The 144,179-nt window shown below is 33.9% G+C and overlaps 5 protein-coding genes and 2 long non-coding RNA genes across 8 annotated transcripts; 5 read left to right on the plus strand and 2 right to left on the minus strand.

Annotated features, from left to right (window-relative positions):
- Positions 1-13,403: 13,403 nt before the first annotated feature.
- On the plus strand, positions 13,404-22,842 carry LOC143921503 (ADP,ATP carrier protein). The gene is made up of 4 exons (XM_077444836.1): positions 13,404-13,841; positions 18,635-18,896; positions 19,065-19,299; positions 22,304-22,842. The coding sequence occupies exons 1-4, from the start codon at positions 13,679-13,681 to the stop codon at positions 22,544-22,546; spliced, it is 903 nt and encodes a 300-aa protein (XP_077300962.1). The 5' UTR covers positions 13,404-13,678; the 3' UTR covers positions 22,547-22,842.
- Positions 22,843-40,528: 17,686 nt separating this feature from the next.
- LOC143922310 (E3 ubiquitin-protein ligase MYCBP2-like) lies at positions 40,529-107,784 on the plus strand. The gene is made up of 48 exons (XM_077445536.1): positions 40,529-40,617; positions 40,699-40,906; positions 40,991-41,137; positions 41,254-41,463; positions 41,549-41,857; positions 41,939-42,100; positions 42,179-42,427; positions 42,508-42,768; positions 42,891-43,040; positions 43,738-43,849; positions 43,927-44,324; positions 44,416-44,629; positions 44,910-45,333; positions 45,420-45,583; positions 45,695-45,879; positions 46,015-46,734; positions 46,815-46,976; positions 47,059-47,268; positions 47,347-47,553; positions 47,633-47,761; positions 47,973-48,151; positions 48,375-48,609; positions 48,701-48,876; positions 49,029-49,313; positions 49,387-49,488; positions 49,566-49,735; positions 49,899-50,067; positions 99,905-100,292; positions 100,382-100,564; positions 101,170-101,364; positions 101,483-101,785; positions 102,501-102,642; positions 102,727-102,803; positions 102,898-102,968; positions 103,063-103,289; positions 104,150-104,220; positions 104,299-104,452; positions 104,536-104,685; positions 104,761-105,043; positions 105,121-105,191; positions 105,285-105,476; positions 105,544-105,771; positions 105,862-106,040; positions 106,534-106,714; positions 106,791-107,026; positions 107,097-107,222; positions 107,300-107,526; positions 107,613-107,784. The coding sequence occupies exons 1-48, from the start codon at positions 40,529-40,531 to the stop codon at positions 107,782-107,784; spliced, it is 9,882 nt and encodes a 3,293-aa protein (XP_077301662.1).
- LOC143922984 (uncharacterized) lies at positions 49,570-63,217 on the minus strand. Its single transcript, XM_077446454.1, has 2 exons — positions 62,982-63,217; positions 49,570-52,151 (listed from the first exon to the last, which is right to left on the minus strand). The coding sequence occupies exons 1-2, from the start codon at positions 63,117-63,119 to the stop codon at positions 50,955-50,957; spliced, it is 1,335 nt and encodes a 444-aa protein (XP_077302580.1). The 5' UTR covers positions 63,120-63,217; the 3' UTR covers positions 49,570-50,954.
- On the minus strand, positions 66,078-97,976 carry LOC143922982 (uncharacterized). The gene is made up of 5 exons (XM_077446453.1): positions 97,639-97,976; positions 70,261-70,519; positions 69,853-70,004; positions 68,853-69,145; positions 66,078-68,673 (listed from the first exon to the last, which is right to left on the minus strand). The coding sequence occupies exons 1-5, from the start codon at positions 97,816-97,818 to the stop codon at positions 67,107-67,109; spliced, it is 2,451 nt and encodes an 816-aa protein (XP_077302579.1). The 5' UTR covers positions 97,819-97,976; the 3' UTR covers positions 66,078-67,106.
- Positions 107,785-108,233: 449 nt separating the features above from the next.
- hiw (MYC binding protein highwire) lies at positions 108,234-116,826 on the plus strand. Its single transcript, XM_077445537.1, has 16 exons — positions 108,234-108,458; positions 108,540-108,654; positions 108,734-108,918; positions 109,434-109,565; positions 110,444-110,605; positions 110,686-110,799; positions 110,918-111,003; positions 111,054-111,351; positions 111,429-111,601; positions 111,681-111,873; positions 112,990-113,265; positions 113,344-113,586; positions 113,661-113,768; positions 113,846-114,046; positions 114,653-114,926; positions 115,115-116,826. The coding sequence occupies exons 1-16, from the start codon at positions 108,240-108,242 to the stop codon at positions 115,234-115,236; spliced, it is 2,901 nt and encodes a 966-aa protein (XP_077301663.1). The 5' UTR covers positions 108,234-108,239; the 3' UTR covers positions 115,237-116,826.
- A 10,563-nt stretch (positions 116,827-127,389) lies between these two features.
- Positions 127,390-129,278, plus strand: LOC143922752 (uncharacterized). 2 transcript variants are annotated; one of them, XR_013261641.1, is made up of 4 exons: positions 127,390-127,469; positions 127,682-128,089; positions 128,175-128,820; positions 129,249-129,278. It is a non-coding gene; the product is annotated as an uncharacterized LOC143922752 (long non-coding RNA). The 2 variants fall into 2 exon arrangements; XR_013261642.1 differs by lacking the exon at positions 129,249-129,278 and having other exon boundaries at positions 128,175-128,938.
- A 3,351-nt stretch (positions 129,279-132,629) lies between these two features.
- LOC143922552 (uncharacterized) lies at positions 132,630-135,164 on the plus strand. Its single transcript, XR_013261588.1, has 2 exons — positions 132,630-133,023; positions 133,100-135,164. It is a non-coding gene; the product is annotated as an uncharacterized LOC143922552 (long non-coding RNA).
- The last annotated feature ends 9,015 nt before the right edge of the window (positions 135,165-144,179 follow it).

The following is a 144,179-nucleotide window of genomic DNA, read 5'->3' on the forward strand; positions in this document are numbered from 1 at the left end:
TTTGAAAAATGTCACCACACATTCAACATGCTTAATGCCAACTTATCCTAGCACATCCACCCGGCCGATTCATGGCACGTGTCATCGATCATTGCATTCCGAAAAGAGAATGGCAAATTTGTAACTGTTGCCGAAGAAACGGCTATCTTTAAATAATTATTTACTTGCTTAATTTTAATTAACATACCTATAAACTTATTTATGTACAATATAAACAGAGCGGGCTGGGAGTTCTGCGGGGCCCACTACCTCTCAAAAAAAAAATTAAAAAAAAGAAACATTTTTTTATGTAATAGTTATTTAGTTGTAGTTATCAAAGAGGGACATTTTGTATTTTCAAAATTCTTAAATAGTCCATAATTACTATTACCCATGGCTTAGAGAGGCCTCATAAGTAGAATAAAGAAATAAAGCCTCACAAGAGCTTTATTTTTTCGTCTGAATTTCATTATTTTTCAAAGTTTTTACACACTGGGGCCCACGAACAATTAGAAAAAAGAAAAATTGGCCTATCTGTCAAAAAGGTTGTGCATCACTGTACTAGGGTTTCCAACAGATCTCTTTTCAAGAGAAAATTTCCTCTTTCTTTACTAAATATACTCAAAATCTTCTCTTTTTTGATTTAGCCGAATTTAAAATATATATTTTGTAATGATTACATGAGCATTTAAGATTTTTTTCAAAATAAAATAAGCATTTATAATACTGTTTAATTTGTAGCGTTCAAATTTTCTAGTTCTAGGAGTAACGAAATTAACGAACGCATTATTTAAATACTTTGTGTATTTAAGTATTGGCAAAAGTGAGTATTCTCGACAGGGCGGACCCTCTAGGTTCGGAAGCGAGGCTCGGTCGACCCGCTCCTTCCTCTCATAGGTTGCTCTTTGCGACTACTCTAGTATTGCCGTGCCCTGAATTAACTCGACTTTTACCTGATGAAATACTCCGACATATACTGCCTGGTTTTTCGTACATAACATACATATGTATGTAATTTGAGAGTTATGATACTCTCATGCTATTAAGTCACGTGCCGAAAATGATTATTAAAATTCATCAAAATTACCTACATACAAATGGTTTCATATAAGCTAAATTTATAATTACATTTAAAAAAAATAGGGGGACGGGTGATTTCAAGGTTTGCACCAAACCCACACATATAAATAAAATAGGAGTTTTAAAATTGAATTTCATATTTTTTCAAAATGAAATTTCATATTTTTAGCAGTTTACTCGTTAGCCAAAATCGATTTTATATATTAAAAAAATATTGTTGCAATTTTCAATTAATTTTACATTTAAAATTACAAGTACGCTAATTTGGTCACCGGGACGTTACTTGGACATTGCCAAGTCAAGTGAGCAATTTAGCGAGCACGGTCTGGGTGCACTTGTATCGTGTCAACCTGGTATAAGGCCAAAGCAATTTGTAGCAGTAGTACTTTTTAAGCAAATAAATATCAGAAGTTATCGAAAATATTGGTTTGATGATATAAAAATTCGGGAAAGGAGGGGAGATAGACGTAAGGGATTAATTGTTTTGGCTGCGACCAAAAAATAAACAACCTCACAGCTCATCATCGACTGACGAAGATTTCTTAATAATTGATATTAAAATGTCTAATCAAGGAATCTGTTGATATTTAATACTTAATTGTTTAGATAAGTTTTGACAGTTGTTTCAAATACACAATGTACATATTTATGTACATATGTACGCATGCCTTAATTCATCAATACATACATATTACATAAGGAGGATTTTACATAAAGAGCCTATTTCAAAGGAAATGCTTTCGTCGAGGGAAATTCGTAGGTATTGATTTGTATTACGTAAAGAAACTGGTCGACATATTCACAGTCCAGACATTGACATCTACTACAACTAATATTATTACGTATAATGCTATGATTTTATTTTTTGGTTTTGTTCTCTGTAGAAACTGTTCGTTGCGTGACACCCACCCACGAGTTTATTTTCGTAGTAGATTATAGACATCATGCACGAATAGTAACAATGTTTGAATGAATGCACAACGATTGTCTTATAAATAAAACGTGGTAAGATTGTATAGACCATGACCCGCTTAGATTCGTGCCAAAATAAATAAATAAAATTATCAACCTGAATGAGAAAAATAAGCGGGAAAAAGTGAACATCTATATATTCGACCTTAAAATTATTGGCTCGTATATTGTTCGATTTTTTATTATTAAAATGTTGACAAGCCCTGAGAATACAAAGTATGGAAGTTCTCATACTATGAATTCCGCATATCGTTGGAGTAGGGTTATCAGAACTATTGGCTTTCGAGCTAAGATTTGCATATTTATTTCACTCTACGTGTAGAATCAGCAGATGAAACTTTATGTTCACGTGAAAATTCGACCTCGGGGTTTTGAATGATCTTTTATCAACATAGAAGTAGAATGTATAGAATCGCTCTCAGCCTCCAAAAATGTTGCTACAAAAACTCTGCGCGGCAGAGTTTCTTCATTGTTTGCTAAACTTCGTCTCTCTCTCTCTCTTGTCTCTCTTCTGACTTTCCGTCTCTGTCTTCAATGGCTCGCTTTTAGACGATACTTTTGTTAACAATGACCATTCTATGCATTCTACTTCTATGTTTATCAAACTTAAACCTAATATCAGTTGCGGAAATGTTTTTCGATACTTTATAATTTTTTGTACATTAAGTCGACCGAAAGTAGTCTTCTTTTTTGTGTGTTTTGGTTTCAAACATATAAATAACATACATACATATGTGTGATAGGTATTTGCAGTGGCGGCTCGTCCATACGCACTGCGGTATTGCAGCACCCCCAAGGAAATTGAGAAAAAGATAATATTATTATATACATAAATGTATGTATATTATATGAAAATATCAATATTATTTAAGCGTGTATTAAGCTCGCCCGCACACCGATACATCCAATAATGATCATACATCGCGGTACTTATATCAGAAAGTGAGGCATCGTTTATGATTTTGTGCAGTACGGTTTTCGTTGGAATATGCCGAGTGGGCGAAGGAGGGGCGCGGGGAGGGAGCTCGCGTTAGAAGCTTGCTCTCGTACTGCCACTCCCGGCTGTACGAGACGTATTTTGCGTCGTATGCGCGCGCCCGACACCTCTCAATTTTCGTCATTCCTTCTGCTTTCGTCTTTCCTTCTACACCTCTTACACTTTCTACATTTCTACTCTTCCTTCTAAACCTCACTGTAACAGTTTTATTTCTTCTAATTTATTTCTTCTAACTATTTTTTTTAAAAGCGATATTTTCACCTATTTTTGAAACAGAATCATGGCTCTAACTGTTAATTAAGTGTATCAAGATAATCAAGAGAAGTTGAGGCAATATTTTCAAGACCTTAAATCTTTTTCCGAAAATGCCGATAAAACAATAACAGATTCTACGTACTGAAAGAAAATGCCAATGGAAGATCTACTACTAACCGTTGAATCATATCCAATGCTAGATAAAGAAAAACTTCAAACTGAATTAGAAGTGTTTTACTCGAGAAAAGAAATGCATAGTATTAATGATTTATTAATATTTTTAAAACTTATTTTTGCAATCAATTTATGTAAAGTTCGTGTGGAAATAACAAAACTTATTCAAATTCTGCTTACAACTTCTACTACCTCAGAGCCAGAACGGTGTTTTTCATCAATAAATAGAATAAAGACATACATACATATATAAGAAACACAATGGTTCAGGAAAGATTGACGGCTTTGTCTATGCTGTCAATTGAAAAAAAATGATTATGAACAGTGAAAAATTTAACGAATAGGTGATAGACCTTTTTTCAAGGAAAAGGAAAAAAGACAGAAGAATCAATTTTTTAATGAAATAAAATACGTATAATGTTTAATTTTGATAATTGTGATGTTAATAGTAAAATATAATCCAAATAAACATTTATTTTTATTTTTAATCAACCGCAGCACCCCCAGATATCTTATCCACGAGCCGCCACTGGGTATTTGTATATATATTTGTATATTTGTATGTATGACGATAAATTATCAACCAGTATGGGGAACCAATTTTTTTTTTCATTTTCTTCATATTTTTCATTTTTTTCATATTTTTTATTTTTTTCATATATTTCATATTTTTCATTTTTTTTTCATTTTTTTCAGTTTCATTCATATTTTTTTCGGTTTTTTCATTTTTTCGGCGTCGGCGGCGCTGGGGGCGAAGGCCCCGGGGCGTCGGAGGCGTCGGGGGCGAACGAGGTGCCGAAGGCGTTGGGGGTAAAGGCCCCGGAGTGCCAGGGGCATCGGGGGCGCTGGGGGCAAAAGCGTCGGCGATGCACAAAACGTAATTCGTAATTCGTAATCACTTCGTAATTTGTCATTCGTAATGTCTAGCCCATTCGATCTTCGGGCCCAACACTAGTGTCAACACATCCGGTCTTCGGGCTCAACCGGAAGTTGTATTTTTTACACTTAAGTTTCGAGGTTTCCATGTTTTTCTCATAAAATTTTGAAATTTAATGTCGTTAAGTTTAAGTAACTTAAAAAACGAAGTGAAGAACCGTCAGCCAGAAGTAGCAGTTTATTCATTTTTTTTTACCCTTTAAGGTTCATTTATACTAGCACAACACAGACCGACAACTGCACGCAAACAACAGTACGAAAAATATTCTTTAGTACATTCTACGTGGACAATATGTTCCATAGCAGCAGTAACCGACACGATATATTCATATTATACAGCAGTACATGTCAATAAACGTATCAAGCCGAACCGGTTTTCTTTGGCCGCTGTGGAAATACTCACGCATGACGTGCTGTCATGCAAATATGAATATTTTCGGAAACTTAATATTGTTGCAATATTGAATCGAAGCTGATATTTCCATATTATGTAAGCTAATTTTACCTTGCACTCGTCCAAAACATGGATGAAAATACCGAAAACGGGTGGTGCTATATATGTATGTAGTATGAATAGAAGTAGTCTTTTCTGTGCAGTGTTGTGCCGAGATGATGACGTACAGTGCTGCATAATATAAACGGACATTTAAATGTGTGTACTCTTTACAAAATAATAATAATTTTTAAAGCCATTACAGTAAGTCCTCTACTTACGCGGTTAATTCGTTCCAAAATTTTCAGTGTAAGTCGAAAACCGCGTAAGTCGAGGAATTTTTAATTCGATATACATATTTGATGTGTGAACTGTATGTATGTATGTATGTATTAATATTTTTGTATCAAGGGACATTTGAGAAAAATAAGAGTAAGTGTATAAATCTTCATGAAAGTAACATTTATTTGGTAATCGACATTGCTGAAATTTTAATGATCATGGTGAACTTGAAGATCGAGTACATAAAATTTGAAGTGGTCGCGTTGCCATGGTTATTTAGTGCTTAATATATTTTTGTCCCTATGTATGAACTGCACGTGCCAATAACGACGGAAATTGGCAGATTTTTTTTTTTAAATTCTCAACGCGTAAGTACGAATTCACGTAAGTCGAGGACTTACTGTATTTAATCAATGTTCAAATAGATCAAAGTGTTTATAAGTATGTTATGTCTCCATAGTATTTACATATAAATGTCATGCTCAATGGTAGGGCCGGTACGAGGGTGAGGCGAGCGAGGCACTTGCCCCAGATGAACGATGAAAACGATGAAAAATTCTATTACTTGAATGATATGAATTATGTATTTGTTGAAATAAATCATTAACGATTAATTTTTGAAACCCTGAGTCATCACACACGAAGATGTCAATCTATTATAAACACATATAATACATATCATATATATAAAGACGGTAATCTGTGTGTGTGTGTGTCCTAACTTTCGCCAAACATAATGAATGAATCGATAAAAATCGATAAATTCATTTTTCGACGAGACGACTTTGTCACGACTCGAACCGATCACCCCAAATAGCCTGAATATAGGTCTAAATTGAGCTAATGGTCACGAACATCACGCCAAATCCAATTCTTCATTTCGCCTTTTTTTTTTAAACATTAATTGAAATATTCCTTCTCGCCATATAAAAATACGTAATTTTAATAATTTCATTTAGCGAGGTTTTGACCCATTTTTTTTATATATTTATTTTTATCTAAATTTAAATTTAAATTTAAATTATTTATATTTTGACTCTAGGGCTTCGCCCTCGGTGCCCCCTGAGTCTTTGCTTTCTAAGGCTTCGCCCTTGGCGCCCCCTGAGCCTTTGACTTCTAGGGCTTCGCCCTCCACGCCCCCATGAGCGATTGCCGTTTAGGGCTTCGCCCCTCTGCGCCCCCATGAGCAATTGCTTATAAGGGCTTCGCCCCTTTGCGCCCCATGAGGCTGCGCCCCCTTCGGGGCCCCATAAGGCTGCGCCTCTGGCGGGGCCCCATGGAACTGTACCCCTTGCGCTCCCGCGGGGGTGAATCCATCGAATCGAAAAAAATCAAATCGGCGCCTATGAATCGAAAAAAAAAATATATAATCATGTGTTCGATGACGTCACCGATCTACGGACGACGAACCAAGGATACATACATACATACATACATATATACAAAGTCTCTTTCCAAATTATATATTAGATAAAAAAAAAACTACAAATTTACATGTAACCCAATTTATTGAATTATTAGTAATGAAATAGGTATAAATAGCCAGCAGTATGGCTTAATGGTAGCGTGTATGTTTGGTACCAAGCAGTGCCGGTTTTAGGGGAGGCTGGGTCGGGCGACGCCCAAGGGTGCCAAATTATTTGGGGCGCCGCTCGACGCACCAAAGGCGCTTTATAAATTTAAAATTAGAGCGCCAACGGCCCTACACAATTTTAGATTATAGTTCCAAAGGCACCTCTACTTCCTTAACAATTCCTTTTTGTATTATAATTAACGTTTTCCAGTGACAGCCACAATTTAAATCTTGTGCTATACGACGCTGCGAGATCTTCTGTAACATTGCATACTTTTTTTGATATTCTCCAAAGATTTTTTACACTATTTTCTACTTTAATATATTTATGGAAGATTCTAACTGATAACGTGTAATTATATTCCTTAAAAAATATCTTAGATTTGAACAGTTAAACGAAAATTCAAAGATGTGGGGGTTTTTGTATTTTGTAAACAATCTACCGGAAAGAGCCGATCTTCAAATTAAGCTCCCCGAGAATTTAAAATCTGATATTATTAGCAATGAAAAGTTATCAATTGAAAAGCCCTTCTTTCAAATAAAGTTCAAGGTAAAATGAATCCACTCATTGTAATAAATTTTATAAAACAGCATAATTTACAAGAATTATATCCAAACATTTGTGTTGCTATGCTTTTGCTGGCACTGCCTGAAACTGTAGCAAGGTCCTAAGCCCGGAAAAAGTAGGATGGTAATCCAATTTTTATAATTTTTTTCTAAGGGTATAAGAAACAATTGCCCAAGAGTGCCATTGGGTGTAAAGCCGGCACTGGCACCAAGTGATCAGTGGGTTCAATCCGCCATACTGTTGGTTAGATTTGGGCGTATTTATGACTCCAAATCGATTGTTTCTTATCAGAGTTAGCCAATTTTATCTGATTGTTGAAACGGTTCCTCAAAATTTGCAAAAATCATCTTTCCTGCTGTCACAAATCTTCTGTACTTATTGTGTGTATAATATGTAAAAATTATGTACAAAATCTAAATCCATAGATGTCTCAATGGATTAATTCTGTAATTAATTAATTAATTGTTATTTCGTGTTCTTCAATTTCTGGAAATACAGTGATTTGTGTGATAATAAAATGCCGCATTGTTTGGAATTAATTGTCCAGGAAGGCGCATTGGGATCTTCCTGTCAAGCCTTCCTAGTATATGTATATGTATGTAAAAATAAAAATAAAATAAAAAAATAAAAAGTAAGTACATATGTATATTATCTGTGTATGAATTTCATACACAAACAAGTCAATTCATATTAAAATAAAAAGAACGTTTAAAACAGAGAAAACAATCGGTTTCGGTCAGAACACATCAAAATACATATGTGAAATTCAATGATTTTATTTATGAATGAATTAATTATTTTTATAAAAAAAATTATTTTATTTATATTTACTTCAATGAAATTGGAGACTCTAATTGACGCATACCGTAATACTATTAATTAAAAAATAAATAAAAAGAAGTTGGATTCAGTTGATTTTTACGACTCCGAACTCCAATTCCGAAGTACATACTTTTCACAACACAAAACAATCGATTAGATGACCCTAGTTGAGTTCTTGAGTCTTTCAGACACTGAAAAAATGTATTATTAAATAATGCATTAAAAAAATCACAATATTTTTTATTTATTAGTGGGCTTAACTATTTTTTTTATATTTGTATATATGTAATATCACGTTATTAAATTACATTGGTGACTTGTTCACAAGACCCAATTAATATAAAAATGGAGTAAATTGACTGCAAACTCGGCTATTATGACTATCGGTTCTGTCGGTTAGCCCCACACTACATTCAAAACTAAAGAATACACTGACATAAAGACACACATACAGACACACACAGACAAACAGACACACGTGATCAGTGATCGATTCTGAGTTCGAATCAGTCAAAATATGTTACAAATATAATTGCAGTTGAGCACAAAATCTGCGACACAATACAGGCTATTGATACCATTTCGTGGGAACGGCAATCCGGCGTCAAAACGGGTCAGAGAATACAAATGGACTATGACTGTCATTGCTCATCCCACCATTGTTCATTACATAATGTTATTTTATGTTTATTCTTTATTGTTTTTGTAAAAATAATATTTTTAAAGAAATTTTCCCAGCACCGCAATCCCGTTATTCAGACTAGTTTCAGCACCAGGATTCACGGTACCAGAAAACACCGCGATCCCGGGATCCTGGTGCTTGGGATCCCGGGATTGGAAGCCTTACTATCAACTAATGAGGCTTTTGTTCACAACACATTAGACTCCAGGTAGATTGTTTTCTATTAGAGTTTGCCAATTTATCTGATTTTCATTAAAACGGTTCTGACAAATTGACAACTTATCCATTTTTTCGCAAATTTCGTGTTTTCAACATCTCGAATTACGCTGAATTATCGGTCAAAGACTTCTCTATGAATGTTGATTGATATTTGTATTTGCTTTCTATAATACTTACAATATTACTTTCTACAATACTTATAACATTGTACAATGTGTGACCATAGATATTTATTGTAAAAAATAATACAAATGAGTGCATACCTATAATATTAATAAATAACATGTAATTAATATTTTTGGCCACGGTGTCACAACAAAATCGCTTGGACGAATCCGCGCAGCGACAAAATAGTGTGGCAACAAAATAGCGCGGAAACAAAATCCCGCAACGCATATGTAATCAAATACAATTAAGAAAATAAATACAAAAACTAGTAATATAAATATTAAAAACAGGTCTAATTTATAAGAAAAATCCGATAAATTACAGTAATGATAAAATTAAAATTTAATTAACCGACAGCATGGCTCGATGATTGGGCTTTGATGCCTAGCACCGAGAGACGCTGGGTTCGATCCCGTGAGTTGAGCTCGATTGAAAAGAATTTATTCTGAGTATATCTATAATGCTGGTGGTCACACTTTGATATTTGTGACTCCAGGTCGATCGCTTCCTATCAGAGTTTGCCAATTTTTCTGATTTCATTGTTGAAACAGTTCCTCGATTAAATTGGCTAAATACCTTCATACCTACTATGTCACCCTATTTGAGTATGATTAATGTACAGTAAAATTTATGTACAAGTTGAAATTCATAGATTTCGAGTTTTCAGTGTCTCGTAATTCAGCGACTTGTAATAAAAATACTAAATTGTTTGTAATTGGACAGGAAGGCGCATTGGGGTTAACCTGTTAAGCCTTCCTGGTATATATGTATTTAAATGTATATAATAAAATAAAATAAGAATCGTTTCTTTATTTTGAAAGTGTACTTTTGTTTTGGTGCAGATCCTTCGATATTATTTTTAATTTAGCACATATATGTAATTATATAACATATAATTTCGAAAGAGACTTTTTATGTATGTAAGGTTTAAAGTTTTGTTGGGAGCATCGAAAACAAATCAAAGTTTCTATGACGACGACATCGATATCGTCGAATATTATTTTTTTTCGATTCAAATAAATTTAATAAAAAAACAAATTAATGTTTTCTATTAAATTGTTTTGCCATGTTTAAGCTGTTTTCAATATAGTTTGAATAAATTCAAAGGTATCAGTTCCTCAATAGCAACCACAGGTTGCAATATGGGAACTGGATATGGAAAATATTGTAAGTAATATTATTGGTGTCGATGGCCTCAATGAATCATTCTATAATAATAATAATAATAATAACTTTTTTATTCCAGACGAAAGGGAGAATAGTGCGATCCGCACTATTCTCCCTATAATAATATATAAATAATAAATACAATTGTATAGAATAATAATAATAATAATAATAACACTGAGCAACAAAAAAAAATATCAGAATGGAGACTAATTTATCTTTACTAAGTTTGACCCACTGAATTCAAGTCCGCATGATCGGGCGAGCGAGATGCCATGTAGTTCGGACTACATGCCATCTCGCTTTCACCAACGCTATCAGCGTAATAAATGTGTACATAACGAAAGTCTTTCTATCACAATTACCGCTCGAGTTAGTACTGTTACGTACACTCGGATTAGGCCGAGTAAGTGCAATCGGATTAGGCCGAGTAGCATTCCAGAGGCTGAGTGACCGTTATAATTGGTTTCGAGGATTATCTCCCCCAAATGTACTTAGCGGGGGTAGCAGAAAGTCGGTCGCAGTCCGGTAGAGTTCTCAGAATCCACAGCGATAGGGTGGGACACTTCCGTGGCACATCTAGTACGTGACCATAACAATAGGTAAACAAATCGGACGTTGAAGATGCCCTGAGAGACCTGCCCCTTATAAGGCGATATCAAGACATTCTGGACGGAGCACTGCCAGTGCGTGTATCTCCTTAATCACCAATAAATGCTGTGAAACGACTTTGGCCTTTTACTTGGATCCTCCACCCACCCCTACTGTACCTGTGAAAGGACAATTTTTTGTCAACGTGATCCTAAAATTGCTTTGATTTTGATTTTTAAATGCTTTTTATTATTACGAAATTATATTCACAATACATCTTGTAGTAATTTTAATAGCTACTGATCTACTGATCATTTACTATTTTATAATTTTAATTTAATTTGGTTAGTAATCATAGTATTATTATATATATATATAATAGGAAAAAGAGCTCAAAAACCTAAAATACATAATATTAATTAAAGACTTTCTAAAGCATCCTAAAATTGCATTTGAAAAAGGAATCTCAAAAACGAAGTCGAGCAATTTGCTTCCCGATTCATCGCCTGCTACGGAAAATTTCGTAGCAAGCAACTAATCTTCGCCAGTACGATGAAGAAGTTTGTCTCTCGAGGGGTTTCTAGTTAGTAGCGTCTCCAACTACACCATTTTTTTTCGTAAATATCCACCTTGATTTTCGTTACCAATTGTATGCATGTAAGTAGATTTAAAGTTTTCATACATTTTACATTAATTAAAGACTCCTAAAGTCGATGACCTAAAGCATCCTAAAATTGCATTTGAAAAGGGAATCTCAAAAACGAAGTCGAGCAATTTGCTTCCCGATTCATCGCCTGCTACGGAAAATTTCGTAGCAAGCAACTAATCTTCGCCAGTACGATGAAGAAGTTTGTCTCTCGAGGGGTTTCTAGTTAGTAGCGTCTCCAACTACACCATTTTTTTCCGTAAATATCCACTTTGATTTTCGTTACCAATTGTATGCATGTAAGTAGATTTAAAGTTTTCATACTGTTACGTACGCCGTGGATTGAGCGAATTGTACTTAGACCAACGGATATCTGTTATCGGATTAACTAAATGCATGCACTTACTTCCAAAGATTATATCTGGACTCTAAGTGCATTTAGGCTAAACAATGACCGTTATTAGTTATTTCTCAGAATCGGTACGGGAAGACCCAATGTCTTGGAAATACATATCCGAATACGTGACTATACAACAGGTAAACAGATTAGGCGTCCTGAGAGATCTACCCTTTATAAGGCGGTACGTAGGCGATATAATTCATTCTGGACTTAGCAGTGACACTGCGTGTATCTCCTTAATCATCAATAAATGCTGTGAAACGACTATTGGCCTTTTACTTGGATCCTCCACCCACCCCTACGCAACAATACATTTTATATTAATTAAAGACTCTCTAAAGTCGATGACCTAAAGCATCCTAAAATTGCATTTGAAAAAGGAATCTCAAAAACGAAGTCGAGCAATTTGCTTCCCGATTCATCGCCTGCTACGGAAAATGTCGTAGCAAGCAACTAATCTTCGCCAGTACGATGAAGAAGTTTGCCTCTCGAGGGGTTTCTAGTTAGTAGCGTGTCCAACTACACCATTTTTTCCGTAAATATCCACCTTGATTTTCGTTACCAATTGTATGCATGTAAGTAGATTTAAAGTTTTCATACATTTTATATTAATTAAAGACTCTCTAAAGTCGATGACCTAAAATTGCATTTGAAAAAGGAATCTCAAAAACGAAGTCGAGCAATTTGCTTCCCGATTCATCGCCTGCTACGGAAAATATCGTAGCAAGCAACTAATCTTCGCCAGTACGATGAAGAAGTTTGTCTCTCGAGGGGTTTCTAGTTAGTAGCGTGTCCAACTACACCATTTTTTTTCGTAAATATCCACCTTGATTTTCGTTACCAATTGTATGCATGTAAGTAGATGTAAAGTTTTCATACATTTTATATTAATTAAAGACTCTCTAAAGTCGATGACCTAAAATTGCATTTGAAAAAGGAATCTCAAAAACGAAGTCGAGCAATTTGCTTCCCGATTCATCGCCTGCTACGGAAAATTTCGTAGCAAGCAACTAATCTTCGCCAGTACGATGAAGAAGTTTGTCTCTCGAGGGGTTTCTAGTTAGTAGCGTCTCCAACTACACCATTTTTTTCCGTAAATATCCACCTTGATTTTCGTTACCAATTGTATGCATGTAAGTAGATGTAAAGTTTTCATACATTTTATATTAATTAAAGACTCTCTAAAGTCGATGACCTAAAATTGCATTTGAAAAAGGAATCTCAAAAACGAAGTCGAGCAATTTGCTTCCCGATTCATCGCCTGCTACGGAAAATGTCGTAGCAAGCAACTAATCTTCGCCAGTACGATGAAGAAGTTTGTCTCTCGAGGGGTTTCTAGTTAGTAGCGTCTCCAACTATACCATTTTTTCCGTAAATATCAACCTTGATTTTTGTTACCAATTGTATGCATGTATGTATGTAGTTTTAAAGTTTTCATACATTTTCCTACCTTATAAAGAAAATGTACATCTGAAAGCTAACAAACAGACCCTTCAGTCTGTCCTACTTGAGTGGTATGTCGCAACCCGCTTGGCTTGGAGGGCGGTAGGGGCCCTAAAGAGAATACTCCCAGAGGGGCGAGAGGTGAGGGGGTTATTTCGGTGGGAGGAAGAGGGGGTTTTCGACTTGACTACCTCTAGGTCCCTTGTCCGGCTGCGCCAGTAGCCCGCTCCAAAGCCCGCCGCGCCGGTCTCCTCTGCCCGCCCGCTCCCCGCCCACCCACCGCCCATTACCATGCCTGGACTAGGAGACCCTTCCGCCTTCGCCAAGGACTTCTTGGCCGGTGGCATCTCAGCCGCCGTATCCAAGACCGTCGTCGCCCCCATCGAAAGGGTGAAGCTGCTTCTGCAGGTCCAACACATCTCCAAGCAGATCGCAGCCGATCAACGCTACAAAGGTACAAAAATCAACCACAATCACACCACAAAACACCCAATAGTTCCAATCAGTGACAAATTTGCATACTGTAAAAATGCAGCGATCATCAAATAAACTTAATTTCTGACATTTTCACCGTCAAATCATCCACCTTCCCTTGACCAAAGTGCATTTCCCCGAAAACTACACATGTAACATGCATTTCAAACGGTAGTGAAAATTTTCAATTTTGCAACCAGTGCTCTTATGCAATGTGTGTAAAATTAAATTTTCATGTACGAATTTTTTAACATTTATTTTTTTTTTAATATAAAAAGTGAAATTAAATACATTTCATAATCCTAGTATGGAAATTTAAACTTTAATAAAACAAAACAGAAATAGATTTGGTCATTCAATATACATATGTATGTACATATATACATACACATCTAATGTAGTGTATATTTGCAATGTATATTTGAAATGTTGAAAATGAAGATTGCATAACTTACTACTGTAGTCCACGATAAAGAAAAACTCTTCAAAATTCAACAATATATTACATACATATAATCAATGTACGTATGGGTTTTAAAAACCTAATTGAAAAATTGCGCTTTTACATAACGATATACATATTACACCTAACTTATATAAAACGCTTGCTCGTGCACGACCATGACCCACGTGTCTACATAGAACATTGTTAAACTCTGCTCTCGTTCATTTGTGACACAAATGCAACCGATGCAGACGGTTTATTTCAGCGGCATAATATATTTAGAGTGCAGTGAATTCACTTTGCAGTCGAGTGGGCGAAATTTTATCTGCAGTGATGCTTACGTAAGACTATTCACGTGAGCTCGATTTTCGCTCGTGCATTCGCTACGTTTCTATGTATGTATGTCCTTACGTAACGGGTCGATCGAACTGAATAAAACTGGGTTACACGAAACTGGGGCGATTGTGCCCCTCATCTAGGGCAAGGCCCCTGCACTTCCGTTTCCCTTCGATTATAATTTCCCGCCTTTTCTAGTGTTTCTGACGTCACAGCTTTCGAATCAAGTTTTTCTCATACATTTTCATTGCATAGAAATCGAACCACCAGTTTGTAGAAAGAAATTTACAAACCCCACTTTTTAAAATAGCGTCAGTATTTCCATGCAGAAAGTGGCTGTTCCACCTTTTTATAATTGAAGATTGAAAATTGCGTTTTATACATGTTCCATGCTTGTTTTGTATTAAGAGATACATGAGAATCAATATAGGATTGAGGACGGCTTTACATGATGCAAGTGATGAAGCAAGTTGACCTTACTTGTATAATACACACATGTTATCTATGCTATATATATATAGCACGTGAAATTGCTTGCCATCTTGCCATTTGTTGCAAAGTCGTTCAAATGTTAACCATCAACTCATCCTCTTTGCATTTTACCATATCTGCAATTAGAAAGTTTGCCAATTAGATTTTTAGGTTATATAATGAATTATAAAATGGACGATTTGTCTCAATTTTGTATCACTTTTCAATATTAGAAACAGTAGTGAGAATATATCATACGTATGAATGTTTTTATATAATAAATCCATAGATGTATTATATAAAAAATTTAATTGAATAATACGTTACTTTTCAATTAGTTTCACATACGCCGGTTTGGTTTTCGGCAAAGCTCTAAATCATTTAATATCATTCTTCATTGTTGTAATGATTCCTGTTTCCAAGCTAGTGGTTCAATAATAATGCATCTATTTTCTAAAGATGACAATGTAAGGTATAATAGTTCAAGGACTTGTGTATGTATATGAGCCGTTTTATTTGAGAGTGTCAAAAGTCCACGTTTCTTCATTTCAAGAAATATTTCGCAAAACATTATTTTTAATGTTTTGCGAAATATTTTTAACTATTTTTAAAAATCTGGTGGCCTATAATACGTTTATTCTGCTTTTCCGAGATTCTGGATATATTGAATTAAAATAAGTGATTTTAATTTACTTTAATTTGTGAATTAAGTCAAACAGAAGTAGTGTTTTTGGAACTTAAAATTGGACTTTCGCCTCTTTCAAATATAACGGTTCATATGTATAAGAAATACGGGTCTGCCTCACGGGCCCGAATGTGAAACGCCCGAAAACGCAAATATCGGAAGGCAAAGATTGAAAATCGAAAGATCTTAAGTCGAAAGATAAAAACAGGGTGCATGGTAAACGGTACATACTCACTTCATTTGCGCGAGCAGGATACAACAGGAAGAAGGGGAACAGGCTATTCTGCGTATTCTGCGCGCGCGCATTGATACGGGAGGAAAAGCCTGTTCCTCTTGTTTCTGTTGTATCCTGCTCGCGCAAATTAAGTGAGTACGTACATGAGTATGTACCGTTTACCTTGCACCCTTTTTTTTTGATCTTTCGACTTAAGGTCTTTCGATTTTCGATCTTTGTCTTCCGATATCTACGTTTTCGGGCGATTCACATTCGGGCCCGTCACGGAGAAGTACATACATAATTTGCATCTAATTTTCTATCAAATGAAACTGATGATGAAATTCATATGTAGTGTAATTTCAAAATGAAACTGCCCATTTTTGTTAATACACACTTCACATACATACATTAATTGTTGATTTGAAATAGCGTAATTATTCTGGAATACAATTCGAAGCTGAGACGTTTAATCACAATCGAACATTCAAAGCCTTTATTTTAACCAGGTATCATAATATGTATTTCCAAATTAACAACCACTTTCATACAAATAGCAAATAATGAACACTGATTTTTTTTAATAATTTTTCAAATCATAAATTTCACTACATTTATATTTTAGCTTTCAAACAATTTTTTTATTTTAATTTTCAACATTGTATTCAAATGTGAAATGCTTGCGACAATATAATATTCTATGTACTTGTGCTGTTTAATATTAATTTTTAATATGATTGCATTGCGAAATTGTATTTAAAATGACATCAAAATTGACATGTACTACATATGTAAGTAATATGCATACAGGTAGCGTGCCGTGGAGATATCCCCGTTTTTAGCGCACAGCCTCACTTGCGTGTACTCGAGTAGAATACAAAGGGACTCGGTATGACGTCACCTGGTCCCCTTGTATCCTGCTCGCGCATATGTACATAAGTAGGGCTGGGTGATAAAATCGTGGAGATTTCCACGATACGCCACTGATGCATACATATTAATATACATATGTACAAATATGTTTATTCAAATTTTTCAGTTATGTATTATATTCTTGCAATAGCGTAAGCATCCATGGTATTTTTTTCAAATATTATGATGCAGTTAATTAATATATTATTTTCAATATTGGCAATCTTTCGCGTACAGATACAAATCGGAAAATAAATTTTATACTCATTGCAAATGCTTTATATTGGTGAATGATTTTTATTTATTTTGCAAAAGAGATCTAAAAATAATGATTTTATAATACACAACTGAATAATTGGAAATGATTAGTGAGTAGTCTAATTTTCAACCGTTACATTTAAATGTAACTTGTAGTCGTCAATAAATATGACACTGAATAAAATAACAATTTTTGTTTGGTTCCCATCTTTCATTAAAGAATAGAAGTTCTCTCTTGGAAATTTGGAAATCAAATAATAGAAGTAACTCTAGCTAACCGGTTAATTGTCACTCGTGAAATATTTGATCTTTACCTGTAGGCCATCAATTTTTAAATTAGTAAAGCATGCAAAAAAAAAATTATTTGATTTGACGTAATTTGAGGCTCCCAAGAGGTTTGCCCACCTTGCATGCATATTCGTGGCACGGGTCTACTACATTTCACCGACCCTCGTTTTATCGAGTTAATTGATGTATGTATTTATCTCGTCGTCGCGTTTGTACATTTACAAAAATGATTTAAATGAAATACTTATTTTACGATTTAAACATTAACTATTAAGAAAATATAGTAAGAAACGCTTTTTTTTTACATTTTACAGATGTATTATTGGCTTAAAAATCTATGAATAATCACAAAATGTATCGTATATTAAAAATATTAAATATTATACATGTATGTATATATACAAAAAATCATTTTTGGATACAATATACAAACTCCTGTTCAAGAAGACGAAACGTCGAAAAAACGAGTGTCGAGAAATTTTAAGTCAAAGATCGGCGTTGGGACAATGCTTTTCGTAAAAAAAAGAGGTTCACTATTAAATTCAACCATGTTTTTTTGTTCTCTTGCTTTGAACATCAATGGAGCGGTATATTGTTATTTAAAAAGCACCAACCCAAATTCTAAGTCTAGTGATAGTGCACGGAAGTTTACGGACGTTCCAGATTTCTCGGTATTATTGATTTACTGGCAGCCCTGATGATATATGTTACATTTTTGTTTAAAGAATTCTGAAAAACTCAAGTAATTGATTTTTTTTTTTTTGTAACCAAGTTCCTCCATAGATAATGCATGTAAAATCATTTTTTTAAGTTAAATATTGTATTGAAAAATCAATGCAACTCGCCCGTGAGGCGTACAAACGGTTAAACCAAACAATATTTTAAGTGCTAGCACTTTTTGATAATTTTCGAAATTCTAACTATGTATGTAACGGGAATGGGTGATTTTTTAAAATTATTTATTGGGGTCTGCAACCGTGTTCTCTATTTATGATATTACGATATTTTAGAATTGTAAAACAATACACAGTACACACTGGTCAGTGTTTCAAAAATGTATAATAAAAGGGTACGTATCATTGATTGTTGTGTTTTGAGTTTTGTACACATCGTGGTGCAGACGATAGTGTGATCCGAGTTCTCACCATGGTGTTCTTTTTACAGGTATCGTCGATGCCTTTGTTCGTATCCCCAAAGAACAAGGTTTCCTCTCGTTCTGGCGCGGTAACCTCGCCAACGTCATTAGGTACTTCCCCACCCAGGCCCTCAACTTCGCCTTCAAGGACAAGTACAAGCAAGTCTTCTTGGGTGGTGTAGACAAGAACACCCAATTCTGGAGGTACTTCGCTGGCAACTTGGCTTCGGGCGGTGCTGCCGGTGCCACATCCCTCTGTTTTGTCTACCCCCTCGACTTCGCGAGAACAAGGCAAGTTACAATTTACGTATACTTAAAAAATATTAATTGTACACACTATGCATAATCGCGCGTTTCATCGTTGACATTGTTTGCGTTGCTTCTGAAAATTGTCTGTCCGGCGCATATGTAGGCGGTGGTAGTCTATGAAAAAACTTAAGAGATTATTCTTGTCTACAGGTTGGCAGCTGACGTAGGAAAAGCGGGCGGAGAACGTGAATTCAGCGGTCTCGGAAACTGCTTGACCAAGATCTTCAAATCAGATGGCCTCGGTGGGTTGTACCGTGGCTTCGGAGTATCAGTCCAGGGTATCATCATCTACAGGGCTGCCTATTTCGGCTTCTATGATACAGCTCGTGGAATGTTGCCTGACCCCAAGAACACTCCTCTCGTCATCAGCTGGGCTATCGCTCAAGTAAGTTTCACAGTCTTTTTAGAAGAGGTTTCTCTAGTTTTCATCGTTTCACAGTTCGCTTAGTGTAGCCTATTGACGTGGAGATTTGTCATCAGACAGGTCTGTTGATCTCTTTCACTGCAAAATCTAAGAAGTCTGTCAATCTTTCGTTTCTATCAATTTGATTTCTCATCAAATAACTACTTGTCTGTCAACTTAAAAGACTTTTATTCACAAAACTTCCTTTTCAATTAATGATTACGATCAAATATTTAGAAAAGATTATCAAGTTTACTACAGTCACTCAAGTTTTTTTTTTATAAAAATACTACTTTGTTCCCAAAATTGCATTCGAAATCACAAAACTTCATCTATTGTTACTACGTACATACTACATATGTACATAAAGTAAAAAGATCTGAGTAACAAAATTGAAAAATTTATCTCTCACTACGACAAATTAAGTTTTCAATTAATAAGTAGTCAAAATTAATATATTCATATACATATGATTGAGTTCAGTCTTTGTGAGCTTTATTTTATGACGAAATCACGCTGTGATCACAAATGTTTTCTGATAAGGTTTGAGAGAAACTTTAGATTACTAAAGACAAGGAGTCAAGCGCATTTGATTGCTTAGGTAATTCGATGCACTTACATATTTGTATATATGTATACACGTAAAATGTATGAAACCATTCCTGATCTCAGTTGTCAGTTGAAACAAAAATGATGCTTGTGTTAGTTTCGTATTGTCTTCTGAATAGTTAGATTTATAAAATGAGTGCAGTATTAAAAAGCATCCTTTTTTTAAAGCTTTTTATTAATGTTAAAAGTAAATTATCAAAATAAAACTAAAAGAAATCTTAAATATTAAGCCGTCGAAGTATTAGTGAATATTTAAAAATCAAGATATTCTAGCGGTAAAAAATATGCTGAAATGCATGAGATCTGTATATGTATGTATCATACATAGACAAATGGACCATGAGTGTGTTCCACGCTCTACCAAATTAGCTGTGCGGACTGCTGTAGCTAACTATCAATTTCACCGGCTAAGATAAAACCAATAAGAAGTTTTAGTGTGTCAAAATAGCATTTTAAATTCTGGAATTAGTTCAAATGTCTCCGAACTGATACATATGTACAAGCACGCATTCGAATATGTTTTATTTTAATTAACGAAAAGGTTATGATAATTTTATCATTGGAAACGACGCAAAATTCCATAGACTGTAATTTATTATACATGCGTATATCTATTTAACAAATTTAACTACAAGCTGCTTTTAAAAAACTTTGAATTTCGAAAAATTTACTTTGCCCATCTCTTTGATGACGAAAATTACAGTGATGAAGTGATTCGAACGGTCGCAAGGTCTTTGGACTTTCGCAAGATAACTTAAAATTAAATACCCACAGACGCATGCCGAAAAAAGAAACTTCTAAATGCATTCATTTTTAGAATAGAAGCCGTGTGCCAAAATCTATCAGGATTGTTATACAACCGACGATTTAGATTTGGACGACCTTAACTTAAATCGACCCTCCAGCTTAATTTAGTTTCAATTTAATTTGACCTCTCGTGGGGATCATTCGTACATATCTACATACATATATGTATGTATATGTACAGACCAGTTGAGAAATTAGATAGTTGAATTTGACAAAATCAATTTTTGTTTGACCAAAGGCCAAAGTTGAAATATTCATCTCAAAGATGTTTCACAGAGGATTTCAAGCTGTAGATCTCACTGGAGATTTCTTTGCTGATAAATTTACGGACATTTTCATATACATATGGATGTATTTATAATGATACTACTGAAAACGACAGTGCGTCACTTTCAAATAAGTTTTTGGAGGGGGGGCGGGGGTGTTAACTCAAATTTTGATAGAATATTGTAGTATCAATAGAAACATGTATATTTATTTGCAAATATTTAATAAAATTGGTAATAGCCGGGCCACACCGGGCGAGAATTTTGGTGGATGACTTTGCCGCGCCACCAGATCAAATGTATGCAGTTGTATGGAGCACGCCACACCGAGCAACTTAGTGGTTGCCAGAGCCATAAAATCACCCGACCAGTGAGATCAGTTGCCGACATTCGATCTGGTCACGGTGATTTAGCCCTCAAAATCCCTCTAAATCTATAGCGTTGTATTGAAGGGTGCCACACTCGGTGATTAGTCGCCGGCGACTACATAGTGAAAAAACTAAGAACACGTATCGTCATGTATTTAAAACTCTCAGTGAGCGAATTCTCAGTCACTTGTGGTTACCCGAGTTGAGTAACCACAAGTTTCCGCAAAGATGCACTAAAGATGCACTAAGTAGTGCCGTTTTTAGAAGTCATAAATTTCTAAGACGCTCAAAAAGAACGTAAGCAATAGAATTCCACAAAAAAAAAGGTTAACACCCTCGGATGACATCCAAATGGCTTGATGCCTTTTTATGGAATTCTATTGCGTTAGTTCTCTTTGCGCATATTTGAAAGTTTGGATGTCTCGAGAATGCAACTATGTATTTCGAGTGCATTTTTCCGGTCACCACAAGTAACAACGTTTGGGCAACAAGGTCACCGACAAAGTTGCTTGCAAGTCACCCAGTGTGTGTGATTTCACTTTACTATGAAGACATCGGCAACTAATCACCGAGTGTGGCACCCCTCAATACAAAGCTATACATTTTGGAGCATCGCACCAGTCACTGTGACTGTGACCAGACCCAACGCCGGCAACCGATCTCGCTGATCGGGCGATTTCATAGCAAGATTTATAGAATTATAGATGATTAAATTATTTGAGCAACCAGTGAGCTACCTGGTGTGGCATGCTCCATATAACTGCATACATTTGATCTGGTCGTACAACAAAGTAAAAAAATAGGTCGAATATTGAATATGGAACTGCATATGCCCAATGGTTTTTCTTGTTGCAGAGAGATAATGAATTAATGCAATATTTTGAAAATTTTCACAGGACATTTGACTTACAAATGCATTTTTTTTTTGTATTTCAGTGCGTAACAACAGTAGCCGGTATCGTGTCATATCCATTCGACACAGTCAGAAGGCGTATGATGATGCAGTCAGGTCGCGCCAAGAGCGAAATCATCTACAAGAACACCATTCACTGCTGGGGAACGATCGCCAAGACTGAAGGACCAAAGGCCTTCTTCAAGGGTGCCTTCTCGAACGTCCTCAGAGGCACCGGTGGTGCATTCGTGCTCGTCCTCTACGACGAAATCAAGAAAGTCTTGTAAGCTGCCATACCGATACCGACCAACGAGTCCGTGTCGAAGGCACAACTTCTATCCATGTTATCCTCAACGGCCCACCCGGTTGTCCGTTTTCGACGTAGTGTTTATTAACAATATGCTAGGTTTAAATTGGTGTTGTCTGATAGTCTGAATGAGTGATGGCGGCCAGCGGAAGCGAGCCGCAAGATTGAATCCCCCCCGGAAATGTAGTGCGCCACAACATCGTCAAACGTAGCGCACATGCAAATATTCGATTATACCAAAAAAAATTAATACAACCCAATATATATATATATATATATATATATAATATATAAAATATATATATATATATATATATATATATATATATATATATACATACAAACATATTTATCCCTAAATTATTAAGCACACTGCTGACAATGTGTATGTGTGAAAAGTATATGAAAATAGAAATGAAAATCCCGTAGGGTTACTAAATAATCCTATTATTTCCCCGATGTACAAAACAATCCAAAAATCATACGATCAAAGACTTATTGTTATTTATTGTTACAATGTATATTTATTTATGTACAGTATCTATTTTTATTTGGTTTCGATTTATTTTAATTTGAATTAAATATGCAAAAAATATCGAAGTATAAGCGAATGTTATCGAAAATAAAGAAACACACAATTAATATGCAGCGTTTTATTTATAATACTTGTTCAGTTCCATTTGAGTCGTTTCATAACGAACTACCGAAAAAACATTTCTTTCTTTTCAGGAAATCATACACATACAATGGGTCTACCTCACGGGCCCGAAAGTGAAACGCCCGAAAACGCAAATATCGGAAGGCAAAGATCGAAAATCGAAAGATCTTAAATCGAAAGACAAAAAAAAGGGTACATGGTAAACGGTACATACTCACTTAATTTGCGCGAGCAGGATACATCAGGAACAAGAGGAACAGGCTTTTCCTCCCGTATTAATGTGCGCGCGCAGAATACGGGAGGAAAAGCCTGTTCCTCTTGTTCCTGTTGTATTCTGCTCGCGCAAATTAAGTGAGTATGTACGTGAGTATATACTGTTTACCATGCACACTTTTTTTTGATCTTTCGACTTAAGATCTTTCGATTTTCGATCTTTGCCTTCCGATATTTGCGTATTCGGGCGTTTCACATTCAGGCTCGTGACGGAGACCGACATACAATATATGTATGTAAGTTAAGAACACCGTGAGATATACCAAATTTGTGGATTTTAAATTCAATAACTGGATTATCTGCTTTATCTGGCTTTGTTTGACACGAAGCCATTCCAAGACCCATCTACAGCTAAGTTACATATGATAGATGAGATGTGCATCATGTACATCAGTGACGGCTCGTCCATATGGGCTGCAGGACTGCAGCCTCCTAGTACAGTCAGATGAATGCTATTTTTGTCATCCAAATGAACTGCGGGCTGCAGACCTCCCAGTATAGTACATATGCTTGCTCTTTTTGTTTTCATCTGATCACTGGTATGGTCAAAGAGCTACTACAGCTCTAATCTCAACACTAATCTCTGTAGCCCCCCCCCCCCCCCCCGCTATGAACACTCACGAGCCGATACTGATGTACCAGTGGCGGCTCATTCATATAGGCTGCAGCCTCCCAATATAATACACATGCATGCTATTTTTGTCGTCCATATGGGCTGTGGGGCTGCTGATCACAGAATGGGCGAAAACATACAGCGATGAACGGCACACCGTGTGCATGGCTCCTCGCCGTGGGTGATCTCCTACATTTCTTCAAATATGGGATACACCCGGATAAGGTAACCGTTCAACTTAAAAGTTGCTTTCAAGGAATGCAGTTATTGAAAAACTATTTCAGTTTTCTTGAACCTCGCAATATTATGAATTCATCAGAAGAAAATTGTTTAAAATTAAGGAAAAAACATCCAAAAGTTTTCGCAGATCAATTTGACAGTTCATTCAAGTAATTTAATTATTGAAAAACGATTTCACTGAAAAGGTGACCATAAAAAAATTTTCACAATTACTTATCACAAAAAGAGGTTTGTAAAAATACGGTTGTTTAGAAAGTGAATTTTTAGAAGTTTGTTATTTTTCACTTAGCCAATACAGTGGCGAGTGTTGAAAGATCTTTCAGTAAATTAAAAATGATTAAGAACCACAAAAGAATCTCTATCGGACAATCAAGGCAATATAATCTTGCATTGATTGCCATTGAACATAGCTTGTTGGCCATTGAACATAAGCAAGCGGCAAAATTAGAAGTTAAAAATTTAATTAGTGATTTCGTGAATATGAAAGCAAAAAAGAAAAAAAATTTAAATTGTTGAGCTTATTTTTAAATTATTTTATTATTTTTTCTATTATATGAATATTTATTATTTCAAATATGTACATGAATTTATTTCATTTCGTATTTAAAAAAAAATATCAAGAGTTCCTTACGTAATTTTTGCATCAGGGCCCAAAATTTCTAGCTACGCCACTGCACTAGTTGTGGTAAGAAGTAAGAACACACTCAAAAGTACGGCACGGCACGCTTAGGTTAGATTCCAGCTGTCTTCATGTCATTGTTAATTCGTACGATCTTATTGTGTCGACATGTTTCGCCTACATTTTTTTAAATATGGAAATAACCGTTATCAATCATTGTCAAACCTATGTCAATACAAGGATAAAATATCACCGAAAACATTCCGGGGGTGAGTTTTGGAAAGGAATCCAATGGTACAGACAGTACAGGTGAAGTGCGAAAATAATTGCCGAAATTTACTGAACTTGAACTTATATAACCCTTCCCCTCCTCCACTCTCCGCCTTAGCCAATATTGATTTTTCAAAAAAAATTTAGTTATTGAAATATTTTGTGAAAATAAGCTTTTTTTAATAAATTTATAATTTTTATAATGTAAGGAAAAATAAGCGCTACAAGCGATATATATATTATTTTTTGAAAAATGTTTCAAAAAAAAATCATTAGCGATAAGACTAACCCATAGAAAAAGAACAATTGTCTTCTTTATATGAAACACTGACTAATCGATATTACAGTACACTCTCGATTATCCGGGCTAGTGCTGGGAGGAAGGGCTCGAATAATTGAAAAACACGGATAATTCGAATCATCAAATTTTGACTTGGTTTCGAATATAATATCATATTTACAATACAAATTTTTGTTTCATAATTTTAATACTCATTATTTATTAAGAAAAACGCTTATAGTTAATCAGATAAGTGGTCGTTAGTAGTTAGTACTTGTGTTGCCAAAATATTAAAAAAATTCTAGTCAACCAGCTATGTAGATGAAGCATTGAAGCTATCTTCTAATCCTAATTTCTCATAGAAAAACTTGGCTGTTTCCATAAAAATTTGACCGCTAATTGGCATTCCTTCTGCTCGTTTTTAATTAAACCATATGAGCATAGTTGCGTTCAAATCTTCGTATGTTGACATTTTCATGCTTTTTCGTTTCGAAGGACCTGCAGAACTATTACAATCTCTCGCGAACGTTTCTAACTTATTTTTTATTATCTCTTTATTAATTAGATTTACAAACAGGTATGTAAATCTAATTAATAAAGAGATAATAATTTGGAAAGAGACTTTGTATTAAGGCTTCCAACCCCGAGATCCCGGGCACCGGGATCCCGGTGTTTTCTGGTACCGTGAATCCCGGTGCTGAAACTAGTCTGAATACCGGGATTACGGTGCTCGCAAAATTTCTTTAAAAATATTATTTTTACAAAAATAATAAAGAAAAAACAGAAAACAACATTATATAATGAAAAATGGTGGGATGAGCAATGACAGTCATAGTCCATTTGTTTTCTCTGACCATTTTGACGCCGGCTTGCCGTTCCCACGAAATGGTATCAACGGCCTGTATTGTGTCGCAGATTTTGTGGTCAACTGCAATGATATTTGTAGCATATTTTGACTGATTCGAACTCAGAATCGATCACTGATCACGTTTTCACGCGTGTCTTTGTGTCTGTGCGAGTGTCTGTATGTGTGTCTATACGTCAGTGTATTTTGGTGATTTTTTGAACACCGTTCGTCCTATCGAACTGAAACTTAGTATCGGTTACTGAAATTATTATCGATACGACGTATTTTTTTTCAAATTTTCAAGTTGACCGGGAATGGTACCTCCCATTATACATACATAGGTGTTCTCTTTTTTACTAGCCTCTTTTCAGCTTGCTTTCGATTTTTTCGTCTGACAATATTTGGGTTCTTATCCACATTCTTTTGTTTCGATGAATAATTACTAGACGGTACAAACTATTTGTAAAAAACGAATCAATGAAGGATGTCTTTTATTTAATCTTAGAAATCTATAAATGGATGCGAGCCGAAAATTTAAAGAATGTAGCCAAACTCTCAAAACACTAACGCCAATATGAGGAGTATTTTTTGCGTGAAACATCGGGAGAGTTTGCAAAATTGCAATTGAACGGTTTTGAAATATGAAAATATGCAATTAAACATTTTTTTCCTTTTTTTTTGTTATACATTTGAAATCCCGGTGCTAGCACCAGGATCCCGGGATCGGAAATTCCCAGCACCGCAATCCCGGTGCTGAAGTAACCTTCCAGGATTGGAAGCACTACTTCGTATGTATCCTTGGTTCGTTCGTTCGTTCGTTCGTCCGTAGATTGGTGACGTCATCGATAAATGATTTGATTTATTTTTTTTCGATTCATAGACGCTGATTCGATTTTTCGGGCAAAGCCTTAAACGGCAGTTGCTCAGGGGGGCACAGAGGGGCGAAGCCCTAAACGGAAATTGCTCAGGGGGGTGCAGAGGGGCAAAGCCCTAAACGGCAATAGCTCAGGGGGCGAAGAGGGGTGAAGCCCTAAACGACAATCAAATATATAATTTGGAAAGAGACTTTGTATATTTGTTTGTATCCTTCGTTCGTCCGTAGATCCGTGACGTCATCGAACAAATGATTCGATTTTTTTTTTCGTTTCATAGGCACCGATTCGATTTTTTTCGATTCAATGGATTCAAAGTCCCCGCAGGGGGCGCAAGGGGCGCAGCCTTATGTAGCTTAGCCGCATGGGGCTCCGAAGGGGGCGCAGGGGGGCGCAGCCTCATGGGGCGCAGCCGTCATCGAACAAATGATTCGATTTTTTTTTTCGATTCATAGGTGCCGATTTGATTTATTTTTTAAAGGGAAAAGGCTCAGGGGGGCGCTGAGGGCAAAGCCCTAGAAGGAAAAGTCTCAGAGCGGCGCCGAGGGCAAAGCCCTAGGAGGCAAAAGAAAATTTTGAATCGAAACAATATCGAATCGTCGTCATAGAAATTTTGATTCGTTTTCGATGTTACCAACCAACATTACATACTTACAAAGTCTCTTTCGAAATTATATATTAGACTAGTTGTTTTACCCGGCTTCGCTCAGTCTTTGTAATATAAACAACTTAAACATGGCGAATCTAGTAGTAAGTATTCATTTGTTTTTTTATTAAATGTATTTGAATCGGAAAAAAAATATATCGAATCGTCGTCATAGAAATTTTGATTCAATTGAATTTTGAATTTTGATGAAAGGTGATAGACTTAGAAATGAAACTTGAAGTGATAAAACAATATGATAGTGGTAAAAAAGTGACGTACTTGGCAAATAATTTGAAATTGTCACATTCAACGATCTCCACTATTTTAAAAGATAAAGAAAAAATTCGTAAAGCCGTTAAAGGGTCTTTGTCAATGAAATCTACAATAATAAATAAAAAAATTCGGGTGTGACCAACCCATGACTTTATCTATGTATTTGAGGAATATAAGAAGGTTACAAAACAAAATTCGATATTGAACTAATAACTATGATAGCGATACAAATTGAGCGCAAATATATGCAAATACTTGCACAAGACAAAATTTCTACTTCCGGTTGGCGGATTTTGTTCAAACTTTTTTAATTATTTAAAATCAGTATAATTATTATACACATTTAATATCAAGATGATAAAAATAATTTAAAAGGTCAAAATAAAATAATGAAAAAATAATGAAATATTGTTTTTAAAAAAAATACTACTTCCGGTTTACAAATTCTGACTAAAACGTTACCAAATCTACATAAACAACACAAATATAAATTTTCAGCTTAATACGTTTAGGAGTGTGGACAGGATCCAGGCGACAACATTTTTGACCTTTCTATTAGGAGAAAATCCCACTTCCGGTTCATTAAATTTGATGGTTTTATTTTTTATTTTTACTTAAAATCACTATCTTTATTATACACAATAAATATCAAGACGCTTAAAATAATTTAAAAGGTCAAAATAAAATAATGAAAAAATAATGAAATATTGTTTTTAAAAAAAATACTACTTCCGGTTTACGAATTCTGACTAAAACGTTACCAAATCTATGTTAGTACATAAACAACACAAATATAAATTTTCAGCTTAATACGTTTAGGAGTGTGGACAGGATCCAGGCGACAACATTTTTGACCTTTCTATTAGGAGAAAATCCCACTTCCGGTTCATTAAATTTGATGGTTTTATTTTTTATTTTTACTTAAAATCACTATCTTTATTATACACAATAAATATCAAGACGCTTAAAATAATTTAAAAGGTCAAAATAAAATAATGAAAAAATAATGAAATATTGTTTTTAAAAAAAATACTACTTCCGGCTTACGAATTCTGACCAAAACGTTACCAAATCTAAGTTAGTACATAAACAACACAAATATAAATTTTCAGCTTAATACGTTTAGGAGTGTGGACAGGATCCAGGCGACAACATTTTTGACCTTTCTATTAGGAGAAAATCCCACTTCCGGTTCATTAAATTTGATGGTTTTATTTTTTATTTTTACTTAAAATCACTATCTTTATTATACACAATAAATATCAAGACGCTTAAAATAATTTAAAAGGTCAAAATAAAATAATGAAAAAATAATGAAATATTGTTTTTAAAAAAAATACTACTTCCGGCTTACGAATTCTGACCAAAACGTTACCAAATCTAAGTTAGTACATAAACAACACAAATATAAATTTTCAGCTTAATACGATCAGGGGTGTGGACAGGATCCAGGCGACAACATTTTTGACCTTCCTTCCGGATGCTTCCGGAAGGGAAAAATCCCACTTCCGGTTTATTAAATTTAGTGATTTTTTTTTATTTTAATCACATTGATACATGAATTATACTTGAATTTTTTCGTGAAGACCACACATGTTTAAGGGGTCGAAAAAAATAGTGGAAGACAAATCGAACAAGAGTAAACTGCCACTTCCGGTCGACGGACGCTTGCCAAATTTTATACATAGCTTGGTATTGAGCTTAAACTGATCGATATGAAATTTCAGTTCGATAAATCAAAAGGCTTTTGAGAAAAACATAAAAAACCTCGATTCTCTAGAGTAAAAGTACTACTTCCGGTTCAGATAAAAATATTTAAAAAATATAAAATTATAAAAATTATTATTTCTAGTATATGTAAAAAAAAATCAATTCGATTCAGTTAGTAGTTTGGGAGGAAATCGAATTCAAAAACTTAAAAAAAAGAGGACACCTATAAGGAGAGGTACCATTTCCGGTCAACTTAAAAATTTGAAAAAAATTTACGTAGTGTCAATAAGAATTTCAGTAACCGATACAAAGTTTCAGTTCGATAGGACTAACGGTGTTGAAAAAAATCCCCAAAGTACACAGACACACACACAGACACACACACACACATTTTTTCTAGATCATGAAAACGTGATCAGTAATCGATTCTGAGTTCGAATCAGTCAAAATCTCGAGTTCGAATTTTCGCATGATCACAAAACTTCATCTATTGTTACTACGTACATAGATAAAGTAAAAAGACTCGGACCCATTCAACAAATGGAAAAATTACTAGTGATTTGGATCGATTACAAGATTGAAAAGCGAATTCCATTGCGTCTCTTAAAGCTCATTATTTAAAAATTACATTTGCGCAAGGCTATGAAGCAATAGAAGAAGGAAAAACTTTTCAAGAATTTTGGAAAAATTATAATATCCTTCTTGTTATTAAAAATATAGATAAGGGATGGACCCTTTAACGGACCCTTTAAGAAGTTACTTCAGCATGTATGTACGGAATATGGAAAAAACTCACCAATCGATTTGAACCCGTTTCTTTTTCCATATACGAAAAAGAAAAAAATGTCGAGGATATCACTAACCTAATCGTACAATTTAGTGAACTTCTACAATTTGACGTAGATAACGAAGACATCAACCAACTTCTCGAAAATGATTCAGAAAATCTAACCAATGCAGAATTATTAGATCTTGAAACTTAAATGGTTGCAGAAGAGGATATTGATGAAAATGAATCAATCACATCTGCGGAACCGCTGAAAAAATTTGTATTGAAAGAAATGGCTGCTGCTTTTAATTTAATTAATCAAGGAATACAAAAGTTTGAAATGATGGACCCAGCCAGTGAAAGATTTTCAAATGTGAACCGCAGAATTCAAGAAAATCTCGCATGCTACCAAGAAATATATAGAGAAAAAAAACAGGATACTGTTCAAACAAAATTAGACACATTTTTCAAAAAAAACTGAAGATGAAGAAATGGATTGTACTTATGTGATAAGTGATGAGGATGTATAATTTATAATTAATAAGTACGGATGATGTAGATTGTAGATGTTTAATTTTTTTAAATTTAAATATGAATTCATTTGAATTACTGTATTAATAAAAGTAAGTAAAATCACCGAAAAAAATATAAAAATATATTCCTCGACTCGACTAACGTATCTCCGTCGTAAGTCGAGGAATACCTGTATTTACAAAGCTAGAGTCCAAAAAAAAACGTTCGGCGAACCTTTAACAATGCAATGAACAATACACTGCACCCTCTGGGTCCGTTGTTTTCCGGCCTATACTCATAATCATATAAGAAAAAAATTAAATTAATTTTAAAACAATAATTAATATTTTTCAAGCACGGATAATCGACGCCCGGATAATCGAGAGTATACTGTATTAAGAACAGCTAATCCTTTCATGTTAAATACTCACAAACATGTATCACATAGCGACAAGCAACCGAATAAAGAAAGACACTAACTCAAACCATTCATTATTATCAATTTCATATTTATCCCTAATTAGCTCATACATATGTATGTACATACGCATTAATGTCAACATTATCTGATTATGTTTATACCCGAATTTGTATATAAATGTATACCAGTGGCGTGCCGTGGAAATTTCCCTGTTTTATAGCCCAGACTTACTTGCATGTGTATGTGTGCGAGAGTAGGGTGATACAAGGGTGACCCGAAGAACCCCCTCAGGACAATGCAATGGTGACATCTTCGCATCGCCAAACTCATGCATAAGGGCGAAAACACATAGAGATGAACGGAACGGAACGTAGTCCTAGACGCGATCAAGAAAGGGCGTTCCCAGTTCATTGTTAATTCGTACGATCTTATTAATCGATCTCATCATCGAAACCATACGGTTCGATGTGGCTTCGATTCGATATATGTTTTTTTCGATTCAAATACATTTAATAAAAAAACAAATGAATACTTACTACTAGATTCGCCATGTTTAAGTTGTTTATATTACAAATACTGAGCGAAGCCGGGTAAAACAACTAGTCTAATATATAATTTCGAAAGAGACTTTGTAAGTATGTAATGTTGGTTGGTAACATCGAAAACGAATCAAAATTTCTATGACGACGATTCGATATGGTTTCGATTCGATATATATTTTTTTCAATTCAAATAAATTTAATAAAAAAACAAATTAATTAAATTGAACTAGATTCGCCATGTTTAAGCTGTTTATATTACAAATACTGAGCGAAGCCGGGTAAAACAACTAGTCTACATATATACATATCAGTGGCGGCTCGTCTATATGGGCTGCGGGGCTACAGCCCTCCCAGAATAGTAAATATTCATGCTATTTTTGCCGTCCATATGTGCTGCAGGGCTGCAGACCTCCCAGTATAGTACATATGCATGCTATTTTTGTCTGAATTTGATCTCCGGTATGGTCAACGAGCTACTAAAGCCCGATTAATCTCTGCAGCCCCCCCTCTATAAATTCTCACGAGCCGACACTCATACATATGTATATAAAAATGAATGTCTGTTTGTCTGTTTATTTGTCTGTTTATTTGTCTGTCTCCTATAGGCTCTTAAACCACTCAACCGATTACGATAGAACTTTCAGGATTTGTTGTATGCATAAAGTGACCATTCGTCCCGTTTTGAACGGGATCGTCCTGTTTTTAGGCAGCCTGTCCCGTTGTCCCCAAGCACAGCTTCGGGACGTCGAAATGTCCCGTTTTCAAAAAGAGAGTATATTTATTGAATTATTATATATATATATATATATATATATATATATATATATATATATATATATATATATATATATATATATATATATATATATATATATATATATATATATATATATATATATCGTATAATTATTGAATACATTTTATGCCTGCCCGGAACTAATGCACCCGTAGAAAGAGTCTTTTCACAGATGAACAAGTTGTGACCGAACCAAAATAACGCAATTGCATTTCGCAGTTCTTAAAACGATGTTGTTAATTAAAATCAATTTTAAGAAATCCTGCCAAGAATTTCATTCTTATTAAAAAGCAAACCCAGTAATACTTAAAAAAATTTGTTCATCAGAAAAATATAAAACAACTCGAGATTTCATATAATATGAAACTAAATGTATTGCTCGTATTCGATTAAAATATATGTGAAAGGTTTTAATAAAATCTGAATCTAATGCTGGCTCTTGGCATTCGCCCCACTCGGGAACAAAAGCTTTATGCAAAAAGTTGCATATATGTATGACTATTTTTTTTATATTTATATTATTCATTCCTTTTCTTTTCTTTTCTTCATCAACATTCCTGTTCTTTTTATTAATAAATAAAAACTATGAAAAAATACGCGTTTTCTTGAATATACATACTATTACGTAAAAATTGGTAGATGTCCCGTTTTGATGACAAAAATAAATGGTCACATTATGTATGCATGTCCGGAAACTGACTGTAAAAAAATCGCCCAATAACGGGAACGGAAACGGGAAAAACGGGAAGTAGTGGCATTGCAATGCAATAATTTGTGGAAGTAGTGGCATTGCATTGCGTTGTTAGTGTAAAATAAACAAACAATTGAATAATTTCAAATGCGTCGCTGCCTGCATTTTCCGACAAATGGGAACGGGGACGGGAATTGCGTGCGTCATTGTGGCATCGCAACGCATCCCGGGCATTTTACCCTACCTGGGAAAACGGTGGTGGCCTCCTTAGCAACAGACATGCGCTGATATAATCCTTGTTTTCCTACAGGTGCGAGGTCATATGTCTAGAGGTCGTTGTCTGGAGGTCGTTCACTGTTCAGCTGTGATATTCTTCTTTTCTTCCAAGTGCGTCATTCGATCACTCGTCAGATTTAAGGGGTTCTATGTTTATTGTGGGCAGAATTAATCAATACACAAGTATTATAAATAGATTTGCGCCGTGTTAAAAAAAAAAATTATTAAAACCTTTCACATATATTTTAATCGAATACGGGCAATACATTTAGTTTCATATTATATGAAATCTCGAGTATTTTATTGTCCTAATTTGATCGAGTTCGAATTACACAGTATAATAATATCGAAGGTATGTAGGTAAAAATTTTGTGTGCTGGCTACACTGTAGAGAGTTCTAGGCGCGAGCGTAGAACAACCGGTGTTGCGCAGCTTCTCAAAATTTCTCTGCATAGCTACCGCCGTTTAAACTAGGCATTAAAAATGACCGGTAAACGATAAATCATTTTTCTCGTATAAAAAAGAGCCTTGTAAGAATACGTTGATTAGATAGCTGTGTGTAGTTACTTTTCCTAAAAAGTTATCCTGGATTGAATCATTAAATTAAATGAGAGTAAGTTGTTGCTAATATTGTTTGCTACATATTACTTTATTTTATTCAATGCATAAATATTCTTCTTCTAATGCCGAATCCGTATTCAGATGTAGGTGACTACCATGGGCAGATATTGTTTATGGCCCGTGCGAATTCTGTCCGATCATCGGTAAGCCGAAACAATTTTCGAGTCCGGGTCCCATCCATGACCTGATGTTCCGGAGCCAAGAGAGCTTCTTTCTACCAAGCCACCGTTTGCCTTCTATTTTCCCCTCTATTATTGTTTGTAAATGGCGATATTTGTGGCTGTGAATGACGTAGCTAAAATATTTCATCTTACGGCGCTTTACTTTGTCAAGAAGTTCTATCTTTTTTATTATGAAGAAGCTGGAGGAGCGTTTCGTTATTCACATACTCCTTCCATGCAGTAGCGGATTAAACGTTTCGGAGGCCACAGGCGCAACGTAATTTAGAGGCCCCCCCCACTAATCATAAAGTGACTTTTTTTTCCAATTGTGAATTGTAGGTTTGTACATTATAAAAAAACTTGTGCTATTTTGTATTTACAATTGCTTATTAAATAATATAAATCTATTTACAAACTTATACAAACAAAAAAAAAATAAAAAAAAAAAAAAAAATATATATATATATATATATATATATATATATATATATATATATATATTATACAATTATATAAACAAACATCTATTTACAAACTTATACAAACAATCAAGAAAAAAAGGAAAACATTTTAAATTGGTGATTTTCATTACATTTTAAATTGGTAGTCTGGCCACAATACTAAATCCATAGGATAAACATTGGGAGCCATTACAGTATCATTTTCACCTTTACTTTCTTCCTCATTTTCTTTTTCAGAAAACTGTTCTTCAGTCCTTTCAGGATTCTGTTCTTCAGACGTTGTAGGATGCTGCTCATTAATTTTTCCAAAGACATCTTCATCAGTTCTACAGGGCTGCTTTTCGATCCTTTCCAGTGGTTGGTCTTCGTTCCTTTCAGAGAGCTGCTCTTCAGTTCTTTAAGAAGACTGTTCTTCAAGTTGTTCCGATATTCTGCCATTTTTAATGTAATTAGTTAGCGAATTATTTTGTAGCAGTGAAATTTATCTAGAAAGGCCAAACAATCGACGAGGGCGAGAGCAATTATCGCAAAGTTTTGTACTTTATATAAAAAAGTAGTCGTAAACTCCAATATTTTACGAAAAAATGAATTTCCGAATAATAATTTTTCTCAACGATTTTGAGGCCCATAAATTTAGAGGCCACAGATATGTGCCAATTTTGCTGTTCGATAATCCGCCACTGCTTCCATGGTTATATATTTATGTAAAACTTAGTTATATTTATATTTATCTAAAATATATAATTAAGTTACTTTTTATATCTTTATCCTAGAAATGGGCACCTCGCATTGAGGGAGCGAAATGCAAGGCGATGCGGGGTATATCCTCAATATATCCAATATTTAATCGCCTTAGTTCTTTATCAACTCAAAATAAAATAAAATTATATCGCGCGCTCATATTACCATTATTAACCTATGCTTCACCTGTATGGAATAACGCCTCGAATACTAACCTTTCCAAGCAATATTTCCAAGTAATATTTCCAAGTAATACAAAATAAATCCCTAAAAATAATTTATAATATTTTTAGAGCTATTTTTCCTATTATGCTGTACATTAACATTATAATAATATAATACTATGATTACTAACCAAATAAAATAAAATTGTAAAATAGAAAAAGATCAGTAGATCAGTAACTATTAAAATAGATATAAGATGTATTGTGAACATAATTTCGTAATAATAAAAAGCATTTAAAAATCAATATCTTTAACTTCGTCCGGTATATAAGTTAATGCTAACGGTAATAATAATAAAAGCAGTGGCGGCTCGTCCATACGCACTGCGGTACTGCAGCACCCCCAAGGAATTTGAGAAAAATATAATATTATTATATACATAAATGTATGTATATTATATGAAAATATCAATATTATTTAAGCGTGTATTAAGCTCGCCCGCACACCGATACACCCAATAATGATCATACATCTTGGTAATAATATCAAAAAGTGAGGCATCGTTTATGATTTTGTGCAGTACGGTTTTCGATGGAATATGCCGAGTGGGCGAAGGAGGGGCGCGGGGGCAGCTAGAAGCTTGGTCCGTACTGCACTCCCAACAGTGCTATACACATTTCTTGTTGCGTTCCTCACTTTTCGTCATTTCTTCTAAACCTTTTGCCTTTCCTTCTACACCTCTTAGACTTTCTACGTTTCTACACTTCCTTCCACACGTCACTTTAAGTATTTAAGATGGTATCAAAATCAATAGAAGCTGAGCCAATGTTTTCAAGAACTTAAATATTCTTCCGAAAATACTGATGAAACAATAACAGATTCTTCCAATTTACTGAATACAATTTTTTATTTTAGTCAGAACTTTTTCACAAGTTAATGCCGCATGTAGAAATTATTTATAACCAGATGCAATCTAGTAATATCGATGCATTTTCAATTAAAGAAAACTTAAAAAGTTTTACTAATGTCATTATACAAATACGAGATTCTTATAGCGAATAGAAACCAAAAATATGTGATGCATATATTATCGCACATATTATAGAATCCAAAAATATGTGCGATGTTATTATTACGGATATAAAAGCAAGATATACTTTTTCTAATGAATGAAAAGCTGTGATATTATTTAATAAAGAAAAATTTGAAATGTACTGTAAAAAAATGCCAATGGAAGATCTACTACTAACCGTTGAATCATATCCAATGCTAGATAAAGAAAAACTTCAAAATGAATTAGAAGTGTTTTACTCAAGGAAAGAAATGCATAGTATTAATGATTTATTAATATTTTTAAAACTTATTTTTGCAATCAATTTATCCAAAGTTCGTGTGGAAATAACAAAACTTATTCAAATTCTGCTTACAACTTCAACTACCTCTGAGCCAGAACGGTGTTTTTCATCAATAAATAGAATAAAGACATACATATGTATATAAGAAACACAATGGTTCAAGAAAGATTGACGGCTTTGTCTATGCTGTCAATTGAAAAAAAAAATGATTATGAACAGTGAAAAATTTAACGAAAAGGTGATAGACCTTTTTTCAAGGAAAAAAGACAGAAGAATCAATTTTTAAATGAAATAAAATACATATAATGTTTAATTGTGATAATTTTGATGTTAATAGTAAAATATAATCCAAATAAACATTTTTTTTATTTTTAATCAACCGCAGCACCCCCAGATATCTTATCCACGAGCCGCCACTGAATATAAGTTATGTAAAATGTTAACGGTAATAATAATATAAGTTATGTAAAAACAATTAAAACTACGATGCAATTATATACTTATTATATATAATACATGCATTTAACTGTGTTCATATTTTTAGTAAAAAACTAGCTAGAAAACTGGGAGTGTCATTTGGACAACGAAAACTTTGTCGTAAGGAACGAATAAATCATTGCTAAACACAGTCAAGAATACCACTGAATTACATATTAGAACAATGCAAAATACTTTAAATGTTAACAAATAAGTAATCATACTAAAAGCTTTGAATTTGTGTACGTATGTAATTTTTATATGATAGGAATAGAAACAAATCAGTTGTGTAAAGTCTAAGATTAGACAAAAGGAGGAGTAGGATTTACATATATGTACATATAGTGGTTTATACCTACATATGTATTACAGATACTGAGCGAAGCCGGGTGAAACTACTATGTAGTATTATATAAGAATACCAAATGAACTCAAATCATAAAATATTATAAAACAATTTTGTATTCATCATTATTAAAAATATTATTTACAGGCAATTATTAGTTACATCAAAGTATTTTTTTCAAATAATTTCACGAGTATTAAGTTGTTTACATACTAAATAATTGTAATAAGCGTGTATAATAATAATTGAACAATGACATCCAATGACTTGGTTAGTAAATAGATTATATGTACATACATATGTATCATCAATGAGAGACTGAATGGTTGGCTACTGACTTTTGATTTCATAATGGTTTATGTATGTAAATATGAATGTTATTTTGATTTCCTAATATGCAAATATGCAGTTTTCTATTTCATGATAGCAGAATAGACTAGTGCTTAGCATATAATGCTTTGAACAGAGTGGTCACGGGTTAAAATCCCACTGGTTTTTGCTGGCCAGACCTTGGATTTGTGACTCCAGGTCGATCGTTTCCTATCATAGTTCACCAATTTATCTGAATTTCATTGAAACAGTTCCGACAAATTGGCAACCTTACCCATTTTTTCGCAAAATTCGAGTTTCCAGCGATCTCGAGTTTCACTGAATTGTATAAAATGCTACAAATTTACAAATTTGACCATAAATGTCTCTGCGGCTATTAATTGATATGTATTTATGTACTTTGTGTAATACTAATAATATTTGTATCAAATATATGTACAATGTTTCTGGCCAGGAAGGCGCATTGGAGTTACCTGTGAGGCCTTTCTGTTATAAAATTAAAGATAAAATAAAATGATACTTTAACATAGACCATAAAATGTTTAATTTTTTTAGCTTTTTTGTTATTTATAGCAATTTATTATTATTTATATAGTATGTATGTACATTGTTATTTATGAATTCTAATAAAAGTTATTAACTATTAAAAAAAAAAATACCAATGGAGTCGTTTCCATTATTGCATATTTAAATTGATCTTGTTTTATTTCAATGTTGGACATGTACTCTGGTTCTAGTTGATAGAATTGGTCAATGCGTTATAAAAGGGGTGCAGAAACAGGTTTAGAATCACCAATAAAGGAGGGTTGCTGTATGTGAGTGGGGGTGGTGGTGGGATGTGAGTCAGAGGGGTAGAGTCATCCCTCAGTTGCGCCTCGGGTGCCTTATGGGTCGTACCCTGCACTACACCACACCGCGCACACATATGTATGGGGCTGAACGTATTTATTTACGAAATCATCCCCAGCTGGAGGCCGCAGCCGCACCATAGGTAAGATGCACCGATCTAGGTAATGTGGGCTATGTCTGCCATCGTCCACCCCCCACCTCCCACCAACCCACCCCTTCTATTATCTTCCAGCTCTCATTTGCGTATTCACTTTTGCGTTGCACTGGTCTGGGTCCGAGTACATTGTCAGCGCATCTCTACCCCGTACTCGGCATGTTCCGGCATGCACTTATTCAGCGTTAATATTTTTCATTTTTGTATTGCAAATGTACATGTTCTAATACACCCTTGTATGCAATGCGTATTTGATAATGTGGATTACATTGCTTTATAACATGTGTATGTATATTTATGTGTATGTGCGTCGTGCGAGTTTTCAATGCAGTTTTGCTATTGCAGTATATGTACATACATATGTTTAGATTTTATTGTTATTATTTTATGTTAATTATGAATTATATTGTAAGCGTCAAGCAAACGTCTGGCAAAATCGATAAATAGATATCCATATGTTTCTATAAATAGTAATGTAATTGTGCGCAACAAAGGAAATTGGGAAATTTCTCAAATTGATATGATGTTTCAAAATGTCTTGTCTTCATGAATCGTTAGTATTGTACATTTTATATAAATTTTAACCATAAAGAACCATAAAAAAATCTAAAAATTGAATTTAAAATGCTGACAATTCATAAAGACAAAACACTTTTAAACATCATATCAATTTGCTAAATTTTCCAATTTCCTTTGTTGCGCACCAAAATTACTATTTATAGAAACATATGGATAGCTACTTATCGATTTTAAGAGACATTTATGCTTCACGCTTTCAAATATAATTTATAATTAACTTATATTGTATAATTCTTTTCTTAATTATGTGCACTTTGAAGCATATGCAAATGACTGATTTTTATAAATGCCGATTTTTTTTCTGAATTGAAGTGACTTACCAATTTCATATGAACATATTGTATAATTTTTGTGCTTTAATTCCAGACTTGAAAATGTCGATTTTATAATTCAAGTAGAAGAAAACCACGAGTAATGTTCGGTAAAAAGATGAACTATCCCAAGAGGTCCCTTTATCGACAGCACTATCATAACCTTTTCATCGATATTGCCGATCTTGGCAGGTATTGATAGCTGAACATTATATACCATATGGAATAGGCATCTCTTGTATCTGGTTTCCCGTGACTATGTTGCGTTTTCAGGAAAGAACTACTTGCAAAGAAGAACCGGAGCAGGGAGAGAGAAGACCCTCCTCTTGTGTTGGCAAATCCATCACAATTTGCCGCTATAGCAACAGTTAGAAATGCCATTCTTAATAAATGGGTCACGTTCTTTTTCACGCCGATCGAACTAACAAAAGATTTCGAAGAAACGAATTTGAAGGAAAAAAATTGTGGTTGCAATTCCGATGTAAGCATCTACATACATATGTCGTTGCAATTCATAATGTTTTTATGTTATTAAAATTAACTTCGATTTTTATTATTTTTGCAGGTAATTAATATTGGATTAAAACCAGTCCTAACTCTATTAAAAGAGTCGCGTTTATGTCAGCCAGTACTGTGCAGCAAGGCTCTTTTAACACTGTTAGATGTATTGAATCAACTGAGACCAGAAGAGTTGTTTGACCAACCAACTCAGGTTAACCAATATTTATGGATGTTTAACTTTTCTCAAGTTTTGACTTTTAATATAATAATAAAATCTTTATATGAATGTATGTACAGGTATTTACTTTCATATTTTTATCGTTCTAGGTTTTAGACAATATATTTGATATACTATTAACAACTAGTTGCGTATTTGGCCCAAATTCAAGTCATCCTGACGATGGCGCAAATATGGCAGCCGTTGCAGCTTCCTCCCTAGTTGCTTTAGTCCTGGCCAAGGCAAACACTGGACAAATATTCAAAGCAATTTTAACGCTATTAACATCACCGAGACCATTGGAGGATCAAAAAGTTTTCGTATGTATCTATAAAAAATATCTACATACATATAAGTAACTGCGTGATCATTAAACCTGATATCGTAACTTTTTCTCATTTGTAGCTTCCGAAAATATGCGCTCAACTTCAAAAAAGTGCCCAAGCACTCGTCTTGGGAACAACTACCTTTATCGACTGGATTACCCACGGTGTGCCGAAATCTTCCATCTATGATAGATTCCTAGTTAATGAAGGATTAATGACGGATTCCACCCCATACTCTATGTGTTCCGATGGAGTTTATTTGTATATATTAACTTCTGACGGCTTATATAAAATAGGAAATGGATATTCGAACACAGTCAAAGGTTGTATTTTTGTATTCAACGCAAATTTTGCCAAAGAACCATCGGGCTGGATAGGAGTATACCAGGTCAGTATATACATTATTTTATGTACATATTATACAATGTATACGTATTATATACATGTAATTATTTCAATTTGTTTACAGGGAAAGTTATTCCTTAAAATACCGTCAAAGAGCAGAATGTTAAAATTATCCAAAAATAGTTTGGAGATAATTGATGAGTATCATTTAGATGATAATATCATTTCTACGAATGGGATGTTTTATTCCGATTCTCAGACTCTTGGTGTTATATCATCTACAAATGTTAGTTTTTACCTTTTTTTTTGATAATTTATAAAATTGATTGTGAAATTTTCATCAATGCATGATAATTTATTACAGGATGGCATGAGTTTGAAGGTCATAGAAATCGAACCAACCTTATCTAAACATTTCACCATAACAAAAGACAATACTTGGCAAATCACAGAAAAACGATCATACATCATCGAAGGTGAAACTTACAATGACAATCAGTTCTATAAGAATCTGAAACCTACAATTTTTAATAATGGAGATATAAAAGCCGAGGACGTCGTAGAAATAGCGAAAGGACATTCTTTCACAATAATACGATTGACTAATGGAAAGGTATTTCTAAATATAAACAGAATTTCTTTCATCAAATTTTATTTGAATTTTTTTTTTTCACTTTATTCTTACCATTCCAGGTTTATTTCACTGGATTGGGTTCAGTCCTGGGTAATAAGAATTTAAAAGAAGACGGTCCTTGGAGTACTCTTTTATTTTCTCCAATCGAGAAACATCACTTAATAAAGAAAATGGCTGTCGGGCATGATGGGCAACATGCTGTTTTTATCACCGAAAAAGGAAGCGCGCTATTTTCAGGTACATCTCAATGGGGAGAAGATGGTGAGGTGCCCAAAATTGGACGGCAACCAAAAGTGATAAAGAGTAAACTCTTCACAAAGGTAAATTTTTTCTTACAAATATGGAAAGTACAATTTTAAATTTACTTTTTCACAATACTTTAAGCAATCATCATATTATTAATATATATTGTGGATTCTTATATGATTCAATTTCAATTTAGTTGAAAGGTGAATCCATCGTGTCAGCATCATGCAACTACGGCACCAGTGCTCTCGTCACTGGCAAAGGCCATTTGTACATGTTCGGAAAAGATGCATGCTATTGCGATTCTAATGGACGCTTAGATTTACCAAATGAACATGTTATACAGGTAAAATATTCAGATCCTTTGTCACTTTGTCACGATTTGCCACTTTATGAATTATCATTTTTCTCCCAAACACTATGTTCATATGTATATATGCAGGTCCACCGAAAAGAATTCCGGGCCATAGAATAAACATATATATATATATATATATATATATATATATATATATATATATATATATATATATATATATATATATATATATATTAATATGAGAAAAATCTATCAGACATATGGTTGTTATCGGTCGCCGTGATGAGACATAATGTTAAATGACAGAAAACGGAATATCGCAAATATCGGAAGGCAAAGATCGAAAATCGAAAGATCGTAAGTCGAAAGATCAAAAAAAAAGGGTGAATGGTAAACGGTACATATTCACTTAATTTGTGCGAGCAGGATACAACAGGAACAAGAGGAATAGGCTTTTCCTACCGTATTAATGTGCGCGCGCAGAATACGGGAGGAAAAGCATATTCCTCTTGTTCCTGTTGTATCCTGCTCGCGCAAATTAAGCGAGTATGTACGTGAGTATGTACCGTTTACCATGCACCCTTTTTTTTTGATCTTTCGACTTAAGATCTTTCGATTTTCGATCTTTGCCTTCCGATATTTGCGTTTTCTGTCATTTAACATTCTGTCTCGTCACGTAGACCCATATCTTACTTTATTAAACAAAATATTCCAATATTTATAGGTTGCTTTAGGTAAGGCCCACATTGCTGTCCTAACAATATCTGGGGTAGTATTTACACTTGGACTCAACAATAGAGGACAGTGTGGTAGATTTTATGAAATGAACGAAAATGGTATGTTGTGTTTTTCATAGCATATTGTAAGTATGGGTACAGATACATATTTAGTCATTTTATCTTATTTCAACTAGGATATCAGGAAGAGTTGTCGCATCGTCAAAAAAGATCACGCGGCAGGAAATTTACATCTATGAAACGTTCGACAAAGTCTAACAACGTACAGCTCACCGAAAATACCAGTTCTACAAAATCGGACGACTCATATCAACTGCCACCAGGCCCGATAAACTTGAAGGAAAAAGTTGCCCAGATTGCTTGCGGCTTACACCACACTGTGCTTTTGACTAAGCAAGGTGAAGTTTTTACATACGGATCCAACATCTTTGGACAACTCGGCATCGGTCATACAAATCCTCACAAAGCAATTGTAAAAATAAACGTACCACCTTCAAAGCTTATCGCTGCGGGTAGCAATCACACCGTCATCTTGACAAAGATTGGTGAAGTTTACACCTGGGGTTACAACAATGTAAGCATTATTTTCAATTCAGATTTTTCGAGTATTGTATATTGTATTATATATGTATATACACTTATACATGCATTTGGCATGTTTGCAGTTGGGACAATTGGCTAGAAAAGTCGATGACGGAGAAACACTGGAGGCTTGGGCAGCTGAACCGGGTCCAGTCGTTCAACTAGGACCCACGTATGGTTACAAGTCGGTATGGGTCGGAGCTTCAGGAGATGCAACATTCATCAACGTAGACAAAGCCCTCATCAACACACACACTTTATTAAATTCTACCATTGCTAGCAGCCAAAAGAACCTAAGTAATTATTCAGTTTCTCAATATGCTTAGAGGAAAATTCAAATTGCAATTATATACTTTGTTGACGTTCTTGAAATAATTGTGTTGATGATTCTGTATGTGGTTGAAGTGGTAAATCTATGAATATTGTTTTATCATATGTTTGATTATTGAAAAAACTATACCACATCCATTATTAACCAGTTCAATTTCAAGATGTCGTAAAAGTACATATGTATGTGAATTCTCTGATCGGAATTGTTGTAATTTAAAATATGTAATATACGCTTTAATCTTTACAGTGATACTGCCATATTTGCCTGGACATTCATATTCATGCATAGTTATCAACAGAGAAAATGGTGCGTGCAAATCTTTCGGTTCCAATTCTCAAGTGAACTTCGTGGGTAATCTGGGATGCTTGGATCCTCACTATGACGTCATGTGGAAGTACTCAACCCATCCTTTTGTTGTCCAGTGCTTCAATATACTGACGGTTGAGGCTAAGAATCTAAAAGAGTGCTCACTATTTGAGTCCTCATATGTGAAAGAAACGTTGGATGATCCATATCTTAATCAAGAGATTATCATGGACCGGAGATCTTTGTCAATTCTCAGCTGCGAATTGGCTATTCCGAAAATGGGCAATTGCTTCATTACGAGATACCAGTTGGCTACTCACATTCTCGCATGTCTCGATACATTCTACACATTTCATTCACAAAAGTGAGTGTTGAATACGAATTTTAAATAACAAAATATCAATTATTACTCATTTGTAATGTAATATACGTAAACTTTGAAAATTTCAGCCTGTTTTTACAATCAGATGTTCCCACTACACGTTTTTATGATGAAAAAAATGTGAAGACTGCAGAAGTAAATAGATTTTTGCAATATAGAGAGGAGTGGCATAATGATAATGAAGATGGAGTAGATGCAATACGTTTCATGAGCGACTGTGATTTATTCCTATGTAAATTTTTAACTTTTATACTATGATAATTTATATAAGCAAGGTTCCACTAACAGTATTCGTGTCTTGATAATTGATGTGCTACTTTTATAATGATTTATTATTTTTCAGCTGGACTAATGGTATATGGTGGTAATGGAGAGTATATGGCAAAGGCAAAACTTTTCGATTTGGGATATGGTGATTCTGATTTAGACAAAGATGGCAAACTAATCGCCGAAACTGAAGAAGTTATGTATGAATGCAATGCCGGGGCTAAGCATGCAATTCGTTTTGATCCTCCGGTCGCTATTAAGGTGTTTGGAAATTTTAAGCCCTTTTAAAGATTGAAATTATATATACATACATAGTTTTGGCTGTTAATATTTTAATAGGTAGTTTGAAGAAATAACTGAGTGATTTGAAATTCAAGTTAAAACTTATGCTTTCAGACTCACCGGTGGTATGTAATTTGGGCTAGAGTCTCTGGCAATGTGACCGAATTTGGCGAAGAAGGACTATCCGTTGTGCCCATATGTGGAAATAATATTTATTTTGGCTCATCTAAGATGTCAACAAAAGGCACAAATGTAAATTTCGGTCAAATTCCATCACTGCTGGTCCATGGCGTTCCACCTTTGAAGCGCTCCAAAGCAGACGACAAACCTGATCACGTCCATTTGTTGACTGAAAATTTCGGTACAAACATTAGCCGACAAGGTTTAGACTCGCTGCAAGCGTTGCTTCTGTGGAGTTGGCAAAAACTGAAGAGCGAAATGTGGGAAGTCGAACCTGAACTGATGTATGACGAACCTATTACCAAAATAAGATATTTTGAACATTTAGAATACATAAACAGGTCAACACTAAGGTTGATCAAGTCGTATCTAAATCACATTTATCCTAAAAAGGGTAAGAAGAAGAACGAAGAATCAGAAGAACTTGTCGATGCCATCTTTGAGATACGACAACTTCTCATTTCTATTCTTGGTTATCAACTAACTGCCCCGATACATGAATTACATGAATTGGAATTGATTCCAAAATTAAACCAAATAATACACAGTGTTTTGACGGAATGTGGCCAAACATTTCAAGAGTTATTCCATATATTTTACCCTACATCATATTTGAAGTGGGAAATACTTTGTACATTACTTTCTAATATAAAGGTGAATATTCTACTATATTTTATATGATTATTACTTGAAAAAGATTTGATTTATTTGGCGATTCCATTTAATTGTTTCAGGACGGAATATGCACACAAAACGTTTTCTTTTTGAGTGCTGTCGTCGCTTCATTGAGCAGTTGTGTCAATTTGAATTTAGTGCTGCCGGTATTTTTTCAATCGGAATCGAGTAAAGTTGCTCTAAGAAATGTAATGCTTGCTGAAAAAATGGCAAAACCATCAGTGAGTATTTAAAATAGCTGTTTATTGTAAAATGGTACTTAAAAAGTGAGCTTGTGATAATAATAAAAATTATATTTTTAAGATCGAAGAATTTACTGTAGATGCTGATAACTGGCATTTAACTCAAACATTGGAACACTTGCTTGAATTAGTCATGTCTCCACTCATAAGGGCTTTGAATGGCAACGTCACTGCAAATATGATGGAAAGCTCACACGAAACACTTGTCAATAGCACATGTGAATTGTTAACTAGAATTGTCGCTGAATTAGCATTCAATGCCGTCGGAGAGGTTGGATTATCATTAATTATCAATTTTAATACTTTTACTAGTGATTAATGATTTGTTTTTATACTGTTTTGTCTACAGTCTAATGAGGATCAACCAAACCTTCGAGGATACATAATCAGTACACCAAATCGCTTTTTGGAAGTGAATCCAACACATACTTGGAACGGCACACCAGACTATCCAGACGTGGTCTGTTTTAGCGTTGATAAGCCAGGAATATCTATAATCGGCGTAAGTATTTATTCCAGTCCAGGAAAGCACAAATATCAATTGGAATTTCACGAGGTAAGTTGTAATGATTATTTTGTTGTTTCATGGAGATATTCAACTATGTATTTCAACTCATTTTATGTTTCAATTATAGATGACAATAACAGATGGTCTCAGAGTATCTCAGTGGAAGTGCATTGAATATGCCAAAGGTGTTATTGAAACTGGATACTTTGGTGATGACACTGTGGAAATTAAATTTCCAAGACCTCTTCCTATCAAGGTGAATTAATGTATAATTTTAAATTATAAATTAATATAAAGTTGTATTCATCATATTGTAATAACTAATAATATAGTCAATGAACAACTATTTTTTTTATACCTGGGTTTTGGGAGAGTTTGTGAGACTTCTTGTGGGTCCAAATCTGAAGAGTGAGGGCGCATGTACATATACTACTTATATAATATATCAATGACTTTTTACATTACAGGAGCGATGTCACTATGCATTTAGGTTGTGGAATATAGGTAAACCTACGAGAAGTGGTGAGAAAGGATTGCCATCGGTGAAGGGTCCAGATGGAACCATATTTGTTTTCCGTAAATGTTTCCTCGGTGTGAGCTCTACCTCCACATATCGTGGACAGATTCCCTCCATATTATATTTCAGGTTTGTGTAACGTTTAAATTATGTTTGTATAAAATAACATAACGAGATGAAACATTGTTAGGTTAAAAATGTACTGATGTGTTCAAAAATATTTAAATATTATGTTTAAAATTGGGTAAAAATTTGTAGAGCGGATTTTTCTCTCGTAAAGAACATAAATGGACATATACTTATATATGAACATATGTATGTACATTCATTAAAAAATATATTGTCATTTCAGAGATTCCCACTTATCGTTATTATCTTCAACTGAGGGTTTGGTCAAATTTCCACCAAAGCACATTTTAAAAGTTGCAAATCTAATCATAAAGAAGTGTGCACACTATCTCAGCATCATACGAAATAAATATACACCAGAGCAAATACAAAATAATCAGGCTATCAACAATGCTCCGTGTCTTACAAATCTAATTCCGCTCACGCTAGCCCATTTGTCCCAATTAACGGATCCAGAGGTAAACGAACTTCGTTTGCATAATGATTTTTATTTGACTTAAATTATTTTAATATACATACAAACATAAATATTTAAACGCTTAATTTCAGAGTTGCGTTAGCATACTACAAATGGTAAAAGAGTTGCTACCGCACACGGCTGCCATAAATCAATTGAATTATAGTAATCCAGAAATTGACAACAAGTTACTCATGAGAAATTCGGCCATTCATCAATGGGTGGAAAGTGCACATCCATATAAGCAAGCCACTGTAACTAATTATAGGTACTATTCAAGTTCAGTCATACACATACATAATAGATATATGTCGAATTTTATTATTATATTAATATTTAATATATGTACATATGTATGAGTGTACAGTAGTACATTAATTTTGTATTTGTTCGTCTGGTTTAATATTTTTGACATTTTAGAGTCACTCTACCACCTTCCGTTAGTTGGATGGCTCTTGAAATGGATCCCCGAAGTGGAACAGCACAACCCGAGGATTCCCTTAAAATATTTGTTTCGCGCTCGTATGGTTGGTGGTCAGCTTATGATGAAGAAAATCCTAGAAGTTCGATGGAATTCGAAGAATTTGAAGGATCTGATAATGATTCATTGATATTCAAAGATATTGTTTACAATTCTGAATATGTACCTCCGGAAATGACCAATAAATTACCTTTAATACCAGTTACTGGGAAAATGTCCAATAAGTTAGTAGTATTTCTAAAATAATTATTAATTGTATGCATTGTTATAAATATTTAATTTATTTTTCAACTGTAGCAAAGATGATTGGCCGAAAAAAACCATCATTGTCCCTGGAAATGAGATATTCTTTTCAATGGAAACTGCTACTGACTATTTGAAGGATGATAATGGAAATCGGTAGAGTTTGTACTAATTAACATGGTGATGTTCTCAAATCAAGTTGTATTTTAACGTGTTTTATTCATTTTTTCTAGTTTCGGTTTCAAGTGTCTCGTCGTAGGCTATGAAGATTTCTTCCCAATGGTGGATTCAAAGCCGTATCTCAAGTCTACTACTGCATTCTCAGTGCTCGAAATGGAACTAGCTTACATTGGTGGTTTGTGTGCAGCATCGCTCATGAATCCCACCACTCTTTCATATCCAGGTTATTCTTTAATTTAAACGGAATATAAATGAAATAAAAAAGTACTTTCACATCCAACATTCATATATTAAAAAACAATAAAAATAAAATTCTCAGCTTATAAATTCATAAATAAAAATAACAGATTTGAAGTACTTTGTAAAAGTTGAATATTGTATTTCAGACGCCATTCCCTCCACGTCGTCGGCGGATGAAATCGATCCTGTAATGACTCCAAATTTCTCCCAGACAAACGACATTGATGATAGTGAAAATGTGATTCTTTCAAAAGGATTTTCACTATTAAATACACCAGACATCAATCAAGCCTTGAACGGGCTTTTGCCATTCAGGTGAGTCGCATGTTTTATTAAAATCTGCGTTCGGTGCAATATCATTATACAAAACACAAAATCGAACTATACATATTATAAATTTCAAATGAAACAGGTTTATTATCTAGACACATTAACATTATTTCTCAAACGTTTATAAAAGAAAAGATAATGTGTAATTGCTAAAGCCGGGGGGGGGGCTCCAAGTTCAGTTCAGTATATGAGTAAAGGGTTTTAGGTAGATGGGAGGAGGTGAAGCCTCACTTTGTTCGAAACTCAAAACCAACCGGTTGATACAGTGAGGCCGTTATGAATTTTGCCATGAAGTTTTAGTTTTAGCGAAGCTAATATAAGCTAGAAAAGACTGCTTCATTCATGGTGAAAACCTGACAACTTAAATGCAAATAGTATGCGATTTGGAAATAACAAACTATTTATTGATTATGATTGGTATTGGATATAATTCATTAATACTGTAATTTTAGCTACTATTTTTGTCGTTTTATGACTACATAAACGTGTGTATATTTTACAAAACATTCATCTTCAATATCGTAAATGACTTTTTATTTAGTTTAAGAAAATATCCAATTCTTTATTTACGAGGATATTAAAAATATTGTGAAAAGTATTACAATTATATTACAGAATTCACTCGATTCAAATTTAGAATGAAGAAATCTTGTAATTCTTCTTTGGTATAACTTTTCAATGGCAAATTGTTGATACATGTACATATATACATACATACATATAATTCATACAAAAACAACTAACAGTCTTAATTATTTTAAGTCGTTGAACAAAAAGTATTTATTTATTGCTGTTCTCAAATATTGAAATATTTCAGCGGAGTAAAATTTTAATCAACTTTCATCAAGAAATATAAATATTTATTACACATCTTATAAATTTGTCGTTAGTAATTCTGCCTTTTCTACAACGACATACAACTGTGTTTCTTTGTAGGTCTTTCCATCAGGTACTATAACATTAAGTCTATCAGATTTCTTATTTAAACAATATATCGATTTTCCGCAATATTTTCTAACTAATAACACAATTATCAAGACCACCGCTGCAATAATAGCTATACACGATATGATGATGACTGACAATAGGGCTGTATTGATTTTTTCAACTGCACAATTAGCGTCTTTGTAGTCCTTCAACAAATAATATTGTCCTTCAAAGTTGCACAGCAACGAATTTAGAACAGTAAGGTCAATATGGAAATACCACTGATTACAATTACACTTTTGATCCACTAATAGATCTCTCGTTGACAATTTAAAACTGGTAGTGTTGACATCCAGGGCGTTGACTTCCAAAGACGACACGGTATTGTTCCAAATTTCGAAATCCATCAAACCCTGACGATCGGTCACTTCTTTGAATACACTTATGCCATAGAAAGATTTGGCTTTTAATTCGCCAATTGTGTTGTTTTGTATCAACACGGGTCCATTCATCACTACCCGGAATGATTCACCGTCTATTATTCGGACGTTACAGTTCTCGAATTTTAATTTTCTGAGGCCTTTGACGATGCAAAAGCTGCTCCTGATTCGTTCCACAGAGTTGCCATCAAACAAAAACTCTCCGCTGACTTTCAGATCCGAGAACATTCTACTAGGCAATTCTTTAAAAGAATTCTGTTTAATCAAAATCATACCCAGACTGAATTTTTTGAATGCTTGAGCCTCAACATTGTGGATAGTAGAATTCGTGATTTTGATCATAGACATGTCTGTAATGCTGGACAGAGCAAATGATCTGATTTTGTGTATTATCAAAGTATCAAATATCACTTCTTTTATGTTGCCTTTGATGGCGTATGATGGAATCTCTTCCATAGTTGTTTTCTGGATTGATATTTTAATACCATTGTCTAATCCGGGGATATTGTTGAATTCTCTTGCCCATTGTAGTGAATTCTCTGACAGAGTCAATGAATCTATTCCTGAGAGTTTCACAGCTTTCAGCTCACGCAAACCTTGTATAGCGTTTGGTATAATGTAAACTCTTGAACAGTTATAAATTTCCAAGGATGTTGCGGATGGTAATATTTTATAGGCACCTTCAGGGCGAACTGTTATCTCCTGTAAACAAAACAAAATATTTTAAAACAGTATAGATCAAAATAAAATAATTTTCAGTTCATAATGTTCTGTGGTCTGGAGATGAAATTACTTATATCATAATGTATAATGACAAATAAGACAATGAAAGAGTTAAAAAGTGCGACATATCTATGTATAGGTACATAGCATGTATTTATATGTGTGTATACAAAAATCATCAGTTATCAATTGACAGTTTTGTTTTTATTAAATTTATTATTAAATATCGTCGTGATTAATATATTCTAACGCATAAGGTCACTGTCAATATATTATATTGGGTAATTATAAATCCAAATAATAAGATAAAATTATGGTAATTGAATTATTAAAATATCTACATACATAAGTAAACATGACCTACTTGACCAAAAATAGTTTATATATATATTTCAATTTTTACACAATAATTTTAATTCACTAAAAATTAAACATATGTATGTACTATGAACCTAGTATTACAAGTGTATTCATTAAGCTTAAAATACAACTATATTTCATTGAATTATTTAAAATATTTACTCTACTAGTCTTTCATAATAAAAATTTTACTTAAATGTTTTTTTTTTAAATAAATTTCTCATTTGTCAGTCATAGTGAGAAATAAACATATTATAAAGTTACCGTGGACTTCAACCATATACACAATGTAATTTTTCGAAGGCTCGTCGATGTATTATAAATGAAAACTAAACTATTGTATAATAATTGCTTCACTATCACAAACTTCATTCTATCAAAAAGGTATGCAGTATTAGTCATTTACTTATTCCTCATCCGTAGTTATTATCTGCGGAAGTATAATAGTTTACTTGTTTTTTTCTCTCTAATAGTCCTAAAACATGCGTCAAATTTTATAAGTTGATTTTACAAAAATATCTAAAAATTTAAATCCTGCCGAGCTTGTTCAAAGATCCAGTTTATCGACCCATAATTTCTAAATTTGGCGAATGAATTGGTATTTCATCAGAATTTTCTTATCCATTCATGTTATTTTTCAAAATATTTTTATTAGCTTTACTTGATTAGTTCGTTGAAAATTTCGGACAGTTTGAAACTTTTAATACACTTCGAACATTGCACATACGTACTCGTAAGCTTCCCTGTGGGACACCTGCCACGATTCTTTTCAGAATATATATTTCGTTATTTTCTTATTTTTGATACATAAGTTTTTGAATCGTTTGAGTTATGTTTAGATAAATTGTCTATTATATTTATTTGTATTCTATATCAATAAATTAGCATTTGTTACTTGCTTGAACACGTCGTGTTTTTACAATTATTTCACAACCTACATTTGTATGCCCGTTTCGTTTTTAAACACTGTTGATGTTAACTCTTAAAATATACGTTATAATTTATTAGATTTTTCAATATCTTCATTATTTCAAAACTTCAGTCACACATCTTATTCAACTCTAAACTATTTTCCATTATAATGTATTAGCGTTTTCAATATCTTTATTTATTTCAAGTCTCAACAGTCATACATCATGTTCAACTATTATCTATTGTAATTTATTAGGGTTTTTAACACGTTTGTTATTTTAAGACGTCACACGACCCGGCTAATTCTATAGTACTATATTTCATAATCTTTGTTCCTGCAGTTTCATTTGTCTCATAACCGTGAAACCCCCAAATATTATTATCATTCTTTATCCAGAACCGTATAATAAATTGTGTATAATTCTTTATCTACACCACTTTTTGATGTCTCAATAAACACTTAAATGTCTATACATAAAACTTTCTTAAACAATCGGATGCTACTTTGATTTTAAATACTTTGTTCGTCAACAAAAAATTCTGTGATTGCATAAAATTATCATTCTGATCATTTCGTGGGCAATTTATCGTGACACCAAACGAGACATATCTGGGTAAGCTTTGGAATATAAAGAAACAAGTCTCGAATTATAAACACAAGTTATAATTACAAATTACAAGTGTACTAATCAAGTAGTTCAATCACAAGTGAAGTTAAATAAAACTAACAGGAGCATTTATACAATCAGAATGATAAGTTTAACTAATCACATATTTTTGGTTTAATAAACAAAGTAGAATCCGTGTCTTATACACGGATTTTTTTGGTACTTGTTTTATGTACCTATAGCTTTTTATATTATATACTTTTGATTTTAGTACTTGACTAGATACACATAATTTATTGATCTGAATAAAGAATGATAATAATATTTGAGGGTTACATGGGTCATCATGAGACAGATGCAACTGCAGCAATAAAGAGTATGGAAAATAATACTTTAGATTTTAACAGGTTACGTGACCCTATCATATTATATAATAAACGTATTAAAAACCCTAATAAATTTACATAATATTTAGAGTTGAATAGTATAATATGTGAGATTGACGATTGTAGAGTCTTGAAACAATAAAGATATTGAAAATTCTAATAAATAATAACAGATAATTTCAAGAGTAAACATCAATAGTGTTTAAAAACAAAACGTGCATTCAAATAGTTGAGATTAGACAATACGTGAGGTTAAAAAGTATTGCACGTACATAGGTTACGGGGCGTATCTAGGGTCGCCACATTTAGAAAATACGAATACGGGACATTTTTTGCGGTAAGATATTTTCACATTTTATAATAAAATGGCACATATTGGAAATCAAATATATTTTAATGAACCTTTTCTATTTTTTATAATCTTTTAGGTTTTTTTTTATCATTTAATTTTTTTTCACATTTTGCGAATAAATACATAGCTACGAAATTTAGATAATTATTTTTTTTTTGGTTTTCTACCTCAATAATGGAAAAGAAATTGGTTTTATTTATCATTACATGGTTTTTTTATCCACTTTGTTTGATCACCTTCTATTTGTTTAGTAATACGTATGCTGTTTTAGAACAGAATATTGATTTGAGGGTCATTTTCATTTATTTCTATTCCTAAATCGGATACTCGGCCGTCTTTTGAACTTCTTCATAGTCTGGTGGTTTTCCCGATGACATCCAATAATTGCCGAGCAAGTTTCATAACAATCTGTAACTTCATCAAAACACACATACACATATTCTCGAATATATGACGAATATAGTTTTTTTTAGCAACAATTACTTGAATACGGGGACATTTAACTATCCCGACGACCTTTATTGCGACAGTGGGACAAAATATTAGAAAACGGAACTTGTCCCGTACGACTGATCGCTCTGGATATACCACACAACTTCTACTTGTACCCATAACAATAAGGCCTAAAACACACAGAGTAGTATGGGACGTCATGTGTCCTTGACTTCCCATGAGCAACCATTTTGCATATCCATATGCAACCAACAACTTTCTCCTACATTTCTTCAAATATGAGATTTACCGTTATCGATCACTGTAAAGCAAGGATAAAATATCACAGAAAACACTCCAGGGAGTGATTTTTCGGAATGTATACCACGTATGTATGTGGGCTGGGGATGCTACGCTTTTTTCACATGTTTAAAAGTATCTAAAAACGAAAACACGTCCCATTCTATGTGTTTTCGCCCTAATGTCTTTGATCGAAAACCGCGACACAAAGTTGAAAGTCACCATCCTCACCCGTCCTCTTTAGAAAGAATTGGTTGATCACAAAAAATAAATATTTGATAAATAGCGAATTATTCAATGTAAATGTATGTTTTTAAGCAGCAACCAAATAGATCACGTTAATTTACTTGGAAATTAAAAAAAAATGATTATTTCTCATGGATTTTTCTTTTTGTTTTATTTCGATCCCGTATAAAATTATACTGGTGGTCGTTTCCGCTCTGCAATGTTTTCTGTGAAAATGTTCCTCGTTTATACAATGTTCATCGAAAATAGAACGGTAAACTATTTATACAGATTATCGAGCATGTGCGCGCATAACACTTGAATGTCGACAATATACGTACATTTGTAGGTACTATTCGAACGAATATGCTCTTTGAGTACGACCGTCTTAAGGGTTACTATCACTTGAATGTTATTACGTATTTCGTGTCCAATCTGTGACACAAATTTACGACAACCATGTCGGTGCAGTGTGCCGTACAATTAAATCTCTTCATTGTTGGTCAACTATGTCTGATTTGTTTATAATTTGAACTTCTGTCGAAACCTACATATAATCGATCGTACCACGTGACCCATATTAAAGTTTTACGTGTAAATTTAAAATCTGTACAAAGATATAATGTAGAAATTAAATAGATTTATATTTAGTGATATAGCTTCCGTGTACATGTCACAGTCGAGGTTTATTTTCAGTTCTATTCATATTCATTAATATTCAAAGACAATGTAACTAGACAATTATATCTCTACTAGCGCAAATACACTTTCAACAATGTGTGCCAGTTGTACATAATATAACAGTTGAGTTTTGACAGGTCCGATGTTTTTATGAACGCTTTAGAATTCAATAGTGCGTTAATATCTGCTAGGTATTTCGAATAAAGGTCTGTTCATACCTATCCAGCACGACCCGTATCCTGCAGGTGGCATGCAAGTGCGGATAGTATTCTTTGGTACATTCTATGTGGACGTATTCATTCTCCATTCGCGCATGCGCATTTACGCATTCATGCGCGTCCATATAGAATGTACCAAAGAATACTATCCGCACTTGCATGCCACCTGCAGGATACGGGTCGTGCTGGATAGGTATGAACAGACCTTAAAGGTAATGAGTACCGTATCACGATAACTCTAAGAATACGTTCAAAACAAAAGTGTGACTTTCAACACAATTTACTAGTCGAGAGACGTTTTCACGAAAACCTAACCTCTCCACCTAACCTGGAGTCAACTTATAATTGAACTTTAATTTCAGTTGTCATATATTTTGACTAGTTGGAATGTAATTCGCCATATGAATCAACTTACGTGGGTTAAACGGAATATATAGGTAAATTCCAACTAGTCAAAATATATTACAACTGGAAGATTCACTTCAATTGTAATTTAGTATTAGCCAATTATTGCCAATTGCTACTGATGTCGTTTTAAACTTGTTATTCTTCATTTGTGAGCTAACATTTAGTAAATGAAAGTTCAAATTATGATCTTTCAAAATTTTGAAATATGTACTACGTAGCAAGTCCTTGGGTGATTTGATGAAATTGGGCTATTCAATGTACATATGTATGTATCTATACATATAAAATACTAATGTTTGGGTTATGTATGTATATATGTGCCAGTGCGTGGTTGGGTGGTCATAGGTTGGGTCCGTCGTAGGTTGGGTGGGAAACACGTTCGATTTCTTTTTTTTTTAGCGCAGGGGGCGCAGCCAGATGGGACCCCACCGGAGGCACGGCCCCCATGGGGCCTTGCCGAAGGCGCTACAGGGGGCACAGCCCCCATGGGGCCCCAACGAGGGGGCACAGCCCCCATGGGGCCCCAACGAGGGGGCACAGCCCCCATGGGGCCCCAACGATGGGGCGCAGCCCCCGTGGGGCCCCTGACGGGGGCGCCGCTCCTAATAAAATAAATAAATATATTTTTATTTATATATTTTTTAAATTTTTATTTTTTTATTTTTTTTATTTTTATTTTTTTATATACCCCGGGAAAAGCCGGGCAATAAAGCTAGTATATTATATATTGATTAGTGCATATTTTCATATGCTGTCAAAGATCACTGGAAACTTTTTAAAATGACGTACCATATTTTTGGCAAAACAATGTATAAGTTTTAAAACTATAAAGAAACGAGAAAGTTTTAAGAGGGAACTTATGCAGATTTTCTTTATATGTTTATTCCATGTAGCAGTTTTAAATTTATATTAATGTAAAGGTGTGTGTATAACACACAAGTGAAGTTCGATAGAGCTAACAGGAGTGAAAATGATAATTTTAGCCAATCACAGAATATTCTTTTAACAAACCAAATAGTTACGATACGTACAGGGCCCCGGGCACAAACTACTTACCTACATACATATAAACAATATAAAACACCAAATAGAAAAATTAATTAATTAATTAAATACATTTTCAATAGATGGCGCTAAATGCTCAGTATATATAGAAGTTTTTTTCTTTAGTTATTATAATATTCGTACATTTTGTTGGCAGTGGTTTAGTTATGATGTATGTCGAATCAAAACGACTTTTATAGTATGGCGAGCGTTATCGCAGATACACAGAATATTGATATTATACTATTTAAATATGTTTTTTTAATTATAGCTTAATTTTTTTAACTTAGTTTAGTTATATTTTAACATTCGTCACACATTACTAGAGGTCGGAATCTGAAGGGGCCGGAAACGTGCCGCCTATTGTTCAATTGTTGTAAATCCTTTGTAAAAAAGGTTCGGCAAACCTTTAACAATGCATTTACAATCTTTGAACAATAAACAGCCCCTTCAGATTCCGGTCTCTACACATAACTATTGGGTAAAAGTAACAACAATAATAAATTTTCAATCGGCGTATATCACTTCTCCAGCGATTCTCAATCTTTACCGAGATCGGTTAAATCTGGTGGCTTGCAATCTTTTAACAATTCTATATATGTACATAAATATGTATATCATTGCGTTCGATCACTTCTACATTCACATGCACTTATCGACGGCTACATATTTGGCGGGTTTGGTGCAAACGATTGACAAGCGCCAGACAGATTGAACCACAGATTAACTGGATGGCTGCTTTAAACGCAATTCTCGACTTCACGAATGAAAAATTGCACATCAGATGACGAGTAACCTTTCGATGTGCACAGATGCAATTATTAAAATGGTAATTATTAAAATTGAGTTGGATCTTTCTGGCGAGTTTTTAATAATGTAATAAGGAAAAATTCGGAACTAAAGTATCAGAAGCACAGAACGTATACAGGGTAGGTATGTCGTTAATCTGTGGTACAGTCTGTCTGGCGCTTGTCGATCGTTTGCACCGCATCGAAATTTGGCCGATAAGCCACTCTTATCTTTCGCATCCGCGTGACATCATTCTATGTATAACGTGTGTTTCTATCTGTTTACTTTGACTGTTTGCACATTTGCGTTTTCTTGCGTCATTTTTCGTATTTTGGGCGCGTTTCTTTTTTTTTCTTTCCCATCTCTTTCTTTCAATTATACACATTTGCTTCTTAGTTCACTTTGGCTGTGACGTATGTATGTACATACATACATATGTACATAAATACGTGCTGTGCGACTTCCAAGTGACCCACGCGCATTCTTCGTCTTAATTCGTTGATTATCCATTACAGTATGCAGTCTCCACTCAAAGTGTGAATTATGGTTATGAGCCATATATCCGATAAACATATTCCCATTCGAACAAATCGATTTATGCGCTTTGATTATAAGGACACCATTCATTATAGGGAATCTATTAAAGTCATGTACATACATACATATTAACAACTGCGTGTTCTATGAAAAAAAATATCCAAAGCCGAGTTTTAGTTCGATTTAATTTCTGAAGAGCGAACTCTGTAAGTGGTGGTTTAACATTATTGTTTTAATGAATTCATCATCGCTTCCGCCCACGCTGGCACCTCTCTTGATTATTGTACACAAGTGACAAGAGTATGTGAGCTAAAATTTGAACGTTTGAGAAGAACGAACTTTGACACTGTGAGGTCGGGAAATATAAGCTGAATCGCGAAAAAGTGAAATTCAATAGAACTGATATATGTATGTATGTATGTGCAATGGTGTCACCCTAATAATTTCCATGGGTTTCCGGAAACCCGTTGTTAAAAATAAAAAGTCTCCGGAAACCCATTATTTAATCTAAAATTTCATATAATTTTTGTCAAAAATTATACAAATCTTGAAAATTTAATGAACTTTCATGTAATAGTGCCTTGGGTAAAAAAAAATGTAAATAAATATATATTTTCGAAATAATTTTATTGAAAAAAAAATTGGAAACCCGTTGTTCCGAAATTGGGGTGACACCACTGTGTACGTACTTATGCAGAACCGATCCTCATTGATTTTGCACCTGTGTGCAAGGCTCCTTTTAATTATTAATAAAAATATTCAAATACAAAAATAAATGCAATACAAAATAAAATAGAGAACTAACTAGTAAAATAATAAAAATTTAAAAAGTTGAAAATTACAAAAGTTTTTATCTTTTGGTAAAATGGATTCGACTTATATCAGATCGTTATACTCATGTAATGCGAAAACATGACGGTTTATGAAAATCTTTGTTGATTAATGTTTCGTTTTTCGGTCAACGAAACATTTGTAACAATTTTCGAAATATTTTAAACGCCTTTTCTTTTATGGCGCCTGTGTGTGCCAATCACGTCGCACACGCCACGAGCTGGTTCCTTATGTATGTATGTATGTACCAGTGACTTGCGGTGAAAATCTCTATATTTTTGTTGGTAAACGGATTTTTTCGCACACGATGATTATTGCCACGAAAATTGTGAATACGGAATACCTGGTACTCGGGTTCTCGTTACTATGATAGTTCGTGTGGGTAGCTCTGGATGGATGGAATTTTCGGATGCCAGGTGTTTCGTGATCGAGATTTTAGTGACATGTGCGAGATCGCTTTGAGCGGAATAATCACCGAACCATTTTTGTTGTAGCGCAGCCTTACTTACGTGTGCGATATAAACAGGTAGAATTTTACGGCAAGCCGTTAGTATGCACTTATCTTTTCTTGAGTGGAAATTAAATTTTGCCATTAGCCGTAACATTTATTACCTGATTTAAAAAGTGTAAATTTCCTTTCTATTATTTATTTATTACTCTCCCAGACCTAGTGCGCTAAAATACATACTACATATGTACAAATATTTAGTATAATAATACTTAAAATTTAGTATAAAAAGGTGCAAATAGAAAGTAAAATTTGTGTTTAAATCTAATATATAAATTCGAAAGAAACTTTGTACGTAAATATGTATATATGTAAGTATCTTTGGGTAGGAACTTTCTATGACGACAATTCGATTGGTTGAAAATTATATTTTTTTCGATTCAAATAAATTTAATAAAAAAGCAAATGAATATTTACTATGATATTCGCCATATTTAAGCTGTTTATATTACAAATACTGAGCGAAGCCGGGTAAAACAACTAGCAGATTATAAAACTTCAATGATGATGCCTGATAAAAAGCTTAGGTCTCATAACGTAATCGTTAACAAATTTTTACAAAAGCCATATTATATTTAACGACCAAGTACAACGTGTATCGACGCCATTGTTCTAACGAATGCAATCGTGTGAATTTCAAGTTAGTTAGTGGTTAGAAACCTTTGGCAGGATTGAATTTTAGCATGATTTTGTATATCTTTGATTTTGTCAGAATCATACAATCGTAAATATAAAGACGCCGCGACTCCGAAATCGAATTTGTAAAAATACACAAAATATTATATAGCAAAGTAAATCTATGTACGTTGAACTAATTTATCTGATCGATCGATAATGCGTACATATCTTGCGCAAACATCGTCGATGCCAGCTAGACTATTATTATCATATTCACAGCTAAATCGTTGATAAAAAAAAAACGCTTGCGCAATTTGGTAAATATAATATAAGTTGATATTACCGCGCAATTAGCTGGATATTTTATAAATAATGTACATAATAATTCTTGATTGAATACAAATTGTGCGTATTTTTTCGTAGAACAGTTTCGCATTTTGATAGCAACATTTCGCAGCATAGATGAGAAAAATACGGGAAAATTCTCAAGGAAGGAGGACGAGACAGAATGAATAACGCTATCCTAATAAACGCATTAGAATAATAAGCAGACGACATTTGTAAAATGATAACAACGTTAGAAAATAAAATATGATATATAAAATGATTAACCGAAGAAATTTCCGGAACAGAATGGATGAATGTTTCACAAGATAAGCTGAAATGGAAGGAAATTACAATGTTAATCTTGTCTATGATTGCTTACTGGAAACAAAAAAGAGTATACGTCATAATTTACGCGATCAAAATATACGTACATTTGCTTCCAACCTAGTTGAAAAGAATTAAGAACCATATAAACAATTTTATTAAAGAGTGACAGTTCAATTTAAAACAAAATATGGCTTCGTATGTGCATATGTATTCATTTCTACATTGTATATCCCACTTCATCCACCTTAACAGCAGACAAAAACCAGATCAAGATTCACATTGTTCAAAAAGCATTATTTGAACATCTAGCATACGCGAATTCCATTTATAATATAATATAAGAACATTTTAACTGATCACATCGTATGTTTTTCTTCGTGGACTATATAATTATATCATAAAATAGATACTTTAGCAACATCATTTGTACTAAAAATATGTATAAAATTGATTTCCCAAGTATATACATACATATAATCATAGTCATTTTCCAAGTAATTGTGTACGTTTATATTTAAATACGCCGATTCAATATTGTGCGATAGTCACTCAATAGAGCAACACTCCAACTCAAGGATGGATCTTTTTGTTAGAAACATTTCATAAAGGTGTATATTGCAAGTTCTAACTTATGTTATTAGTATACTAATAGGTTTAATGATAGAAGTGCTCGGAATGAATACTACCCCAAAATATATATATTCATTTACAACGATTTGAATTTCCACCCGCATGGGGATAATGTATTATGCAAACTATTGCCTCTGTTATTATCTAAATGCATAGCTCGCATTGCGAATCGACGCTTTGTAATTACATCGTGCGTCATGCATACTGTAATACGAGAGAGTGCAAGAATGAAAATTAATCAAAACAAGCGGGCGATAAGAAAAGCGAGGTGCAGCGAAAATGCACAGGTGACGCTAGTGCAATTGATATTGCGGACCTGATGGGGCAGTGTGCAAGAGCAGGAGACCCTGCTGAAGCCATCACAGGAGCAGGCCTCCTCGTCGCAGATCGTCAGGGTTTGTCCGCATCCACCAAGAGCCAGGATCGCTCCGAGCAGCAGCATTCGCCTCGCCATCTCTCATGTTATGATGGAAAAACACGACCACCACACACCACACGATTCACTCGTCTGACTAACTGACACCGTCTCATAGATAACGCCCCACCATTCTCTTCCATTTGCTTCGAATCCCCTCTTCTGGATCTTCGTCAGAACACGAGCCAACTACATATGTATATATTCTTATTATCATAGCAAATAGTGAGTACTAGTGGAATTGCCCGGCGTTGCTCGGGTGGATGAAAGTTTTACCAAAAACCCTTCAAAGATATGTGCATACTTAACTCTGAAAAATTCATTTTCATTCGAGGCTCGGGCCCAGGGATCGAACCCGCCGCCTCTCAACGCTAAGCAGAAGCTTAACGACCGAGCTATGCTGCTGGCTATGAAAAATGATAAATGATAATACTTTAAAAAATATATATTTTACTTTCCCGTTGGAAGGTTAAAGTGACGATACGTCCCGTTTGGAACGGGACCGTCCCGTTTTTTAGGTAGCCTGTCCCGTTGTCCCCAAGCACAGCTTCGGGACGTCGAAATGTTCCGTTTTTAAAAAGACTAAACGACTTGAGATCTTTCGATTTTTGATCTTTGCCTTCCGATATTTGCGTTTTCGGTCGTTACACTTTCGGTCCCGTGAGGTAGACCCATAAAAATTGTAGCTAATTCAAACGAACCCTAGATAACTACCAAATAGGATTTCGAGTTTTGTAAAGGTGTGTTTAGACTCTCTAATATATCTTGCAACGATCTAATATATAATTTCGAAAGAGACTTTGTAACTGTGTATGTAAGGTTTGTTGGAAGCATCGAAAACAAATCAAAGTTTCTATGACGACGATATCGATACCGTTGAAATTTTTTTTTTCGATTCAGATAAATTTAATAAAAAAACTATTAGATTGTTTTGCCATGTTTAAGCTGTTTATGTTACAAATATCGAGCCAAACTGGGTAAAAACAAACAAAAGAAGTCTATTAATGAATGTATTTTTCCAAAACTAGTTCCATCTTGTTCATTGTTGTTAAAATGCAATGCTCACAATCTAAATACCAAGCCATATTCTAAAATCCTCGGCAGTTAGGGATTCCCATCGGGAAATTCTGTTATAAATTCAGAAATTCCGGTGTAAACCAGTCTTTATAAACGTTGACAAATGGATTACACGACCCATGTTCAATGCATTTTGTTTTCAATGCTACCTGGAAAGGCTTATCGGGTAGTAAGCATTCTTGTTTACTTTGTACATGCTCAAAATATAACGCCTATCGGCGTTTTTCAAGCCAATGGACTTGTCGGTAAAACGCCGATCGGCGTTGATCAGCATTCAAAGGGCTAAAATTGATAGTCCTAAGTTGAAAGCTAAAACTTTACATAGCAAACAGTCGTCTAAACAATTCTGTGTGGGAGCCCTTCCACAACCCACTGATGTAAATTGGGGATAACTTGGGATAGTATACCAAATTTGGTGGTCATGAGTAGAGATAGGACCGGAAGCATGCTTTTTCCAGGAAACAGGGCGTTTTGGGTCTATTTTCCAGGAAACAGGGCAAACTACAAAGCTAGATAGCATAAAAAAAAGGATCATCATAAAAATTAACAAAGCAAGGTGAACAATGACCAATGAACTGCGCTAAGTTGGTCCGTTCTTTAGTCATGAGTTAAAACCTGTGGTGTAACTAGAAAAATTGGGCCCACATGCAAGTGCCAAAACAGGATCGTAAGACATTTCAACGTGGGGACAACTCGCCGATAGATTTCATGCAACAATTTTTTAATTATATTATACGACAATAAAAATTTTCGACTAAAAGAAAGCTAGAAAGTTTTCAATTAATTTTATGAATAAAAATAGTAACTGCATATGCATGTATGATTCAAAAAATCATTGCTCCAAATATTGGAATAGGTTTCAATATACATTTCAAAAAGTACACTCAACATAACAATCAAAAATTAATTAATTTTGTGGATGAAAAATATTTGCATGAAATCTATCAGTGAGTTGTTCCCGCGATAAAAAGCCACTGCCATGAAATGTCAGGACACGCAAAACAGCCCACTATTTTTTTTTTATGAATTAAACGAACTTGCAAATCTTAAATGTCCTTCCTCGCATCTAAACTTACAAATTCTGCAGTCACATTTTCTTAGCTTCTTCGTGTTCAAAAGTCAATATTACAGGTACACTAAGTCTGACTCTGTCCGTCTGGATTGACCGATTGAATTTCTTCTAAGGTCTTTTCGCTTTCCATACCTACAATTGTGTTTTAAATACATACTTGAGACTCTTTTCAATTCGTGTGAAACGATTTTCTTATTTTTTTTAACTTAAAACATATGTAAATTTGTATTGATATTTCGAAATCCTCCCCCCCCCCCTACATAGTACATATGTAATACAGATATAGTGCAGTGTTAGGTATTTTAGATCTGAAAAGTGTGATGTTATCCCGGCAAACATGATGTTATCCCGGCAAATAGTCATTTAAAAAAGTTATGGAGAGTAAATATTATTAGCATAAAACAAAATGTCACTACATTTTTCGTTAGCTAATTGGATAAATATTATAAAATAAAGCTCTTCAGATCCGTTGATGTATTTTTTTTATTTAAGGATGTTATCGTAATAATTGTATTCTGCTGAATCACCTTCAATTTCAAGTGTATTCATTATTAATAAAAATGATGTGATTCGTATATGATTAATATTTATATTTGTCGTCTACATACTTTTCCCGTCTGTTTTATATTCGGTTTGTTAGAATTTCCCAAAAATTGAATTAATTAAACGGTAAATAAAAATCAAATTTTCAATTCAGAAAAAAGTTATTATTAAACATAAAATGATCGAAATATTTCCATTCAATTTGAATAATTCATAATATTATTATTATTATCGTTATATGTACTATACAATATAATATATATATTTTACAATCTTTTTCTTACATATATAAAAAAAATAAATTTAAAACAAAGCATTTACGACTTATATTACAACATTCATTTACACTTTTGCATGTACATACATACATATAAATATACACACATAAGCATACACATGGCCAATTATAGTCACCATAATTTGAAACACATTCTCATTGAAGGCTTTACAACAAAGTAAAAAGTTTTAAACTAATCAGTGATAGATTCGCTTAATAGATTTTCACAAATTTCCGTCGGGGGTCAAAAAATGTTCACAACTTTTATTTTTGCAAAATTTTTGATGGAGGAAATTCAGTATTATTTTATGATTGACATACATACATAGAAACAAGGAATTTAACTCTTTGCCCGCGGCAATAAATATAGCGAACAAGCCCTGTACGCGGCGCGGCACCTTTTTCGCGAATTTGGCGATCGAGTTTTCGACCTTAAATACAGATTTTAATATTTACTCAGGTAACCAGATATGCTAATTAACACATAAAGTATTATTTTAAACAATAAAATACATAATATATCTCGTAGTTTTGGATTAATTGTCAAATAATCATTCTTCATAATTGTATGAAGACGTGACGTCACATAAACGAAGTTTCAGTATGGTTCCTCAAAAAACCAATTTTTGACTGGTATATATTCATTTTAAGCAAATTGAATAGATGGAATTTAACTGAGTAATATAAGTCAACCAATTTTGAACATTAAAACAGTTGAAATAGGCGCATATAAGCCTCAAAATCCCGTGCAAAGTTCAGAAATTCTATAGAAGGCAGCCGCGCTACAGACTTGTCGCCCAAAGCTTCCATAGAAGACGGCCACGGGCAAACAGTTAAAAAGTAAATAATGTTATAAATTCGCAAGTAAAATTAATGTACATATTATTAGACTTTAATTAGCGACGAATGGCAATGCTTGCTGTAAATTTACATTTAAATATGCGTATGTGTGTATAGGTATATTAATGTTTTTTTTTTTTGTTATTGTGGTTCAGTATCACAGTGGTGCTTTAATAATTAAATTAAAATCCGAACTAATGTTCCGGTATCGACGAAACTATGACAGATCACGAGGTTTCTCAGGCAAGGGTCTATTAACCATGTTGCTGCCGGAGCCGTCTGACGCTACAGACTTGCTCGACTTGTTGGATTTCTGAGTGGCGCTGCTCATACCCACTCCGGACGGACCAGCTATCACTGGCGCGTTTCTGAACGCGTTTGCTGAACTCAAATTCGTTTCTATGGCACGTAAGAAATTCATCGTATCGGACTTGGAGACGTTCGTCGGCTGTTGTTGTGTCGGCTTCCGAATCGGCGCCAACTCTGAATAGAGATGTACGGTTCGGTCTTGCGGCTCGAAGTACTCATGGCACAATTTGGAGTATGGTGACGATTGCGGCAGCTTTTCAAACGATGGCACCTTTGTACCCACGCTCACCATGGACTTCTTATTCTTACCCTGGTGCACGCGAGGCTGCTGGATGACATCGTATAAATTCTCGACGGATACTGTTTCGCTACGTCTGGGTCTGGCTGCGTTGTTGTTGTTCATGTTGCAACATTCTTCTACTTTAATGAGATCATACAAGTGTTCTATGGTTTCGCGTGCTTCACTGTAGTTCTCCGGGTCGTCTAACTTCTCACGCAGACTCTCCAACAGTTCTTTGGTTAGCTCTTCGGGAAGAGTCTGAGTTGCCTTGTCAGTGGTATCGACGATTTCTTCTAAGGAGTTCTCGCGTATTAAGGTTCTGTTGTCGTTAAGCAAAGTTCTCTCGTGTAACATGTGATTTTCGTTGTAATCGTTGACGGAAACCCTCGATATGGACGCCGTGTCGATGCCGTAGTTCAGATTGAACAATCTATCAAAGAATGTGGAGCAAGAAGTGATTTCGTTCTTTACATTGGTGCAATAGCCCCTGTGTCGCATTTGTATAAATATTACAATCAAGACTATTAACACTGTCACACACGGAATAACAATTAAAATAATCAAATAAAGAAATTTTCTGTTTTCTTCATTCTTCAACAATATTTCTTCATCTATGGGTTTGATAAAAGTATATGGAAATTTTAGATTTGAAATTTTCTCAATAGTATACTTTCTGATTTCATCACAAGACACATTCTTGTTTTCATCACAAAGTAAATTGACGTATTCCGACATCAACATATGTCCTTTCACATTACATTTTTTGTTATATATAATGCACGTGCTGTTATTTTGAAACGAGTCAATATTCACGGTAGGCTTTACGTCAAATAAATTTTCCAGCCAATTTGTTATATTGCAATAACATCGCCAATTGAAGTGATTGTTCGAATATATTTTGTTTTTGACTAGGTGAGATTTCTTGTCGAACATGTCAGTCATGAAATGCGCACTATCCTTGTGCATTTCTTGGATGTAATTATATTTGAATTCAAACTCGGAATCCAAATTGGGCTCCCGAACACAATCCGATATGAAGTTTGTCGACAGATTTTCAAAAACGTTGCTCTCTATGTGTATTTTGTCCCATTTGTTTATTATCATTGCGTTGTTTTCCATTTGACCAAATTTATTGCCGCTGATGTTGATGTTGCTTACGATCATATTAATCGCCATCGTTTCTATATGATCAAATCTGAAACGATAAAGCCACAATTAACATATTTCTAGATGTAAATTGCTATTGAATAATATCAATAAACAAATTGTTTAAACAACAATTATGTAGTTTTTACAAAAGTTGGAGTTACATATATGAAAATGTCAAATGTCGACTTGAGAATTCATGTTTTATAATAAAAAAAATCATATTACCTGGAATGTGAAAATGTCACATTTGCCGAAGCCTGATACATAGCTCTACTTTTCACGTTGTGAATTGTACAGTTGATGAACTTCAACTTGTGACACAATGTAATATTTCTCAACGCGTCCGCTTCTATTGTCTTTATCTCCGACGAATCGAATATTATTTGCATGTATTCATTAGCAGGGAACGTTTCGCTGCCAACTGTCGTTATGTTGGATCGTTTTATGAAAACATCGGTTATTCCTTTGCCGAAACATCCCTTTTCCAGCGTATTGACGGTGACATTATTCAGTTGTACCTAAAAATATAAACAACTCGTCATATTTACATATCAATATCTGCATATATTTTTTAAATAGTATATTTTTAAATAATATCTGTATTTAGACAAAGGTAAAATGACATCATCAATTTATAAGTTTTATCTTAATGGACATTTTTATTTGTTTTCTTTAGTAATAAAAAAAAACAATTTTACTAAAAATTAAGATTTTTTGGGGTCGAGATGAAATTTTCACATTTTTTTTAACTTATATTACATCTTTAAATGAACAAAACTAGTCTTAAATACTACATATATATGTGTACATATAGAAAATTTGTATTTTCATATTTCTTTCTTTACTAATTCAAATATGATTAATTTGCTAGTACAAATCTAATATATAATTTCGAAAGATACTTTGTATGTATGTATGTTTGTTTGTTTGGTTCGTAGAGTCCGTGACGTTCAATTTAATAAAAAATCAAATGAATATTCAAATAAATTTAAATACAATAAAACTATTCACATAAATTTAAAAAAATGTTTACTATTAGATTGGCCGTGTTTAAGCAGTTTATATTACAAATACCGAGCGAAGCCGGGTAAAAACACTAGTAGGATATAAAAATGACCAATCATGTGACGCTTTTAAGACATTTTAAAATCGCTTTGAAGTTTATTCTTCCTAGGTTATAAACACAAACTAGTGGCATAAATATAATTGTTCAAAGTGTATTTACCTTATTATTTTTTTCGTAGATGACATTTTGGAATACCTTCCCATATAAATGTAGACGAGGGACATGATTTATTTCCACTTTTCCAACCCTTGTTATAGAATTGTTCTTAAATACGACAAAATTACATTTGGAAATATTCGCTTCAATCCGACCTTTATATGTAACAAAAACAAAAGTAATTTTTGGAGAAAGGAATTATTAATTTCGATATTATCAATCATTCAATCTCAAAATAATGCTATAATAAATAAAATAATACAAGCATACATATAAAATAAGCAAATATCGCTCGCAGCAATGCAAAACATAAAAATGTAATTACATAAAATATTCATATCGCACATGTATGTAACATTTATCATATAATAAAATCAAAATCGCATCGCATCAAACAATGTATTCAATTACCTTTGATGTTTTCGAATGCACCACTTTCTATATGCACATTCTCACAATCGAATATGTTCAAAAACAAGTTCAACGTTTCAACGTTTAGGAATGCCTTGCTCTCAATTGTAAGATTTTGGACCGATTTAAATTCGACTTTCTGAAGGTCTAGCAATGACGAAAAAGCGCCTTCGTATACAACAATGTGAAATGCTCCACTAATGTACAACTTCTTCATCCTAATCGGCAACACGTCTGATGTCAAATTTAAATTTTGTTGCTGAAAAAATAAAACAGAAAATGTTTACATATGACAGTATAGAAAAATGTATGGCATTAACATGAGTATTATATGGATTTATTGTAAATATGTAGTTCTGCGTGACTAATGATACATATGTTGACAATTGCTAATTCACGAGTCTTTTTCGTGATATGAAAAAGCAACAATAATATGCATATATAAACTGAATTTGCAGTTGACAAAATATGTATCATACAGCTTGAATCCTTTGTACATATTTATGTCAGTCTATTTACGCATAAAAGGCCTCATAGCAGCAATGTGCATACACGGTCTGTCAAATGACAGTGCTTACTTTTACTATCATGATTATATTTTGACACTAGTGTAACCTTTACTTGCACCCAAGGCCGCACCTAGGGGTTTTGGCCCTGACGTGTGATTAGGTCGGAGATCTTGTCTTTACTAACTGAGGGGTGCGGGGGGTTTAACTAGCGGGGAAGTTGTGAAGAAAAAATGTTTTTTTCCCTACGACGCAACGGTACCTACCTACCTACTAAGAGAAACTGTGCATGTGCCATGTATTTTGCATGCGCCAAAAGGGAGACCAGTATAAGACGTGAGGGCGGATTTAGTGTATTATAATTTAATGGTATATACATATACATATATATGTAATTGATTTGTTTCCGCTCCGGTAAATTTTTTTGTTGCTCAGTGGAAATATTACATGAATCATCTACACATAAAATATCCTCAACGTCAATGTATGATGATATTTATACGTATTTACAAGGATGTATCTCATTTGCGTGTTTTGCCATACTAAACAGCAATTGAATATTAACATTACTAATACATGTATGCTAGGATGACCGACCTTCCTAGATTCGGAGAGACACTCCTGCATTTCTTACTATTATACGTACATACATTATTATAAAAAAAATCGAAATCGAAAGTTCTAGCTACATGTTAAGTAATACTGCAAGTTCTTTTCGATTTATTTTTAAATTATACTGAAAAAGTTCAATTATGCATCAAAATATAATTTATAAAACATATGAAATCAAAATGCTAAATATGATATATGAACACTGTTTTTATTTCATATCGAGATTTTCACTAGTAAAAGGCGAGTGTTTACTTCCTTCAAATAAAGTCTCCAATAATATACTCAATATATAAACTGAATCTATTTATTATGCTACACAGTGGTGACTATATTTTATTTTATTTTTTACATAAATATATACCAGGAAGGCCTGACCGGTCGACCCCAATGCGGCTTCCTAGACAAACATTGCAGAATTTTTATTACATAAATCACTGTATTTCGAGAGTCTGAAGAACACGAAATTAACAATTAATTAATCCATTGAGACATTTATGGATTTAGACTTGTACATAATTTTTTACATATTGTACATAAATCAAATTCAGATATTTGTGACAGCAGATAGGATGATTTTTAGCAATTTTGAGGAACCGTTTCAATGAAAATCAGATAAATTGGCAAACTCTGATAAGAAACGATCGACTTGGAGTCACAAATATCCAAGTCTAACTAGCAGCATTAAATATTAGCACGGGATCGAACTCAGTAATCTCTCGGTGCTAAACATAAACACAATATTGTTGGCATATGTATGGTACATACATACATATGAATATACACAATCTATAATATGTACATCTTGCGTCTGCTTAGCGTCTCAAAAAGTATGTTAACTTAATCCTATTGTATGCCACTAAAAATCACTATTGACACGCTTTGTATGTATGTATGTATGCATTGTTACAAACTATGCGTAATATTGGTTTGTGTTTGAACTGGATAAAAAAAAACATCCCGGCACCATATGATCAGCTTATTTGTTCTTCTACAATATTGTTATAATATAATGGTGTGATGTTGACGTTGCAGCATCTGATGCATTCCCGACATAACTTTTTTGCCGGCAACACTGGGTTGTTATTCGTATTTTTCTTTTTTCTCTCTGTCTGTCTGTCTGTGCACGTTTTGTTTATCATTTTTCCTCTCCTCTTTCTACCGGTTCGTGTGAACGAGTAAATTTTCAGCATCCTTTTCTTAGAGCAAGAAAGATTTCATTTCACAAAATGTATACTATGTACATACAATTGAATATCATTTTGTGACGATACACTTTTCGTATGAATTTAATATTTACTTATGTTATGTTTAATTTTTTTAACAAATTATATATGTACATAATATTCTAATGCTCCGTACGCACCTAACCATCGAACGGCTCACATGCCAATTTTTTAAACCAGTAGGATACAAAATATCGAAATAAAAATTAAATTAAAAAATTGAAATTAAAATATCAAAATTAAGCTAAAGAGCGCATAATACATAGCACGACTTTTAAGAAATAATAACAAGATTATTTTTCGCTCGTAAGCAGAGAAATTATAATATTTCTCTGGTTGTATATGCGTATCGTCGTAATTCAAAACATTGTTATAATTCAAAACCAACGATGATCTAATTTTAGCTCAATCTCGCTCTTTAGCTTAATTTTGATATTTTAATTTAATTTTTATTTCGATATTTTGTATCCTAGTGGTTTAAAAAGTTGGCCTGGGGGCCGTTCGTTGGTTAGGTGCGTACGCAGCATAATGTCATTCCTATAATGATTAATGATATTCGGATTTGATAGATTTACGTACGATTTGATAGGTTTACTTCTATTTATCATATTTTTGATCTCTAAACATTTCCAATACCAGGCGTTGCAAAAATGTGAAATCAAGCGTCGATTATGATGCATTGATTGTATCACTGTTATTTGCGGATGGTTTTAGCGTATTTTGGCACGCAACCGCAATATTCCGATATCTTTTCTGAACAGAAAATTTTGGCAACCGGTTTTTAGCGTCGACACAAAAAAGTGTAGGTGAGTTTCGAACGTTTCATAATATTTGCATACATGTCTAGCTACATACTATTTTCTGACCGGCATAACTAGAGTTTGTTGACCAGTATATTATTTTTATTCTAGTAAAACATATTCTCTAGTTTTGAACAACCTGGAAATTTTCAGCGTCTTCAATCTGAAAAACACTGTTTTCGTCTTACGAAGCTGTATTTTAAAAATTATTACAGTTAATGAGCAAGTTTTATATATGTAGGAAATAAAACGGTATATATTAGAACTGTATTTCAAAGGAAGGAAATACGCAGATTTTACTAATACGAATCGAGATATAAAATACGTCTTAAAGAGATAAAATAGACACGCAATAAATGGTGACGTTTAACCTTTCGCCTCTTTCGATCAGTGAAATGAAAATCACTTTATTTTGATTCCCACGTCGATCTCTTTAAATTTGATCTTATTTAACAATATTGTTTGGATGATACAATGAATACATACATTGTACCTATACATAATTATCTTGAAATAATTGCTCGTTCACAGTAAGTTTTTATATATTTTTTCATAATTTCTGCGATACGACCGGAGTGGACACTATTAACGACAGATCCCCATTTTAGAATGTTTCATTCTATTATAAAAATGTGCCGTTCTAAATGTAGGTCTCGGAACACAAGAAAGTCTCGATTTCATTCATTATTTACGTTTTGTGTAAGAAAAGATGTCGATAAACAAAAACGCGTTTTTAAATAAACAATATGCCAAAATATGTATTATAAAATCAATTTATCATATTTTCGTCTAGTGGGTGGTGAATCATAAATTTATCATTTTAAAATGCGTGTGGAGAATTAGACAACAAAAAGTCAAGCGTGATTGTTGAGAAGTTCCAAGTATATTGCAACATTTTTACTGTAAAATGTGAGGTTTAATCATTTGGTAGATAAAAATATAATTACGATTTTATTTTAATATGACTGCTAAGAGTTAGACTAAAATCGTTCAAGTTGATTCAATTTTAAATATTGTAGAAGTCAACCATTAGGTATTTGGTCAGCGTCAAATAGATTGGGTTCAATACCCAGAGATAAGTGTGAAATTCTGTATACTTAACATAGCGAGAACAGACACACGGGTGAGAGGTATTTCAATATGTAGTGAAGAAATTAATATCGAAAAGCACAAGATAAGTAATAGTACCCGAGAGAACAGGGCCGGTACGAGGGTAAGACGAGCGAGACATTTGCCTCAGGTGCACGATGGAAAGGGCGCCGAATTGTTAAAATCGATAACTTTAGGAATTTAAAAATTTGTCGGAAACACGACATGTGAAATTTGTAAGTTTATCAATTTCATTTTCGTAACAAAAATTACAAGGACTTTCAAAGTTTTTTTGCATGCGGTCTCAAATCTTTTTATAATGTATTATTACATTTTGTTTCCGAGTGAATTTGCTTTATTTGTTCAAATAAATCAATAATAATGATTAATTTGAGAAACCCTGATTCCATCTCATAACACAAGAAGTGTCAGTAAATTATGAACACATACATATGAAGACTATTAAAGACACTCTTCTTCGAACAGTGGCCCATTGAGCTTATTTTCTTCACCGGGCTTTCTCAAATATCCGAAAAAAATTTTCGCTGTCGGCGATGCTTTTTTTGTTGAGCATATTGAATTAGTATAATAATTTATTTCTGATATTTTTATCTTAACAATATGTTAACTCATATTTTACTTTTTATATATAAGCATGAGTCATCTATCGCCACCCCCCAGTTAAATTAAGATCAGGCCCTCCCTTAGGTATTGTATGTGTAATCTTTTTTTTTTTAATACTATGATTATTTAAAATAGTAAAAAAAACTACGTATGGGTGAAATTTTTTATTTTTGCCTCACGTGGCAAAATGTCTAGTCCCGGCCCTTCAAAACAGTATAATAGGGGTGCACGACGCTCGAAATATGTGTAGGGTTGGGTGAATGTGTGCAGCTCAAAACAAAGATAAATCTCATTAGTATATGAGCTGTTATAATAGAAAGTGGCATGAGTCCCCTTTTCTTCATTTCGAGAAATATCTCGCAAAACATTAAATATTATGTTTTGCGTTTAACAATATTTCAAAATACTGGTGGCCTGTAATAAGTTTATTCTTCTTTTCCGAAATTCTGGAAATATCGAATTAAAAAACAAGTGATAACAGTTTGTGAATTAAATCAAACAAAAATAGTGTTTCTGGAACTGAAAATTGGACTTCTGCCACTTTCAAATATAACATCTCATGTGTCGAACTGTTGCAAGTGATGAAGTAATAGATAGATAGAAATAAAGTTCTAATACATATGTACATATATAAGGTTAGTAAAAAGATACCAATTACTAACTATTTTGTTTGGTATAAAAATATAGTCAATATGAAACGTACATATACGTCACTGATCCCCATGCTGATTTTAAGCACGTCTGTCACCGATTGAAGAGAGTCATAGACACAGAGTGACGGGACAGGACCGCCTCAAGTGGAATTGATTGCCACGGAAATACTTCGTTAAGGGCACAAGTTCAATGCCGTGATCTGTCAGGTGACTATCCCCAAGGATCTAGGATAGAGTATCTGTAGAACTACCCAGTGTTTTAAAACTGTTATGTTTACACTTAAAATAAGCCCGAGTGTATACACACAACTTGGGCGAATTGAGGTCGTTCGAGTTGCAGAACTTGCTCGTTTGCATAATGCAACAAATAACAATCGCACCACCTTATCCACGGTATCCGCTTCGAAACGGATCGAGCATTTGAATTGTGCCTACTATCGAAAAACATATACATACGTGATTTCCGATCGGCTGTAATATCAAAAGATCGAAAGTATGGATTGATTATTCGATTTATGAGACTTTTCGGAATAGATTGATTCAAATGACAACACTATAAGTAGTACCTACGAAAATAAATGTGACGACAGCACATTTCTTTGCGGACGATAGATTTTCTGGAATAGATCAGTGCAACCTGTGTATTAACCTTGCATATTAACACTGCTTGCGGGTCAATCGAAATTAACCCTTGCCGTGTAGTGGGCAAATCAAAAATATTTGATGGTAAAAATGAAAGTGCTGGCATATTTTGATTGAAAATTTAAGCATACCTTGCAAAATATATTTTAAATATCGAAAAACGTTGACGGTTTCAAGTATTTTTCGAATCGTATAGAAAATATAGATGACCGGGGCTGGGGTATTCTGCCCCAAAGAGATCTTTATGCAGTCAATTAAAAAGTGACCCTCTGTATACGGAAATACGGATCATTTTCCTTTGCCTCGACTGATTTTTTTTACACTTCACACGCAGTACCACTCGCAAGTGCCATAGTACACGGCGAGACAGTACGCGACTCACGGGCGAGTCGCGCATTGAGCTTTGTTGCAAAATTATCCACAGGCTGATTTTGCATCTAAGTATATAGTAGTCAAAGTTTTATTAGAACAGTGATGTGCGGTTGTTCTTCTGCGATATTCATGAACAACCGTCTCGTTCTCCGACGAAAGGGTCTCTCGGACTGTATTCGTCGGGGGGGTGGTGGCCTCATGTTGAGGGCTTTAAGGGTCAAATTCCGTGGCCTTTAAAGCGGGCTTAAAAAAAAAAGTAGTCAAAGTAAAGCGGGATGCAATCTACAATTTTAGAATCGTAAAACCATCTAGACACATATGTAGATAATAACAATCAGGTTTTGTGCAGTATTTTAATCGCAGATCTAGTCATTTGCATTAACATCAGAATTATTTTTATGTACCTACATATGAATAAATATTTTTAACATGACGCATAATTATTCAGGCCAAACGAATGTATGTATGTATGTACGTAGATACGTAGTTTTGTCAACATTGTACAATTTTAATGAGAAATGATAATTTTTAATAAAAGAATCTACCTATCAATTCAAATCATTTCAGAAATTTCACAAAAGGAAAAAAATAATCTGCAACGCATATTTTATTATTTGATATACAGAGAAAATCCCATCTGTTTGCGGTCATGTTTAATTACGATGTAAAATATTATCACTAATATAAACCAACTCGATATTTTCAAAAAATATGTGCCCACATCCTTTGTACGGATTTTTCGTTCAGTCACAATATAAATAAATATATTAACTTTCCCTACTCAATTGGCCTAATATTGAATAAAATTGGATACCTCTGCTTTAGATACATATACATACAGTATTATAATGGTAGTTCTACACATTCACGCGTATTTTACGTAGCACGGTGTTTCAAAACAAGTCGCTTACAGTCCACAGATTCTCATCTAATTATAGATACGGTGAATAATGCCCGCGTATAAAATTTCAACGGATAGTCGCACTTCTGTCAGATTAGAATGCTTTCTGCAAAAAGTCCGAAAAGTGATTCGCATAATACATATGTATTAAATGCAAGTATATATTGGATATGTATATACATACATATGCGCAGTAATCATTTGCGGTTTTGAAAACATGTGAAATGTGAGCGTGTGTGTCAATGGTTATGATATGTATTCTTAGAATATGGAAAATTCGGTTTAAATGTTTGCGTTTATGTTATGATTGATAATTTGTTCGCAAATGACAACGATAAATTCTGATTTGTATAATTTTGTTTAAGGTATGACTTTCGTGATGATTGTATGACTTTGCAATTAGCACTTGTTATTAAGCGATGTAGCATTTGTGTGGAGAACAATTGAACAATTAGCATTGCACAGTTTTATTATATAAACTGGACCCGGTTTTGCTCAAATGATAAATCAAATCTTTTGATGATAAATCATGAACTTGACAATTGATCAACATATGAGCCGTTGTATTTGTAAATGGCAAAAGTTCACTTTTCTTCTTTTCGAGAAATGTTTCGCAAAACATTACATATAATGTTTTACGTTTAACAATACATATTTAAAAATACTGGTGGCGTGTAACATGTTTATTCTGCTTTTCCGAGATTCTGGACATATTAATTAAAACCAGTGATAAAATTTTGTGAATTAAGTCAAACAGAAATAGTGTTTTTTTAACTGAAATTTGGACTTCCGCCACTTTCAAATATAAGTAAGCTGTTTCTTCATCATTAATTGCAAAATTACGCCTGTTGATAATAAAAACGTAGTTTTGGGAAAAGGATTAAGGTGCAGACACAGAGTGGCATCCTTGGCAAAGCTCCCTCCCTGTAGTGTTTTCGGAATTTTATCCTTGTATGGACAGAGTGATCGATAGCAGCGATTACCACATTTGAAGACATGTAGGAGAAACTTCGAAATAATAAGCTCGTACGAATTAATAATGATACGCACATTCTAGCTGGAAATCAAGAGCACATCCATGCCATACAATTCAGTGTTTTTCCTAGATTTAGTCTAATTTTGGATGCAATTGTAAATAATAATAGACCGTTTCACTTGTGTTCAAAGAAAGGGAGCAAAAAAGCATGGTTTTTCTAAAAAATAAAAATAAATCTAATTTTCTCAATAACTAAGAAGGTAACCTGACAAGATCCAAGAGACTTAAATTTGGTTTTACGAAACATAATTGTCGAAATGGGTAATTCAAATCCTTTCCGAAATTCAATGGAAAAAAATTCCAAGAAAACTCATCACATATTTACATATGTATGTATGTAGTAAAATGTGTGATGTAGTTTACCTTGAAATTGAGTAGATGGGCAATTAAATGCAAATTTATTTATGTGCCATTTATCAAAAATATATTTTTTTTTAAATTAAAATCTTTTATAACTACGTTTGTTATAAATATGAAATACATATATTCTGTCTATATATCTTACAAAAGTGAAGATTTAAATTTGAGAGAAAGTTAGTTATGATGAAATTTAATCAAGATCATCTTTTCATTTGATGGTTGTACCTTCTGCCTGCACAGTTCTTTATCGGATGGCTCCTATCCCAACAGCAATCTTAATGAAATCGTTGTTACCATGCCTGAATGATATATATATATATATATATATATATATATATATATATATATATATATATATATATATATATATATATATATATATATATATATATATATATATATATATATATATATATATATTCCGAGTCATAGCCATCATTATTTTCATAGTTGGATGTGACGTATGAGTGGAATTTTGATATTTTTTTCTTCCAATTAGGCCTCGCAGGGATGTTTTGAATTACTGGTTCTGGCTGTCGGTGCAAGACATTCCCTATTATGTATTCTGTTTATTTGATATTTTTACTTTATCTGCCATTATTATAATGCTGTTGTTTTTTAGGTATTATGTATAAATATTTTTTCCTTAAACATTGTGGCGCATTAGGAATTCCTGTAATACTACATTGATCCGAACTGAAATAAATACAATCGAAATTTAAATTATAATAAGTAATATTTCAGAAATTAATCAATTTATTCAAAGATCGGTCAAGTTGGTTGAACCTGATAATGTATTCACAATGCCCATGTTATGGCGTAATCCTTTTGTCCTGGTGAATCTTTATCCTTCACGGTATGAGAACACGTCAAACCGGTTCCTTGAAAAATACGCAAGGGCGACAAAACAGTACCCGTTGTAAAAAGTACAATGTTTTCACATCACGAGGGCGTATTATAAAAATTCTATTGCTATAACTGGTTTTAAATCTATGGGAAATAAATAAGTGCGTGCACAGTGTGACCGAATATGATATAATGAAGTAAGAAGAGGCTAGTAAAAATTAAACTAGTAACCTATAATTGTAAATATCTCACATATGTACATACTATTTACAGGATAAATTATATAAATCAAAATCATCATAATCGTGTGTATCGTAGTCTATGGAATTACACTGCGAAACTTTGACCTGTTTAAAAAATTTTGTCATTATAAACATGATACGATTTTTTGTATGTAATGGTCGATTGATACTTCCTGATTACATTACAGGCGAATTTTTCTTTTGTTTATGCAAAATTGTATGTCGTGGAACTCTGCATGTGTGTACTGTGTGACGTGTCTTCATTAGCCGACAGAGGATTCTGGTAAAAAGCGATTACTATAAAGGCGGTCGCGCAACTCTCAAGATCCTGTTGAACCGGATTCTGTCGTCTGCGTCGACACAACTGCTTATTTTTAGCACGTATCATAGTTGGGCTTCTTGATGAAAATCAAAATGTCGCAATTATCATCGTCTATCTGTATACTCGAATCGGCCCTTGAGTAAAATATTCGGATACTTTCGTAAATACGTAGTGTTTTTGTCTCATGACGATGTGTTACGGCTCGCACAAGTTTGTAAAAGACACGTACTTTCGTAACACGTACACGTAATTTCGAACAAAATCTCAATGTGTATTAATTTGTTTCGTAACTTATTATTAACATGTCATGGGAGTAGCAACGGATCCAGATTTTTTTCAAGGGGACGGGGGGGAGTGATATTTTAGATGTCACTATAGATGTTAAAGAGCCAATAACTTAAAATAATATTTGTACACAATAAATATCAAACGTGTGAAGATTTGTGTATGATGAGGTATGATGACATATTTTAAATAAGGTCCATTTCCCGTTACTACCTCTTTCGACTTTCGACTGCAGCTTTCATAGCCTTAAATTTTATCTTATATGTACATAGCTGTTCAATGACAACATGCATAGATAACGAGGAGGTAAATCTGGAATGTTCTCAAAATTATCAGCTCGCCGAAATTGTATTCCAATGCGTGGGAATGAAATTTCCTCTACTCTCTGGATCCATCCTTGCATGGCAGATAAGAATACGTGGGTGAGAAGTTTGACACGGGTAGTTGATATAGTGGAGAGAGTGGTGAGGTTGAAATGGCAATGGGTGGGTCACGTAGCTAGAAGAACGGAAACAAGACGGACGAAAGAAATACTCGAATGGTACGAGAGAATACAAAAGGGTGCAAGGAAGGCCACAAGGGAAAGATGGGTGGATGAAATTAAGAAAATGTGTGGGATGAAATGGATGAGGGTTGCTCAAAACAGACCAATAGAAGCGTGTAAGATGAATGGCTGTACATGATGATAATAATAATGACATCTCGTGGAGACGTGTTTCAACTGAACGGACACTTGGTCGACGGACATTAGGTCAATGGACGCTTGTCCTAACGGAAAATTGGCTGATTGCGTATCGAAATTACTCAAAACTCACTGAAAACAGATGCGTTATTCAGAAATCACCTCGATGTCATTTGATATTTTGGATAGATTTAAATAATTATAAAATTTAATTCGGCCTATTATCCGACCGGCCAGGTGTCCGTTCAGCTAAATGTCCGTCGGCCTAATATTCGTTCGACCAAGCGTCCGTCGGCCAAGTGTCCATTCGGTCAATAGTCCATCAACCGCATATTTGTTTATAAATCAGTCGCATAGCTCCGTGGTTAGCGGTAATTGGATTATTACGCACATTGCGATCACCCAAAAGACAATTTTTGCCATGAAAATCGCGAATACGGAATATTTGGCACTAGAGTTCTCGTTAGCATGATAGTTATCGTTAGTATGATGGACTTTTCGGCTGCCAGATGTTCCGTTATAGAGATTTTAGTGAATTTCAGGCGAGCGCTTTGTGGCCAATAATCACTGGGCCGTGGTTAGCATATAAAGCTAACAACTGAAGGGTCACGGGTTCGATATATGTAAATTCAGGTAATTTTTATTAGAGTTTGCCAATTTACCTGATTTTTGTTGAAACGGTTATTTCCAAATTGGCCACCGACCCTTATTTGTCACCACTCTTTGAATTTATTTTCAATAATATTATAAATTTACAGTACATATGAACAAAATTGGCCATATGTGTCGCCTTGGAGGAATCTTGTAATGACACCATGATAAAAATTAATTTAAAACTCGCTCAATAGAATTTATGAATAAAATACACCCTCATGAGATAAAAACACTACTTAGTTGTTTCAAAAATTTAAATTGATTATATTATAAAACAATGGACCCAAGCTAATTTTAAATTTATAAATTCGATCTTTTGAATGAATTATACTCGTATGTGCATATGTATGCTAAATTTAATTTTCATTGAAATGCATTTTTTTTATTATTCATATGAAATCCGATTCAAATCATGTTTTGTTTTTAACAACAACAAAATTCAACGGAAATCATACAACTTTCAAAACCACAAAAAGGTATTTTTATGATTCGGTAGAACTCAACGCACAACACTTCCTCGTATTAACCACTATTCGTAATCAGTAATTTACCCCGAATTTATTTTTAATTATATATTTATTCCCATTATTTTTTAAACTCTCCGCCCTCATATGGTATATTTACTTGCGCACACGCCACTGATTGACAATATTTACAACAAAACATTGTATTTCATGTACAGCCACTGCATTTTGAACGCTCAATCACTCAATATGGACCGACAGGCGTATAAAAACACGAGAATTTGACACACGTAAATGCATTAGACACGTGAATAGACTTAAATAGAACGATTGACGACGCCTGACTTTGACACCAACCGTCGTAATGCGCCGTGGGAACGGATAATTGAATTACTTCTCCGCTGGGATTCGAACTTGAAATGTTCCAGTTAAGACCAGCCGTATTTATTCAATATACTTATAATCAGTGTGTCATTGCAAATCATCGAAACCGCCACTGATAGTATTTAGTCATGCAAAATGAACGATGAAAAGCCGTAAGAAATTACCAGCAGCTGCGTAACCATACGCCGTCTTACAAATGTGGACAAAGAACAATAAAAAAAACCGACGTTATTTTAACACATGAAATCTTTGAAAATTCTCGTGTGTGCTTACCGAGAGTCATTGCCGCTAATGAATTAAAATCTAAAAGTGGGATATTACTAAAGAAATCTGGGAGTATGGAGCAAGTTATGCGATACGCCGTTTTTTACAAATAATTAAGTGGGGAGATAAAGTCAGTTTGATTGTTTCCCATATGAAAAATATACACGCTAAAGTAGTAAAACTGATACTACCTACACGGAAAGATCTACAATCTAATACAAATCTAAGAAGTTAGCAATAGATATCCCTATCCCTAGTGATAATTCTCAAGCAGAGAAGGGAAAAAGTAGGATAATGTGGTACTTTCTAATCAAGTTTCGTGACGATGACATCTTAACTATGCTGTCCGTATAGAAGTTTACTTAAATACTATCGTATGTAGAATTAGTAGTCATTTGAGATTTATATGAATAAATCAAACCCCTTGGGTCTATCGGCTTTGCCGCCTCTCCCAAGTATGTTAAATAAATAAATAAGTATGGACTTTTATAATATTTTAACCATTTTTCAATTTTCGGAACCAAAAGTATTTTTTGGTATATTTGAAAGTGGCAATGAAAGTCCAATTTTCAGTTCCAAAAACACTATTTCTGTTTGACTTAATTAACATATTGTTATCACTTATTGTAATTCGATATGTCCAGAATCTCGGAAAAGCAGAATAAACTTATTACAGGCCTCCAGTATTGTTAAATATTATAAATCGCAAAACCTTATGTTAAATGTCTCGCGAGATATTTCTCGAAATAAAGAAAAGTGGACTTACGCCACTTGCAAATATAACGGCTCAGATGTGTGTATATAAAGTCACTTAGGAAGGGTTAATACATATAATTCAGCCATAGAATAATACTAATGTATAACTTATTTCGTGTGAAACTCTCATGACATTTAATAAAGTTACCAAATTCCGATATAAGACGGTCAATCTGGATTTAATGTGAAGTAAAACTTTTCTCGGGCTGAAGAAAAAGATCAAAGATCTTCGATAAATGCGTTTTGCCAGTGATGACTAAAGCCCGGACCCTGAGGGGGCCGTCCATTGTTCAAATGTTGTAAATGCATTGTTAAAGGTTTGCTGAACCTTTTTTTCAAAGCATTTACAACAATCGAACAATAGACGGCACGCTTCCGGTCCTACCTCTAGTGATGACGTATGGATGTGAGCGCCATTGACATTGAAAGCCAAGATGCTACACAAAGTCCAATGCACTCAAAGAAGTAAGAAACGCGGTATGCTCGGTATAACGAGGAAGTACGAGAAGCGTAATACGTAGATGAGAAGTATGACAAGGGTAGTGGATATAGTGGATAGTTTCGAGAAGTCCTAATTTTCAAATAGAACAAAAAAAACGTACTTAGAACAAAAAAAACGGTTATCACCCTCGGATACATATAAACACCTCTTGACTCTTTTTTGTGGAATTCTATTGCGTTAGTTCTCCTTGAGCATCTTTGAAATTTTGGATGTCTTTGGAGTGCGACAACTATCTCGAGTGCATTTTTCCGGTCACCAGTGGATAGAGTGAAGAGATTGAAATGGCAATGGGCGTACCACGTGGCTAAAAGAATGGACGAAAGGTGGACAAAAGGAGTGCTAGAATAAGGCCAGAAGGGATAGATGGGTGGATGATATTCAGAAAATGTGTGGGATGAGAGGGATTAGAGTTGCGCAAAACAAAGAAGAGTGAAAGCGTTTTTTTTGGAGATGCTTTCATCCAGCAGTTGATGGTGAATGAGTGTATATTATGATGACGATGAAAACTTTTTTTATCAAAGGAAAAAATATTTAACTATTATTTATTGAAAAATTTCACAAAAAAAAAATCATTTTTATTATTACTAGCCTCTTATGGCTTTTGATTTTTTCGTCTGATTTTGTTTGACGAAATTTGGGTTCTTATCCGATCGTTTTCAAACTTTGCCATTTTGCTCGGTTTGGTCATCAATATATGTGGAAATCAAATCCCCATTACGATAATAATCGTAATAGACACGCTTGAAAATACTCCATTATCGTTTTCGGTGGCGTCTATTATCCGGGTGACCGTAAAAAAGTCGAAAATGTTCGTTTACACAACAGGAACAAGAGGAACAGGCTTTTCCTCTCGTATCCTGCGCGCGCACATTAAACAAGGCTGTATGTCAAATGAGAGATGATTTCACCGCATGCCACTGATATATATTATATATACATACATAATACCGTTTACCATGCACCCTTTTTTTTTGATCTTTCGACTGAAGATCTTTTCAGTTTCGGTGCCGTGAGGTAGACCCCTATTATACACACCCTTCCGGTCGTTTTTTTCCCTTTTCGCCAAGTCAGATTTTAATTGTTTAAACGCCTATATTTTTTTCTTTTTTCACACTATTTTATAAAAATTTTCTTTTTAAAAATTATTTTATAATATAAATTTAGTTTTTTTAATATATAGAAGTTTTAAAGTACAATTTTAATTACGGGAGCATGTATGTATATGCATATTTCTAAATATCCCTACGTAGATATGAAATACATATGTATAATACATGCGTAGTTACGGACCCGCTGTTGTGTGTCAATCATCACGTGCGTTCCTGGCAGAAAATATTATCAAGGAAATGTCGGTAGAGTTTAAGGCCAACAAATCAATCGAGAGCGTCTTGAAAATCATCATCATCGTCGTAATCATCAGTCGATGAAACAAGGGAACCGGTCGCCATTATTTGGTCCGCAGATGGACGCGACGAGAAGCGTCGCGTAAAAAAGAAGCACACGAGCAGCTTCCTGTCGGCCTCACCAGCTCTAGATATTTATGAACCTCCTCCTCCTCCTCCTCACCCTCAAGAATGCACATTCTCCAACGCACATATCCCAGATCCCGGACACACCCGAAAACGTAGGGTCACACGCGGAAGCGTTGCGTTAGGTCCATAACTCTTTGATCGATTTGCTCATTTCATAACTCATTTCTCCTCAAATCAAAACCTAACATGTTGAGACATGTCAACACGAACACATGTGTGGCAAGATTTTTTTGTCACATTTCACCCATTGCTGACTTTCAAGTAAATTAAATTAATTAACTTTCCGTTGAATTCAATTAATTGACTTATCGACTCGCGTTCAATCTTATTTGTACGGCCCACATTAACAAAAATTAAATTTTTAATATTATTAGTATATACCGCGTCTCTTTCCACGATATACGATTCCAAGGGGAGAAAGAGACGGGACATGCACGCAATAGACAATTATTATATACTATTAGTTACCAGGTGCACGGAGTCGTACACTTAATAAAAAGTGTAATACCAGTCACAGCACATGCGCATATTCAGTGTAATGTCGGACCCTGAGGAGGCCGTTTATTGTTCAAATGTTGTAAATGCATTGTTAAAGGTTTGCCGAACCTTTTTTACAAAGCATTTACAATAATTGAACAATAAACGGCACGCTTCCGGTCCTACCTCTAGTAATGTCTGTACGAACAATTACCATTGTGACGAAATAATCATTTTATATACATATATTGATAATCTTCGCAAAAACTGTGAGATAATTATATATGTACGTTACCATTATGACGCAATCCTAAAAAATTTTTCGTGTGCTTTTTAAGCTATTGACATTGCAGTAAGTCAGCGATTTCCAAAGTGGGAGGCGCACACTAGTGTAAAGGGGCGCGAAAAGTTAGTTTATAGCATAACATGGTAAAATAAAATAAAAAATAGTTTTAAATAAACTTTCAAAACCCAAAATTAAAATTTATTCCTGAAACGCACGTAATTTTCAACTGGTTACAAGAGAAAATCCACTAACGATGAGGATACTGAATTTAATACCCGAGTAAAAGTAGTAGGAATATAAGCAACTAGGAACAAGGAAGTAGAAATATCAAGACAAGAAAATACGATTCATCCTATTTATCAATGAGATTCACAAATGCTATTTATATAATAGATGGCTTGGAAAGACCAATGTGTTTGCTCTGTATGAAAGCTTTGGCTGCAGATAGTATGAGATCGAGTAAATTCAAACGGCACCTTGAAAATTTGCATTCTGAACACGTTGGTAAACTCATATAATTTTTTTCGCAGAAAATTACTAGTTTAATAAAGAGAATCAAACGTTCAAGAAAATAGTTCTATTCCAACAAATGTATCGTAAAAAGTTTCGTCCAGAATTGTAAAATTAAAAAAAAAACCACATACAATAAATGAGACAGAAGTTTTGCCAGAAGCTATTGAATATGGTTGAAATAATGTTCGGGGAATCATGTGCGAAACATTATTTTTAAAAAATAATTTTATTGTTCTGTCAATTATATTTGTATTTTTTTGTATTAATACATTCTTATCATTTAAAATTGGGGGGCGCCAAGATTAGATTTTTTCAAAAGGGAGGGGCCTAGTAGCAATAAGTTTGGAATAAACGGAATTTAAAGTAATAAAAATGATAATTCGATCTAAAATGATTTGTAGCTACCTAAAGAGATGAAACCTAGGAGCCTTTTTGTTTGAAATAATTTAGTATAAAATTAGAAAACAAAACAAATACGTTTCGATGATGGTGGTAACTTCATATAGTATTTTTATTAATAAAAATATTGAAAGTCTTAAAATATACAGTGACGTGTCTTAGCGTCAATTGGAACAGATGTGCCTCTCAGTGTTTAGATTAAAATAAATAATATTAAGATTATATTCGTTGATCCGAATATACATAAATAAACGATTACGGTTTTCAATTCGAATATTATTGACGGAAAACTTGCCTTGAAAAACGACACGTAAGATTTGATAGTTAATTAATTTCGATTAAGTCAACCGGAAGTGGCCGATTCCTACATATTCGCGAATACATACATACATAAAATTCTTTACTAGACACTCGTATTCGAGGATGTTACCGGAGTAATTGTCAAAATTTACGACCCGTACGGGTTTGGTTTAGAAACATGTGTCAAAATCCACTTTGTATGGATGTTACATATGTATGTACATATTCGATATAATGATAGTTGAATTCATGATTGTGTTCTGTTTGAGACGACATGCTTTTTCTTATAGAATTCATCAGTTTGAAAATATCACACTCTATATATTGTATTCTATTATATTGGACAGGTTTTAAATGTATAGGAAACGAATTTGTATTAGCGACCAAACTTATAAATATCTTTTATATTGAGTATACCTTTTTTAGAAATTACGTTAATTTTGCAAATACGAATCGTTTGCATGAGATAAAAACAGTGTACATACATATGTAGATAATGGGCACAGCTATTTTGTTTTTTTTACCTCTGGGTTATTATATACGTATGTATGTATATACATTTGAAGTAATGAGAAAACAACGCCGATCTATAGATTGCTTATCTGAAAGTAGCTTTTGTATATTCAATCGCAGAGCTCTTCAAACTTTTAAGTACCGAGTATTTTATGTACCATAAGTAAAATCAGGCCAGGCCATACATTAAACACCTGCTGGTTTTAAACCAACATTTATGGCTTTTGAAGAGATTCTTACAATTTGAGATTCGTTTTCAGACTAGAAAAGAGTAGTACGTAGCCATAGTTTATCGAAACCTTCAAGCTTCTTTTAACAGTTTTCAATAAGTCGATTTGTCAAGTTCGTGTTTACAAAATTCACAGCTTTTTGATATGTTGATTCCATACACGTATACTATGTCGTATTAATTTACAGATAAATCAGTTCGTTGAACTGATATATCAATAAAATCGGCACAAAATATGAAAAATTAGCTCATGCTTACGAAAAAAAAATGTGAAATTTTTTTTGACTTTTAAAATTTGCTAGATAATTAATTATACGTATTTTAAAGCAATAAAAAACCACAATATATAGAAAAAAACATCTGAATATTGATTCCGGTACTCATTTTTGGCGCAGCAATACTAGATTTTTAATTAAAGCCAAAAATTTGTAAAAATTGCATGTATTTTTAAACGGAGCCAACAAAAAAAATTGTCATATTCGAATTCAGTGGATCAAACTTTAGTAAAGATTGATTAGTCTCCGCTGGGGTAAGTAAAAACGTGTTTTTTTTGTGGCTCGGTATAATTGGTATGAATATTTTTACTATTTATAATGTCCATGATTTCATCGATTGGTCGTCACGGTGTAAATTTTAAGCCAACCTGACAAGCCATTATTATAATAATCGTTTTAGCGAAGAAAGACACAATGACGCTTCTTTGCTTCTTAAGTATTTTCGCAGGCAGGGCGATGACGAATTTCAATCTATTTAAGTGCTTCTCGCGACTGAACTGCTCGCGAATGTGTTCGTGTTGTATATACACATGTTTATTATTCAATACCGATGACGTTAGCGCAAAATCACCAAAATCATCATTGCAAAAAACATTTGAAAACTCGTTTTATGATGTTATGTTAATTTTTATTTTTAATGTTTTATTGTTTTATGTTAAGTCGATGATTCACGCTTATTGCGTGATATAAACAATAATAAGTAATAAATAAATACTTTGCGATGATCTTGTATGTGTGTATTCTTTGAGTCATTAAATGGTGGAGGCTGAGGAGTCGTAATTTTTCCACGCAACGACTAGTTTCCTAAAGTTTGCCAATCAATCTGATTTCATTGTTCGTCGATCGATTTTTTATGACTCCACGACTCCGACTCCACAGCCCTGCTGTGAATTAATCGAAAGCACAATACCGAAATCATACATATGTATATCCGTGTTAATCCAACGACGCATCAACGCACACGTCTCGTTCGCAATTTTCACGTTTCATTAAATTCTCAAAGCTCGAATGTCTAACACGGGGATTTTAAATCTGCGGACTGCGAACTTGCAATAATTAGCGAGCTCGTTGATTGAATCTACACAACTAACAACGAATTTTTAAATTTCAAAATCGATCAATTTATCGAAACTACCCATTGAATATCAACGGGCACAACGCTAGTAAATAATATACATACATAAGTTATATATTATTATAATACACTAGTATTGTACCCGATGAAATATCATCGCATGGGTGTTGGCATATTAAGTTATTAAATAAAATAAAAAATAAATAAATGTGTTGGTCTTGTGTTCGATCCGCACGGGGTCGGATTTTTTTCAATTACTTTTTAAATATATTTAATTGTTTAATATGAATAAAAATGGTAAAAACTACCTACCTACCTACATATAAACAATAGAAAAAATTATTAATTAAATAGATTTTTAATAGATGGCAGTAAATGCTCCGAAACTTGGCGCCACCTATTTTCGTAGAGGAAACAGTATATGTATAGAAGTTTTTGCTATCGTTTTATATTTAGATTTTTCGACATTTTACGTAGACCACAAATTTATACAAATACATATGTATGTATATTTTTTATACATACAAATAATGTACATATGTTTAAGCAAATGATATCGTTTATTTTTTATCTGACATAACTTCCGGGAGAATTTGTATGAAAAAATCCAACTTGGACACTCTAAATTTTACTATATTATTTTGAACGAAATATCAATAATTTTGCGGGTTTATTTTCGGTATGTGATGATACAAATGGTCAGTCGAATTCGTGTTTTGACAAGAGCGAGTCGTCTGAAACATTATCGTTTCAAAATTGAAAAGTCAAACAGGGCTGACAAAAACATTTCCATAATTGTCATTGAAGTATCATTCAACATACAATCTATTGTTATATCCGTAGTATGATTGGTTAGGGGAAATCGTTATAGATATTTAAAAACAACCGTCAGTAGCTCTGTTTGATTTGTATGATCAATTTTATTTTTTATACCAGGAAGACCTAACAGGTAAACCCTAATGCGCTTTCCTGGACAATTACAAACATCGATAAACAATTATGTTTATACAATATCATGACATTTTTGGATAAATTTGATATACTGCTATGTATTTCGAGGAATACATACATACATTTTATAGATTGGGTAGCATTTTATAATATCAGCAAATTCGATATGGTATAAACTCGAATTTGCGAAAGATAATGATAAATCGATAAATGGATTATCATTTTTATATTTTCAAATAACGATTACTTGACTATCTTACCCATTTATCAAGAGCTATTAAAAACAAAAAGATTTAATTGTTACTACTAGCATTAATTTTTATCCACATACATGCATACGTACATAGTCAGAGCCGTACATGGAGGGAGGGATTTTTAATGATTGCGACAAATTCATGAAAATAGTAGGAAATAGAGTCATAGTATAAATTGCTGATAAGCCAGATATTTGGGTAACACAATTCTTAGATTTAATTAGAATTAGATTCTGCCTCCTTGTGGGCAAGAAAGATAAATAATCACGCTCCACAATTTTCGCTTAAAATGGAATAAATAGTACACTTATTACTGTTTTTTAATTTTATTTTAATTTAAATATGATTTTTTTTACGGAGGAGAGGGGAGCTAAATTAAAGCTTTGCCCCGTGCCTAACTTTTTCTTCACACGGTTCTGTATATAAATACATACATATGTAGTACACTATTATTACTGAATTTCGTAAAAGTTACTGACTGTTTTGTAGCTTAAAAACTAACTAAGAGCTCAAATATAAATTTATCTACTTTAATCACATGCTTTTTTTTTAGTGAATAATTTTAAGTAACTTAAACGAGGAAAACAGCTTAAATTATTCTCAAACGTACTTCATATGAACTGAAAATAAATTTTATTTAAACTTCATTTCTTCATAATGTTTTATTCAGAAAAGTTGATTTAGTTTAATTTAGTAATGCCCATAATTTTCAATAATAACTATTTTTTTCCAACTGTGCATGTGGATGTGTAATTATGACAAAATTAGCCAATCGCTGACTCTTGCCATAATTACGTAGGTAAGCGGAAAAAATAAATTACTCAACTTGACAAAAAGGTGTTTCAAAACTATGAAGCAGATGAGAGCGAACTCGTATGTGAATTTACTTTGATCAGTCAAAAGAGAGACCAACAAACCACAGATCTGAAAGACTCGAGAGCGAGCGACCTTGAACAGGGTGCATGCACCTTGCAGGTCAGGAGTGCCGACCCTGATCCAGTCGGTCAAACAACTGTTCATGAGCCAAAACGAGCCCAATGATTCACTAAATTTACTTCGCGCGACTGTTTATTCGTCACGGGAGTGAATCTCAATGTCCAGGTGGCCAACTCAAGTCCTCTCTCTTCAATCTCTTCAAATCCCCCCAATTATTTGCGTCCTTGTCTAATGTGAATTGTGGCGAGCGGTCACGTCTTACCTGGGTCGCCTTGGGTGCCTTTGGGTACTTGCATCATAATGAAATTATTCGTGCAACAATAAATACACTTGCTTATATCTATGTATGTATGTATATATGCGTCATACTAGCCGACTTTGTCCTTATGTGGAGTTATATTTTGTACGTACGTGTGTAGAATGGCCACTTTCTCAATAATAGGTATGCGAGGTGCGCAACGGCTAAAGGAAGAATAGAAATTTAGGACCGTGGCTGAGAATTACTAAAGATACTCGTCCGGTTGATCATTCGACTGATATGAAATGAATAGAGTAGGGTTCGGTGATCTTTGCTCACGAGACGATCTCTCACAGGAACATCACTTATACGAAAATTGCTCACACTGAACATTGTTCATACGGATAAATTTATTCAAGAAAGCCGCACTTTTGAGACATCAAAACTTTCAAAGATGCCCAAGAAGAACTAACGCAATATAATTCCACAAAAAGCGTCAAGAGGTATTTGTATGTTATCCGAGGGTGCTACGCTTTTTACTATTACTAGCCTCTTCTTACTTTCACTTACGATTTCTAGTCAGAAGAAATTTGGGTTCTTATCCGATCGTTTTCAAACTTTTCAAACCATTTTGCTCGAGTTGGTCATCAATATATGTGGAAATCACTAAAGAAAATAATCGTTAAATTGGGGGCATTTAATCTAAGGAGACATAAGGAAAATCCAACGATTTTAAAAATGTTTCTGAAAGGAACTTTTTCATCTGTGAAATATTCAAAACTTAAAACCCACCTATGTTGGCAGGGCTTATCATTTTGTCGCCATTCTTCGATCCTTTCATTTGTGACATGAACTTTTAATGCACGAAACTTCATCAAGTATATCTGAGGAACTGACTAGAAATAAAACTAATAATAAAAAGCTTGTAGTAAAAATAGCTTTCCTTGATCTTCGTCAGAGAGGGATTTCTCGTAAGAAGACTTATTAAAATACATATGTATGTACTTCGATTTCCATGAAATTTTTGTCTGAGGAAGGCCTAACAGGTAAACCGAAATCGGTGAATTTCTAGATGCTTAAAAACTCGAAATTAACTATTAATTAATCCATAGAGATATCTATGGATTTAAACTTGTACAGAAATCAAAATCGGTTTCTCAATTTGATGGAGGAACTGTTTCAACAATGAAATCAGATAAATTGGCAAATTCTAATAGGAAACGATCGAGTCACAAATATCCGTCTAACCAGCAGTATTAAAAATTAGCGCGGGATCGAATCCGGCGAACTCTCGGTGCTTAACATAAACGCAACCACCAAGCCATGCTGCTGGCTGGCTTGGTGGTTGCGTTTATATAAAGGACAATTAAAGAAAATAAACAAATCTAAACAACAGAGCAATTAAATAAAGGACGTATGTATGTATGGTCAGCGTACGTAGATTAGGAGGCACCAGAAGGTGCTAAATTCCAAGCTCACCGAGTACTAATTCTAATAATAAAAGATATACTCCATAAGTTGAAAATCAGTTTCCGATTCTTGCAGCATACATACAAATTTACAAAGATAATAGAACAAGATAAGTGTTGAAGTTGTAGGCACGTTGCACGACGAAACCGGACATTGACCACTTTAGGTCAATCATGCTTCGAGAATTTACTTTTATTAAATACCTACACCGTTCGTATTGAACCTCAATTACACACAAATCAGCGATCGTCAACTACACGTTACACGGTGCAATTGAACCAATAAACAACAGTATCATATATCAATAAGGAAATGATTGTCCATATATACATATATAAAATGTATGCTCAGAGAGAAACCCCATCCCCTCCCCGTTTCTTAACTGGTGTATATTAAGTGCACGAATGCGTAAATCAGGCCACTAATGACTATTATATGTTGTCCATCCGGTGTAGGAAGAGATGTATAAGGAAAAAACGTATGTACATACATGCTATCTTCCTCACCGCCTTTCGACCAATAGCATTTCGCGCGTACAAATGTTCTACTGTCTGCACGAAATGCTATTGGTCGAGAGGCGGTGAGAGAGATGGTTAGGTGATTACTGGTCACAAATTACTCGTCACAAAGTCACTAAAATCTCTATAACGGAACATCTGGCAGCCGAAAAGTCCATCATACTAACGATAACTATCATAGTAACGAGAACTTGAGTGCCAAATATTGTGTATTCGCGATTTTCATGGCAAAAATTGTCTTTGTGACCACCCCAATGTGACGAATAGTCCAATTACCGAGGGAGATAGCATGTACGTTTTTCCTAAGGGCGAAAACACAGAGTGGGACGTGTACACAATTCCAAAAATTACCCCCTGGAATGTTTTCGGTGATATTTTATCCTAGCTTGACAGTGATCGATAACAGTGAATTCTATATTTGAAGAAATATAGGAAAAACTTGTCGATTGCATATGAATATGCACACACGCGACCTCCCAAACACATGCATTCTGCATGTGTAAGTACACCCGAAGTCGGTTTGGGGAACACTCATTGTTTACGGTCACAGCGGGAAGCTGAAGCAAAAAAAGAAGGACGTGGCGTCCCTTACTACTCAGTGTGTTTTCGCCCTAAGAGCCGGACCACACTGTGCGACTTGGTTGGGGGCGACCAGACAGTGCATTTACAACTTTGCACCCGACAACTTTGTCGCTCACATTTCGGTCACAACTAGTCGGTCGACAAAGTTGCACGGTGTGGCCCGGGTCTAAGTCTCTTCCTAGAGCAGACCAAGTATAACTTACGACTACAAACTCAGCGTAGTACGCTCTCAGAGTTGTGGAAACTAGCGCGTCCTTTGAATGGATGCCGTGAGCAGTATTCGATTTTACCCCAACCCTTTCTATACATCATAGGGGTGATTGTACTGCACACCCCATATCGAACCCGCATCCCAAGTGCCAAGTCACATCCGTTCAATTGGTCTCCTCCTAGTTGACATTCGTCGCACGTTTACTGTTTTAATGGAGACGAATGAACGAACAGGCCCAGTATGTACCCAGATGACCGTTGCATTCGCCCACTGATGCAATTGCAATCGTCTCGCCGACATAAAACTGTCTTCGTTGATGATGAGCAATCAAAAAGTTGCCCTAGGTTGGCAGCAAACAATCGAAATTGAAAAGCGTACTAACAGTAGAACGTTTGCAACACACGGTAGCTTTTGATAACACATTCGCAATTGAATAAATGGAAATAAATATACATACCAACAATTCAAAGTATAAGTTTCAATTTTGAATTTATCATCGTTCATCGGCGCCCCAGTTTGGAGACCACTGTAATTGGGTGCCATGATGATTTTGAGTAGGGAATCCGGTTTTGGGTTATTCGTCGATAATAACCCTATTACATATATATGTATGATAAAATCCATTGCGAAATTGTGTTGTTTCACGTTTAAAATTAAATAAATAAAAAATCGTACGAATAAGCTATTACATACATATGTACATATACTTAACAGTTTGACCCGGGTTATCCTTATCATACCCCATTTGTATATATACATATATAAAGATGTACACATGCATTTGCAACTGCACATTATAAGCACACAACACGTATAATATACCAAAAATAGGTATGTATCAAAATGTATTTAAATTAATCGTTTATTCCGAAGTTAACTAACTCTGTGGCATTATTATACAACTGTGTCTTTAAAGTGGATCGATAATGATATGTAAATATGTATAACAAGTGTTCCGTTCATTGCCTAGTTGAATGTGCTCAATAGATAGAAAGTCAAAGTAAACAGGACACACATCTGAAGATAACTACGGTTCAAGGATTTGGTACTTTGTATTGCTATTAAGATAATGATTTGGGATCAGTGACGTCCCTAGACTACATATGTATATGCATTTATATATGCCGCCCATTGGCGAAATTTCTCATATGAAAGTCTTAATTGAAATCTTATATGAAAGAAATCATTTTCACAATTGCAATTTCGTACAAAAAATATAAAATTGAAGGACCTTAAAAAGTAATTTTTAAAATGGATATACATAATATTTTAGACAAAGTCGACCTTTTGGAAACACGTCTGTATATTTATTTATAGAATTTCAACATCTTCATACCAAATTACTATGTATGCATTTCATAAATCGTTTTGTACGATTTGCCTTCTGAATAGGGATTTCAAATTTTTTTTTGATACTTTTCGTATATGGAAATAAAATAATACTATAAATACTAACAAGAAAAATAATGTGTAGTAAAAGCTTTTAAAAATGATCAGTAGCTATTTATAATAAACCCAATATATTTTTTATCTAAAAAAAGGCAAAATATTTTTGATACGAACTTTTTTTTTGACCTCCGGATTGATAACACTGAGCAACAAAAAATTACGTTTTTTCTACGTTATTAAGATTTTTTTAATCTATACTAAGTTTGACCCACTAAAATCGAATATGACAATAATCTTTGCTTGCTTATTCTCGTTTATGACATATACGTGTTAAAAAAAGCGCAATTTTTATAGATTTTTGACTTTTGCAGTATTTAACTCAAAATATAGTATTGCTGTGACATTGTAAATAGGTTATTGAGCTTTTTTTCCTATTATGCTGTACACTAACATTAGTATAATATAATACTATGATTACTAACAAAATTAAATTAAAATTGTAAAATAGAAAATGATCAGTAGATCAGTAGCTATTAATATAGATATAAGATGTATTGTGAACATACATAGTTTCGTAATAATAAAAAGCATTTAAAAAACAAAATCAAAGTATTGCTGTGGCAAAAGTGATGTTTTTTTCTAATTTATTGTAATTTTTTAATTGCTTTAAAATACTTATAATTAATTATCAAGCGAACTTTATATAGAAGTCAAAAATATATTAATTAGTCTCCGCTCCGGTATTTTTTTTTTGTTATTATTTTTTTCGTATTGATAATATTTTAACCTATCTAAAACTTTATCTTAATTCAAAGTTTTCCGATCGATATTTGGTAGCCCTATTTTTGAAAGATTTAAAATAAAGACATTATGAATAGATTCATTTCAGATGAAAATCAAAAGTTATCCTATTTTAACTCGACATAAAATCGAACGAGATAATTAGAGACAATGTAATTACGTACATATCCGAAAGCAAAGAAAGGTTCGTCTATTTTCGATAGTACTCACCCTTTGTCCTTTGAAAGTGCAGGTGACGGTGAACCAATTGGCCGAATGATTGTGGCAAAGGCAATGTTCTGGGAGACTTTTTTCCTGGGATTCTGGGAAACAGTTGATGTTGGCCGTGAATGATGTAGGCCAGAGGGTGGCCGCCATAATGACCACCAGGAACGCGACTCTGCCCCCCATGTCTGCGGCTCATAGCGCCGATGATGGGACTCCGCCCTCGCGTTTACCCCACAGTCGCATTGCTATGCGAACACACAAACACACTCCTCTTTAAGAACGAGGCATACTGGGCTCGCGCATACAAACATACTATACTCTCTCTCCCACCGTATGCCGACTCTGTGCTTCTACAAGTGTGGTGCGGTGCGAATGTTCACTCTTTTTATTGTACTACTTATTAGTTTATTACAACACTCTTCTATGTATATTTTCCTTCGCTCTTTCGTCCGACAACATTTTTATACGATCCCTTTTCAAACGCGCTTCTTAACGTTAAATTTTTGGTTTTGCGAGCCACGACAATATTACTAAAATAACGCGCACTGTGGCAAATGTGGCAACCCACAACTTTATCTACGGGTCTACCTCTCGGCACCGAAAGTCAAAAGATCGAATAATTTGTATATAAAATTATTATCTATATATATAAAAATGAATGTCTGTGTGTGTGTGTGTCTTAAATAGGCTGCTAAACCACTGAACCGATTACGATGAAACTTTCAGGATTTGTTGTGTGCGTATCCGGGAAGATTACTGTGAAAAAAAACGGGAACGGAAACGGGAAAAACGGGAATGAGTGTCATTGCAACGCAATAATTTCAAATGTGTTCGCTACCTGCGTTTTTCCGACAAATGGGAACGGGAACGGGAACTGGAATTGCATGCGTTATTATGGCATTGCAACGCATGCCGGGGTTCAGCTAGTTTTGAATAAAAATATTGTAACGTAGAGATTAGGTGTGTGGCGCTCGTGGACCGATGGCTTACGAGCGCTAATCACATGATCTCTCGTTCGCGCCAAAATGTCCAACGACTTTTAAATGCTGTGAAACGACTTTGGCCTTTTACTTGGATCCTCCACCCACCCCTACGCAACAATATATATCAGTGACATGTGGTGAAACTATCTCTCTTTTTGTCATACAGCCTTGTTTAATGTGCGCGCGCAGGATACTGGAGGAAAAGCCTGTTCCTCTCGTTCCTCTTGTATCCTGCTCGCGCAAATTAAATGATGATGTACGATGGGGGGAGATAGAGTTTTACCGCACGCCACTGATATATATGTATATATATATATATATATATATATATATATATATATATATATATATATATATGTATATATATATATATATATATATATATATATATATATATATATATATATATATATATATATATATATATATACTAACCATTTTTCATATGTATGTATGGTAAACGAACATTTTCGATTTTTTAAAGACGGTCACCCGTAAAAAGTATGTGAGGTTTTATTTTTTAGCTTTATTCTAAGACTTTCACTGGGGATGGCTAAAGGGTGGTTTCGCGCGGTTTCTTTTTGCTTGGCATATGCACTTTTTTTAATTAGGTTGAGGCAGAATTTTCGTCCCCACGGCTAGATGTCCATTGATTTGATACTAGTAATTACAATCAATATATCGGCCACTTCTTATTAAAATATAGTAATTTTATAAATTGTAGTAATTGCCTAGTTCGGCTCTCAAAATACCCATTTTTTCATTAAAATTAAAAATAATTTAATTATTATGTTTTAATGATTTTACTTTACATTGTAATATATTTCAAGGTCATAAAAATCATCAATTCATGTCCAATTTTTGTGAAATCAATCTAAAATTTATGTGGTAAATGCCACTATTATAAGCGTTTGAGAATCTCTGAGTATAGTCTTTGTTTCCGCTGCGTTTCTGAATCATCTGGTAAATCTGTGATGCACTTAAATACACAATCATATACATTTAAATGTCGAATATTATTAATATTATAAATAAAATATAAAAGTCATATCATGAGTCATGACTTTAAATTTTAAATTTTATTTATTCAATATTTTGTTTTTCGAAGTAATCATGAAGTGTTAGATTTATGACAATATAATTTTGATATGATATGAAGTCTTTACACTATTTTCACTAAAAATCAATCTTTTAATAATATATATTTACATATGAATATACATACATATGTATGTATGTTTGAATTGTATGAAATTTATATTAAATCTTGTTTTTTTTTGTTTCAGGTCAGACAGCAAGGAGTTTGTGTTTCTACAAGACTTCATAAGCTGCTCCGGTAATACAGCCGGTGCCCGACTTGCTCGTTGGCTGCAGCCGAACCCTCACGTTGAAATCTCCCTTTGTCGAATAGAACTACCGGACTCGGATTTCTATTGTGGAATCGAAGTACCCGTCGTGATCCACGTGTGCGACCAAAATGGACAGCCGTTGCATGCTTCTGATCTTAATGTTAAAATTTCCATCGCTCGTATAGAGTCCAATCCATTTTTGTCCAATTGCGAAAATGAACTCGCCTCTACCGATGAAGCTACACCTCCCAATAGCAATATCTGTACACAATCAACCGATAGTTTGTGCAGTGCTGAAAAACAACATGACACAAAACATGAAAATGTAACACATATACCTATTTATACATATGAAACATACTTATGTTTATTCTTATTTCTAAATATTATATTTTTCTAACCACCATTTTCTAGATATTTCAAGACCATAATGATAAGATGCATTCAATCCCTACAACAACCAGTTGCTCTTGCAATCTCTCCAAGGAGTTGCTAGTTGTCAAGGTTTATGGTTTCGGAAAGCTGTGTGGAATGTGGGTGCCCCAATCTCCCGGATTGTTTTCAATACAATGCTTTATTGATGGGCAAATGAAAGAGGTAATTTTCTTATTATTAATCAGATCAAGCCTGTTTATAATTCAAAAAGTCTTAAATAACTCCTCTTCCAAAAATTTTTTTAAATAAATATTACGCTTCGATTTTCAATATGAGACAATTAAGAACATTACTTAGTTAATATAATATAAAAAATTACCTAATCAACAAACTGCTATGAACATCTATGTAATATATAATTTCGAAAGTGACTTTGTATGTATGTAAGGTTTGGGTGGTAGAATCCGTAACGTTAAATTTAATAAAAAAACAAATGAATATTCAAATAAATTTAAATAAAATAAAACTATTCAAATAAATTTAATAAAATTTTTACTATTAGATTAGCCATGTTTAAGCGGTTTATCTTACAAATACCTGGAGAAGCCGAGTAAAACTACTAGTAATCTATAATAACGTACATGCATATATTTATTGTGTTGCATAAACTAATTGTTGTATGAAGGATTTTAATAATATTATAATTTACATACATATATTATGTAAAAATTGTCTAAATTTTCTTGGATCAGTTAAAAAATTTGAATATGCTCAATATGTATTACGTTATAGCTCTACTTATAAATGTAATTCTGGTATATTTGTAGCCCTTGATCGCCACAGTCAAAAAGCCTTTGGATGGTTTCGTACAACAACATAAGGAACCGTCAATGTGGCCCAAAAAGATTCGAAATTTTTATGCTGACGATTCGGCAGGCTTGAGAATTCGAATTCAGCCATCGCTTCAAAGCGAACAAATCGGACTAATACCTGTTGGAAGAAGTTTGACATTTGATGATGTGGTGTGTATTTTATTTTTATTTGCTAAAATAACACTTGCCAATTTAGTAACTGTTTACTGAAATTTTCAGTATACAACATATCACATTTTACGTATGTAATTGTTATGTATTTGTTTAGGTGATCAATGGTGATGGCCTCTGGCTTCAGCTTAGCGAGGAGTCAGTATTGAAATATTGCGATGAACCAACAAACGGAGGCGAAGCTTGGAGCTTACAATACAACGATCACATTGGCAAAAGTCTTCTTTTTCCGAACGAAAAAATACTATCATTTTGGAAAAAATTACCACAAGAAACAGCCGAGGTGCCAAAGCACGAATACTTGATAATGTTTCCAACATATGTTTGGACCGGACATGCACCGTCCTCTACAGTTTCCTTCACCATTGATGCTGGAGAAACCGTAACAATCGAAAAAATGGTGATTTTATACAGAATGTTATTAAATACACAATATATAAGTCATTCACTCAACAGCTAACATAGCTGGACAGGGAAAGTAGGATTAAAAATTAACGTAGATCAAACTAATGTTCAATAGTTATTGCATGCCTAATAGCATCTCATTAGATAATAAACCAGTAGAAGTAGTAAATAATTATTTATATTAAGGTGAAGATGAAGAGATAAAGAAACGTATGAAATTAGAATGGAGTTCATTTGGACGAATGAGTGTTGTTTTTAAATCAAAAATGCTACTCTGCCTTAAGAAAAAGATCTTTGATCAATGCGTTTTGCCAGTGATGACGTATGCATGTGAAACTTGGAAGTGTGGAACGCTGTATGCTCGGCATAACGAGGAAAGATAGGAAGCGGAACACATGGGTGAGAATTATGAGAAGGGTAGTGGACATAGTGGATAGAGCAAAGAGATTGAAATGACAATGGGTGGGCCATGTGGCTAGAAGAATGGACGGAAGGTGGACAAAAGAAGTGCTTGAATGGTACCCGAGAGAATGCAAAAGGATAAAAGGAAGACCGCAGGGAAGATGGGTAGACGAAATTAAGAAAATGTGTGGGCTGAGATGGATGAAAGTTGCGCAAAACAGAGACGAGTGGAAGCGTGTTGGAGAAGCCTTCATCCAGCAGTGGATGGTGATGATATAATATATCTAATTGCGTGAACATTGTTTTAGTCAACTGCCGATGGTGTAATATACGGAAAGCTTGACAAACCTGCAATTAAAAAACTAAAAATATTTGAGGAACCGGGTAAAGAATATTGGATTATGTGCTCGCCAATAAATACACATTGTCTCACATTCATCTCGAATGCCAGTAAGAGTTGAATTTAAAACTTTTTTCATTAGTTTATAAGTAATTACTTATTACATTGTATACAAAATATCTTTAATTTGTTAGATGGTACCAACAATCAGTCGCAAGAGCCTCAGTCTGATTTATTGAAAAATAAAAAGATGAGTGATATAAAGAAATGGGTCAGTTTACTTACATTTTTATTTTATAATATGCATTTATCTTTTTTTTTAGAGTTATACATATTATAATGTTTTTATATTTGTGTATCACTAGGATAAAATGTATGGGATAACATCTCCACACCGATATCTTCCACTCGAGGATAGCTCCATCAACTCTGACACGTAATAAACAAAATGATTTTTTTTTAATTTCATAATGTAAACATTTATATCTTTATGTTACACGTATAATGCAATTCGGTTTTCTAATTTTTAGAGGAAAATTCAATCAAGATAATGTAGACGAAAAATTGATGTTTGATGATTCAATGACGAACCTTCATGATGGTATGCAATTTTCCGATACAGAAAATTATCGAAGGGCGAAAAAACCATCGCTGCCCTCTGAAAATGATCCAATGGATGTCTCCTATCTTTATACAGATGATACAAGCGATGCTCAATTGCTAGCAGCCAATGAATTAAATGTTAATAAAGATACTTGTAAGTCATATTTGATTATTAATTTTCAAATGATAATTTGGTCAGACATCAGTATGTATTTTTGTTGGGTCTACTCCATTCGAACGATCGTTTGTCCGAAACGGATTTTCTATATACAAAATATATACAAAAATGTTTTTTTGTATATACACAAACTCCTATCTATGTAATATATTTAATAAATGAGAAATATTGTGACCATTCATAGATTTTTAAGCTATTAACATATATGTAGATATAATACTGTCATATGATCTCTTTATTACCAAACTCATATAGATCGTTTAGAGACAATTCAGAAGCGTTTTCGACGCCATTTATCCCATAAGACTGGTCTTGTAAGATTGTTACCAACTTATAATGACACACTCTCGTATTTCAAGATCATAAGTTTGTCTCATCGGAGAAAAGTTTCTTATTTGTTACTTTTATATAAGATCACTAATGGTTTCCTTGACATATCTGTTTTGAATGAAATGAATTCTAACGTCGATGCCCGATTCACCAGATGTACAAATCTTTTCTATCCACCAATTTTGTCATAACAATACATCATTTAATAATGCAATCACAAGGATATGCCGTCTTTATGATGGTATGGATGATTGCCCTAACCTTTTTGCTGACTCTATCAGTACTTTTAGGGGTAGGGTGAAGAAGCAAATATGTGGTTGATTTACTCCCTCATCTTCATTGTCATTCATTATTTATTATTTTTCTTTTTTGTTTTCTTTATATTGCCATGTGGTGCTCAATGTATAATACTTGGAATACAATATTTTCATTTTTATTTATATCTTTTTTGTCTCACTGTACTGCTTTCTTTTATATTTTATTCTGTATGTTATGATTGTTTGTAGCTACAAAGAATAGTACGGATTCGCAAAAAACTTCAATATGCACTGAGGAACCACGCTCTCCAGATGCAAAGGTACTTTATTTGTCATTTATTGCAAGCTTTTAAATGTTTTACATATTTGAAAACATTTTTTTTGTTAAAAATTTAAAGATCGAGTTAGAAAGTTGTCCAAGAGAAAGTATACCATCAATACCCATTGATAAATCAGCAAAAGATGCAGATAATTTCAATGGGGGTATTGGAATAAGTTTGAGTAGAGCTAAAAGTTTCAGAGCAGTTTTCGCTGCGTTCTTATGGCATGAAGGTATATATTGTCAAACATTTTATATGATATGTATTTAATAGCCTATAATTGTTTTTAAATATTCTATTATGTATTATATCTAGGAATTGTTCATGATGCTATGGCATGTGCATCCTATTTGAAGTTTCATCCTTCACTCTCTAAGCAAGGAGCTCCTGTGGTAACGAGAAATATTCCAAACAATCCTCCACCCAATGTTTCTCAAAGACATTCCGTCGAAGTTGCTAATGCTGGCATGTTTTTTTATTGAACTTTTGATTGCATTGATAACACTTTTCCATTATTAAATTTGAATTTGTCGATTGCAGGATACTACCTTCACATACAAGAGTCATCTTTGGAATCACTTACTCGGTCAGCTCTCAATGCCAATGCAAATCGTTCCCGTTCCAAAAGGAACAGCAACTTGGCCGTGAGCGATGTAACTGTCATTAAAGAAGAAGAGAATACTGCTTCAAAGGATTCTTTACCGAAATCTGAAAATGATGTAGTTTGTGTTTTGCCAGCTGCATTGAGATCTTTACTTGCATTATGGGATTCCATGTCAGAAATATTACCCCAGACACCGTCAATGAAAAGGAACAACGACAAGTATTTATTCAATATTCAACTAACGTACTTTGATTTTTCATGCATAAGTTTTATTTATAATTTGATTTTTGTTTCAGAGAAAATATTCCAGAAACAGATAAAAACCCAGATCACATGAAAGATGATGCAGTGAACGACGAACCATCTGGTTAGTATATACATACATACATACATATGTACATTTACATACACACAAAATATGATTTTTTTTTTATTTTACTTCATCTATTGTCTTTTACAGATGATTTGGAAAAAACTCGTTATAAAGATATGTGTTGCAGATATTGCAATATTTTCATCTTACAACCTTATTTCATATCACATTTGTGTGATACACATCCAGGTTGTTCAAAAGAGACCGACATTTTCTGCCATAACTCTGAAGGAGAAATCACTTTAATGCAAAGTGGTGTTTGTGGTCAACTTATCAAAGGTTTCTATCATTTTTTCGTGTTTTTTTTTTTTACTTATATTGTACATGCCATTAATTAAATTTGTAGATTTCACAGAAACCCGTTATACAATGTGTTCACCATGTCATAATAAACATATGCAAAAACGCTCGATCTCGATCACAGATCTCGATTCAGAAATTGTGGATCAATCTGAATCAGATGGTGAAGTGAATCAAACTGACAACGATCTAGAAGATTTACTTATTAATCATCATTCAATGACAATGAAAAATGCCATGTTCTCATTGCACATGGTATCGGCAGCAAAAAAAGGTACGAGTTTTAATTAACAATGTACATATATTCAATAATGTATTTGCACACAATTATCTAAGGTAACATTTCATTTCGTTTTATTATTAGACAACGATCCTCCCAACACTTCTGCCGAATCTTCCAGTGCAACAGGAAACTCCTGGCCTTCAGTGACATCCTATCAGTGCCTCAAGAGTTTGTTTAACGCTGATGATGTCAATACAAATAGTCTCGAAGAGACAATGTACAACAAAAAAATTTCGTCGGAATCTTCAATACCTTTCAATGTACAATAAAATATTTTTTTTACTACAATTTTTATGAAGTTAACGGACAAATGACATAATTCACATAAAACAAATTTCATATGGGGACGTAGTTTTGCAAAAAATAATTCAAAACTGCATATGTAATAATCGTATTTTATAAGTTTTGCCTTTTCATTGCACATATTTAAAATATTCATGATGTGGTGATCCACAGAATCCTTTTTAGAGAACTACTTATGTATATATTATATAATACATCAATGTAATAACAATTTCTCCCAAGTTATTATGTGTACAAAGTAATATTTATTAAACTCCTCGTGATTAAATCAGTATATAAAAAAGGTATGAATTAAAGCTATAAAATTATTGAAAAATTTAAATTCTGAGCTTATACTGCTAGTCCGTTGGCTTGTATATATTATATTTACATATACATATAATAAAAAAATGTGAGTAATCATTTAATTGTATGTATGTGTGTGTCTATAATACTTAAATTAATTTCCAGTTAAATGAATTAAATGACAATGGAAATAGTCCTTCGACATCGGACGACTTTAATCCAGGACCGTCAACTTCAGGATACAATCCCCGATTCCATCGATCAGTTTCTATGGGTCAAGATGCGTTTCAAATGTTCCCTGGAAGCGATTCCCACAAATTCATCCGACCCAAAACTCCGTTGACTTGTAATCCTCGTTCAATTTTTCTCTTGTGTGTGTTAATTCAGTTGATTATTTTATTTATATGATCGATGAATTACAGCTATGTCTTCATTGCTGTGCAATCCGAGTCCGGCTTTGCAAGCTTTGGTTGGTTTAAAAGTGAAACAAGCTACATCGATCACACTTCCTATGTCTTCTCCACTGAAAGTCAGCAAGGAGCTCATCATGTCGAGGCCAGTCATGTCGTTCATAGCCAAACAGCAAAATATTGCCGCCATCGAACAAAAGATGGTAAATTCCGTACGGGTAGCCGTCATGAGAAAATACGGATTGGAGGTTGGTTATATTAATCATTATGAAGGTCAATCAATATTATCGAATATTAAACGTTTTGTGATAAATTTAGGCATTTAACTGGATGCTTCGTAATGTGACACACCCGATATGCTTGCACGATCTGATGTGGTGGTTTGTTGACGCCATGAACCAAAATTCTGACATCGTCACCGAAAAGAAGCCCGAAAGAGCTGATGTATGTATTTTATATGCGTGTAGTTCATCAGTTAGATATATGAGCAAACATCAATTTTAAAGACTTGACTATTTCAGAATTCGGAAAATGAAAATAAACCAATGAAGATTTTTTATCCGTGGAAAGAATCACTAGATAAATATGGAAATAACTCGCACATAAAATTGAGGGATATGCTCTATCGATTCTTGCTCAGCGTGTGTGAATTGATTCCGATGATGCCCCCGGCTTCGCCATTACTGTTGCAAGCTGTGCGGACATGCGCTTTAAAGTTTTCATCGCAAGACCATTTATTTTTACATAGGTAATGCTATACTATAATTACATTAATGATTATCTTCGAGTATTTCCATTTGGGGTGTGATATTTTATATATTGTATATTTTTCAGATGCGGTATTATAAAAACACTAAGCAAAATTCTGTCTCACTGTGAAGAGGGTCACAACGAAGAAGTGCCGCCTAAATCCCCCAAACTTATCAACACTCGAGTGAGTATTTTATATTCAATTGGTGATAATTCGAATCTTTGTGGCATTTTAGAAAATCCTATTATGCCATAATGGTCATTATTATCATGTACTAGTGTTGTACCCGATGAAATATCATCGCATGGGTGTTGGCATATTAAGTTATTTAATAAAAATAAATATGAAAAAAAATGGTAAAAACTACCTACCTACTTACATACATACATGTAAACAATATAAAACACCAATAGCAAAAATCAATTAATTAAATAAATTTTCAATAGATAGCGATAAACGCTCAGAGACTTGATAGCAATAGTATATATAGAAGTTTTTTTCTTTTATTGTTATGTTCTTATACGTTTTGTTGGCAGTGGTTTAGCTGTGACATACATATGTATTTCGAATCGAAACGATTATTATAGTACGGTGAATAGAATAGCGATATTACATATATGACAATATTATATATACATATATGATTATCATACTTTAGCGTACAACAAAATTAAATTGTATATTTTTTTAACTTATAGGACCTTCCATACATGAACAGTTTTGTGGATATCACATCAGATTGTGAACTCAAAGTGTCTTCACACTCGGAAATGATGATGTATCTGACCGATGGATCGACAGAAACGTTTTGGGAATCGGCCGAAGTCGACCGTACCAAACACAGCTGGATTCAAATCACGTTCCCTGACGGCGTATATTCGGAGCATTGCTTCGTTTGCTTACATATCGATAACACTAGAGACACCCAAGTGAGAATTTAGTTTGCGTTTGATTTCATTTACTGTGTAATACTAAAATTGTTGGCTAACATTATTTATTTGATTGTGCAGAACAAGACAGAACTCGTCGACTTCAGGGTGGGATCTGACGCTGACGATATTCAACATCATAAATATTTCCATCTCATATCTACCAGCAACGAATGGTTGATTTGTTCTTTACCGGGTAATTGTTTCGCGCACTGAAACTCTAGACCCAAATGTGAGCTCGAGTATATTAATAAGAAATATCAATTTTATTTCAGTGGCCAAAGACGTGTCTGTCGTGATTTGCGAATTGAGTGGATATGATTCCTCAGTTCGCGTCCGGCAGTTGGTCGTGCTGGATGAACCTCACAAAGGATACTTTTCAACAGTTACCACGTCGACTGTTCTTCAAAACTGTATTGAAGTCGAAACACTCAAAATTTTTAAGAATATTGCATCACAAGTAAGTAGCGCGAATATCAAAGTTATGGAGTCAGCTAATCAGCTAGTTGGTCTATTGTTTAGCCTTCAGCCACTGGATAGTTATTGATCTTTATTCACAAGGTGTTGGAGACAAGATATTTAAAAATTGCAATGTTATTCTATAGAATAAGTGCAATATGGTGATCATAGATTTGGAAAGGAAATGCGAAATTAGTTGATGGAGTTAATACTTCATCTTAATTGAACAAAAAAATCATCTCTGATGAAATTTCATAATTGCTGCTTAGATATTACTACCAAATGTAAATATTACAATAAATTGGCTTGACGGCCAATAAAAAAAAGTACACAAAAATGTATAATAATTATAAAATTTATGTCTACATAAGAATAAAACACCTATATTGGGGATTGACAACCCTAAATTCGTTATTCGGAAATACATACATATCATAGAACAATTATGCCAAATTTTATGTTGAGCGATTCAGAAGCATTTTTCAACAAATATAAATTTATTTAATATTATTACAGGTATTCGAAAAGCTAAAAGAGTCAGATGTTGATTCTGTCGAAATTCCATCGTCAAGAGAAAACAATGATTTAAAAGAACACATGGTGGGTGTTTTATTCTCTAAAAATAAATTTTCGTCGTTGCAAAAACAGGTAAAAACGAAATTCTAAAATTATTTGATGTCATATTTATGTTTTTTGTGATGCTTGAATTTTGTTGTTTACTGTAATAAATCCACTTTTTTTTTATGAAAAAAGCGTTTCTTTTGTACGTTGTCTCATTTGCACAGCGTAGTTAACTATGGTTTTCTGGCGTTTATTATTGTATTCCATATTATTTGCGTATTTTATTTCAACATAAGATTATGTTTTTATGTATGTTATAAACACAATAATCAGTAGTGTAGTGGGACCGGAGCAAGCCGGAGCGACATTACGGCACTTTTTTTCTAAGCCGGAACGCACTTTGTTACTTTTCTAAAATTTCTGAATTCGAAATTTTGACCTCAAATACCGATTTTCATACAAAATCGTGCTTTTATTTCGAAATTCGCAAACAGAAAAAAATTCAACCCCATATAGATATATTATATATAGATTTTTTTAAATGTAGTAAACATTAATTTATTTTTTAGAGGTTTTTTCGAGGGGGGGGGGTTAAAATTAGTAAATTCAGCGTTCCGGCACTTCATTTTATAACACTACATCCCTGATAATAATTGCATGCTTTTTCACAGTAGTTCACATATGTATGTATGTACGCACATTTTCTGAAATCCTCATTAAAATGAATGTTTTGATACTTCTTTCAATTACATGAAAATGAAGTTTAAATGGCAAGAAATATGCATACAAATTTTAAATATATTATTTGCTAGACCAACTATGTGTTATTTTTTCTTAAATTTGATTGCTAAAATAGTGAAATGTTTGTTATAAAAGATAAATGTCATTGTGCCCTCTACCTTGAATCTGCTAATTATTGTATGTATTTATTTTTCATTTTTCTTTTTCCGATATGATATGTACAGATTGTCGCACATATCATATCGGCAGTTAGTTCTGAAACTAAACGTGCAAAAGAGACGTTCGAAAAATTACAATACCTAAATGAATCGGAAGATACCCCAGTAGAAACTGCTGACGAATATTCTGTCAATCCCGAAGAATATTGCTTCCAAATGCTGTCGATGGTAAAAAATAACCAATACTTCTTTTGCAGCTGAAGTATTGATTAATTTTAAAATTCGACTTTTTTATTTGGAAATTTCAGGTATTAGCTCTGTCAGGAAGTCATTCAGGATGTGTGTACCTTTCAGAAAATGTATTTGTTATCAAAGATTTGTTAACATTGCTACATATTGGAAGTGGGCGAGTCCAAAGACAAGTTAGTAAATCCATAATTAGAAATAAGCTTTAAAAAAAGTTTATACGAAATATTTAAGCATTACATATAGTAGTTATAATGTGATATTAAAACAATTTTTTTATACAAATGTTTGTAGGTAATAGCAATACTAAGACGAATGATAAAAGATATTTCACCTCATCAGATCAATTCAGCGCTACAACATTCGTCAAACTCACCCAGGTAATTGAGAAACAAATTACAACTTAATTTGAATGAAATCTTATCTTATTTATTTACCTAATTGTTATATTCTTACATTCAAATTTTAGCGTGACACTCATAGATCATCTAATAAGTTGTATCAGCAAATCATTGGCTGTGAAAATCAAAGGAATTCCATCTCGAAGTTCCTTTTTTCCGAGTGGTTCAGATGTAATGCCTGGTTTCTTTACGAAAATTTCAACAACAACAGTAAATTTGCATGATTGCTTAGTAGGCGACCTTCCGCCAAATTTGTGGTTTTTGCGTGGTCAAATTTCACACAAACATGCCAAGATGGTCACCGATTTACTTATGGACATGCTCCAAGTAAGTTTCTAACAACTGGTGTCTATATATATCGTTATAATAATTAATAATACATTTAATAATATTAAAATTTTTAGGGCAAAATATCTCCTTTGTGGGCAGAAGCTACTAAGGCATACATTGTTGATGCTATATTCAAACTTACATTCTACACCGATAACGAAAAAATCCCCTTTAACTGTCTATCTATGCCGACTCTGTGGCTTGCATTGGGATCGTTGGGAGTCCTTCAGCAGGAGGAAGTCGTAAGGTAGTACATATATAGAATTCATCCATATATTAATTTATCTATATCTGCAACAGTTACATTGTAAACTAATATGATTTAGATTGACCACCCTTGGCTTCGACAATACGTTGGGTACTAATATAGATAGAACGGATACCACCAAACAGTTCTGTATAAACCATGATGATGGAGTCACTCACGCGATGATCGAATGCTTTGTCTGCGGACCGAACTGTCAAGAATGTGACCGTATTCTTCATCTGCATAGGCGAAATAGATCTCATCAAAGACAGGTTGATACTGTGAAATATATCATTTTTTGTTTTTCGTTACAAATTGTGCGCAAATGTAGTGAATCTTACACAATACAAAATTCTACTTCCGACTGTCGGATTTTGTTCCAAATTTTTTGTATTACTTAAAATCACTATAATCATCGTACACATTAAATATCAAAAAAATAAAAATAGTTAAAAAAATCAAAATAAAATAATGAAATATTTAAAAAAAAAAATACTACTTCCGGTTTACGAATTTTGACCGAAACCTTATCAGCTCTAAGTTAGTACATAAAGAATACAAATATAATTTTTAGTTTGATACGCTCAAGGGTGTGGAATGAATAGTGGCCACAACATTTTTGACTTTTCTAAGAGGAAAAATACCCACTTCCGCTTTATTAAATTTAGTGATTTTTTTTATTTTCATCACATTGATACAAGAATTAAACTTGAATTTTTTCATGAAGAGTACACTTGTTTAAGGGGTCGAAAAAAATAGTGGAAGAAAAATCGAACAAGAGTAAACTGCCACTTCCGGTTGACGGATGCTTACCAAATTTTATACATAACTTGATATTAAGCTTAAACTTCTAGATATGAAATTTCAGTTCAATAAACCAAAATTTTTCTGAGAAAAACATAAAAAACCTCGATTCTCTAGAGTAAAAGTACTACTTCGGGTTTAGGTAAAAATATTCAACAAATATTAGTTTATAAAATTTATAATTTCTATTACAAGTAAAAAAAATTCAGTCCGATTCAGTTAGCGGTTTGGGAGATAATTGAATTCAAAAACTTAAAAAAAAGAGGACACCTTTAAGGGGAGGTACCATTTCCGGTCAACTTAAAAATTTGAAAAAAATTTTCGTAATGTCTATAAGAATTTCAGTAACCGATACTAAGTTTCGGTTCGATAGGGCTAACGGTGTTCAAAAAATCCCCAAAATACACGGACACACAGCCACACACATTTTTCCTAAATCATGAAAACGTGATCGGTGATCGATTCCAAGTTCGAATCAGTCAAAATCTCGAGTTCGAATTTTCGCATGATCACAAATCTATTGTTACTACGTACATAGATAAAGTAATAAACAATTATGTTATGTAACCATTACACTGTTATAGGTTTGCAAATCTGTCAAGAATACAATAAGAGTCGACGTGCACGAAGGATGTGGCCGTGTCAAATTGTTCTGGCTGCTGGCACTAGTTGATCATCAAACTTTAAAAGCCATGATCGAATTTCGCACCGAGTTGGATAATGTAAATGCCAACGAAGTGCTCGGCTTCGGGTGGAAAACTCAAACCACAGCTCCGACAGGTGTGTGCAGGTATTGCAGCAAGCAAAATAACACCGGTCTTTTGGCAATTGGAAACGTGTGCGCCGATCAAGAATGTCAGGTAATCTATGTGCATTTTAATCATAACAATAAAATAAAATCTGGCATTCTTTTTTCTGACGTATTTGATCGTGTTCAGAATCTGAGCAAGATATCGTGCACTCGGCTACTGATGTGCGGTCACCAGTGCGGTGGAATCCTGAACGAAGATCCGTGTCTGCCGTGTCTCCGGGGATGTGCATCCCTACTGGAGACGTCGTCGCAAATGGACCAAGCTGCCGCTTTGTTGACTCCGGCTCGTCCAGCACCTCTGCGTCAAGATGCCGAAGATATGTGCATGATCTGCTTTTGCGATCCCCTCTCGGCGGCTCCATCTATTCAGGTATGTGACTAAATGTGTGTATGTATGCACGCTTTAAATTACAGTTGTATTGTATTGCCATTTTGATTTTTCAGTTTAAGTGTGGACACGTGTTTCATTTCAAATGTGCAGTTAACATTTTGGAAAATAAGTGGGTCGGACCGAGAATCACTTTCACATTCTCACAATGCCCCATATGCAAAGTAAATATGACGTTTTTTAAAGAAATTATTTAACAGTGGTGTTTAATAATAAAAGTTTTTTTTTGTGAATTTTTCAGAAAGACATTGATCACGTTTCGATATTTGACGTATTACAACCTATTCGAGAATTGGAAGAAGAAGTGAAACGAAAGGCATTAGCGAGGCTCGATTATGAAGGACAGAAAGACGCTTCTGCTATAGCTCTGAGATACAACAACGATGCTACTGCATACGCCATGGATAAATACGCATATTATATATGCTTCAGATGCAAAAAGGTCAATTGCATTATAAATCTAAAATAGTTTGTGTACATATGTAGATATAGAAATTTACCGACTCCGGCTTTATTCTATGATTCGTCTCCGACTTCGACTCCAGCTTGAACGATTTTAGTAAGATGGCCTTTTCTTGCCATCGTATAATATTATTAGTAGTAAAAATAATAGCGATTTTCAATATATAGAAAATCACTAAGAATTGACATGTAATCCAATTTATTTAATTATTGGTAATGAAATAGGTATAAATTAAAAGTAAGTACATTCATAGTATGTGTATGAATTCCATACACAAACAAATCAATTTAATAAAAAGAAATGAGAATGAACAAACTAATATGTTCAATGAACGAAATGTATCCTTGGACTGTAACATATATGTATACGAAGTATCAATGGATGAAGTACATATGGTCATCGTCAGAAAATTCAACCTTGAGGTTTTAACTGATTTTTACTAAAAATCGATTACTGGTAATGTTTCTGTAATACCTTCCGGAAGTGATATCTCTCCTTATACATCTCCTCTATATTATTTTCTTTATTTTTTGGAGAGAACGGTACGTGTGCGTCATTAACTTTATTTTTGTTTTAATACATTAGACATACTTTGGTGGAGAAGCCAGATGTGACGCTGGAGCCGGTGCTAACACGAACTACAATCCAGAAGAACTTCTGTGCGGTGGATGCAGTAATGTTGCCTGCAGGCAAATATGCTCAAAACATGGTGCTGATTTTCTGGAATACAAGTGCCGATTCTGTTGCACCCTCGCTGTCTTTTTCTGCTTGGGCAATACGCACTTCTGTAGTGGATGTCACGATGAATTCCAACGCATCAGAAATATACCTATTGAATGCTTGCCCCATTGTCCAGCTGGTATGTTTATTTATTATGATCACCAATTAAAATTGACTAAAACAATTTAGTATGTGTATGTATTATAAAATATTTTGTCTGTATCTAGTCATAAAGTGACATATTAGGGACAAGTCAGAAATAAAATCAAAAATATTATATGCATGCATACACACATATGTATATATGTGGACAATTTTATGTTTCAGGTCCGAAAGGTGTACAACTCGATGGTACACAAGATGAGTGTCCTCTCGGTGTTTCACATCCACCTACTGGACAAGAATACGCTCTGGGTTGTGGAATATGCCGAAAATTCCAATCTTTTTAATATGTTTAATACGACAACATTCCATACTTCTCAAACAGAGAAAGTCGTCATATTTAAAAAAAAAATTATATTTTTTTTTCATGGACAAATACTGTTCTCTAGTAAAGATTAAATAAAATATTATCACAAGTATTAAACTTATAATTGATGTTTTCATGGACAAATACTGTTCTCTAGTAAAGATTAAATAAAATATTATCAAAAGTATTAAACTTATAATTGATGTTTTCATGGACAAATACTGTTCTCTAGTAAAGATTAAATAAAATATTATCAAAAGTATTAAACTTATAATTGATGTTCTAGTAAAAATAGTACTATTTGTTGTACAACAAATTTACAAATAATTTGCATGCTATATATGTAATTTCACTAATTTGCATACGTGTTATAATAAACATGTATGAATATATGTTATCTGTGTAGTATGGATGTATTTATTAATTTATTTTAATCTTATGTACACACATATGTGGTACATACATATATATGTATATCCAATTGAAAGATTTGACATTATGTTTATTTATTGCTGATGTGATACATATTTGGAATTTGTTATTAATTTTTGTTTATTTTCATCCTTTGTTCGTTTGAAAATGATTTATTAATAAGCACAACCTTATTTTCTATTCTACTACTAACTCGATACATAGAATTTTACTTGTTTAAGCAAATTTTCTTTCCTAAATGGTACACTTATAGAGCTATAATTTAAATTTCAAACACTCAAATCCTTTTCTTGATAATGGATATTAAAAAGGATAATAGTTTAATATTGTTATTGTAGTGAAAATGGGAGATAATTCCGCCAAATTATTTAAAATTGTTTTATTAGTGCATAAGATAATTATTTTTATTGTAAACTTTGATTTCTTATTAATAATGGATGTTTGAAAGACATATTAATATAAATTGTATTTGCTACTTTAAAGTGTATTTGCTATTTTAACACGTTCAACTCATTATATAAAGTGATTTAATGCCGTCACGCGTAAAAGGGTGCCGATACGCGTGACAGTGTCGCCACATGGGCAAATGTAAGAAATCATGCGCCGGGCTGAATGTGTTGAAAAATAATTGCTTTGTAATATTTGTTTCACATCTGAATGTTTCCATTTCAATATTGAATGTTAAATGTCTACATAATATTACTGATATAATAGGTGTTTAATTTTAAATTACTTTACAATAGTAGAGTCCAGAATGTTCCAGTATTACTTTTTCTTTGTATTTGTGTACATGCACACTGGTTTGATTTATTGAGAATATGTCCAAAACTCGGAAGTGTTGTAGTGCATCACAGAAATACAGTTTATTTTAATTAACATTTTACTAATGTGTACTGTTGGTCATATAGCACCGCCAAAACGCAACATCCCATTGGCAATCTCGAATGTGAAGAAATTCGTAGGTGTTCTGCTAAATATGCATCATGTACTCTAAGTACGTACATATAAATACATACTTACATACTTCTAAACACAGTTGCAGTTGGCTTGGAACCAGCTCCACAGAATATGTAAAATGGTAAATTAAAAATAATAAATGTGGTGTTGAATTATAAATGTTGCTTTGAAAACTGAATGTAACAAATAAAAATTTAAAAATATCTTGTTTCTTTTATTCAATAATAGAATAATAACACATACATACATACATGCATTTATTCACATTGCAAAAAACACCCCATCAAAAATTACAAACTTACATATAATAATGGAGATGAAGGCTTACATCATTATCATTCGACATGTTCCGATGATCAGGTCATCGATATCAAAATCTACACCAGGCTCATGATATAAACACACGTACAACGGACCTACGGTTCGATTGTATATGAATTTTGGGAGTTTCCCTACATTTGCGCTCAATTTGTATCGAAAATTCTCTCATAACCAGTGTATGTGCGTACGAAAGTGCTCTAATAGTACGTGAACGTACGTATGTATGTTTCACTATCGAATTTTGTTTTTTATACTTATTTTATTTCTCAAATACATAATAGATAAAGTCGTGGGTTGACACATTTTTTTTTTAATTATCCTGAAGTGTATTAAACAAAAAAATATATATGTACATATAAAACAACATTTTTTTTTATTTATTAACGAATACATATATAAATAGTGAATACAAAAAGCCTTAAAAATTAGTTTTTAAATTTTATTTTTGTATGATACTTGACAAAACAATCTCCCAAATGGAGTCCCGGCTTAGAGACGCAAGTATCACAGTACAATCGTGTTTCCCGCCTGGTACCTGGAATTTTCCTATTGGAGCACACTGCACAATCTTTCTTGGTCCCTGAACGAAGTATATGAAGCTTGTCAATAAGTCTATCTTCTGTAGGAAGAGCAGAAGTGCAACCTGTTGAACCTGCGCCCTGTCGAAAATCGCCTACTAGCTGATCAACCAACAATTTGACAAATTCCAAGTGGGTCATTGGAGTTTCGTTTTTTTCTGCCTTTGTTATTTTATATATTATAAAGGAGTTAATTACGCATACCTCCATGCCCCAAAAAAATAATTTTCTCCACCACTTCAGGGATTTTCGTAAAAAACAATACGTGGATGCGTAATGATCGGCCCGATCTACTCCACCCATACTTTTTGTATAGTTGATTGCAACCTCAGGTTTTTCTATATTTACAGTACTACCTCGCATTTTTCGTTGGACTGTCCTGTGACCTGATTTATCACATGTGCTTAAAAATGTGACAACTCCATTATCCCTCCATGAGAGTAGCAGAATATTATTTTTTTTGTATGCGATTATTTTCTTGGTTTTCGTAAATTTTGGTTTTTTAATCACTTGCGGCAAATATTTTCGGTTCGTCAGAATAGTTCCTGTAAGATGGCATTTTAATTTCAACAGTTCTTCAGCAAGTGGTATGCTAGTATAATATCTGTCTGTAAATATATGATAACCCGTGGCACTTGGATTTTTTTGTAGCAATTTTTTGTATAGATGAAGTGGTACTCTACATGATACAGGTAGCTCTGGACAAGTAAGTTCAGCTGATATGATACTCCCATAATATGGTAAAATGGAGTGAATGTACCCAGTTTCCGCATCTGTTAACACATAAATTCTTATCCCCAATTTCGAGCGTTTGTTCGGGTTGTATGTGATAAATGATATTTTACCATTAAATTTTACGACAGATTCATCCACAGATATATTTTTATTTGGTATAAAGTAGTCTGAAAATTTTGAATCTAAATATTCTAGAAAATTATCCACCTTTTGGATACGTGTTTTTAAAGTATTATCGGGTAAATTACTATTCAAATGCAACATCCAAAATATTTGCATGAATCTATCCCTGGTAAATACTTCTGAATAAAAAGGGATTCTGCTGTTGTATCTGGTGGACCAATATTCTTGAATATTAGCGAGAGGCATCGTTCCCATATTCAAAACTACGCCAATAAAGGCTAGAAATTCTTTATTTTGCACATCAACCCAAGAATGCCAAATAGATAGTTGATTTAATTGCATCTCAGGTATTTTTTTCTTTGCATATATATTGGTTTCTTTAACTATTTTATCGACTAAATCCCGTGTAAAAAATAAATTGAAAAAATCAAGTGGCTCTTTTAAGTTTGGAGGAATTTGTGGTCCAGTAATCTTGGGAGAAGAAGTAGAGAAATTTATTTTGTCTGGAATTAAATCTACCTCTGTAACATCTATCCATTCATTGCTCGTATTTACTGCATCCCTTGCTGTCTCTGTATTTTCGTAACTATCACTTTCGGTGTGTAATCTTCTTCTCTCTATTTGCATTGCATCACTGTCACTACTTTCACTGTCATTACTATCACTGTCAATACACAATCTTCTTCTTTTCGGTTGTATTGCATCACTGTCATTATCTTGTTCACTATCAGTGCCTGTGTCCCTTACATTAGCCCTGGTGTTTTTGTAAATATCGAAAATAAGTTCGTCATCATCGCTATCGATATCTTCAGAGTTATTTTGATTTTTTGCCATTTTTTGGGTTGAAAAGTCTTTCGTAGTACTGATAAGAAAACTAATACGTGCAACACCAACCGACTTATACTTCGAACTGGCGTGAAAACAATTGACCATTGCAGAAAACATTAAAGTGGTTGTAAAAATTTTATTATATCTTATTTGAATAATACTCAAAGTTATTTCATAAAAAATATTATCAATGAAATAACTCAAAGATTTTAGAAAATAGTCGAAAGAGTAGTTCTGAGCACACGCGACTTACGTTTTCGCGCGCGTTCTTGGTTTAAACGTCAACACCTTTTATTCTTATACGAATTGTCAACTTATTATTATGGATTCCTACTAATATTATCTGTGTTATAAATATATAATGGAAGTTCAAATATTTAAAATAACCAATAAAAGTTTAAATGACACTAAATTAATATGCCGTCGAATAATACGACAAACTTCGATGCCGCCGCTATGGGGGCATTCAAGTGCAGAGTTAAAAACGTTAATGAACCCTCGAAAATCATGGATGCACATTACTAAAAAAAAAAATCAATTTCAATATTTATAAACAGGATCATCCCAAGGATTCTACCAGGTTAGATATCCAAAAAGCCAGTACGAACGGTCACCTTACTTTAAAAAATCACTTTGACAGCGCAAACGTCATATTCAACTGTTAAAAGATAGTAGTAGCCAATCAGAAAGCGAAGGCATGGCTAGTAATTGTAGCTACCAACGTAAGCATAACTTTTTGGTGTTCGTCCTCTCGTGAATTATTTTTACGATTTCATATAAAGACAGTGCCGGTTTTAGGGGGGGGGGGGGCAAAGTCGGGCACCACCAGAAGGCGCGGAGTATGTTAGGGCACTATTGAGTATGTTAAGATTGATCCGAAGGCGTTTCAAAATATTACATTACAGATTTAGAAATTATATTATCAATGTTCAAAATTTTGTGCCAGCAGATTCTATTCATGGCGAAGGCGCATACCTTTTGTATTATATTTCTGTTACGCCTTACAATTTCCAACACGTGTTTGTAAATAAGTAGAGAACAAAAAAAAACTACCTGATAATAGTGGCGGCTCGTCCTAATGGGCTGCCGGGCTGCAGCCCCTCCTATAAAATTCTAAGATATATGTTTAATAATACATTTAATATTTTATTTATTAATGATATTTTTTTTATTAGTTGGATGGACGAACTATTGGGGCCTTCGACAGAGTAAATATTACTTACAATATCACCCATACCCAAAAGGGTGATATTGTAAGTAATGTTGACCGTTTCGAAGACCCCACTAACTTGTATGGTGACAGATGAATTAAAATGTTGCTGTACTGGCTGTAAAGTGTTACAGCGCCGCGCTGAACGCTGCGCAGCCCGGAGTTTCGGAACGAGAAAGAGAAAGAGCTATTTGCAACTGCAGATAGCTTTTTCTCTTTCACTCACTCTGCCGTTTTGGGCTAGACACTCGGCAGCCTTCGCCTGTTAAACGACATTCATCTGTCAGTTCGTTTAAGATTTCGCGCGCTTGATCTTACATTTGATTAGTTGAATCGCACAATCACAGCTTTATTCGTTTTCGTTACTCTTAATTGGTTGTGTACGAGCCCTCATCAAATCTTCGGTGAGTCGTTTTCATTTTGATAACAGCAAACTTTTTTCAAATCTGTTTAACTTTTTCTCGTAATTTTTATTTAAATATATTAAGATTTTTTTTAAACAAAAGAATTCAGTAAAATATTTACAAAATTTGCACTTTTCGCGACAAGAACTTACCGAAAAAGTCGCTATAAAAGCATTAGGCTGCCTCACGCCCAATTTAATTATTTCACAGCCTGCAACTAGTAGATCTTTTAGTTACTCGCGAAAATTTAATCCAGACATTTATAAAAAATACAATTGGTTAACGAGATGTACAGAAAAAAACGCGTTATTTTGTTATCCGTGTCTTTTGTTTGGAGGCGAGTCGCCAGGCGAAGCATCTTGGACGAAAACAGGAGTTATTGACTTAAAACATTTAAACGATAAATTTAAAAACACGAGGGAAGTGTCGAACACTTAAAAAATGTGTGTAATCTCACGATTTTGGGAAGCTTGTCAGCGGGAAATAGATAAGCATAACGAAAACGTCAAAAAAAATCGGGATATTTTATTTAAAATTATTGATTGCGTTAAATTTTGCGGTAAATTTGAAATACCAATGAGGGGACACGATGAAACAGATAATTCAAAAAATCCAGGAGTTTTTCGGGGGCTTCTAGAATATTCACAAAATTTCGACGATTCTTTAAAAGAAAATTTTCAAACTTCTTCGGTTTTTAAAGGGACATCAAAAACTATTCAAAATGAACTTTTAGATTGTATTTTGAACGTGTGTAGGGAACAAATAAGTGCTGAAATAAAAAAGCAACTTATCTAGCTGTTATGGCAGATGAAACAACCAATGTATCGATGCATTGTCAACAGGTTAATGTTTTTCATTACGAATTAGGGGGTTAAGTTTTTAAAAGGTTTTGGGGTTTTTTTTAATCCGCGTCGCGAAACCAGCAAGCACGAATTTTTTTTAGCAATCTTACTGGAGTACCAGCGTATTTTTCGAAATCTTCATCGCGTTTGGACGCACCCCTTTAATGGGTGGTGAATTTTGCTAGTTTTTTTTTCAATAATACTTAAATCCACATGTAAGTGGTCGTACGCCAAAAATTGTGCTTATTTTGTCCTGTTATGACATGATAGAATAATTATGGTGACATTTTTTCAGTGCAGACCCGCCACTAAAAATTATCACGAGCCGCCACTGCCTGCTATTCTTTTGAAATGCACCCTCATTGTTTCCCGGTGTCAGTTTTTATTTGACCATTGGTTGTCGGAACATCTATTGAATTCTCTCGCGCCCTCATCTTTATTTACAGTTGTGCATTTCGTGATTAACGATATTTTTTGTGTGTAGAGAAAACGGTTCAGTGATTATTAGAGGTAGGACCGGAAGCGTGCCGTTTATTGTTCAATTGTTGTAAATCCTTTGTAAAAAAGGTTCGGCAAACCTTTAACAATGCATTTACAACATTTGAACAATATACAGCCCCCTTAGGGTCCGGGCTTTAGTGATTATAGCTAAAGATTTAGCAGCGGAATTACAAATAGAGTCAGTATTTAACCAATTAAATAGAATGACGCGTGAAACCGCAATTTGACGAAAATACGCAAGACGAGAAACAGTTAGTGTCCGAGACAAAAACCCACATGGCCAAACGAAACGCCCGCCATCCGCCGGCCGAGATGGTCTTAGCGTGGCTGGTCTACCTTGCCTGACCAGCCAGCGTACTCATCCACAGCCCCCGCCATAAAGGGGCACAGGCGCCGAGAAACTCCCCGGCTCGCCATCTACTCCTTAATAAACAAGGATAACCTAACTTGACGTGTCTAATTTCCCACTCCGCCCTGTTCCAGCACGTGCTCCAGAGCGAGCTGAACGAGAGACGACGACACACACACACAGCCACTGGTCACCCATACATACACATACACATTACAGCCCCTGCAGCTATCGTTCAGTTAGAGGGCGAGTTTTTAATCCTCTCTTAGATGCAACATTATTGTCAATGAAAGAAATATTCGAATAGTTGAAGGAATATTCAAAAAGTGTGGTTTTTTTGTCTTTTTTAGACAATCTACTGGGAAAAGACAAACTTCGCAAATATTGTACCGATCTTCAAAATAAGATCACCGCGAATTCAAAATCTGACTGAATTCGCGGTGATTGATTTTCGCTGATCGCGCAAATTGATTTTGTGCTGATCGCGCAAATTGATTTTGCGCCAAAGGTCGGCGCTAAGTTGGTTTGCGCTGATTTGTCTTGCCACCAATAAATACAAATAAAAATACAATATTCCATGAACAGTGAGCACGACATGGTAATATAAGAAAACAAAAAGGTAAAATTATAGAAACATCAAAAATTAAAAAGACAATGAAGGTGAAAAAGCAAATCAACAACAGATTAGCTTCTTCACCTAAGCCCTATTGAAAATGGTATCGCTGAAAATCTTGATTTTTCAGCAATAATTAAAGATTTTGCTGAAGGAAAGACTCGAAAATTTTAAGTACTGAAATATATATATTTTTAATCAATTAATTTATTAATTATTTAATTAATTTATTAATTATTTAATTAATTTATTAATTATTTAATTAATTTATTAATCAAATAAATATTTAATTAATTTATTAATTCATTCATTCATTTATTGATTTATTAATCAAATAAATATTTAATTAATTTATTAATTCATTCATTCATTTATTGATTTATTAATTAGTTTATTTATTTATTTATTTTTAACTCCGCAAAGTGGGGTTGGGGAACCGTTTTAACCACTTAACTGCCGGTCCCATGCCCGGAAAAGGGGGGGGGGAAACCTATTTTCGATATTTTTTTCTAGGGGAGCCTAGAGGAAAATTGCCCGAGGGCGCCATAGGGTGTAAGGCCGGCACTGTATATACTAGAACAAGTCTAGTAAAATGCTTATGACATTAGACAAATGCTATAATGCAATGTTTTCATTTAGAATAATCCAAATCATAATATTTGTATAAAAAAATTCGGGTGAGACCAACCCATGACTTTATCTTTGTATTTGAGGAATATAAGAAGGTTACTAAACAAAATTCGATATTGAACCGTACAGACAAATTATCAAATACTAATAACTATGATGGAAATGTATGGAAACTTGCACAAGACAAAAGTTCTACTTCCGGTTGTCAGATTTTGTTAAAATTTTTTTATTATTTAATATCACTATCAGTATTATACGTATTAAATATCAAGAAAATAAAAATAATTTAAAAGATCAAAATAAAATAATGAAATATTGTTTTAAAAAAAAATACTACTTCCGGTTTACGAATTCTGACCAAAACGTTACCAAATCTAAGTTAGTATATAAAGAATACAAATATAAATTTTCAGCTTAATACGTTCAGGGGTGTGGACAGGATCCAGGCGACAACATTTTTGACCTATCTAGGAGATAAAAATCCCACTTCCGGTATATTAAATTTTGTGGTTTTTTTTTATTTTCATCACATTGATAGAAGAATTATACTTGATTTTTTTCGTGAAGATCACACGTGTATAAAGGGTCGAAAAAAATAGTGGAACAAAAATCGAACAAGAGTAAACTGCCACTTCCGGTTGAGGGATGCTTACTAAATTTTATATTTAGCTTGGTGTTACGTTTAAGCTTCTAGATATGAAATTTCATTTCAATAAACCAAAAGGTTTCTAAGAAAAACATAAAAAAATCTCGATTCTCTAGAGTAAAACTACTACTTCCGGTTCAGATAAAAATATTTAAAAAATATAAGGCTATAAATATTATTATTTTTATTACATGTAAAAAAAATTTAATCAGATTCAGTCAGCGGTTTGGGAGATAATTGAATTCAAAAACTTAAAAAAAAGAGGACACCTATAAGGGGAGGTACCATTTCCGGTCAACTTAAAAATTTGAAAAAAATTTTCGTAATGTCTATAAGAATTTCAGTAACCGATACTATGTTTCGGTTCGATAGGGCTAACGGTGTTCAAAAAATCCCCAAAATACACGGACACACAGCCACACACACACACACAGACACACACACACACATTCTTTCTAGATCATGAAAACGTGATCAGTAATCGATTCTGAGTTCGAATCAGTCAAAATCTCGAGTTCGAATTTTCGCATTATCACAAAACTTCATCTATTGTTACTACGTACATAGATAAAGTAAAAATCTGATTTGGATTTACATATAATATAGAACTAAAAATGTAGTGGTTTTACCCAGTTTCGCTCGGTGTTTGAAATATAAACCGCTTAATTGTATGATTTATGTCTATCTCCGATTTCCTTAATCTTAATACTTCATTTTCTGGAACGGTGCGGTGCGGTGCGGTGCGGTGCTCTCAGTTCAAAATTTTATTTCGTAATCACTTTTTATATTTTAATTAAATAACTAACGCATTTTATATTTTATTACTATTCAAAAATAGTCGATTTTGAAATATTATAAATTAATAAAACGTAGAAACGTAATTTTAAACCTTAAAATAGAATTCTTAAACTCATTAATAATGAAACGCCAGCAAAGCAATATCATGAGCATTTTTTTTGTAATCGTGATCCGAAAAAAAGAAAAAATAATGATAAACATTGTTTCCGTGAATTCGAAAATACATATGTACATACATACATTGTATTTATGGACGTATGGGGACTGATCTAGTTGTGAAGGTGTTCTTCACCACCAGTCCGCCATGTATTATAGACGAGTTTGTCTGTGTTTTAGTAGTTATTACTGCTGTTTGTTGGGATAAGGTACTTTATTGTTTGAATATACAAGTGTATAAATATGTTGTTGAAGCGGCTGGAATCGTAGTGTTCTCGAGACGGCTATTGGCTGTTGACTTGGTGTCGCGATGGCCGCTGGATCTGCAATGTGTCGTTGCTCTGGATCCGGCTGAGTTGCAAGCGTTCTTCCATTGTAGGGTAGTGTAATGGTAGCTGGTCAGATGCTGGATGTCGACTGCTGTCGTGGTGGTTGCTGAAGTCTGACTGGTTGGTGTCCACTCGTGGTGGCTGTTGGAGCTTGACTGGTTGTCAATGTGGCATGGTCTGCTGCTGTGTGTTGACTGGTCTGCTGCTGTGTGTTGACTGAAGTTGTCTGGGTTGGATCTCCTTTTATATTGTTTTTGGGGATCCACGTGACTTTACTGGCGATTGATTCTGAGAACCGCAGGTGGTGTTTACGTGTGCAAGTTATGCGAGGAATGTGGTTTAGGGTGGAATATTCTCGAATATGTGGCGTCGTTCCACTCGATTTAGTTTTTATCGCCCTTTGTTCCAGTGAGTCTGGATGTTTGTTCGATGGGTTACAATGTAGTTGTTATTTGTGCACTTTAATGGATGCAGGTGTTCTTCGACTTCGCGTCGTTCTGTTTGATTTGTTGGGGTGGAAGTTTCTCGACTCGAGATGACGTCAATGGTTGAGCGTGAGAAATGTATTCTCCGTCGCAATAGATGTTTCGATTGCGGTGACGAGATTCCTACAGACGTCTAACGATAAAAACATTTCATTGAATGAATCAAATTCAAATTTTGATTCCACAAATTGTATCGATAGAGTTAGTGAAAATCGGCTGTCTTTATGGATAGAAAATCAACATGATTTTTTTATTTTAAAAACATATCCGTGGTTAGTTATTAAAAATTTTCAAAATGTCGGTTGTCAGATTTGCTCCAATTTCGAATCATTAAATGTGGAATCTGAGAAACATATTCACATTTCTCAAAAATGGAGTAGAGGAATCGTTAATGCGCACGGTTCGACAAGAATAATTCAATTATTTTCTTAACGCAAAAATATTGTTAGTTATGCGAAATCAGTTTCTCGTATGAAAGCTTCTAACGTATTAAAAGAATCGCGGAAAAAAATGAAATAACCATTTCAATACATAAAACTAGTGAGAAGCATTTTTCTTCTACAATTCGTATTTTTGATTTAGTTTATACCTTGGTAGTGAGTAATCGTATGATGTCAGCTGATATCATAATAGGAATTGAATTACAAAGAAAGAGTGGTATTGATATGGGAATATCTTTACGTTCTAGACAAACAGCTATGTCCATTGTTAAACACATTTCTTAAGAGCTAAAAAAAAAAAAAAAAAGTATATTTATAATTTTTTTTTGTGTATGTATAAATTGATAACAAATTTGGAAACCCGTTGTTCCAAAATTGGGGTGACACCACTGGTTATATCATCAATGAAACGTCTTTATCGTCAACACGCTGACCAGATTTAGGTCCATGCCTTTTCTTCTGCTTGGAGCTACCCATCCTCACGGCTGCATCAGCAACGAGAGAAACAAAAGGAGGAGGCACATCAGTACATCACTTCTAAAAAGTACGGGAGAATTTGAGCCTCGTAGTACATAAGTGCTCTAAGGAAGCAAATATTTTCTCGATATTTCAATTCAATCGCCCATTGTACATACACAAGCACAACAATAAATAATCAAAAATTCGAATAAAAAAAACAAATGACGATTTTTTTCTTTTTCTTTTGTTTTTTTTTCACAAAGGGCATAAACGGGGCTCACACAGCGTCCGGCGGTCAGTGTGCACCAGTCGTTTGGAGTGTCGGGTCGTGCCGTGTGACGTCATCGCAGCATTCGCCGATTCCCCAAAACGTTAAGGTCATACCTATATAAAATACATACATATACATATATCATATCGTATCCATATATATAAATATTAATTAAATTTAAATTTAAATTATAACATCTTGTATTATAATTATTAACAATGTTTTGTTCAACGTGTAATGGTTCCCTCAACACTAGTCGTGTAATGAAATGTTCTATGTGTAAAAAGGCATTTGACTTAAAATGCGCGAAAATTTCAGATTCCTATTTCAAAAAAACAAGCACGAAACGACGAGAAGCTTGGAGGTGCGCACAGTGCAAGTTGCCGCGCTCTGTCTCCCCTGAACCAGACCACTCATATACAAAACTGTGGGATGAAATTAAATCACTTAAATCTCAATTAACATCTTTCTCGTCCATGGCGTCCGATCTCAAGGACGTTAAAAACGATCTTCGGGAATTAAAACGTTCCGTTGAATTCGACGATGCCAGGATTAGTGACATCGAAGAGAAGATAAAACGGCTAGAGTCGAAAATATCAACGGTCAGCCTCGACTCAACTAATTATTTAAAAGTTGACATTGATAAATTCCGCATAGATAACGAGAATCATGAACAATTTTTAAGAACAAATAATGTCGAAATACAAGGTGTTAATCAAAAAAAAAGTGAGAACCTTATTCAATTACTTAAATCTATTGGTGACAAACTTAATTACCCGATTGAAAATAACCAAATAAATTTCGTTTGCAGAGTGCAGAGTAAAATATCGAAACATAAACCAATAATAGCATCCTTTGTTAATAGATACGTAAAAGAAAACTTCATTGCGGCTGCCCGAAAACGTAAATACCTTACAGTGAACGGTATACTAGGTGTTGGTTTTGACGACACAAAAATTGATATAAACGATCACTTAACCCCAGCGAATAAACAGCTTTTAAGTAGAACAAAACTAAAAGCAAAAGAAAAAGGGTTCAAATTTGTTTGGGTGAGGAATGCGAACATACTCGTAAAAAAAAATGCTACTTCAAACACACTGCATATAAAGACTTATGACGATTTAGCAATGATTCACTAAGTTATTTTTTATATTTTGTATTCGCCAAATTTATGTAAACATCTAAATATCATTATTGCATTACATTTAATCATTATTGCATTACATTTAATCATTATTGCATTACATTTAATCATTATTGCATTACATTTAATCATTATTACATTACGTCAAATCATCATTACACATTACACTAAATCATTATTACATCACATTAAATAAGTATTACATTACATTAAATCATTATTACATTACATTAAATCATAATTACATTACATACATTAAGTCATACAAATCCGCTTCCTCGAAGCAGATTTGTATGACTGTCAACGGGGGTGGGTTTTAGTCGGTAAAAATCCGACACTATCCTCCAGTACGGACTGGAGGATGTCTTAAGAAGGGGTGCACCTCACGGGATCGAATTAGAAATGCACGAAAAACCAAATATCGGAAGGCAAAGATCGAAAATCGAAAGATCTTAAGTCGAAAGATCAAAAAAAAAGGGTGCATGGTAAACGGTACATACTCACTTAATTTGCGCGAGCAGGATACATACAACAGGAACAAGAGGAACAGGCTTTTCCTCCCGTATTCTGCGCGAACATTAATACGGGAGGACAACCCTGTTCCTGTTGTATTCTGCTCGCGCAAATTAAGTGAGTATGTACCGTTTACCATGCACCCTTTTTTTTTGATCTTTCGAATTTCGATCTTTGCCTTCCGATATTTGGTTTTTCGTGCATTTTTAATTCGATCCCGTGGGGTAGACCCCTTAAGAAGATTTCCCACCTCCGACGAAAAAAAAAAAAAAAAAAAAAATTTAATTATTAACTAACTTGCAGAGTTCGTGTTTGCGTCGAGAGCGATTCATCAGATCTGAGAATGTTTTTATCTTTGTCTTTTTATCATGTTTAATTACAGATCGAGAGGGCCAATATTTAATAAATCCGGTCTGCCAAATTTTAGGGATTTTTTTCTCTCAGAAAGGTCAAAAATGTTGTGACCACGACTCTGTCCACACCCCTGAACGTATCGAGCTGAAAATTTTTATTCGTATTCTTTATGTACTAACTTCGAGCTGATAAGGTTTCGGTCAGAATTCGTAAACCGGAAGTGGTGTTTTTGTTTTTTGACCAACTTTTAAATTATTTTTATTTTCTTAATATTCAATGTGTACATATACTAATAAGAGAGTGATCTTAATGAACATCCGACAACCGGAAGTATGTAGAACTTTTGTCTTGTGTAAGTTTCCCTACATTGGCGTTCAATTTGCATCGAAAATGCTCTCGTAATCGGTATGTGTGAATGTGTACATATGTATGTTTAATTATTGATTTTTTTACATGTTAACCGAAAATTCTATTCAGTGGCGGATCAAGTGCTTTGGAGACCCCAGGCGTAATAATTACCAACCATGATGTGGCCAAAATTTTTATTGTGAATTGTGGGTTTGTATAATACATACATATGTACATATGTATGTATAATGAAATTGCGTTTTTTTTTTATATTTATAATTTTATTTATCAAAGAATACGAATATATGTATGATTTACAAATATATTCACTTCAAACAAAAATAAAAATATAACGTTTTAAATAAAAAGATGGTGAACGTAATGTCGTGAACTTCGTTCTTCAAGGAAGCCAAGCGTTTTTCAGAGAGCCAATCAGGGCAAGAGAGGCCATAGAGCGACCCATTAATAATATATTGGGGAACCAACGCTCCCGTGCGTCCTCAACATAAATTCGTAAGACGGGACGACAAAGATCGTAATCCGCAACCTATGTAGCTTCAATCGGAATGCGCAGAAGACGCATCTCCGCATGATCAACGAATCACAAAACGGGCAGCAATCTGTCGACGCTCGGATCGACTCGACCGATTTGCTTTAGATCCAATAATATTCCTTGACTATAGGTTACTATAGTCGAGGAAATATGAAAATCCTTCGACTTAGTATACCGAAAGGAGATGACTTCATCTCGAGGGGTCGGTCATTCCTTGTCGATACTGGGGCAGGAATATCTAAAAATCAATAATTGTCTGTCTGTCTCGAATAGGCTCCTAAACCACTGAGCCGATTACGATGGACTTTCAGGATTTGGTGTATGCATGTCCGGGAAGATTACTGTGAAAAAAAACCTCTTAATAATAATTACGATTTTATCGACGCGATAGTAGTTAAGGAAATGTGTACCTTGGCAACCAACCTGGGTATGCCAACCCAACGCTTACATTACGTACCACTCATACCAACCTTACATTATACTATGCCGAGGTCTGCAGCCACTGGAATTTTCCCATCCTTGTAGAAAACGAATGTCTGATGACTGAGCACGTTTTAAACGTATAAAACACGTTTATCGTTTTTTCGCATCGGTCGTTTGTTTAGGTCGTATGCGTTGCTATACGAAACGCATCGAGAAACGGGAACAGGTATTGCATGCGTTATTGTACGATGGAACTTTTAGGATTTACATATTGTATGCATGTCCGAGAAGCTTACATAACTTCCAATAAAAATACATACATATGTAACTTCCAATTCCACCGAGTTAATTATTATCGATAATAAAATATTTCCAGCACACATACTTTGTCTTTCTGCAACAACGAAGTTTTTGCATCCTTCGTCACCTACACTATCTCCACACTGAATCATCTTATTGCGCGATTGGGTGATTTTCCCACACACATCGTTAAAATCTCGATCACGGAACATCCGACACCTGAAAATTCCTTCCATCGAGAGTTACCACGCGAACTATCATACACAGTGGCGTAGCGAAGGGGGGGTCCGGGGGGTCTGGACCCCCCCCCCCCCCTTGGCGGAGCGCGGTTGGCGGCAAAATATCCCACTCCTGTCGCAATTGATTGTTTGTACCATTTTTGGATAGTTTTTTTTATCACAAATCCATGACAGATTTTTAGGACATAAACATATACTTGAAAATTTCCAATGTTTGCTTCCTGATGGAAAAAGCTCTCAACCATGTTTTAGAAGTGTTTTAAAAAGTAAGATAAAGAATTTGGGGGAAATTTACAACCAAGATATATTTTGTGGGCCTTGCATTCTAACTGGAGAGTTGGAAATGTGGTGGCAATATATAAGTACTAGTGAAAATCGACCAAAAAATGCACTAGCTGCAATTGCAATTTGCAATCCTTCAATATTCCCCAATATTTACATACTTCTAAAAATTCTAGCAACACTTCCGGTGACAACAGCCACAAGTGAACGGAGCTTTTCCACACTACTTGCTTTATTAAATATTCATAGGAATATGAATGTTAGTGCACAAAAAATATTAGATATGTTTACAATAAAGACGCGAAGATTGGGCCTGTGAATTTCGTACTTTTTTAAAGTATTGAAGAGTATTCAGAGGTAAGTGGAGTCAGGTCGAGGTACAAGAAAACACGCAGGCAGGTTCCAAGTCTTTATTGCTGTTCGTCCGGCGGAGGTCAGGATCCGAATGCCCCCGATCGAGAGCGTACCATACATAGCGCATAGAGCGCTCAGCGCATACACGTATTATCATTGGTCAAGGAGTATGGCGCAGCCATTGGCCGCAACGCCCGACTCCACCATTGGTCGGCGTCACCATGACGTCATCGGTCTACGGGCGTCTCTCTTCATAACTTTACAGTATTCATTATTTTTATTTTATTTGAATTTTGTTCATACCATATTTTTATTACCTATTTACTTTATTTTTATATGTTGTGATTTTATATTAATTAAATATAAATTATCTTGCCTTTTTTCCTGTCAACCCCCCCCCCCCCCCCCTTGACAAAATCCTGGCTACGCCACTGATCATATGTACATAACGAGAACCCGAGTGCTAGATATTCCGTAGTCGCGATTTTCGTGGCAACGATTGTAATGTGCGCGATCGCAATGTGTGAAATAATCCGTTTTCTCTTATTGCATGTACATATACGTTTTGACAGGTTCGGTGATTATTCCGCACAAAGCGACCTCGCATACGTCATTAAAATCTCGATCATCTCGAACATCTGGCAGCATATCTAAGTTTCCCATCCGATTTTGCGTTATTTCCACTAGTCGCCACCGGTGTCGCGTCGATAGCTCACACACACACTAACAGACATTTGTTTACGTTTTCACATTTGACAGTTGACGTGTGTGCATTCATACCGCGACATATATAATCCATTAATGAGTCAGTGTTCACTTTTCTTCGAAGCCGCTGATATAGCTGAACGCATATCTAACATCTACTGCCCCTCCTCTATCATGTCCAACTTTTCTAAAGAATACAAACATAACCCCGTGTGTTCCACATCAGATGACGGCTTATCCATAAAGCTTTTTGCCGGGATGGATTTCATTGTATGCTGGTCTAACAAATTCAACGTGGATCGTTTCCAAGTCGATAAACATTCCCGTGATTGGGTTCCACTGATTTCAATGCTATTTTCATAGTATAGTGGATGTGGTGGAGGCAGTTCAACAGCATGCTGCATTTTTATATGAAAGAGGTGGAAAAATGACTAGTATGATCAAGGTAATGAATATTATGACAATGCACATTTTATAAAGTTACATATGTACATAATAAATTTAAAATTCTTTTCTTACAGAAAATATACATTCAATGTATAGGGAGAATAGAAGGCGCCAAAATTAAATTTATAGAAAATCCCTTTACTGTAATAATCACAACTCCCCTAATGAAGAGAGACCAAACCATATTAACATTATATTTATTGACTCAACGTCATCCTGTGATTTGCAACAACACACTATAACTTTTGTTCTGACAGAAAGTATAGCCAGCGCTGTTCCATTAGCAGTTATCACTACTAAAGTCTAACAACTTTTGAGAATTTTTCAGCATTTGCTCTTTTGAAAGATTTCTGGGGAACATAAATCCAAAATATATAGTGACTGCCGATTCTCATGCCGAACGCTTAGCTCTCACTAATGTTGTTAAGGATTTGGAGATGGATCTATGATTGGAGTTTTAATAGTGGATAGACAGATATTATATAGATTATTTAAAAATATAATTATTTCCAACTCATCCCATCTCATGAAGCTGAAATAAACTTTATTATATTTAATAGTTCAGAGATATGCAGAAAATACTTAGACTGGCTTAAACTTTTGTTTTCCATAAAAATATTGTTTATTTATAGTTCCAAACTGACTAAAATATCAAGATTAGATTATAACATTGTTTTCACATTGTTCTACAAGAACTTAAAATTGATACATAAATTTTTTTGTATATATGTATGTATGGGAACTAGTCTTATTGTGAAGGTCTTCTTCACCACCAGTCCGCCATGTATTGTAGACAGATTCGTCTGTGTTCGGTATTAATACAACTATATGTTTAATATGGTATTTATTTGGTAGTAACACGTATACACCAGTATGGTTAATTGTTGGTAAAAGTATGTCGTTCAGCGGTCTCTGGATATGGTAGAGTGTCGCTGGCTCGGCATTCAGCTATGTTCAGAAGGTCTCTGGATGCGGCAGTGTGTTGCTGGCTCGTTGTTCGGCTATGTTCGGAAGGTCTCTGGATACGGCAGTGTGTTGCTGGCTCGTCCGGCTGGTTGATCTTCCAAGTCCGCGTAGTGTAGTGGTGGCTGGTCAGGAGCTGTATGTTGACTGGTCTGCTGCTGTGTGTCGACGCTTGCTGCTGTGGGTCGACTGGCGTTGTTTGGGTTGTACCTCCTTTTATAGTGTTTCTGGAATCGCCTGACCGATGGTGGTGGTTTGTTGATGCGTAAGAAAGGAATGCACTGTTGTCGAGGCGTAGAATTTTCTGGAACGCTCGATGGAAGTGGTTATTGATGCGTGCGAGCATTTAGTTGTTGATGCGTACAAGAGGAATGCACTTTTGTCGAGGCGTAGTATTTTCTGGAATGCTTGATGGAAGTGGTTGTACGAGCATTTAGTTATTGATGCGTACAAGGGGAATTTGCTTTCGTCGAGGCGTAGTATTTTCTGGAATGCTTGATGCTGTTCCGCTCGATGTATTTTGTTGTTGCGGAATATTCTCGAAGGTTTCGATGACGATGACGACGACGAGATTCCTACATATGTATCTTCATATTTTTTAAATTATGTATATATGTTTTTACCTTTTCTAAATAATTAATGTTTTACATACATATATTGTTTGTTTATAATGTTTTACCTTTATTACTTATTTATATTGTTAAAAGCAATTTTTCTTAAGATGTGTAATTCTCATAATTACATATATGACTTAAATATTAATCAGCTAATCACTCACCATATAAAGTTTATCTCTTTTAATTCAAATAATTTAATAGTTCTAATCATTGTCTTTTACCTATTCTCTTGCGAAAAGTCCATTATCGATATTGTGTCTTAAAACTCATGAAAAGAATTCACCGAAGAACGGAGTCATCTGATTTTTTTTTATTTGGTGATTCTTCAATGATTCAATGTTGAAATCACTTATTTCATGTGTCTTTTTTGTGTTTTACATTAATGAATATATATTTTTTGTTACGATTGTTTTAAATGTTATTAAAATTATATTTTAATGCTTTTATATGAATAAATGCTATTCTGTTGCTTGAGTGGCCCGTATTTAAACCCAATTACCTGACTCTTATTTCAATTTAAGACCGAAAAATCAAGGTGGACGAGAAATGGTCAAGCATCAAAAAAAAAAATAGCCAATGTTTGGGAATTCCGAGTCATATTATATTTACACGATTAAGATTTCGAAACATACTTAAGAGGGCTGGACAGCAGCGCCTTGTCCATACAAACGTACTATACTTTTCCCTACCTCAATTATGGCACTAGAGAAATTATTTTTTAATATGCTATTGATATCCACCATTGGGGTGCATCTATCGTTTTATTTTTTTGATTAACTATTTTTTATAGGAGGTAGGAGCCGTCAAACATCTATAAAATGGTCTCTTTTTTACACCCACGAAAAGAGTCCAGCGTGGTTATTTAACGGTCGATTTAAAAAAAAATACGCCAATAGATGCACAGAAAATATCTTTCTCATACCGATGATGAATTTTTTTTTAAAATTGGTCCAGTTTTGGAGGAGAAAATAGTAGAATACGAAACCTCGATTTTGTCAATTTAAAACACGTTTTATCTGGTCGAAGCGCAACTGTCGCATTCACTCAATATATATATTGATATATATTGTCGCATTCACTCAATATATACATACACTCAATATATATATCGAAGAAAAGAACGGTAACAAAATTAAGGTTTCGGGTGTACAGCCCTCTTGAGTAATTATAACTCTATAAAATTGCATTATGATACAGTTATTTTCTTTCTTAAATATAACATGTAAATTAAAAAGCAGAAATAGTAGATTGTAAGCAGAATATACTACGATGACAATTCATATGTGTGTAGCGGCTGGCGAGCTTTTCAGAAATAAAATTATTTTGTGGAGCGAATAGCTTGTTACAGGGACGAGGAAGAGATGATAAAAATTATAACCATTATTCTCAAATGCTTATATTATATTTTCCAAATAGCAGTTTTGTGTAAACAAGATTTAGGTAGACAAGTTTTGAAAGGAGTATCTATACAAATCAGAATGATATTTGACTTGAATAGGATGTGTGATTGTACAGTGTTGAAACAATAAAGGTTTTATTTGTTTATTTAAGATATAGCCAAGCCACACAAATAATAATGTTTTAATATATACACATACATTCACATATGTACATAGATACATACACACTGTTTGAGGTGTTACCTTACAGCTACCATAAGTTTATCAATATTACAAGTATATTTGTAATTTCATCTGGCAGCTTATTATAAGTAACAACACTTCCATACATACACGTTTTTCCTACTCTTATTTAATTTTAAATTCTGTGATTTATTGCTACCTCTAATGCTATATTTATGTAAATGTAACCCTCTGTGGTGACCGCCGGGGTTCTGGCAGTACCAATGCGATGCACGGTCAGTCACCGTTTTGCGGGAAGCATTCTCTTTGTCAGAATAAACAACACCGTCACTGTTGCACTCGCCTTCCCCCATACCTCTAATAAAATATCTATCGAAATACCTAGGTAATATTTTCTTATCTAACTTATAAATAAAAACCGACATATATATTTTCAGAGTATCATCAAATTTATAAAATACTTTAACACGGATCTTATACTAATATACCTATTTATGTGCATCTAAGATACTCTTCGTAAAAAGATCTTAAGTCGAAAGATCAAAAAAAATGGTGCATGGTAAACGGTACATACTCACTTAATTTGCGCGAGCAGGATACAACAGGAACAAGAGGAACATGCTTTTCCTCCCGTATTCTGCGCGCGCACATTAACACGGGAGGAAAAGCATGTTCCTCTTGTTCCTGTTGTATCCTGCTCGCGCAAATTAAGTGAGATCTTTCGATTTTCGATCTTTGCATTCTGATATTTGCGTTTTCTGTAATTTAACATTCTGTCACATCACGGAGACCGACTCAATATATATATCGAAGAAAGGAACGGTAACAAAATTAAGGTTTCGGATGTACAGCCCTCTTAAGAGCTAAAAAAAAAAATATGTATATTTATAAATTTTTTTGTGTATGTATAAATTGATAACAAATTTGGAAACCCGTTGTTCTAAAATTGGGGTGACACCACTGGTTATATCATCAATGAAACGTCTTTATCGTCAACACGCTGACCAGATTTAGGTCCATTCCTTTTCTTCTGATTGGAGCTACCGATCCTCACGGATGATCAGCATCAGCAACGAGAGAAACAAAAGGAGAATTTGACATCACTTCTAAAAAGTACGGGAGAATTTGAGCCTCGTAGTAACTGCTCTAAGGAAGCAAATATTTTCTCGATATTTCAATTCAATCGCCCATTGTTCATACACAAGCACAACAATAAATAATCAAAAATTCGAATAAAAAAAACAAATGACGATTTTTTCTTTTTCTTTTGTTTTTTTTCGTAAGAAGTTTAACCAAAGAATTGAAGCGCACTGATAATATACTACTCGTAAAACAGTATTTGACATTTGACAAATACTTTTGTAGTTCTACAGAATCCTCACACTCCTCAAACGATTCGTCGGCCACAGACCACGTCGACCGACGAAGAAGACACTACCCTACCTTTACCCCCAAAAAGGTTCACACACATCATTACAAAACCTCAATCGACATTAAACAAACACACTACTCACTCATGAATTTAATTGTTAAAATATTTCCACATTCCAGAAAAGTCGAAGATAATGCCACAAAACTTCCCAAACCAGACTTCGCAATATCGGCATCGACAATCAGTCGCAGAGTAGGAAAACGCCAAGATAGAAATAATGGTGTGTGTTGTTACATATGTCCGTCTTTCTGCTTTCATGCTGTTGACTGCTTTTTTTTCTTTCATTGTTAATTTTATTATAAGATTTCATTAGATGTTTTTATTATGTAATTTACTTAAATGGGTGTTTTACTATTTTTTATTAAATATTGGCCCTCTCGATCTGTAATTAAATATGATAAAAAGACAAAGATAAAAACATTCTCAGATCTGATGAATCGCTGTCGACGCAAACATGAACTCTGCAAGTTAGTTAATAATTAAATTTTTTTTTTTTTTTTTCGTCGGAGGTGGGAAATCTTCTTAAGGGGTCTACCCCACGGGATCGAATTAAAAATGCACGAAAAACCAAATATCGGAAGGCAAAGATCGAAATTCGAAAGATCAAAAAAAAAGGGTGCATGGTAAACGGTACATCCTCACTTAATTTGCGCGAGCAGAATACAACAGGAACAGGGTTGTCCTCCCGTATTAATGTTCGCGCAGAATACGGGAGGAAAAGCCTGTTCCTCTTGTTCCTGTTGTATGTATCCTGCTCGCGCAAATTAAGTGAGTATGTACCGTTTACCATGCACACTTTTTTTTTGATCTTTCGACTAAAGATCTTTCGATTTTCGATCTTTGCCTTCCGATATTTGGTTTTTCGTGCATTTCTAATTCGATCCCGTGAGGTGCACCCCTTCTTAAGACATCCTCCAGTCCGTACTGGAGGATAGTGTCGGATTTTTACCGACTAAAACCCACCCCCGTTGACAGTCATACAAATCTGCTTCGAGGAAGCGGATTTGTATGACTTAATGTATGTAATGTAATTATGATTTAATGTAATGTAATAATGATTTAGTGTAAAGTGTAATGATGATTTGACGTAATGTAATAATGATTAAATGTAATGCAATAATGATTAAATGTAATGCAATAATGATTAAATGTAATGCAATAATGATTAAATGTAATGCAATAATGATATTTAGATGTTTACATAAATTTGGCGAATACAAAATATAAAAAATAACTTAGTGAATCATTGCTAAATCGTCATAAGTCTTTATATGCAGTGTGTTTGAAGTATCACTTTTTTTTACGAGTATGTTCGCATTCCTCACCCAAACAAATTTGAACCCTTTTTCTTTTGCTTTTAGTTTTGTTTTACTTAAAAGCTGTTTATTCGCTGGGGTTAAGTGATCGTTTATATCAATTTTTGTGTCGTCAAAACCAACACCTAGTATACCGTTCACTGTAAGGTATTTACGTTTTCGGGCAGCCGCAATGAAGTTTTCTTTTACGTATCTATTAACAAAGGATGCTATTATTGGTTTATGTTTCGATATTTTACTCTGCACTCTGCAAACGAAATTTATTTGGTTATTTTCAATCGGGTAATTAAGTTTGTCACCAATAGATTTAAGTAATTGAATAAGGTTCTCACTTTTTTTTTGATTAACACCTTGTATTTCGACATTATTTGTTCTTAAAAATTGTTCATGATTCTCATTATCTATGCGGAATTTATCAATGTCAACTTTTAAATAATTAGTTGAGTCGAGGCTGACCGTTGATATTTTCGACTCTAACCGTTCTATCTTCTCTTCGATGTCACTAATCCTGGCATCGTCGAATTCAACGGAACGTTTTAATTCCCGAAGATCGTTTTTAACGTCCTTGAGATCGGACGCCATGGACGAGAAAGATGTTAATTGAGATTTAAGTGATTTAATTTCATCCCACAGTTTTGTATATGAGTGGTCTGGTTCAGGGGAGACAGAGCGCGGCAACTTGCACTGTGCGCACCTCCAAGCTTCTCGTCGTTTCGTGCTTGTTTTTTTGAAATAGGAATCTGTAATTTTATTCTGAATCTGGTATTTGTAATATAAACCACTTAAACATGGCCAATCTAATAATAAACATTTTATTAAATGTATTTTAATAGTTTTATTTTGTTTAAATTTATTTGTGTATTAATTTGTTCGCTGACATCGTGGATTTACGAACCAACAATACAAAGTCTGTTTCTAAATTATATATTAGATTTAAATGTTCATTTATCCACTACTATTTTATCACTGTTTTGTTTATGATTGTGTTTAAATGTCGTTTTTTTTGTAATTTTGTATCTTATTTTTTGCTTTTGCTTTTTGTTCTACATATTATTACTTTATCTATGTTCATATGTATGTACATATATTAAATACTAAAAATATTAAATACAATCCTACGGGTATACGAATAACAGAATGGTTGGCTTCAAATATTTTTATAAAACATCAAACAACAACATCACACATAAACATAATAATCATCTAAGTCATCATTTATTTTTTTACATACCTCCTCTATTATTGTATTTCATTATAATTTGTTTTTTTGTTTTTGTAAAATGTTTACTATATAATAAGTAATATAAATAAAGTTTTTATATTTTGGTATTTATTTTTACCTTTATATGAGTCGTCTAGTTCCAAAACCCGCTATTTGCATATTTGGTCAAAACGGAGATAAAAATATATTCCGATTCTAGGAATATTTTCGATTCTAGGAATATTGGCTACTATATTATAATTGTATGATATACATATGTACTTTCAAATAAATTTAAAAATTTATACCAAAATCTAAATTACAGGGACAAAATTAAAATAAAAATCTTTTATGCACAGTAAATACAATGATTTATTATGTTTTCAACACATTATACATAAACATATTCTTGAATATATAAAAAAAAATTGCCGTTCAAGATTCAGTGAATCATTGGGATACGCCTCGGTTCCCCCACATACATACACTAATCCGTCGAGCCTGATCGCTTATATTTCATCGAGAGCTATTCAGTTTGTAGCTTTGAGATAAGATCCATGCACCAGACCTATATTTTCATGTTTTGTACATATATAAAACATTGCTAATTGTTGAATATGATTAAATTGAGTAATTGTTGAATATGAGAAGTGAAAAATATAGAATAGTACAAGTGATATTGTTTTGAATTGCTGACTATCACCGATTTAATTACCAATGTATTGATAAGTAAGTAATATAATATCCAGATTGTTAAAAACAAACACAGGGACAAAATTTAAAAAAAAAACCTTTTATGCACAGTAAATACAATGATTTATTATGTTTTCAACACATTATACATAAACATATTCTTGAATATATATTATTTGGTTTGATTTTTAAATGCTTTTTATTATTACGAAATTATGTTCACAATACATCTTATATCTATTTTAATGGCTACTGATCTACTGATAATTTTCTATTTTACAATTTTATTTTATTTGGTTAGTAAGCATAGTATTATATTATTCCAATGTTAATGCACAGCATAATAGGAAAAAGAGCTCAAAAACCTATTTACAATTGAATATATATTATAATATATAGATGACATATAGAAAATGTTATACAATGTAACAAAGATAAACAAATAATGTTACCGACGATTTATTAATGTAGCTGAGATGTAAGTTCATTATAAAATGACGAATTCACTTTTAGATACCGTCCATATTAAAGATGAAGACGATGGCAACGTCCCATTGGCACCGAAGCTGAGAAACGAAAACGACCTTCTTTTTTACATATAATTACTATTGTAACAAGTGAACATAAATAAAGGATCCTCTTAGTGTTAGTACACACTCAGTGTTTTCATAGAACTCCCTGCGGTACATTTAACGCGGTGAATTAAGATTTGTGATTTGACATACGAACTGTCAAAGTGAAATGAACGCAAAAGCGATTGCCAACCTTCTCGGCGTGGCTAGAGGCTAGAGCAGCGGTTTCCAAACTTTATGCTACTACGCCTCCCTAAAAAAATTTTTTTTCCGCGCCTCCCTACCTTTTATTTTTTAATAGATATAATAATATAATACACGTTTTAAATAATAAACCTTTATTTAAAAAAAAAATACTGAACACTACAATACACAGGATAATAAAAAGGTTTTGCTATAACATAAATTTATACGAACACCTTTATTTATTTTTATATTAAATTACTAATTAAACTACGTCTAACACATCAAAATTTAGTGCGAAGGATGTTGTTGTTTATTGGCACAAAGTTTATCAAATCTTGGGGGGCAATATGGAGAGTGCCACTCGTAACTCCTTTTCGACTATTAACCTGGCTCGATATTTGGTTTTCATTGCAGCTAGTGCCGAAAAGTCCGTTTCGAATAAATAAGACGTTACAAACGGTAGAAGCACTTGCATTGTTTTGCAATACAAAGATTCATACTATCCACTAAGATTCACCCAAAATTTAATTTTGGTTTAATTTTGAAACTTTTGTTTTAGTGAGCTATCGCATGATAATTCTATCAATTTTTCTTTTTCGATGGTTGTCAGCTTGAATTCATCTTCTTCATTGTAGTTAAATGGATTCTGTATCCACAAAAATTTTGAGAAATCAAGGTCTTTGAAATAATTGGAAAAATGCAGCACTAAACCATCTAATTGGTCAGTAAAAAGATTTTTACTTGCTTCAATATTGGCTGTGGACAAGAAATCTTTGGAAAGTGAAAACATTCTTTTGTAAATTATATTTCCATAACTTCAACTTTTTAATGACAGCTTTTACTATGTCTTGTTGAACAAGTGGATGTATTTGTGATCCTTGTATTGCTTTATTTAAACCGCTCAATTTTAAAATAGGCAAGTTCATGTCGCTTCATGTTGGTTTTCTTCGAGAAAGGTTGCTAATTAAATGTGTATATAAAAATGAAAGAAAAATAAAAATAAACATTCATGCATTGAATTTTTACTGTTAAGCTACGATATGAAGTTTTATTTATTTGTAGATATTATGGTATGAAAATTATTTTTTTATTAAAAAGTTTTGGCGCCTCCCCTGGCAATAGTCCGCGCCTCCCCAGGGAGGCGCGCCTCCCAGTTTGGAAACCACTGGGCTAGAGGCTAGAGAGCGTCAGATGAGCTGACTCTGATGAGATGCCCGCGAACTCTTCGCGAAGACCACAAACGACGGCCACGGCCACGGCCACGAGGGCCTTTGGCTCGAACATATGTCTAGTCGATAATAATAAAAATTTCGCAAATAAAAAGTATTTGAGAATATTTTTGTTTGTGTGACCAATTTTAAATTTTTGGGTGACCAGTTTTCTCGTAACCAGTTTTAGCGGGTGACCAGCTTTCTCGTGACCAGTTTTAGTGTGTGACCAGTTTTAGCGTGTGACCAATTTTCTCGTGACCAGTTTTAGCGTGTGACCAGTTTTCTCGTGACCAGTTTTAGCGTGTGACCAGTTTTCTCGTGACCAGTTTTAGCGTGTGACTAGTTTTCTCGTGACCAGTTTTATCCATAACCTGTTTGGACCCGTTTGTGTCCATAACCTCATTTTTGTTAAGCTGAACTTTATTAATTTTAAGTTTAATTTGTTTTGATTGAACTGGTTAGCGAATTTATAAATATAATATATTTGGCAGCCCCCCAGGTACTGGCCGTAAACCAAGGCGCTAAGACCAGTTTTAGCGTGTGACCAGTTTTCTCGTGACCAGTTTTAGCGTGTGACCAATTTTATCGTGACCAGTTTTAGCGTGTGACCAATTTTATCGTGAACAAATTTAGCGTGTGACCAATTTTCTCGTGACCAGTTTTAGTGTGTGACCAGTTTTATCGTGACCAGTTTAAGCGTGTGACCAGTTTTAGCGTGTGACCAGTTTTCTCGTGACCAGTTTTAGCGTGTGACTAGTTTTCTCGTGACCAGTTTTAGCGTGACGGATGATCACGAGTGACCGATCTAGAGCGACCAGTTGTCCTGTGACAGGTTCACATTTGACTAGTAGTCCATTTACCATATTTGGCAGCCCCCCAGGTACTGGCCGTAAACCAAGGCGCTAAGGCGAGGTATATACCGCTAGTATTAATGGCAGCGTTAATATTAGAGATATCTACCGCGGTATTTGATAGATCTATCAAATACTTCGTGTCCGAACGCTATTTCTTGTTTTCCAAGGCCGGATAGATCTATTAAATACCGCGGTATTTGATAGCTCTATCAAATACCGCGGTAGATACCTCTAGTGTTAACGCTGCCAATGGATAGATCTATCAAATACCGCGGTATTTGATAGATCTATCAAATACCGTGGTAGATACCTCTAGTGTTAACGCTGCCAGTAAAAATCGGCTGTCTTTATGTCGGTTGTCAGATTTGCTCTAATTTAGAATCATTAAATGTGGAATCTGAGAAACATATTCACATTTCTCAAAAATGGAGTAGAGGAATCGTTAATGCGCACGGTTCCACAAGAAGAATTCAATTATGTTCTTAACGCAAAAATATTGTTATGCGAAATCAGTTTCTCGTACGAA

This window comes from Arctopsyche grandis, chromosome 2 (assembly GCF_051622035.1).
Source record: "Arctopsyche grandis isolate Sample6627 chromosome 2, ASM5162203v2, whole genome shotgun sequence".
Classification (NCBI taxonomy): domain Eukaryota; kingdom Metazoa; phylum Arthropoda; class Insecta; order Trichoptera; family Hydropsychidae; genus Arctopsyche; species Arctopsyche grandis.

Coding starts and splice junctions, on each gene's coding strand:
- LOC143921503 (XM_077444836.1), top strand. CDS start 13,679: ATGCCTGGACTAGGAGACCCTTCCGCCTTCGCCAAGGACTTCTTGGCC. Junction 13,842..18,634: donor AGCCGATCAACGCTACAAAG/GTACAAAAATCA, acceptor TTCTTTTTACAG/GTATCGTCGATGCCTTTGTT. Junction 19,300..22,303: donor TCAGCTGGGCTATCGCTCAA/GTAAGTTTCACA, acceptor TTTGTATTTCAG/TGCGTAACAACAGTAGCCGG.
- hiw (XM_077445537.1), top strand. CDS start 108,240: ATGAACAGTTTTGTGGATATCACATCAGATTGTGAACTCAAAGTGTCT. Junction 108,919..109,433: donor TTAAGAATATTGCATCACAA/GTAAGTAGCGCG, acceptor ATATTATTACAG/GTATTCGAAAAGCTAAAAGA. Junction 110,606..110,685: donor GCTTCCAAATGCTGTCGATG/GTAAAAAATAAC, acceptor TGGAAATTTCAG/GTATTAGCTCTGTCAGGAAG.
- LOC143922310 (XM_077445536.1), top strand. CDS start 40,529: ATGTTCGGTAAAAAGATGAACTATCCCAAGAGGTCCCTTTATCGACAG. Junction 41,858..41,938: donor GCTGGATAGGAGTATACCAG/GTCAGTATATAC, acceptor ATTTGTTTACAG/GGAAAGTTATTCCTTAAAAT. Junction 49,489..49,565: donor AAGGATGATAATGGAAATCG/GTAGAGTTTGTA, acceptor CATTTTTTCTAG/TTTCGGTTTCAAGTGTCTCG.
- LOC143922982 (XM_077446453.1), bottom strand. CDS start 97,818: ATGGGGGGCAGAGTCGCGTTCCTGGTGGTCATTATGGCGGCCACCCTC. Junction 70,520..97,638: donor GCACTTTCAAAGGACAAAGG/GTGAGTACTATC, acceptor TTATTTTTTCAG/CAACAAAATTTAAATTTGAC. Junction 70,005..70,260: donor TGCATTCGAAAACATCAAAG/GTAATTGAATAC, acceptor TTACATATAAAG/GTCGGATTGAAGCGAATATT.
- LOC143922984 (XM_077446454.1), bottom strand. CDS start 63,119: ATGGCGAGGCGAATGCTGCTGCTCGGAGCGATCCTGGCTCTTGGTGGA. Junction 52,152..62,981: donor CTTGCACACTGCCCCATCAG/GTCCGCAATATC, acceptor TTTTGTTTACAG/GAGATAACAGTTCGCCCTGA.